Consider the following 128,194-nt stretch of genomic DNA (forward strand, 5'->3'; position numbering starts at 1 on the left):
CGCACCTCCAACCGCGTCCCCGCGTCTCGTGCCCCAGCGCAGCAAACAATTATTCCTCCGCGCAGCTCTGCAAGCAAGCCACCCACACTTTCCGACCCGATGGCAGACAGTCCAGCTTCTCCCTGTAGGAGTTTGGGTCCCGCGCGTCTCCCCTTTGGGTTGAAGAAAGCAACACCCGCCACCAGCCGGGATCCGCCGCCAGCCCGTATCGCATGGGCGCACCCCCCACCTCAGCTTTTCAGCGTTTGTGCACTGAATGCTCTTTTCTCTTTCTGTCTAGTTGTAGAACTTCCACTCAGCCAGCCCTCCCGTGGCTCTGGGTGATAGACGTTTTCTCTTTTAGTTGTAGTTTTGAAATTGTTGTGCACGGCCGCAATTTGGGTGTTTACCTACGTCGCCATCTTGGGTTCTCCTCAGCTTTTTTCTTGTTGTGAGGCGAGGGGTGCCAACTTCTGATCTCCTTACATAGCAGACCAGAAACTGTAAAGCCAGACTTCTTTTTAAAGGACAATAATTATTAATACAGAGGCCAGATGGACGTGGGAAGGGGCTGTCACAGTGAGACCAGGTAGAACGCTTCTGAAATTATCCAGGCAGAGCTGATGGGAGTGGAGATGAAGACTAAAGAGATATTTCCACAGAAGCAATAGCAGGATCTAACAAATAATTAGATATGATAAAAGGTAGTCAAATATGACTTAAGTGTCTACTTTAAGAAACTGGGTAATAGGATTAACATAAGTATACTGGAAAAAATCTATTTAACACTGAGACATACTATGTTTGAGATGCCTGCTTATCTATTCAAATATGCCCAAAGGAAGTTGGGAATAAGAACCTTAGGACATAGAATCAGGAATCTTCCAAACATATAGATGATAACTGAGCCACAGTAATGGCAAGATCATCAATACAGAATATGAAGATAAGAAACAGTATGTAATATACCACCGCATTTATAAACCAGAATATCATTAATACTTTCCTCTAGAACATTCAAAATTTTAAGCAAATTATTTCCTTTGAGACCATCCCACATTCATCAACTAGGAACTGCCTACATGCTACTTCTGCTAATCTTGGGGGGTTTAATGAACCTCTCAATGCAATCATATCAGTTCTCTAAATCTACTGCTGAGAATATTTTCTCTACCTATAGAATATTTAGTAATACATGCCCAAATTCCTATCTATCCCTGTGGTGGGCAGAATAATGCCCTCTCCCCCCAAAAGATGGCCATGTCCTAATCCCTGGAACCTATGAATATATTACATTATGTTATGAATATGTTATGTGTTATGAATGTTATGGCAAAAGAGAATAAAAGTTGCAGGAATTAAGGTTACTTGTCAACTAAAATTGAAATAAAGAGATACCTGGATTATCCAGTGGGCCTAATGCCTTAGGAGTGGAAAAGTGGAAGAGGCAATGTTAGTGACGCAATGTGAGATTCAATCACCTGACGCTGGTATTGATGGAAGGAGGCCAAGGAACATGGGCTGCCTCTAGAAACTAGAAAAGGCAAGGAAATGTCTTCTCCCCAAGAGCATCCAGAAAGGAACAGAGCCCTGACAATACCTTGATTTTAGCCCAGGGAGATTCACGTCAGACTTCTGACCTCCAGGACTGTAAGGTCATCAGTGTCTACAATTTTAAGCCACTACGTTCATAACAATCTGTTATAGCAGCAATATGAAATTAATAGGATACTCTTGTACTAAAACATACATATTAAGAGCATATAATCTTTTCAAACATCACTCTTTCTTCAGTGTGGTTTGCCCATGGTCAGTAATCAAAGGCTCTCTGATTTGATTCTGTTTTCCTATTAAATCGAAGTTAACTTCGCCTTCAGGAGCTTTTTCCAAATTTTATGTAATGGGAAGAGAGAGGAAAGGAGGGTAATATTCTTAAGTATATGAGAAATAATGAATATTTATATTGACTTGAAAATTGGCCTTTCAGAAAGCTGCCACATCTGAGAAAGCAAGGACTTGGTCTAGTATAAAAGCGCACCTAAAGTATGACATTTGATTATAGCGGCGACTTTTAACCTTTTTCATCTCATGGCACAAATTACTAAAATTCTGCTCCACACCAGAAAGTATATTTGTTGCCAATCTGACCAAAAAACTAGGTATAATTTTGACTCATTCACACTGGATGGCTATTGTTGTGCTGGTTGTTGTCATTTTTTTATTTGACAATCTAGGGAAAAGAGGTCAGTGCCCTGACTAGTCAGGAATTGCATACGGCACCGGTTGAAAATCTCTGGATTAGACAGCATTAGTGCACAGGCAGCATGGCCTAACAGTCTCATTGATATTCATCGTCTTAGCCATTGATGGTCTCTGTCCTGTTCTTGTCTTATACTTACAGGTGTATTTTTTTTTGTCCTTACCAATATACTAGTAAAAAAGAGTTTATCAACTAGTTTTGTTATAAATGGAAAAACTAGTATTACAGAATTGTACACCTGAAACCTAGATAAATTTAGGAACCAATGTCACCCCAATAAGTTCAATAAAAAATAAAATAAAGGGAAAAACTATTAGCCGAATGATCATTCTTTAGCAATGAACGTATCTGAGATCATTTCTGGTGTTCTACTTTCACCAATGCACTTATTCTATCTCATAAATGCCTACACTGGTCTGTAATACACCATTTAAAAGTTTTCATTGTCAGTAAATTTAGGAAGTTCCACACTATAAGACTAACAAGCAAGTTATGAATAACTGTCAATGATAAAAAATATATATATAAGTCGAATTTTCTACAATGGCTTTATTTTTAAAACCTATACAGTTTCATTTAATAAAATATTGCCACAAAATATCTAATTATACAGCAACAGAAAAACAAAAATACAGTTAGAGGTTATCCAAAAATAAATTCACAATTTTGAAGTTGAAATACATGTTTTTTCAAATAAACAATTCAAAAAGATTGTTTCAGACAGCTTTCCTCTTAAACGTCTGAGAGACACATGCTCAATCTTTTGAACTCAAACTAGACAACCTCTCAATAACTTCACAAGTGCTTCTATTAACGTTGAGAAATAAAATAATCCTCAAACCACTCAATTACTAATTTAGTCACAAAATTTACTTGGCTACTCTTGAAAATGAAATCTATATCTGAATTGTGAAGAGGAACAAACTTTTTATAGAAAAAGCTGAGTTTTCCTAACTAATTGACTTATTTTCTATTAAATGATCCTATTCAGACTACTTTCACAATATATCTTAATCCTGAAAGAGTTCAAGGTGTTAAAATACGAAAAACTTCTTTGGCCCTTTAGATAGAGGTACCTTATATGTAAACAACTGTAATGAGAGCCTTCTAGATGTGGACACTGTATCTTATTGAGTTGGAGATGTGTGTCCTTGTTTCTGAAAGACATAGAAATTTATTTCCTTATAATAAAAGAGTTGATATATTGAGATTTGTTTTCAAATGCCTTATCAAAATTCATGTGTATGTCTATAAAGAACAGGTTCAAAAGATCAGAGGAAAGCATTCCATAATGATATTACATCATAGGTTTTATTAATGATAAATGTTTGCATTTATTTTTAAAAGCTTAGCTCTTGCTAAACACCTTTTTAAAAAAAAAAAGCTAATAAGCAAGAATCATTTGCCATACAAAAACTATATTCACAAACAAGACTTTAAATTTAATCAAGTGAAAGCTAAAAACCACTGAAAAAAATACAAAGCAAAACTCTACTGAGTCAATTCAATTGCTTTCTATAACTGAATATACAGTATTTAGGATGATACAAGCATACTGAACTTAAAAGTAATTTTGTGGATTCAACCTAAGCAAGACTAGCAGTAAGACTAGCATAATGACAAGCAATTCCTGATTTCCACTCCCACCCCCAAAAATTTCTTTAAACTGAAATCACTTGAACAAAAGGTTTCTTTTTCATTTGAGAGGAAGACCATCTGTGTTTACCAAACAGATCCTCATTTCATATTAAAATGGCAAACTGAGCCCTATCTCCTCTTCCCAGAGGCTAATTATACATGGCTTTGCATAATGACTTAACATAGAATTACCCTTCTGGTAACAGTGTAGTGGCCATAAACAATCAGTTAAAAAAAACACGAAAAACTATCAAGTGCAAATCTAGAAGACTTCCTTTAAAGAATTACCCAAACCTAGCACAATACAGTATCGCTATTACACAAGCTTAAGCAATACAACTTATAAACATGTGTAGGATAATACACGCACACTATGCCTTCTATAGATTTTTAGTAGTGTTGCCAAGTTAATAATTCTTTCAAGGCACTAAAGAATTGTATAGATGAATTTTCCAAAATATAATTACCAATTGCTTCAACTGTTAAAAAGCCCTGAGTCAGAACTTTCAATAGCTTCCTGAAATTACAGATTTCGGCCAAAATGGCACATTATTTACTTTATAGAAAATTACAAGACCAGTTTTGCTTTTTGGAGGAAAGAAGTCATGTTTATGAAACAAAATCAAATAGACTGTAAGGAAAAGTAAGCTATCGGCAATATTGTCTTTCTTACACATTTTATAAGTGTCAATTCAACTTGTTGTTATGGATTTAAGTACCAAATTGACGTAGCAAGTCACCTTTCCTGTACCTGCTCCTTAAATCCTCAACTAAAAATTTCAATTTTAACCTCGGGTTTCCATCTCCTCCTTAGTCACAAATATGAACAAATGCTGGAAAAAATACTCTGACAGAAAAGGAGGTAGAAAATGCTAATGTAGCAACTTAACAATTTTAACTCATCATCTCCACTATCTAGTTCATATTTTAATGCTCATTTCACCCACTGTTAACCATTTATCAGTAAACTGAAGTTCAATCTAAAGGAGTCCCCCTCACTGTAGCAAAGCAATGTACACATGAGACAGCACTGAATAGTTTTTCCTCAAATTTAATGTTTTAAAGAAGTACAACTGTAATTACTAATACTATTATAGTTTTATATAAATGTTAAAGTTCCAAGACTATATATGACTACTAAGTAATATCAGTAAGCATTCCTATCATAATAGTCAAGCAAATAAAATTGCTTTTTGAGAGGAAAAAAATTTGAAACAATTACATGTAGACTTAAAGACAACTTACATTTTTCAACAAGGCACACATAATTGTGAAAATCTTTTACCTTCCCAATTTAGTACAAGTTCAAAGCTTAACTAATTCTAATGTTTAAAATGTGTTTCTTTCCTCTGGTTCAAAATGAATTCACAAACCCTTCCAATTAACAGACTTTTAAAACCTACTCAATTATGACCGATGATAACTGTATGAGTGGGGGAAGAAGTCCTGTCATCCCCCAAATTTTAGACACTTGATGTTTACCAGGACTTTAGATCTTGCAAACACTAACAATTACGATAATTCAGGCATTTCTTTTTATATTTAATCCAAATTCTACTCCAGTTGGGGGAGGAGAAGGAGGAGTTTGTTGTTTAATGGGTAAAGAGTGTCACTTTTTCAAGATGTGATTGTTTCACAATAATCTGAATTTACTTAACACCAGTGAACTGTACACTAGAAAATGGTTAAGATGGTAAATTTCATGTTGTCTTATCATAATAAAGAAATGCAAAAACTTCTATTCCAAAGTTCAATTTTTACACAAATTATTACTATGAAATACTTTAGACATTCCGAGAAGGTCAGTGCTTTTCCTTTTGGATATTTTTTTTAAGCAAGCTGTATCAAAGCCTGAAATTTCCAAAGCAATTGTCAATTAAACTACACTGGAAACTGGTTGAAAGGCCCTTTCTATTATTCAATTAAATGCACTCTCTCCACTTACTGCTTTAATAAAATCTACATGATCCCCTTTTCCCTCTAATTCAAACACTTGACATTTATTTTTTACTTTGGCAAAACCCTAATATTTTCCCCATCCTACCCCATCACTAAGTCTCTTAGTTCATAAATTTAACTAATTCCTAGTCCAAAAGGGTTCAAACTTGATAATAAACAAAAACGGCAATTGGGCAACACAGACTAGAGAGTGTATTTCTATCATGTAAAAATGAAGCAAGCTTTGAAATTTGAATTGGATAAATTTTAACCAACATGCATTTCAATATGCTAGAATAGTCTTACAGGCTAAAGCCATCAAATATATAAATTTAAGAATTATTTTCAACATTATCAATTAATTTTATACCTCAGTAGCTAGCTGGTCAATTTGCAATGTTTAAAATTAATAACCAAGCATAATTTAGCCAGCTAAACTAAACACTTGTCTAATATAATATTCATATACTAACACAAAATGATCTTTTCTTGAAAAACTATCTTGCTCCCAACAAAATTAAGTATGTATATAGTATAGTATAAGCAGTAACAATGTTAAATTATGTGAAGAAAACAATTGGAATAGCACCACCATATGGTAAGTTGTATGTTTTGGGTATCAAAGCTGACAATCTTAGAAGAATAAAAGAGAAAATGTGGTAGCAGTGAGGGGGTAGAGAAAATCCAAATACTACTTGATAACTCTTATAAAACATTAGGAAATGCTATCAATACCTTTGGATCCCTCTTTGTCGATAGATTACTTCAAATATATGACTGCATGATAAATTCTGTATGTGCTAAGGAGCTGACCATTTTTTTCAATGTTCTATATCTAGCCCCTGAAGCCAATATATTTTTTAATGAGTGCATATTAGTTTTGTTTTTTTAAATGATTCCAGGAAAAGTAAAAGCTCTTTGAGGCATAAGATGAAGAGATGATAATGAGAAGGAAACACACCTAACTGGGAAAGTACTGCTAAGCAACATATATAATAAGAGGTAGCAGTTTCACAGTTAGAGGAAAGTCACGTAAGTTCCTATTCTCTCTCACGATCCCCAAATAAATTTAAAATAATTTTTCAGGTGGTTGAAAATGTGAATAGAGAAACATTTTCTATTTGTTAAGTAAATTTCAAAGTGGTACAAATACAGAAAATCACAAGTGCATAGCACTATAATTATAGTGACTCCCTTTTGTAATAGTTTATGTTATTATATTTTTAATATGGTGGGAATAAACAAATCTGGAAGATGAAATTGCCTTTTAGAAATATAAGTTTTAGCACTGCAGCTCAGGAGACAAATAAAAAGGATTTAAGTAGAGCTCTAGATCATAAAATCCTCTGGTTGGCCAAACTATGCATGAGTCAGCCAGGTGTTCCCTCTTACCAGCAGATCTATTAGGAAAGAGATGGGTGGCCCAGGGCATGGAAGAAAAGGAAAATCCTGACTTACACGGTCTTCAAATCCAAAAGAGCATAGTTTGTCTCTTTAGGGGAACATCATCAGTCAGATGTTTTATCATTTTATAACTTCAAAATATGGCTTGAAAATAGCCTCAGTGGCCCTTTATTAGATAACTGAGTAGAGTCAAATAAATTTTCAAATGTAAATTTATAAAAATTTTATTCTGAATGATGTTACTCAGCTAAACACAGATATGGAATTACCAAGACTATAAAATCAGCAAGCAAAGCTCACCAATGTTTTCTCCAGCATTTGCAATGGCAGAAGCCATTAAGTAGTCAGAAACATGATGCTATGAGGGCTAGAGACTTTATACTTTCAAAATTAGTTGTTGTAGCAGAAAAAAAAAATGACTTAAGAATCAGATTCAGAGGGGGAAAACTACCAACAAGATAACTACACTTAGGAGTAAGCTTACACAGAGTATTTAGTAGACACTATTGTAAACAGCTGGTATCTTAATAACCTAGCAGCAATGAACCCCAAAACTCTTATTCATGTGTATACACATCCTAGTAAGATTACTCATTCAAAGGAGAGAAAATGATTAGATGCTCTAAAGTCAAAGTTTAAGTTAAAAAAATTTACGGGTAATCGGACATATTTCTGTAAATGTCCTAGTTACTCTTTGTAAAGTAAGTATTTATTTTTAGGTTATTTACTATGTCTTGGGTATTGTTGGCAGTTTAAATAATTTCCTTGTCTGTAGGTATAAAGAGAGACTATTTTCTTTATAGGAAGCCTCACTATCTGAGAGAGAATGGAAGCCAAGGCCTAGAATCAGTATCACTGTCAGAATTAACAGACACGGAGAAGAAAGGACTGCTGCCTTTGGGCAATGCATTATCCTTCTCAGATCACTAGGGTATTGCTGTTGAGTATATGAGAAAGGCTGAATCGAACCTTCAGAGACCAATCAGGGTATTATTGTTTCACTGGACAGATCAAACCTGGATAAGTAACCACAAGGAAAACTGAGGAATACTTTTCACAGGCATTTTTTTTAAAGGCTGACTGAACAGAACAGTGTATAATTACAAGAAAGGCAATCATTAACAGCAGTTAATAGATACTCTCTGACTGAATAATTTTCCTCCCTTCAGTTCCCCACTATAATTTTTCCTTTTCATGTCTACCTGTCATTTTGACACTGGCAACTGATTCAAGTTTCCTTTTCCCTTTAAATTTAGAAAATAAGCTAAATGCAAAGCCATTATTCTCTCATTCTATGCTTCCATTTACTCTAAGAATTCAGAAACAATCATTTGGATAACTTTATGTTACTTAAAAAGAATTCTCTCTTTAATATTCCCTATATGTGACAGAATAATTTGACTTGCCCCTTTCGTTTGATGCATAACTTTTCTGAGTACCTGTGTCAACTCACTGTATCAAATTATAATAAACTGAAGGATAGCAGGTTATAACAAAATGTATTTTCTGAGGTCTAACAAATTTATAACAGAAGATCTTTAAAGGATTTTTCCTCCTTCATAGATTTTCCCCTCAGCCAATAATAAATTATCTATTAAGTACATGAATTTGATGTTTCAAATTAAATAAAAACATAAAACCAAACAAAAAAACACACATGACTTCAAACACTGTTTTGTAGAGTTATTTTGTTCTAGTACATTTACAGTTTAATTATACTCTAGTAAAGAAACTATAATATTCAAAATTAATTCATTAGAACCTCCAACTAGTTTAAAGGCTTACTAAGATCTCATGACCAAATACCTTAGCTAACAAAACACACTGGGTTTCTTGTTAATACAAAAGAATCCTTCGTTCAATAGCCTTGCGACAGATTGGACATTCACTCATTCGGTCTCCACAGAGTTGGCACGTTCCATGGCCACAGAGGAAAATCATATTCTTTAGACGATCCAAACACACTGGGCACATTGTCTGGATGGGAGATAATAAATAAAATAATGCTCAGACATTTTATATTTTGAAAGTGTAGCACGTGACAACTCTGTAACATCATTTCCTTTTATTGTTTTAGTCAAATAATCTTTCATTGCTTAGAACTTTTTTTAATTTCAATTTTTTTTTTTTTTATTGAATGCCCAGCAGGAGAATTTGTGGCCAGTCAACCTTTTTCTATATGCCCAATCTCCATATGGCTGCTAGTGAAGATTTAAAATAAAAGAGGAGAGAGTAATTCAGATGCTTTCTCTTGGTAACACTGAAGGGGCCCTGAAAAAAAAATCCCATCATTCCTCAGAAAATAAATTGTGTCTTAAGTGTTAAGATACTTTAATGATGAAACATGGTAATGAAGATAATTTAAGGAAGAAGAAACTGCCCTAGCCGGTTTGGCTCAGTGGATAGAGCATCGGCCTGCGGACTGAAGGGTCCCAGGTTCGATTCCAGTCAAGGGCATGTACCTTGGTTGCGAGCACATCCCCAGTAGGGGGTGTGCAGGAAGCAGCTGATGGATGTTTCTCTATCGTCGATGTTCTAACTCTCTCTCCCTCTCCCTTCCTCTCTGTAAAAAATCAATAAAATATATTTAAAAAAAAAAAAAAAAAGGAAGAAGAAACTTCTTTGAATGGTAAACTTTGGATAAAGGTAGAGCTGAGTTATTCTTTTAGGATCCATATAGGGTGTCATTATTTATTATAAAAACAATTTTAATTCACAATTAAGAGATAAAATGCTTTTCCCAGAAGGTGTATTCAAAAATCAGTTTTAAGTGTCTAAGGAAAAAGAACTGAGATTCTAAGGAGCTTCAAAAATTTTAAATCATTTTATTTTATACTAGAATGAGCTAAATATGTTCCGACTTTAATATTCCTACATTCAGAACTTATAAATCTATATTTATCTTTACTTGTTATCATATAACAAGTATTACTAGGTGCTGGATTTCAGAAGAAAAACTGGCCCAATCATAGAGTTTTCATCTTTTCAGATGGGTGTTTTAATTCCTAATAAATATTACAGTTAATTCTAAATTAGTTATAACAAGACAAGGGTCATTAGTTATCCTGGGTTACTATCTATTAACTATGTTATATTCTTACAAATTCAGATAGAAAAGACAAGTGCTAACTCTAACAACTCCATGGCAACACTGATGTAATTGTCTAAAGCAGTGGTCGGCAAACTCATTAGTCAACAGAGCCAAATATCAACAGTACAACGATTGAAATTTATTTTGAGAGCCAAATTTTTTAAACGTAAACTTCTTCTAACGCCACTTCTTCAAAATAGACTCGCCCAGGCCGTGGTATTTTGTGGAAGAGCCACACTCAAGGGGCCAAAGAGCCGCATGTGGCTCGCGAGCCGCAGTTTGCCGACCATGGGTCTAAAGAAATAACAGCTCAATCCTTTGAATTAAATCGGATGTAATTGCTGGGTCAAATAGCAAGGTTGGGGAGGAAAAAAACTTTCTTACCTATGCCTACAAGTTTTAGCTATTCTTTTCTTATTTTATTGTTGCTTTTATTAAATACTGAGTAGATATAACAGCATTTCTGTTTGTATGTATCTATAATAATAAAAGCATAATATGCAAATCGACCCAATGGCTGAACAGCAGAATGACTGTCCTTCCAGACTACCTTCCGGACGAAGCCGGGCTGCAAGGGCAGAGGCAGCCAGGGCTGCGAAGGCCTACTCTTGCATGAGTTTTGTGCATCGGGCCTCTAGTAAAATATAAAGAACAATATGACCACCATGCAGTTTAAAACATGAAACACTACCTTTTATTTTTAAGCCCTTCCACACATCTTCCCCAATCCTTTCCATCTACTCCTCAGATAACTATTCTGAATTTTACCTTTATCTTTCCCTTGCTTCTCATTATGATGGGTGTGTGTGTGTATTTTGGAAGTATACCATCTATACATAAATGTGCACAACTCCTAAGTGTACAGTTTTTTGTTTGTTTTTTAATTATATTTTTATTGATTTCAGAGAGGAAAGGAGAGGGAGAGAAAGATAGAAACATCAATGATGAGAGAGAATCATTGATTGACTGCCTCCTACACACCCCACACCAGGGACCAAACCCACAACCTGGGCATGTGCCATGACCGGGAATCGAACCGTGACTTCCTGGTTCATAGGTCAATGCTCAACCACTGAGACATGCCGGCCGGGCATAAGTGAACAGTTTAATGCAAGTTCACAAACTCATAAAATGAATGTAATTGATAGTTAAATCAAGAAGTGGAGTATCAGTCTTCTAGAAACTTCTTTTATGCCTCCTCTCAGACATCCCAGGCAAGAAAACCACTTCCCGTGATTTTAAACACCATCTGAATGATTATCTTTCCAAGTTTGCATCCCCAAACATGTTTTGTTTAGTTTTATTAGATAAATAACAAATTTCTCCATGTTTTTAATAACTGACATTCCTGCCAGCATTGTGAGTTATGGCTGCTACATATTCTGCCTAAACACACTGACAGTTTTTAACACTTAAGTTTTTCCCACAGTCTGAGAGGTGGCAAAAGGTACCTCATAGTGGTTTTAATTTTCATTTCTTTATTAATAATGTGGTTTAGCATTTTTTCATGTTTATGGTCATTTGTGTGTTTCCTATTTTGGAAATCTTTCAATCAGATTTTACCTGCTGCAAATATTCAAATACTACAAGTGATACATTAATATGAACCATGCCTATTATAGGAAACACTACTAGTTTTATAGAAAAATATGAAATGCCACTCTCAGAATCATTTTTACCATGCAGAAAGCCTTATTACCTGCTCCTTAATGTCCTGCAACTGCTGCTGCAACTTCTGCACATCTGCGTTGACATTCGTATTATCTTTGTCCTTTTGTAACACTGGGATATTTCCACTTGCTATAACAGAGATAAAAAAATCTAATGTTATGACTGTTTTGACACAGTAATGATTTTTCATTTCTAAAATTATTACTGTTTTATTAAAAACACAAGATTATTATTAGAATCCTTTTTACATGTGGACAACAGATACAGTAGTGATATTCATGTTATACTCCCTCACTTATAATCTTCAAAAAGAAATAGGTTTACACATTAATTTCAGATTTTATTTAACACAGCTAACCCAGACTTTCGGGTTTTCCAAGGCTCTACTTGCTTCCTTTGACAAGTTCACAAGTACATTTTATACTTACTTTCCCTGTTCCTGCACTGTATGAACCCAAGAAGACAAAACCCAAGCAGACAAGCAATTATTTTAGACAATTCTGGCAGCAAGCCACCTTTCCTTTATTCCCAACTCTACTTATTGTTAGTGATCTGAAATGAGGAACTCCATGAAAGAAAGGCCATGATCAATGGCCTACTAAAAGGAGGGAAATTTTTATTTCACTTTTCCTGCTCTCTAGATTCTTGGTTTTTTACTCTAGTTAATCTATTCCTGGGATTATATTCTGCTCTACTGGTGATAAAGACAAAAGCCCTCGGCAGAAGTAGTTACACTAATGTTTTCCTCATCTGTACACAGACCAAAGAAATCAAAGATACCATTCAGCTTATAGTAATGCAAAGATGAAAAACATTTTTACATAGCTATACTATTGAAAAGGTTAAAGGTAAATAATTTACTTTTCAATTTTCATCTTTCCACTTGTTCACTAGAATATACTTCAGTTTATCTACAGTTACTCTGTCCAAATTATTATTATTCCATAAAATACTCAAATACTCTAGGTAAACCTGCTAGATATAGAAATGGGGTTAATACTTTAGTAAACTAAAAAAATAATTTGTAATATGATGATCCCCCAAGATATACTAAACTTCATCTTTAAAATAGCAAATTTTCTTTAAGCAAGCATACAATAATAATCTTTATATTACAGATGAAGGTGTCTTAAAAGACGAATGTTTAAAGTTCTATAATCATATCACAAGCTAGAAAATTTTCAGGTTTCTAGTAATGTAACAAGAGCAAAACCCTACCTGTTCCTCTGTAAATTTGAGTCATATACCTTACGTTTTACAAGACCACAGTGTTCTATACATGAGAAGATATGTTTAGGGAAGTCCCAACAAGATAGATAATGCGTAAGAAATCCACTTACAGATATCATCAGTAGCATCTTCTGAACTTTTACCTCCACAACACATAATAAAAGGCACTCTTCGTTCAACCACTGCCCGACACTGCACACACTTTTTCATCAGGTTAGCACAGTCTGGAAAATAACAACAGGACACTTCTTACAAAAAGAGAACATGAATAAGAAGAGGGTTGCCTTTCTCTGCTCATTCTTATAAAACACATCCTGCAGGTCAAACCCAACCAGTAGACTATTTTTGTAAATAAAGGTGTTTTTTAAATATATTTTATTGATTTTTTTTACAGAGAGGAAGGGAGAGGGATAGCGAGTTAGAAACATCAATGAGAGAGAAACATCGATCAGCTGCCTCCTGCACCTCCTGCACACCCCCTACTGGGGATGTGCTGGCAACCAAGGTACATGCCCTTGACCAGAATCAAACCTGGGACCCTTCAGTCCGCAGTCCGCAGGCCGACGCTCTTTCCACTGAGCCAAACCAGTCAGGGCTGTAAATAAAGTTTTAATGGAAAATAGTCCACCCATTCATTAACATAGTCTATGGCTGCTTTGGCAATAAAATGACAGAGTTGGGTAGTTGAAAAGAGAAATTACATAGCCCACAAATCAAAAATATTTATCATTTAACCTTTTGCAGAAAAAAATTTGCTAACTTCTGCCCTATGAAAACTTAAATAGCTTGAGCTCTTGTAAACAGAATTATCTTTCTACATGCACTCTGACCACTGATCATGGGCATTATACCAGTCTTTGGTAAACAGAAACAATTACTTGTAGCAGAATGCTACAGTAGAAAAACGTAATCCTTTCCTTAGTTGATGAACTGCGTATCAGAATGAAAAAGGCTAAAGCAAATCTAGGTTACTGAGATTTATCTACCATGCAATTTGTATATTATGTTAGATATATTAAAAATCAATACCTATTGAGTGAACTATTTTATAATAGGAGTTACCATGCTTTCACCTTGGGCCCATTTAAATAAGGTATAATTTATTAAATGTGTTTAAAATCCTTCATTGACAAATGTAAAAAGCAAAGGGGAGATAATATTAATACTGAAAAAGAGTATGAACTTGAAAAGAACAAAGGGGATATATAAAGGCAAAGTTTAAAACATCTCTTAAACTTTAATATTATCCTCATGAAGAAAAGATTTTTATAAGTTCTCTTGACATAGAGGTTAAATTAAGAATGGCTAAGAAGGCCAGAAATTATAACCCCAAATATTGCTGTGGGTGGTTCAGTATTGGGGAAATTATGCAAGAAAAGCAATATTAAGGTGAAGACAAATGAAGATGTGCTAATTTTATATGTGAGAAAGGGCTAGACAAAATGTTTCAACATTCATTTTTAGAAATAAGTTTCTATTGTGTGTGAGAAGCGATCATTTTGTGCTAAAAAAATAAAATCAAAATTTGACGTAGTGGAACCCACATAGTTAGTCTTCTTTAAGGCTCGGGAGGGAGCAAGGAGGAAAATAGGTGGCATTCTGGTTGAAAGAAAGAAACAGAAGGTACTAGAGGCCCACCAACTTTGTTGTTCATAAGTTATCAAAAAATGTGTTTCATTTTCTATTTTTATAGGCTGAAGAAGTTTTGTATAAGCTACTTACTCTCACAAGCACACATGTGTCCACACGGTTGAAAAAGAACAGCTGCTTTCTTGTCTGAGCATACCACACATTCTTCAATCTACAAAAACGAGGTTACACAGCAGAAGGGTGAGCATCTACAGATAAAACTCTAAGTTTCTTTTGTATACAAATGTATTTCCTCTGTAAGGAAACACTCTGGGCATGAGAAATTTAATACATACTTCTCTGTCCTCTACTCTCTTGGTTACTCATTTTCCCTGCATAACAGGTTCTATCTCCACTTTATTCTTCCTACCTGTCCTAAAGAATGATATAAAAAACTCAATTTCCTCTGAAGTTAGGAAGACCAGACTAGACTTCAATTTTCTTTTTTTCAAAAACTACTTTTGGGAGAAAAATTAAAAGAACAAATGACTAATATTAAAATAGATTTCCAATACTAATAAAAATTTAGCCAGACTGCTAAAACCCAAGGGGATTTTTCTGTTTACCTATATCTGAGAAATGCTACCTAACATACCCAGGACTTGGTCAATTCTCCAACACTGGCTGGAGCCAAAAGTTTTGTGCTATTCTTTCTCTCTGACTTCTAAAGTCTCCCACAATCTATCCATAATGTCTCTCAATTTTACCTCCTCTTCATCAGTTAATCTGAGTTTTGAATGTATAACTATTTCTTAACTTTGGCTCTGGCTTTTTACCCCCACTCACCTTTTCTTCTCCCTTATGACACACATTCAATTTATCCACATCTTTTTCATTTAATATTACAACTCACCTATAACTTCACCTAAACAACCAAACACTGCATGCATGCTCGCTCTCTCTGGACTTTCCAACTTATACCCTGTATGTGCAGAGAACTTATACAGTTGTAGTAACAGGGGAAAGCAGTAAGAAATTGTATTTCTATTCCTGGATTCAAATTCCAGAGCCAGTACTAACAAATTGCTTAACATTGTTGAGCTGCTGCCTTTTAAAAATCTGAATGCTAAAGAACAATCCTTTACAGGGTAGTAAAGAGTAAATTAGAAGATAGGGAGAGGAGTCAGGTGACCCTTATTCAAGTATACCCTGAGACAGTGAGGGCATAACTGAACTATGATATAGCAATAGGGTAGAGTAGAAAGAGTTTTGAGAACATTTAAGAAGACTTGGTAACTAATAAAAAGTGAGGAATGAATGGTGTAAATATCTAGCACATTTGCTAAGTTTCTGACTTGACTACTGATTCCAAACAGTTGAAAGAAGCAAATTTCAGGCTTCTACAGCTCATCGTACTAAGACGAGGGTATTTTTTCCATCTCTAGGATTATATATCCAGGCTTCAGTCCTATTTAAGGTCTGATTACAGTGAAAGGAATGGTTCCCTTCAGTATAGCCATATAGCCCCCAACTGATTAAAAACACTAAGCAGTACACCTCCAATTGTGGGGTAGGGAGCAAAAATAGGAAAACCTGGACATGGGTGGCTAAGGAGCCCATAGCCCAGTGATGGGCAACCTTTTGAGCTTGGTGTGTCAAACTTCGCCAAAAAACTGAGCATAACTTGGGTAGTGTGTCACTTTGAGGAAAAAACATTATATCGCAAATGTTTCATCCTCAGGAGCAGCAAATGTTTCATCCTCGGCATGCGGCCGCCTCAGCGGCCGCATGTCATCAGAAATGGCTACACGTGTCAGTGCTGACACGCGTGTCATAGGTTCACCATCACTGCCATAGCCTGAGGTAAGTATACTAATTTTAATAACTCCAAAAAAAGGTTTTCCTCTCTCATAAAGGAGACTGGCTAGGGCTGGACCTTGGCTAAGTTTCAAAGATGTCAGTCAGCCATCTATTTGGCTGGCTAGTAAACTAAACAGAAAAGCAGGAACAATCTGGGTGAAAGAAGAGATAAAAATCCCAAATGTTAGCAATTGGAGACATAGACAAAAGTGTTAAGAGCAATGATGGCAGGGAGGTGAAACTCTAATTGATCTAACCTTTGTATATAAGGAGCATTTTTTCCTATAATGTTTTAAGAACTACTGTGCTAAGTACTGATGAAAGATTAAAATGTGACAATGTAAAAAAAAAGAGCAAATTAAATGTTATGTGTAACATGTTTAGTTCAATGTCTAATATAGAATCCGGGCCGAATTCATGAGAATTCTCTTCACCTCTCTCTGTATATAATGATGTGCTGGTTTTTTTTAAATGGTTCCTAATGCAACTCTCTAGGTATCTGAATTGTTTATAAAGACTTTAAAATAATCTAGCAAATTTATTTACCTAATCCCCTGTTATTAAAAACAAAACAAAACAAAAAAACACTTTATAACCATAACTTTTTTCCTCTTCTGGAATTTTTCCTCAGGTTATATTCCCAGGAATGGAATTAGTATATTAATATGCTTATTATGAAGATTTGTGTATATATAATGTGAGGATGGTCTCTCAAAAACGTGAAGCATTTATTCAACCTCCAGCAGTTAAGAGAGTAACCAGCCTGGCCAGTGTGGCTCAATAGTTGAGCGCTGACCTATGAAACAGGAGGTCAATTCCCAGTCAGAGCACATGCCCGGGTTACGGGCTCAATCCCCAGTAGGGGGTATGCAAGAGGCAGCTGATTAATGATTCTCTCTCATCATTGATGCTTCTATCTCTCTCCCTCTCCCTTCCTCTCTGAAATAAATAAAATATATTTGAAAAAAAAAGAGAGTGCCCATTTCCCACTTTCCTAGAAAGGAGTTTTTAAAAATTTATTTTCACTAATTTGATAAGAATGGTTAATAAAAATTCATAATTTTTTTTGTTAATCCTCACCCAAGGATTTTTTTCCATTGATTTTTAGAGACAGTGGAAGAGAGGGAAAGACAGAGAGAAATATCAATGTGAGAAAAACACAGCGTTTGGTTGCTTCCTGCACGACCCTGGCCAGGACCCCGGCCAGGGAGGAGCCTGCAACTGAGGTACATGCCCTTGACAGGAATCAAATCTGGGACCCTTTAGTCTGCAGGCTGACACTCTATCCACTGAGCCAAACCAGCTAGGGCAATAATTCATAATTTTAAAATCTGTATTTAATTGCTAAAGAAACTAAGCTTATTTATTCTTCCTTCCTCCAATTACTAGTTTTATAATTTATCTTCATTGAAGATGTCTATATCTTTTAACCACTTGGGGTCACTATTTCTTTATCTTCAAAGGCTCTGCAACCAATCTGGCAAATCTATTTGGTGGGTATGTTAGTATTTGTACTTTTCTACACATTTGAAAATTTCATAGTTTAAAAACAAATTGAAAGATTACTAATTCTTAGAATTCAGAACTAATCTAAAAAAATGACAGCATATTCCTTCCACTCAACCTCCCTGTTCTATCAATCCTCCCTAGTAGATGCTGTTTTTCATTTTGTCTGTGTATCTTAACACAGGGGAAAGAACTTAAGAATCAAGAGAACTGCATTATCATCCCACTGTTTGTGTACTTCCAGGAGCATCAGTTTTTCCAACTATAAATACTACAACTATAAATAAGACAACAGGGCTATTCCATATCCGAGACTCTGCTTTTGACAAGCTGGGGCTCTGAACTCACTATACTAGTCCATGTCTTAAAGCACGTACAACATCCTATATGGCAGAGCAGCTCTTAACCTAAGTCACAGTTTGCCAAGGGATTATAAATTTTTAGCAGGAAATTATCACATACATCTATATCTTGACTACAAAACAAGTCAATAAAGGTTTGTTGGAATAAGGCTTAATATAACATAAAGTCTCAAGCCCAAAAGCAGAATACACAGACAAATCTAAAAACAAGAGAATGGCTTGGGTTTTTATTCTTTCAGATTCTTTCCCAAACTGTTACTTTGTAAGCAGCTAACTAAAGTAAGTTATCAGTGCCAAGTAGAATAATCCATATTTATATGTTAACCAAAGTTGACAGATAATGTGCCAATACATATAAAAGTTGACATATAAAATGCCAATACAGTGCCCAGCATACAATCAGTGCTATTAGTTCATCCTCCTAACCTTTACCAATAGATAAAGCAGCTACACACACACTCCAGTATCTCCTATCCAAAAATAACTTCCTCATAGTTTTTCCTATGCCAAAATTTTACCAAAGATATAGGCATTTGGATCATAACAACAACAACAAAATCCAGTCTTAGAAGGTTCCATATGAAAATGTGAGAAGCACTGGTAAGGTAACATTTTTAAGTTACTGCCTGATAATTCATTAGGAGAATTAGTGCCAGCTCCTTTCTAATTAATTAATAAAGATTAATGAATAGATTAGAAAGCATCAAGAGAAAAATGAAAAGAACAAAAAACCAGAATGGAAAAAAAAGAATATAAACTTCATAAATGAAACCAAAGAAAACCAACATGTTTGGTTTAAGCTCCTTACCTTGAGAGGAATCATTTGTAAGAAACTTAAATCTCACTTTACACACACACACACACACACACACACACACACACACACACACACACACACGGAAAATCTAAAAAAGAAAATCATTTATTTCAGTAAACCAAAATGAGTAAGTCGGCACAGTGATGATAAAGCACCGAGTTTACCTGGGAAAAGAATGAAACCAGTAACCCAGAAAAGAATAATACCTCTCAAAAAGAAAAAGGAGTCTGACAAGATGAAAAGTTCTGAGTGGATACAGAATTTGGCCATCACTAATTACAGGATGATCAAACTTTATTTGCCTCCTTATAGGAAATGATACAAAACGAGCAGCATCATCTGTGACATTTTCTTGCAAAAAATGTTTAAGCAGATCCTAATCAAGCCATTAGACCTACCTTCCAGTTTACAGGAAATACAGAGGCTAGAGAAAAACAAACTAATGCCATGATCAATCAATCAAACAAATCCAGAATATGTGACAGTCTACAAAAAAAAATTTATAGTCTTTACAAAGATAAATACAAAACAGTTAATGTACTCAGAAAGGGAGCAATTTATAAGTAACTACAAAACAAACTGGAATCAAATATATCTTTAGGTTATAAGATGCTCTGAAAGCAAAATAGTAGATTATTTTTAATGACTATAGTTTACATATAAAGAAGGAATCTCGTAAGTGGTCTCAATAAATATATAATTATACATTCCTATATTTAGAACAGAACAAAATTAAACAGACACAAGGCATCTTATAACTTTATTTATCATTAATTGTAGTTTCAAAGATCTTCATAAAATTATAAAATACCATATTAAAAACATATTACCTTTGTCCTAGATTGAACTTGTTCTTTACAGATGAGGCATTTCTTGACTCGTGGAGAACATAAAGAACAGGTAGCAATATGTCCACATGGGCCAAAAAGAGTATCTCTCTTCATATCTGAGCACACCATACACTCCTCTAAGGTTTCAGAATCATTACTAATCATAGAAGGACTTCGAGAACCCACTTGACCACTAATAAAAGAAAATATTTCAAATCAAGTGTATCAGAATATTTATATTACAAATTCAATAGTTAAAATGTTTTTAAAAACATCTAGAGCATCATTAGTATATATAAAAATAGCTCCAGTTGTTAAAAAAAATTAAGCATCTGAATATAAAACACTGTATACTATATATTCCATTTATATACATCTCTGCATCTTCACCTATTTGTACTACCATTTGAAATACAAATTGAACAAGTTCTCACACATTGGAAAGGGGTGGATCCAAATCTTCTAATAAAGAAATAAAAAATACCAGTTAAAAATTTTGCGTAAACACAGAACTTGTTTTGTTTCACTCAGAACTTGTTTTGCTTATGTAGAACCAGCTGAGAAAGGTATAGGAATAAAAAACACATATAACTAGAGTCCATGTTAGTTATCCTAACTATAGACAGGAAGAAGTGAAGCATCTATAAAGTTCACAACTGACAAGGGCACTTGGAAAATATGTCACTGCAGCTGCTGTTCTGACATTTCTTTAATTGTATCCTTAGGGAGCAAAAATTCTATTATTATAGGAAGACAATGCAGCTATACATATAAAGATACAAGACACAGAAATACATATATATGACGAACTACAGTCTTCAGAAACTCATGAAATGCATCTGCACAACAGCGTGCACACACACACAGAAACACACAGACACACATACATATACAAAGCAGTTTCATCTTAGAGCTCAGTCTTAAACATATTACTACAGTAATTATAGTGCCTTGTATCTATATACTAGAGGCCCAGTGCATGAAATTTGTGCACGGGTAGGGTCCCTAGGCCTGGTGGAGATCAGGGCTGGCCAGGGCCTTCCTTCCCCGGCTGCTAGACACAGCCTTCCTTCATTTGACGCCACCCACTGATGGTCAGCACACATCATAGCAAGTAATCGAACTCCCAGTCTCCCGGTCAAACTCCCGAGGGAACAATTTGCATATTAGGCTTTTATATATACCGTACTTTCCGGCGTATAAGACGACTGGGCGTATAAGATTTTCCTGGGTTAAAAAGTCATTTTATACGCTGGAAAATACGGTATATTGGACTATATTGATGGGATTAGATATAATGGATTAGATATATTGGACTACCATATTTTCCGGCATATAAGACGACTTTTTAACCCAGGAAAATCTTATATGCCCAGTCGTCTTATACACCGGAAAATACGGTATATACTAGTGGCCTGGAAATACTTTAATATTTTAATATTGCTATTTGCCCTTTCTCTATAATAGAAGTGTCAGAGATTAAAGAAAATTAGTAAAATGTATGTGAAAATCTCCCTCCTGTCAGAGTCTGGGTCGCGCCAAGAGACCCAGAGTCAAGTCCCCGCCCACCCACACATGCCTTGAAATCACACCAGACCGAGACCTGGCCGGCCCTACCCACATTAGGCAAGACCTAGACCTGGCTGGTCCCACCCCCATCAAGCCCCGCTGGGCAGGGGGCGCGGCCTCAGGTCCCCCATCAAGCCCCGTTGGGTGGGGGGGCAGGGCACGGCCTCAGGTCACCTGGCCTGGCGCCAGGGCAAGGGGCACAGCCTCAAGTTCCCCCGTCAAGCCCTGCTGGGAGGGGGGCACGGCCTCAGGTCCCCCACCCCAGCCCAGCACCACGCAGCCTCAGGTCCCTGCTGATCGGTCATTATGGCGTCACAGTGTGACGACCATTTACATATTAGCCTTTTATTATTAGGATAGATATCTGTCATTATAGGTTAGTTTGTATTTAGAATTTCATATAAGTAAAACCATAAAATAGGTATAGTTTTTTATTTCACTTTTTTACTCAGCATAATTATTCTTTTAATTCATCCATGAAGATATATGCATTAATAGTTTATTCCTTTTTATGGCTGAGTAGTACTCTACTATATGAGCACACCATTAATTATTTGTCCTTTCCACTGCTGATGGATATTTAATTTTTTCCAGTTTTGAGTTATTACAAATATAGCTGTTATGAATATTCACATTCAAGTACCTAAATGTGACCATATACTTTCATTTATCTTGGATGGTCGGTGTAGGATTTGCTATTTAACCCTTTGCACTCGCTTGCTTTTTTCTCGATTCCTTTATTCTAATGCTAACCGTGTCGAGTCACACTCGACATCCGAGTGCAAAAGGTTAAGAGACAATTGAAATATTTTTCAAAATAAATTTGTCATTTTACATACCCACCAGCAGTTCATGAGTTTCAGTTCCCACACAAACACTCCAACATTCACTGTGCTCAGTCTTTTTTACTTTATTCATTAAAAAGGTATTTATTAGTGATTTTAGTTGTAATGTGTTATTTTCTCATGACTTATGAACATCTTTGCATGTACTAATTTGCTATGAGTTTTGTGTGTATGTGAAGTGCTTGATCAAATTTTTGTAGTTTTAGTTTTATTTCTTCTCATATTTGATATTGAGAGTTATTTATTTATATATTATGAATAAAAACTTTGTGTAATAAAGCTTTATATATTATGAATAAAAGTACTTTTTATATTATAAAAAAAAGTCAGGGGGAGAAACCAAGATGGCGGCATAAGGTAAACACCTAACTGTTGCCTACCACAACAATTTTGAAACTACAACTGGAAAACAGAGCGCACACTGTCCAGAACCACCAGAGAGCTGGCAGAGTGGAAATCCTACAACTAGAGAAAAACAGAGAGGGGGACGCTGAGCCTCAGGAGCTGTGGAGGTGCGGAGATCTGTGAGCGCGGAAAGGGCGGGCGGCTGAATACGCGGCAGGCTTGCTCACGGCGCCGGGAGAGGGAGGGCAGCAGACACTGCGTGGCTAGCTTTCGCGTTTGGGAGAAAAGCAGGGCCGCCCGACTGCACTGAGGTCCAGCTGCGGTCGGGGAGAAACTGGGCTGTTTGGCAGCGGACGAGGCTTGAGAGCGGCCTTATCTCAGAGGCGAGCAGCCATTAATTCGGGCATGGAGGAACCGGCCCTCTTAGGGCGGGGCGGACGGAAACCAAGTTTGTCTGCGCCACCCTGAGACTCCGCCCCATCCAAGCTGAGCACAGCCCTCCCAGTGACTGGATTTCTCATTCGGGAGAAAAACAAAACCCCAGCTGGGGAGAAACTGGTCTGTTAGGCAGCGGGAGAGGCTCGAAAGCTGCCTTCTCTCAGAGGCGCGCAGCCATTAATTCGGGCACAGAGAACCCGCCCCTCTTAGGGCGGAGCAGACGGGAAACCAAAGCTTGTCTGCGCCACCCTGAGACTCCGCCCCATCCAAGCTGAGCACAGAAGCTCTCCCAGCGGAGACACTGCTGATCCTCACAGCCAACTGGCTTGGAGATCAACTCCCGCCAGTGATACCAACAATCCCAACCACTCTGAACTCCAGTTTCTGGGGACACGCGGGGGACCCAGACGCCTACGAGAGGGACTCTCGGCCGGTCGGAGAGTGAGAGTGACTTTTCTGTCGGTGTGGACGACACCAGATTTCAACCACACTCATAAGGGACACATTCAAGAGGCAGACTCAGTGAGCACCAAAGCCCTACTGTGTCTCTAGCACAGCAATTCTTCCGTTATATAGACAGCAGGCCCTCACAGCCAATTGGCCTGGAGGTCAATTCCTCCCAGTGTACCAACAGCAATCAGGGCTTTTAACTACACCAAGACTTTCCACTCAGCCCACAAAGGGGAGTACCAAGAGCGACCACCTAGGGTGATTGGGGAAGCTGAGCTACCGGCCCCTATAGGTCACCGACCACACAAAGCCACTCCATCAACACAGGGAGGCAGCCAAAATGTGGAGACATCGGAGTATGTCACAAGTAGGAGAGATAGATGAAAGCAAACTAATGTATGACACAGTGTTCAGAACCATAGTTATAAGGTTACTCAAGAATCTTCTAAAAACCGCTGAGGAACTTGAAGAGACCTTCAAGGACCTAAATGAGAATACTAAAAAAATGGAAAAGGACCAGTCAGAAATTATGCATACACTGTCTGAAATAAAGAATATACAGAGTAGACCACCGCACCCGAAGAGTCAAACCAAAGAGCTGGAATATGAGGAAGAAAAAAACACCCAACCAGAGAGGCGGAAAGAAAGAAGAATCCAAAAGTGTGAGGATAGCATAAGGAGCCTCCAGGATGGCTTTAAGCGTACCAATATCCGAATTTTTGGGGTGCCAGAAGAGAGAGAGCAAGATACTGAAAACCTATTTGAAGAAATAATGACAGAAAACTTCCCCCACCTGGTGAAAGAAATGGACTTACAAGTTCAGGAAGCGCACAGAACCCCAAACAAGAGGAATCCAAAGAGGACCACACCAAGACACATCATAATTAAAATGCCAAGGGCAAAAGACAAAGAGAGAATCTTACAAGCAGCAAGAGAAAAACAGTTAATTACCTACAAGGGAGCACCCATACGACTGTCAGCTGATTTCTCAACAGAAACTATGCAGGCCAGACGGGAATGGCAAGAAATATTCAAAGTGATGAATAGCAAGAACCTACAACCAAGACTACTCTACCCAGCAAAGCTATCATTTAGAATTGAAGGGCAGATAAAGAGCTTCACAGATAAGAAAAAGCTAAAGGAGTTCATCACCACCAAACCAGTATTATATGAAATGCTGAAAGGTATTCTTTAAAAAGAGGAAAAAGAAGAAAAAAGTAAAGATAAAAATTATGAACAACAAACATCTATCAACAAGTGATTCTAAAAATCAAGTGAATTAAAAATCTGATGCATATAAGCCTATCCAACGGTTAAGTTCAACAGGGGATTGGGGCATGCGTGGGGAGAGGGGTGGGATGGGAATGGGGGGATAAGGACAAATATGTGACACCTTAATCAATAAAGAAATTTAAAAAAAAAATAAAATAAAATAAAAAAAAAATAAAAATCTGAGGAATAGAATAAACTGGTGAACATAATAGAATCAGAGGCATAGAATGGGAGTGAATTGATAATTCTCAGGGGGAAAGGGGTGTCTGTGTGGGGGGTTTGGGAAGAGACTGGACAAAAATCATACACCTATGGATAAGGACAACGGGGGGGAGGGAACCGGGTGATGGGGAGATATGGGGGGAAAAAAGGAGAAACAATTGTAATAATCTGAACAATAAAGATTTATTTAAAAAAAAAAAAAAGTCAGGTATTTTCTCCTAATATATAATTATCCCTTCAACCTCCTAAATGTCTTTGGAAAAGGAGACAGGCTTATTTTTGATGAAGTCAAATTTATTATTTTTAATGGATCATGCTTTTGGCCAATAATTTTATAACCCAAGATCACAGAAAAATTCTCTTCTAAGTCCCTCAGCCCAGCCTGCCCCCTCTCACAGTCCGGGAGCCCTCAGGGGATGTCCTATAATTTCAATAAGAAATTTAGTTGTATCATAGATAATTAAAATCACCAACACATTTTACTTTTAGAAAAGAAGGCAAGTGTGAAATTATCATTTTTAGAAAACAACTCCATCAGGAAGTGGTTCTTCATTTGTTTAATTTTTCAATTCTTCAATGATACTTACTGAGTGCCTATCAGGCACTGTGCAGGGTGCTAGATTATTAGAGTTTGTGTGAGATATATTCTGTTAGCAAGTAAACTGCATTTCTTTAGAAGAGTCTATTAAAATTTTAAATACACATAACGTTAATCACAGCAATTTCCCTAGTGAGAACTTCTCTTATAGACAAGTTTCTCGAACATACAGGAGTGCTGGAAGATCAGACTGGCTTAGAAAAGTTTCTTAGAACTTATTATTCATAAAGTATTATATTTAACCCTTTGCACTCGCTTGCTTTTTTCTCAATTCCTTTATTCTACTCGGGATTTAATTTTTTAAATACCCCAGATTTTACAAAGCGCGGCAGTAGAATAAAAAACTGGAGTTTCTTTTCATACAATTATTTATTTGGATTTTTTTATATTTCAAATTATTGATACATTCAAAGAGTATAAAAAGAGCTGCTACCGATGCTAACCGTGTCGAGTCACACTCGACATCCTAGTGAAAAAGGTTAATAATGTAGAGAATACCAGATGAAATAAGAGACATGCTCTCTATAGGAAATTTTTTAAGAAAGGGCCAACACAAAGATAGAGGAATAGCATGATGTATTATAGAATTGTACACCTGAAACCTACATAATTTTCTTAACCAATGTCACCCAATAAATTTAATAAAAAAAATAAAGGAAAAAAGACAGAGGAAGAGCAAAGACAAAGGCATTTTCTTCAAGTAGTCTGTAATGAAACTACATGATACCTTATGTATAAAATATTAAGTTTTATGATAATATATAATACAAACCTGACTTTTTCTTTATGACATTTTGCCAGTGCTTTGCAGAGACTTGGATCAGGACAGAGATCAAGTGGTGATTGACCCTTCTTATTTCGAATGCTAAGGTCAGCACCATTAGCGGCCAAGAAACAGGCAATAGATGCTGCACTCTTCTTCTCTGCCCCCTGGGTACCAAGTCCCATTATTAACTGAAATCAAATGAAAAAAAGAGTCATTATTTTCCCTTTAGGAATCTGTTATCAATTCCTACCACCAAATATAGGGTCGACAAAAGTAGGTTTACAGTTCTGAATATGTGAAACAGCTAATTCTTGCATTATTATTTATTATTACATTATTTACCTTAAAAACTACTGTAAACCTACTTATACATCACATATATAATGTGTATATAGAATATGTACGTGCATACATGTATGAATGTGTGTGTGTTACATATAAAAATGCATGTCTGGTAAGAATTTACAGGCCATATAAATATGGTGGACATTGATAAGCTGCAGCCCTAATATCCATTCCTCCTCCCCCTGTAGCCCCACTTTTCTCAGGCATATAGTTTGAGGATTGGTATACTCTCCACTTTAAAGGTGGACCATGATGGATCAAACCAGCCAGATATCAACCTGTCTGTGTGATTAGTTCAGGGATGACACATAACCCAAGTCAGATCATCTAACTATTGACTCAAACATCTTACCTAAAAACAGTCATAATAATTGTTAACATTTACCAAGTCTACAATGAACCAAGAATTATTTTAAGCACTTTCCATAAATTAACTAATTTAATCTTCATAACCTTATAGAGATAGTTATTCCCTTCCCCTCGTTTTAAAATGAGAAAAATGATGCACACAGCAGTTAGAGCAGCAATTCTTAAACACTTAGGTCACAGAACCCCTTTACATTCTTAAAAATGATTCTCAAATTCATATGGAAAGGTGAAGGACTTAGAATAGTCAAACAACTTTGGAAGAAAAAAGTTAGAGGACTTATACTATCTTATTTCAACATCCTATATAATAAAAGCCTAATATGCTAAGTGTCCGGTCATCCATTCAACCAATCAAAGTGTAATATGCTAATGATATACTAAGGCCACTCAACCGTTCACTATGACCACCAGGGGGCAGACAGTTGACTGGTAGAACAGTCGCTATGACGTGCACTGACCATCAAGGGGCAGATGCTCCGACTGGTAGGTTAGCTTGCTGCTGGGGTCCAGCTGATGGGACTGAGCGAGATGGGCTGGACATGCCCTGGAGCCCTACTGTGGTCCCTCTCCGGCTGGCCAACCTCCCGTGTCCCTCCCTGGCCCCGATCGTGCACCGGTGGGGTCCCTCGGCCTGGCCTGCACCTTCTTGCAATCCAGGACCCTTGGGGGATGTCAGAGAGCCAGTTTCAGTCCAATCCCACAGGCCAGGCCGAGGGACCCCACTGGTGCACGAATTCATGCACCAGGCCTCTAGTTTATTATAAAACTACAATAATCAGCTCGGCTGGCATGGCTCAGTGGTTGAGTATGAACCAGGAGGTCACAGGTTTGATTCCCAGTCTCGGCACATACCCGGGGTTGCGGGCTCAATCCCCAGTAGGGGGCATGTATGAGGCAGCTGATCCATGGTTCTCTCTCATCATGGATGTTTCTATCTCTCTTGCTCTCCCTTCCTCTCTGAAATCAATAAAAATATATTTGAAAAAACAAAAACAACAATTAAGACAGTGGGTTGGCATCACATAGCTAAAGACAATAGTTCTAAACATACTAGAATATCGGTCCAGAAAGACTTCACATACATGGTTAAAATTGATTTTGGATAAAGATACAACAGGTGATTCAGTATAAAAAGACAGTCTTTTCAACAAACAGTGCTGGAATAACTGGATATCCATAAGCCGGGAGAATCCAAAAGCATATCACTTATCTGATTAAAAAAACTTGCATTCAGATTACATAATAACTCTCAAAACTCAATAGTAAGAAAACAGCTCAACAAAATAATGAACAAATGGTATGAACAAACATTCATCAAACAGATGTGGGTGGCAAAAAAGCCAAAGAAAAGATGTTTGATATCAGTAGTCATTAGGGAAATGACTTCCAGTGGTACTGAATTAAAGATTATCTTTACTCACTGTGTTTTTGGATGGCTCCCAGGCAGCATCGACCTTCCCCACATCTTGCATATCCTGGAGCTGACGTAGCTGAGACAAGGTGTGATGCCTCAGAGCTTCATGCAAAGGAGTATCCCCATCCTTATCCTGAATATCTAATTTGGCACCTGCTCGGACCAAAAGCTAAAAGAGAAAGACATCTCATTTTGCTAAAGTATCCCCACCCACAAGAAATTACAATATATCTAAAGTAAGAGTGAGAGAGCCCAACTGGAGGGGCTGCCACTAGTAATTCTTACGTATTTGTTTGCTACTACTCTATAACCCTGCGGCTCCTTACAAATAGTGATAATTATGGGTATTGAATTAAAGAAAACAAAGAAGCTCTATCCACTGAGCCAAACCAGCTAGGGCTTGGCAAATTGTTATTATTTGTTTGTTTTTACTTTGTTTCATAAAGATCACTTACAATTTCATTCCAGAGCAGTGTTTCTCAAATTTGAACGTGTATCAGAATTACCTGGAAGGCTTATTAAATCAGATTGCTGCCAGTTCCCACCCCTGGAAGTTCTGATTTAGTTGGTATGAGGTGGGGCCTAAAAATTTGCTTTTCTACTAAGGTCACAGGTAACAACGCTGATGCTGCTGGTTCAGCCTCCACACTTTAAGAATCACTGCTCTACCAAAAAAATTTTTAAAAGATAATCTTTCAAATATTTTGTCTAGAATCACCAGGTTAATAAAATAAAAACATTTTATTTGGAATCAATGCAGCAAACATCCAGCCAAAGTTTTAAATTATAATTCAGTCTCAATTATATAAATTAAGAGGGGATGTACTTTTTAAAAACTAATTTATATGCTACTTTGAAATTCTTTGATTTAATATTCTTGGAATTCACAAATATGGCAACAAAATTACAAAAACTTTAAATATCAGAGTTTTAAGATATTCCCTACTATAAATTAAACTGATATAAAATAGTCTAAAATCATAATTTTTACATATAACTCTGCCTTCTGAGAAATCTAACAATGCGTTAAATTTCCAAAACATTCCAGAAATCCGTCTGGTTAAACTACAACTGCAAACTAAGATTCATGTTAGTAAACACTTTACCCTAACAATCTGGGTGTGCTGTCGTTCAACAGCAAGATGGAGGGCCGTTTGTTGGTTCACATTCTGGATATCCAGGTTTGCATTACCCTGAAAAACAACCAAGTTTTTATAGTTAAAATTTGACAACACTGGGACTGAAAAACAATGGGAAAATATCTTTGTGTGAGGATTAACAGGAGAAAAAAAAAAGTAACATGCAAAACTGCCTCGCAACAATGTCTGGCATAATAAAAAATAGGAAATTTAAAAAAAGGGCTACAGGTTCAAAAGATTAAACTTTATCATCCTGTTTGTATTAGAACCATTCATGCTACAACTCTGATATCCAACTGTGCCCTTGCTTGAAGCATCAAGTACAGCTGAAACTCCAGTAATGCTATGACATTTTCTGAAAGATGGAATTTCTGGTTTGTTTTTATTATTTACTAGAGGCCCAGTGCACAAATTCAACAACTGGGGCCGATCAGGAGGGCTGGCCTGCTGGGGGGAGGGACTGCAGGAGGTTGGCCTCAGCAGCAAGCTAACCAATGGCCGATTCTGTGAGGAATCGGGCTCCCTCCTCCCTCCTGTCTAGGTCCGGGGTGAGAGTGAAACAGATTTGGGGCTGTCAGAGCCCAGCAGCAAGGTCTGGGTCAGTGCGCGTCGTAGCTACTGGCCAGTCGTCTGGTCGTTCCAGTCGTTCGGTCATAAAGGTCGCTTAGACTTTTATATATAGAGATGTTTTTTGAGTGAAATCCTGAGGTACCTAATCTCAGCAGTTTTCTTATCATGTCTATCCTATCTAATAAAAGAGTGATATGCAAATTGACCATCACTCCAACACACAAGATGGCTGCCCCCATGTGGACACAAGATGGCCACCACAAGATGGCCAGCAGGGAAAGGCAGTTGGGAGGGACCAGGCCTGCAAGGGAGGGCAGTTGGGGGCGATCAAGCCTGCAGGGGAGGGCAGTTAGGGGTGACCAGGCCGGCAGAGGAGGAAAGTTGGGGGTGACCAGGCCTGCAGGGAAGGGCAGTTGGGGGGGACCCAGGCCTGCAGGGAAGAGCAGTTGGGGGGTTCCAGGCCTGCAGGGGAGGGCAGTTAGGGGTGACCAGGCCTACAGGAGAGGGCAGTTAGGGGCAAACAGGCTGGCAGGGGAGCAGTTAGGCATCAATCAGGCTGGCAGGGAAATGGTTAGGGGGTGATCAGGCTGGCAGGCAGAAGCGGTTAGGGGCAATCAGGAAGGCAGGCAGATGAGCAGTTGGGAGCCAGCAGTCCTGGATTGTGAGAGGGATGTCTGACTGCCCGTTTAGGCCTGATCCAGGATTGGGCCTAAACAGGCAGTCGGACATCCCTCGAGGGGTCCCAGATTGGAGAGGGTGCAGGCTGGGCTGAGGGACCGCCCCCCCCCCCCCCCGTGCACGAATTTCGTGCACCGGGCCTCTAGTTCTTATATAATGAAGTGAGGAATTTCCTTTTCAAGTTTCCTGAACTTTTCCATCATTTAGATTTTCCAAAGTAGTAAGTATGCACTGTATGGATGTACCATAATTTGTTTATCTTGGCACCAGCTGATGAACACTTGGCTTGCTTCCACTTTGAAACTATTATAAATAAAGCTGCTACAAATATTTGTGTGGAAATGTGTCCTTAGTTCTCTTGGATACATACCCCGAAGTGAAATTGCTAGTTGTATAGTGAAATATGTTTAACCTTATAAGAAACTGCCAAACTGTTTTTTAAAATGGCAGCTTTGAAAAAACACCAGCAATGTTTGTCTATTCTACTTGTGCCAACTCCTAATCAACACTTGGCTTTTCTGGCCTTTTTAATTTTAGTCATTGTAGTTGATAATTAGTAATATCTCAATGTGATTATAATTTATTTCCCTAATGACCAATGGTAATTTAAGCAATTTCACAGGATATATGATCAATATACAAAAAATAATTATATTTCTATACACTAACAATATACAAAATTGAAGTTTTAAAACAATGTAATTTACGCCCAGCCAGTGTGGCTCAGTGGTTGAACACTGACCCATGAACCAGGAGGTCACAGTTCAATTCCCGGTCAGGGCACATGCCTAGGTTGCGGGCTCAATCCCCAGTTGGGGGTGTATAGGAGGCAGCCGATCAATGATTCTCTCTCATCATTAATGTTTCTATTCCTCTCATTTCCTCTTTCTGAAATCAATAAAAACATATGTATGAGAGCAATCAAACTCCCAGAAAGACTTTTTAAGAGAAACTAATAATCTGATTCTAAAATACATATGGACATTCAAAAGATTCAGAATATTAAAGCAATTCTGAGAAAGAAGAACAAAGTTGGAGGACTTACTCTAACTGATTTTAAGTCTTACTATAAAGCAACAATAACAAAGACAGTGTGTTATTGGCTTATGGTCTGCCATTTGGATTAGGATAAAAAAGAACATATTATAATTAACAATACTTTTAAAAGAATTAATTTTAATAATAAAGGCTTAAAATGGCAGGGGAAAAGTAGTTTAACTTTTGAACTATTTCTTTATCTAAACTTGTATAATTTATCTAAACTTGTGTAGTTTATGGAGGATCTACCTTATAATCTAGGATTTAATTGCACATAATGTACTATCTCCTAAATTTTTCTGCTGTTGCATCTTCTTAACTTGACTCCTTAAAGTCAGGGATCACAGATAATTTTTTAATAACTTCAGTGCTTCTATATGGCATATACTTGATTGAAGCATTTTTAATATTTTGCTGAATATACTAAAACATCATAAACTATAATAAATAGGTCCCAAAAAAATTCAGTCATAAAAAGTTAAGTTGTCTTATTTTGGAAATGAATGAAATGACTAAGGTGAGTGTGTGCTGCTATCCAGCCACACATTCCACAGGTCCAGCAGCAATCATGAATTGAATCCCCAGATCCTGGCTACAGCCTGGTGTCACCTGCTGGCAACTGGCCACATCAGCTTAGATATCAATATGATGGTTCTTGGTCCTGTGGCTAAATGACACTTCCACAACAGTGGCAGTGGTTCTGGAAAATCCCTTGTAGTTTTGCTCATTTCATTGGACCAATCCAGGAAGACTGTGCAGAGGGAACACTGGGGACTGAGGGACACACAAACACACCCTTGCCTCCCTTTAATAATCAGTGTTAGAAGACTAATGTGTACTATTTCTGAATGTGCATCATCATGGGATTTTACTGTAGCATACTAATAGGTAGCTGATGAACTAATAAATAAATGAATGGCAATGGTCTAAAATTGTTAAAAATTATTGAATTGCTTTTCTTACCTGATGTACCAACAATTCAGCCACTTCCACGTGATTATTAAGAGCAGCCAGATGCAAGGCAGTATAACCATCGTCTTTCTTCTCATCCACAATCCATGGTCTTGGTAATTTAGATAGTAAAACACGCATTGCACTGAAAGTCAAAATTATGCTATTTTTATATTTGCTATTTAATATACTAAATAGCAAATTTGATATTTAATTAAATAGTTGTTTTTGAAAAAATATTTTAAAAACCTTTTAAGTCAAATGAAAATATTCCTCTTTAAATATTATGCACAAAGACAAAAAAATTTCAATTTTTCTAAAACTCAAATGTACAGCATTTTAATATTTTAAGAAGTAAACAAACTGTTACTAACTAGAGAACAGAATCAAAATAGAATGGGAGTGCCACAGAGAAGAACCATGAGAGACTAAAAATACCGAAGGGTTAAAAAATATACCCTAATAAGGATAACAATTTTGATTTGTGGAATCTCTTAGGTTCAATTTGAACAGTATATATTAGTGGAAGAGTTAATAAAAAACAACCAAGTAACAAAAGTACCAGTGCAGAAAAAGTAGTAATAATAATTGAAACAAATTTTATGTAGCTTGAAGATTAACATGAACTCTGCAGAGAGAGTTAAAAATCTGTCATTTAGTAATGCTAAAACCAGCTGATGTCAAAACACATAAAATGGGTCCTTATAATCTAATATTTGAAATTTAAGAATCAGAAACAAAGTATTTCCAAAATAAAAAAGGCAGTTATCCTAAAGAGCACCTAAGATCTATATGTATAAAAGGCTAATATGCAGTGTCCCCTCAGAAGTTCCATGGGAAGAGCAGGAGTTCGATCACTCACTATGACATGTGCTGACCACCAGGGGGCGGCACAGAACAAAGGAAGGCCCAGCTGGCAACCAGCAGCTGGGGAAGGAAGGCTCCAGCCAGCAGCCAGAAGGAAGGCCCCAGTCAGCAGCCAAAAAGCCCCGATCAGCCCTGATCACCGGCCAGGCCTAGGGACCCTACCCATGCAAGAAATTCATGCACCGGGTATCTAGTTAAACCATAAAAGAGCCAGAAAGCTAATTATCAAGAAATGATGCTTCTTAGAAAAAAATCAGCTCATCCCCCCCTCCCCCAAAGAAAAGTAAAATTAGAAGCAACTTTTCTTGCCACATACATCAGTAACTTTTCTTAACAGGAATGTTTTATGTGGAAAATTCATAATATAATTTAAGGGGAAATTATACATATTTATAACATATTTATCCAGTAATTGTTCTTAACATATTTATCCAGTAATTGTTCTTTAATCTATATTGCTTTTTTTTTTTTCAATTTTACATTCTATTTTTAATTGAATTTATTAGGGTGACTGGTTCACAACACCATACAGGTTTCAATTTTACAACTAAATAAAACATCATCTGAACACTGCATCGTGCACCAGTAAAGTCTGTTTTTGTCCCCATTTTCCCCTCCTTTGCCCAACTCCACCTAGCCCCGACCCTGTTTTTCCTCTATCACCACATTGTTGTCTGCGTCTATGTGCTATAAATGTATGCTTTTTTTGCTTAATCCCTTCATCTTCTTTCATCAGTCCCCGTCAGTCTGTTCTCTGTATCCATGAGTCTGTCTCCACTTTAGTTGTTAGTTTATTTTGTTCATTAGATTCTACATGTAAGTGATATTTGTCTTTCTCTGATAAGCTTATTTCACTTAACATAATGATCTCCAAGTTCATCCATGCTGTCACAAAAGGTAAGATTTCTAGGTTTGGTGTGATTTTTTTTACGGCCAGTAATATTCCATTGTGTATAAATGTACCACAGCTTTTTTATCCACACATCTACTAATGAGCACTTGGGCTGTTTTCAGATCTTGGCTATTTGGAAAAAAATTTCCCTTAACATATTTATCCACTAATTGTTCTTTTTAAAGACTATAACCTAAGATAACTGCTCCACAGATTAAAAAAGGCAGTAAACACAGGAAATAAAAGCTTTTAAAATTGTTCCAATAGAGTATAAAAGGTAAAGAAGTAATAGTAAGATACATATTACCTAAGATGATATCTTATATAATAAAAGCCTAATATGCTAAGTGTTCGGTCGGCCATTCAACCAATCAAAGCGTAATATGCTAATGATATGTTAAGGCCGCTCAACCACTCACTATGACGTGCACTGACCACCAGGGGGCAGATGCTATGACCGGTAGGTTAGCTTGCTGCTGGGGTCTAGCTGATTGGGACTGAGCGAGATGGGCCGGACACACCCTGGAGCCCTCCCGCGGTCCCTCCCTGGCTGGCCAACCTCCAGCGTCCCTCCCCGGCCAGGATCATGCACCAGTGGGGTCCCTCTGCCTGGCCTGCACCCTCTCACAATCCGGGACCCCTCGGGGGATGTCGGAGAGCCGGTTTCGACCTGATCCCGCAGGCCAGGCAAGGGACCCCACTGGTGCACGAACTCATGCACGAGGCCTCTAGTATGTGAGATAAAAATTTGAAATAGAGTAATGTCAGAAACGTATAGAGAAAGAGTCTGAAGGTGTAGAATATGTGTAAATGAAACTGTAAGTCTCTAAAATAATGAGATTAAGGCCTAATATGAGCCAGAACATATTTCCTTAATGGCAGTGGTTTATGAATCCCACAGAGCAAGTCCAAGAAGTCTGAGAACAGGTTTTGGAGGAACCAAGAACCTCAAAAATTGTACCCCAATTTGAAAATTTATAGCTTTTCTCAGATTTTAAACAGTGATGATCCAAAGTATAATGAGACTCACAGCTTAAAGACACCCTTCAGTAGCTGTGCTGAAGTTAGAATCACTGTTTAGGCGTGACAGACTTCTTTGGAAATCTATGGAAAGCTTTGGACTCTCCTGCTCTGAGAAATTCCCATAAAAATCTTAACCTATAATTTTGAGTCTACAAACCCCTAAATCACATTCATGAACCTCATAAAGGCTAAGGTTTCCTACTTTAGTTTGCTTTCAATAATTAAAAAGATTCTAATCCTCCTCATTCAGTGGATTCAAACAAAATACTAGATATTCTGTAGACTTTGACTCAGATTCTTAATGGGGAAAAATATTAGTATAACATCATACTACTGAATGTTCAGATTTGGATAATCATGATACTAATGCCATACATTGTCTGTTACACTACGCATTTGGCTATGTGAGAAACAGAATTTATAGAAGTTTTATGATTCTTGGACAATTTTAAAGATGCAAGTATTAAATCATGTGAAAAAAAGCTTTATTAAAAATAAAATGTATTAAAAATAATGTAAATACATTTCATTAAAAGAAAACAGTGATATAAATTAATAAATTATAGGATAAGTTACTTGGTGGGGGGAACAAAGAGATGAAGAGAAATAAAAGCAAAAGACAGTTCTTCTTCATTATAAGCTTTGTGGTAGTATTGACTTAAATATGTATGTATATTAGTTTGATGCAAAAATTTTTTAAGTTAAAACACTAAGATAATATTTAGGCTTACTACCTTAAAAATCTTAATTTGCAACTTTACCGTGGTAGGCAAGATATATGAATGTTACAAGTTTTAAATTATAAAGTGTGGTTCATATTAATTCCATCAAGTTTTTATTAAGTCACATTATTAAACATTCTCTATATTCCTGAGAAGTTGGTTCTTATGGAATCATGTTTCCCACCATCTCCCATTCTACTAGTAGTTTCAGAAGTACATTACCATATTACACTGCCAATAGCTCAAAGGAAGAAAAACAAAAAAGGAGTGACTTCTCTTCTGAATATAAGGTGTCTGCTGAGATGGAGCTGAAGATGTTCACTTCAGCTCCTTAGTTATTTAAGAGGAGATTGGTGTTATGCTGCAAGCACTGAGGCCCATAGAGTTGCTGGGATGGGAGTGGTACCGGTTCAATAAATCAATTAATTTTATTAAGCTAATAGACTTGCACTTGCGGGGCATATAGTATATGAAATATTGAAATATTTTCCTTAATGCTCAAGCACTCTTTTGTATTTCTCAATCTGGTTGTTTTCCAAGAAGTTAAGGACAAGGATGGTTTAAAGATAACATCTTACTACCAGTTAAGCAGGCATTTGTGAATACTGCCAAAGAAGCATTAAGTTCCGGAACAACTAATAGTGGAGCCTAGCATAATCCCTGGCACATGGTAATACTCAAACGTCTGCTGAATGATGAACAAATGAGTTCTGAGAAGCAGAGGGGACAAGCAGCTGTCTGCAGTGGTATGTGATAGTCAAATGGCTCTGAGTCATTTTTAGGGCCTGCCATGCTTTGCAATCTATCTTCAGAGATAGGCAACATTTTTCCAAACAAACCATAGTTAAACTGTGAAGGCCTTACATATTAGTATTACTTAATATAAAAAGACTTAGAATAGCACTGTAGCCCATATTAAGTGTTCAATAAATGCTTGCTAAGTTATTATTGCTAATAAATAATCCCTCAAATAATAGTTAAAGCATGTTAGTCCAGAATCCATAAAGGAACTTATTGAGAAAGCTGATCAATACCAAGAAGTTCTTTTGGGCATGCTAAAAGCAGGTTAGTATGTAATAATCTGAACACATTTTTGTCCAATACGTTACCCTTCTCTGAATGGACACAGACAAGTCTAGAAGGGTATATACCAAAATGCTATCCATAGTAATCACTTTAAATAAATATGAATGGTTTTTGTTAGGTTAGACAGGTGAAAGAACTAGAGAATAGTTGTTACTTAAATGTTTTTTAAATTCTGTTTTTGATGTGTTTTTCCTACAACTCTTTTTGACAGATACTATAATTTAAAGGTTCATTATTTTAGCTTAAATTCATTAATTAGGAATTTGGTAGTGTGGAATTTAGTTCAAAATGAGAAAGATATACAATGACAATACAGGCAGCAGAAGAGGTAAGTTCTTGATCATTCTTAAAGACACTAAAATGATCTCTTACATGACTAGTGAGTCCTTATTTCTCCTTCTTTCTTTTTTTTGTTTTGTTTTGTTTGTTAATCCTCACCCGAGGATATTTTTCCATTGATTTTTAGGGAGCGTGGAAGAGAGAGGAAAAGACAGAGAGAATCATCAATGTGAGAGAAACACATTGGTTGCCTCCGGGGGAGGAGCTTGCAACTAAGGTATGTGCCCTTGACCGGAATCAAATCCGGGACCCTTTGGTCCATAGGCTGTCACTCTATCCACTGAACCAAACCAGCTTGGGCTTATTTCTCCTTCCTTGCGATAAGCAAGGAACCCCATTTTACTTATCTTTATATCTCTTTTGAACATGTAGGATAAGGAGCTCACAGTTTTGTTGAATGGAACAAATAGTCAAGTAAACAATCATCTTTCTGAATATACTGAAGGAAGGATATTAGCAACATTATATTTTTGGTGTATGTTCCACTCCCAAAAAGTATAATTCCTAACTGATTTCATTATTACAATATAGAGCAGCAGCAAAGAACAGTGGTTAAGAGCTTTGGGAGTCTGTAGCCAAACTATCTGGGTTCAAATTATAGCTGTAGCAAACTGAACATCTGGTGACTTGAGCAGATTACTTAACCTCTATGCCTCAATTTCCTCATCTATAAAATGTGAGAATCACAAATCCTATCTCATAGGGTTGTTATGGAAATTAAAAAAGGGCTTTGAAAAATTCCTTACACTTAATACATTATATGTGCTTGCTGAAAAAAGGGGGGGAGCGGGACTTTCACTGCTACAAAATGGTTAAAAAATCTAGGATAATGTAGAAACCTGAAAATTAACCCATCTTACACTCTGAGACATGTGTCACCTTCTCACTCACAGTATGTGTAAAATTATTTCAATAACTATGAAAGCTGGCTCTTTAAATTTACCAAATATCTACATAAGCTTGACTGCTATGGTAGTAAATGTTAAAGACAAAAACAGTGTCAAGGACAAACTTCCCTTGTAAGAGAATGAACTTAGAAAACTGATAATGGTTTTTCTTGATTCTAAACTGAATCAATACTTAAAGTAAGAACAAGGCATAGTTGGTTTCTCTTGGACATTTTTAGGTTTATAAGATCTTAAATTTTATCTCCATAGGTCTGTTGGATTTGATGTTCTAATATTTTTTCTCCTTAGTTAAAAAAATAAATTTCGATGTTAAAATTTATTGTGAATAAGCTATTAAAATTTATAGCAAAAGTATTTTTCCTTTGAGACATACGCTATGTGCCAAAGTTATATATAGGTTAATGACTATTTTAGTCTGTAATAAAATGTGAAATGATCATGCCTAATGCTATTGCACAAAATTAAAGAAAAATGGTGATGCATAAGAGAGAAAAACACCACTTCACATTTGAAAATGAAATAGAATTTAATTAATAACAAAATGCATGTTAATAGTTATATATGTATATATGGTTTCAATACAGAAGTACACAATTACTCAAAAGCATCCCTGACCCTGTTTTACACATAAGCACTACAAAAATAAATAAATAAAAATTGACACAGAATTAAAAGTTTTAAGTAGCACTTCCAAAATTTCATTTACACACTACTCCCTTCTTCCTTAATGATCTTTCTCCACCTTCAATATACAGGTTCTACTTACCATTTCTACACATTTTCCATTCAAATATTATTCATTAAATTTAAAGAGCATGTATAGCAAAAACTAGCTCTAAAGATAACACTACGAAATCCCTTCAGGCCTCTAAGTATGCAAAATATCATTATGCATAATATTTTTAACCAACAAAAATTCAGGTTATGAAATATAATTTGAGAGCACAGATATTCTATTTATCCTAAAGACTGTCTTGCTTCTAGCTAGGGTAATATTTTTCCTCTCTCCTATTTTCTCTGCAGTGCTTCTAAGTATAGTGACAGCCGCATCAGGCTTTCCCAGTCTCAGCGCAAGCTCAGTGAAAATCTGGGAAATGTAAGTGGAAACATGAGAGACCGCTTTATTTGGCAGTGCTTAAGAAAAAAAAAAAAGGCAGGACAAATGGCAAAGCAGTGTTTGGACCGCAGGATGAACAATCAATAGGCAGAAAGCAAGATAGAGGCTTCCTCAGCTTTTGGATCGACAATCGACAGCTGGGAGACTATTTTTTGCTATGGTTGACTAAATATGGTCAGGGAAGAGAGAGGCACAAGAGAGCCTGTTTGCCTGGGAGTGCATGTTTCAAATGCTTAGCTGCCTATAAAGCTGTAACAGTTTAGCCTGTAGCCACTGAGGGAAGAATTTAAGTTAACCTCTGTAGTGACCATGTGGAAATCCTGACCTTGCTTGCAGACTTGACCTCTGGATATGACAAGGTAGCTTCAATACAGATTTACCATTTACTCCTGGAAATGAAACACCAAAAAAAAAAAAAAAAAAAAAAATCTCATAGCAAGAAAGATGCAGAATTATTTCCTAAGAAGTCAGAAGAACCCAGTGTATTCTGATGGGCAAAGGAAAATAGTATGGATGTTTATGGTTAGTTGGGAGAGTGAGGTGTGTTTTGTTTTTTTGGCTTTCCGGCTGTTTTAGATTATAAAATTAACTTGCTCTGCAACTTTTCCCCCTCTTCCGAAGCATTTCATCTAAGAAATAAGAGAGGTTCAGTATCTTGGACGTTGTAGCAACCTTCCTTGCTTGCTTAACTTTCTGTACAACAGATACAAGCTACTCATATCTATGCAATACTGGTAATATAACATTCTAAATCAAACAGCCAGTGTTGATTAATTTTTTCTGTGGTTTATTTCTTTTTAAGGGAAAAGGAAGGAAGAGGGGAAAGATGGCTGATTTATTTTTGTTTGTTCAATTGTTTTTCAAATTTATCTTAAAAGGTGAGATTCTGTGTTCACTGATACTTCCCTCTGACTTCACCGACTCATGAAAAGAAGTGCTGAATCAGCGGATAGAGTGAAGGAACAATCAAGATGAGATGGCTGCTGCTGATGTGACTCTCTAGGTCATTATCTTTCTTCCTGCTGCAAATGCTGCATGACACTAAGCTCACAGGTAACAGAGCACCACAAAGCCTGTACTTTTAAGGATGCTTATTTATGACTTTCTGCATGCTTACCTATTACTGACTCAATATATGTTTTTATTGTTAAGTTAAATTCTATCTGGGCAAAGCCTAATTTCACAGTTCAACTAGAGAGCTTATGTAGTGTAAAAAGGAATGCTGTTCATATATCATGGCAGGTAACTCTTTATCTCAAAAATGTACAAATCCATTACTGTCATTTATATTATTAAAGATTTAGTCTTTTATTGTTTCAGATTACATGATTTTTGCATCCCTAGTAAATTACACCCTGCTCCCAAAGTATGCTAAATTTTAAAAACTATTAATTATTTAAAGATTTAGTCAAGAAAGAAACTTGGCAGATTACAGAACACTTTTTAAAATATACTCTAAGTTGGCCACAAAAATAAATCAGAATGTGTATGGTGAAATTCTAATGCTGCAATGCTGAAACTGCTGTAGTACTGCCCTATCTCCTGCTACATTCTAATTTGCTCTCTATGAGCTGCACTAGCTTTTTATCACAGGCTGCAGAAATTCTTTCCCTGCCTTTTTACCCCTCCTTTCCCAAATCTGAAAATTCCTTACAGTCTTCTTTTAAATTAACTGTTTACTACCACAATAATTAAAGGCAACTATTATATCTTTTAATGATGAGTGATCAAGCTAAAACCCAGTGCTAATACCTTTCAGTTCTTTTAAGTAATACTTTGAACAAGGTAACTGTTCTGACAGTTGTCCTTTATATTAAAAAAAAGAAAGAAATGAGGTAAACTCACCAAAATTAAGTATTTATATACTTCTGTTTGAACTGTATTAAACCCAAAATGTAAAATGTAAAATTCAGATTAGTAGCTAATGAAGACAAAGGAACGACAAAGAGGTTTTCAATTGATCATGAGTTCTTATCTGTAACCTTAAAAAAAAAACCTAACAAAAAATTCATCATCTTTAAAAATTCTGTTTAGCCTTGGCCAGTGTGGCTCAATTGGATGGAGCATCATTCCATACACCAAAAGGTGGCAGGTTTGATTCCTGATCATTGCACATATCTAGGTTGCGGGTTCAATCCCTGATCGGGGCACCTATGGTAGGCAACTGATGTTTCTCTCTTTTTCTCTGTCTCTCCCTCTCCCTTCCTCACCCTCTCTAAAAATTCAATTTAAAAATTTTTATAAAATAAATAAAAATAGAAAAATTCAGTTTGCTCTAAAAAAAATCTGGTTTTTCTCATTGTCATTTCAACTTTAGGGTGAATATCAGAAGAAATACTAATTGGTTGATAGGTTAAGTTTTTATTAAGATAACTAGTCTATAAAAAAAGAATCTGTACCAAATTAATTACTATCTACTTGTAGGATCTAGAAGCACACTACAAAATAAGAAGAATTTCACTCTGAAGACTCTGAAGAAATACTAGGCTGATTGTATAAATTTCTGAAACACACTCTGTAAAAACTCCACTGGTTCTATAAAGCTATTGCAAAAAGGACCAAACCAGGATAAAGTACAACAGATAACTGGTCAATGTTTAGAAGTGTATGTCCACCAACAAGGAACCATAAATGGCCTTAATGCAATGCTTCAGGTAAATTTTTTTATGAAGTTTAGTCTTTGATTGTCTCTACAAATGATCTACCATTGTTCTACATCAGTAAGCTGAATGTTTTACTAACAAACGGGAAAATAAAACAATTCATGTTTTTACAGCTAACAACTTCGTAATACCTACTCAGAGTACATACTTCTTTATGTACCCATATGAACATACAATGCTATGGAATGTAAAGAAGTATGTATTTTTGGTAGGCACTAAAACGCCAAGAGGAAAATAAACTGCAGCTAAAAGAAGCCCTTGCTTCTTTCTATGTGAATGACCTTCATATGGTAATATTAACCTAGAATCAAAGAGATGACCTTTGGGAATAATAACATCATGAAATGTACCTACTGCTTATAGATGAAAACTAAATGTCACTAAGATTTATATTTTGTGAAGAAAAAAACTCTACTGAAATAGATTTAAAATTATCATGAAACTCCTTTCAAATCTTTTACATTTAAAACATAATACATTTTTAAATCTAGTACTCACATGATTAATATATTCTTTTACATGAATATTTGAACACCAAAAAAAGTATTACTAGCACAAAAGAATGAGATATACACATGGACTATTTTCTGTTTCCACAATTTGATCTTAATTTAAGTGTATCACATTAATAGGGTTGACTGATTTATTAAGAAAGGATACAACAAAAGATGATTTCATTTACATTTTAACAGCTATTCTTTATAATTTTATAAATTTATAATTTAATAATATTAGAGAATTTTTTGAAGCAAGCTTTTGCTTTAGGTTTTCTTTTTTGAAAACTATAAACATAGTCATAATTTTAAAAGACTATATTTTAAGTAAAATCATACTCTCAAAGGAAAAAAGTTGTCCTTATCTTTCTCAAGTTTATCATGTCTTTATGCTAAGTTAGTACTTAGGATAAATTAAAATATAAGATTTATGCAAGAAAAATGACAAAATTCTGGGTTACAGCTACAAGTCAACAGAGCACATTGGAAACAGACTGCCAAATATTTAAAATAAATTAATTTATTATCTGTATTATCCTTGAATTTATTTTATCCAAAGGAGGCACTCAAAATGAAAACACTATAGTCAAGAACACAATTTATACAAATAGAACCTTCTTTTATTTTTTAAAAATATTTTTTTTGTTGTTGATTTCAGAGAGGAATGGAGAGGGAGAGAGAGCTAGAAGCATCAATGATGAGAGAGAATCATTGATTGGCCGCCTCCTGCACACACCCCACTGGGGATCGAGCTGGCAACCCAGGCATGTGCCCTTGACTGGGATCAAACCTGGGACCCTTTAGTCCATAGGCCAACACTTTATCCACTGAGCCAAATCAGCTAGGGCAGAACAACCTTCTTTTAATGGTACTATGCAATTACAAGTCAATTTTTATAAACATCAAAGATCTACTATATACTGTATGTTAGAGATATCAAAATACTTCCATATTTTATACAAAATATATTTTGTATTATATTTATATGTTAATAAAAATTATAAATAAGCTCTTAATTAATAAGCAGTATCTATTTTAGCTACTATGATAGACTTACATTAAAAATATTAATATTCTAATCATTTATTATTAGAAGTATTATTTCAACTGGCATATTTAGTCATGTACAAAAAGTATAATAATATTTTTAAATTTCTGTCACAAATTACTATAAATAGCTATAAGGTGACTATAATTTTCTCTGTTTAATAAGACAACCAGGTAGTTAATTGTCAAAGTTGATTTTCATTTTATCAGATTAGAAAAAAATGAGAGAATGAATCTATTAGATATATCATATAAGTTATTGCATGTTTATTGAAAATTATAAAAAGCTCATAATTTTAAAATTCTGTATTTCAAAGAAAAAATAACTCAAAGCTTAACACTTAAGCATAAACCTTCTTTCTAATCATCCACAAAAAGATGGCAATGCTTCATATTCCATTTAACTGTGCATGCCCTAAATATCAAAATATCAAAATATACACCTCAAAAGTAGAGGTTCCTCTATAAAACTATTCAAAGGGTATTACTATACCCATGTTTTATAATAAAGAATTATATTCATTATTCTATAGGTATAAAAGCTTTTAATTAATTTAAATCATCCCAGTATCTAATAATCTTATGATTATAGTATTGAGTATAATCCTTAGAAAATAAAATGACAGCATCTGTTATTCATTTTAAAAAGTAAAATTATATACTGATTCTGGTGCTTACAAGTTTAACTTAACATATCTAAGAGTATTTTCAATCACTCTAAAATGTCACATTCATCACTTAGGTCAGCTGTTCATTTTTAACTGAGTACATATTAAACTCTGGGCATCTGCTGACACTGGTGTAACTCAAACATTTCAACTGTCTCTCTGACAGGGATAACAGATGCTGACATTATCAAATGCTGTACTATTTTTTTCCCATGGCCTCTCCTTGCCCCGATATGGCCAGTATATGAAACTGAACTGCCATCCAAAAGCACACTTGAGCAACTGGATCTGCTAAACAGCTCCCATATAACTAGTAAAAATAGAAGCCAGTTTTACTGCTATCTTCAGCACTTAAGTCCAGGCGATTTAGCACCTGTTTCACTTCTATTAGAATAAAATATGGGAAAATTGTAGTTACATTAATTTCAACACGGCATGACACTTACTAACCAACAGATGCAGAATATACTTAATATGACAATTATTTGAATATTGCCTGAATTATTGACCTTCTCCCAGTTTAGTTCAGAATAGTAATTATTTCCTTACTCTTTATATTTCACTTACTTTTTTTACAGGCAAACTATAATTTCTCAAACTTTTATTTTAATCAAGTATGTTTCAGAAGACTTCCCTACCTGATATTGAAATGCAACACTGAAGTTATATTATTAACAAAAATTGCTAGATTGAGTTTTAATGGTAGATTTTAATACTCAAATTTATGGATTGTAGCCACAATTCAATGTATTATTATTAAACTGATAATGAGGAATAACTAGGCAATCTGTACAGAGAATTCTGTCAAAGAAGTAGACTCTTAAAAAGGTTAAATTACTAATCTATGATTTGTAATACTACATAAGTAAAAAACAAAGAAAAATAAGCTGGCATGTATGGTAGTTCCTCTCAATACAAATCCAAGTAATACACTTGAATACACATGCAATCTATTTATAAACCAAAGGGCAGAGGTACTTTCTTAAGGCCACTCATATTCTTCCAACCTTAGTCAGCAACTTGCTATTAGTCCTCCAGTATAATACTAAAAAAAGCAAGGTGCCTTGGCTGGTGTGGCTCAGTTGGTTGGAGCAATGTCCCATATACCGGCAGGTCACAGGTTCGACTCCCAATAAGGGTACATACCTAGGTTTTGGGTTTGATCCCCAGTCGGGGCACTTAACAGGAGGCAACCGATCAATGTTCACTTCCTTCCTTCCTTTCTTCATTGAGAATTAAAAAAAAAAAAAAAAGGCAGGGGCAGCAGAAAGGTGTGATTAACAGTACTCTTTCCAAACCTGTTAGGTTACTTACTTGGTTTACTGCGTAGAGAGAAATATAAAACATTACTCTGAAATGCATCAAGATCTATTTGTTCCTTTAAATGTTGTTGGTTTCGAAACATGTTATTGTCTACATTTAAAAATTAAGTAAGGTGTTAAAAACAAAAATGCACACTGATAATTCCTTAATGCATTAACATGTTGAAGGATAAAGACTTTTCACTTTTAGAGCAGGAAATAGTAGGAAAAGTGCCTTCAAAATAGAAAAATTTACATTCAATGATTAAGAACTGATATGAGAATCTTACTTTTGTAAAAGGTCCATAACCATAATTTTACAAATAAAAAGCATTTTAACTGTTTTATAGCCCTAACTAACAGCATTGCAATGCTTTGCTAGAGCTGGTAAAATGGAACCAAATCGCCTCTTCAATGGATTTGGTCCCCTTCAACCAGCTGTAGCTATGCATTGATTACTACAAGACAGCCAACGTTTTCACTTCTGAGTATCAGACATGTCAACTAATTTCAACTTATTTAAATTATTCAGACTGTGCTTTAAATTAAAAAAAAAATTGTTACTCTCTATTCTTCTTGTAAGAGCCATAGTGTTTATTAAAAGCTTTATGAAAAATGTGTGAGTCATTTAAGAATTACAAATAAAGTAATTTTACTTATTTATGGTCTCTTGGTATTAAATTTCTTACCCTTCGGAAAAGAAATGGTAATGAAATGTAGGCTATGCTGCATAATATAGTTTTAAAAAAGAACTTCCTTCAGAGGAAAAAAGTATCTGGGAAGGTCACCTGAAACCATAATAGGAATGCCACATTGTGATTCACATGGACATATTTTAAATTAAAGAAAAATATAACATTACATAAAATAACACACTAGCAATGTTGGGTAGTATCTTCCATAGAATTAGCATTTAATTTTACTGCTATTTACCTGAATATTGATAGATAAGGTAAAAAAGATGATGATACTGAAGAATATCTTGTGAAGAGACAAATAGTAAGTTATCTCATTTTTCCAACCCTGAATCAAAAGTTCTTAATCCTCAAAAATGAAAGAAAATGCTAAGCATTGCTACCTTTTACTCTATAGATATTTCATCTCTCCAACTTGTTTCCTCAACTGTAAAACTAATAATATTCTATGAAACTCCTCATTCCTTCTGTCTTCTTTGTCCTTCAAATATATATATGTATGTGTATGTGTGTGTGTGTGTGTGTGTGTGTGTATGTGTGTGTGTGTGTATACACACATATATAAATAACAAGCCTCTCTCTCTCAATGGAAAGAAAATGAAGAAAGAGGAAAATGACAAATGATCCAACATCCTCTAATTTTCTTACTGACTGCAATAAAACTATAGCTAACGTAATGTTCTTTAATAAAGACAAGCATTTCATCAATTAATGAAAAGTTACAGAGGGCAAGTAGTAGTTTAAAAACATAAATGTTCACACAATCCTCAACTCCTGACCACTCCTCTATTTCAAAGCAAAGATCATCCCTTAAAAGAATGTGGGCAAAGGAAGGCATATGTAAATGAGTCATCACTTCATTCAAGTTAATAGGCCTTCTTCCTTGAATGAATTACACCTGTCAGTCACATTAAATATATTTATGAATTACAAGGCACGTAGTGTTTGAGAGTAGATGCATGGACACAAGAGAGAAAATGGACATACTATAAGTATAGTAATATACTATTCAATAGTCTCTCAGCTACTTTTTATATATAGCACTCAGCATATTTAGAGTTATAAGAAAACCATTAAACACAAAGATATGGTCCAGATTATCAAATCTTTCTATATTCAACAGTCTCATAATTTAAAAAATTAAATAAAGGTATAATAACATTCTACAGGGAAAATACGAGTTGCTCACATATTCAGTAAGAATTAGTACATGTCTTTGTGGGAATAAATAGATAAGTAAATAAGAAGGGCCTGTGAAGTTACCTTAGTGCTATGCTAAACTGAAAACATATCACATCATATGGCTGACTCATATTTTACTATTACTTTTCATATCCAATTTATATTAGAGAAAAATTTATAAATAACACTACATAAAGTAAGTTTATAATGTTTTTATCAGTGCCTCCAAAATACCTAGCAATTGTTTTTTAACAGCTCTCCAGGGAATGCTGCTAATTTATTTTCATGTCTGTGAGGGAGCTCTAAAAACTTCAAGGTACCTAAAACTGCAACATCCTCACAGAAAATACCTAAGTAATGTGCTGATTAGTGCCACTAATCCAAGGAAATTTAGTTTTCATCTTTAACAACAGAAATGTTTTCTGCTCTTCATTTAAATCTGAAATTTTACCTATATATAAAAAGAAAGGACAATATGGCTAAATTCTAGGGAAAATGCCAAATATCAGAATACATAAACAGCATTGTCCTTAGTAAAGATAGTAGTTTTTTTTATATTAAAATAAAAAAAACTACTATATTAAAACATACTTCAACTATATTCTAAAAAGCTCCAAACTTTACAAAGCATGACCAAAGTACTCAGTGTCTCACAGCAAAAACATATTCTCTTACATAATTCTGAAAGAAAAGCAATGCTTTATAAATCTTTTTCTCTTAATGTCTTTATTTCAGTTACGGTCATATTATGAGTAAACACCAAAGTCAGTTCTGAAATCTGGAATCTCTATTGATCTGCACCTTTGAAATCTAGATTTCAAAAGTACATTCTTCAAAAACATCAGACATTTAGACATATTTTTGATGAGCAGGAAAAGTCATTTTCTTTTAGAAAATCACATCCAATAATTACTAATTCTACTATGTTATTGACTGTTACTGACTTATTGCTAAAAAATTATTATTAAAAGCAAAACTAGGAAATAGAATGCTACTTAAATTCCATGTGTATACATGTACATAAAATTTCGAAAACTTTTCCACATTGCTAACCATAATAAATTGGAAGTATTATAAGAAAATATAATGCTGGTACTAAATTATACTCACAATGATGTAAATAATTTACTGTAGAAATATATATATACATTCTAACAAAAGAAAACAGCTAAGAATTATACTAACGTGCCATCAATTGTATTTCTTTATTTTTATTGATTTTAGAGAGAAAGGAAGAGGGAAAGAGAGATAGAAACATCAATGATGAGAGAATCATTAATTGGTTGCCTCCTGCACGCCCCTACTGGGGATCGAGCCCACAACCCAGGCATGTGCCCTTTACCGGAATCAAACCCAGGACCCTTCAGTTTGCAGGCTGATGCTCTATCCACTGAGCAAAGCCAGCTAGAGCCCATCAATTATATTTAAAATTGACTATACATTAAATCTAACAGGTAAGTCAAGTATACTAAAGAAGTATAACTGCAGTATAAAACAAAAATCACAAATAACAAAATTAAAATGTTACAATTCAAGGTAATACATTCATTATGTTATATAATTTATAAAATACTTACAAGAAAGAGGAAAATATTAGCACATAATACACTCATTATGTTATGAAAATTATAAAATGCTTATAAGAAAGAGTAAAATGTTAGCACATTTGCTAATCTATTTAATATTTTATTCAAAAATGCTAACTCATCAGGTTCTGGAAATAATGTACTATCTGGTTTTCTCAAATAAGTGTTAGGGCCAAAGACTTCTTAAAAAAATTCTGGGTACACCAAAAACAGTTCCTTCTATATTATGACATCAATGGCCAGTATAAGGAAAGAAAAGTGAATTTTAAGAATAAGACATTTGATATGAAGTTACAAATTTGCAATTATAATGATATATAAGTTGTGTCATTTTTCTTACATCTTCCATGGCCAATTAACATTACACTCTTTATCTGGCAATCTACAGTCACACCTACATAAAATGCCTTAATGAAATAGGAATAAAGAAGTCATGTAGTGAGTGCCTGGGCTGGGTAGCTAATCTGGTTAGAGCGTCATCCTGATAAACCAAGGTTGTGGGTTTGATCTCTGCTCAGAGCACATACAAGAAACAACCAATGAATGCATAAATAAGTGGAACAACAAATCAATGTTTCTTTCTCTTTTCCTCTTTCTCTCTACCTCTTTCTCTAAAAATATCAATAAATGAAAATTTTTTTTAAAAAAAAAGAAGTGATGTAACTTCAATTGAAGCACTACTTTATTGTAAACTAAAAGTGTTTTTTCCTTTTTTTAAAATGTCACTTGACACCAATTATCTGATTAGAGGTGTCACTGTTGAAAATGTTTAGGGGAATTCTCAAGAATTGAAGAAACAAAAGTAGTATATTTCCTCCTCCATATATATAGGCTTAGCATTATTAAACATACTATGGCTACTTCTAATAAAGTGAAACAAATCAAAATATTAGAAGTTACTCATTTCCTAAACTCTTCAATTTTCAGTTTACCTTAAATTTTATGATTTAATATTTAACCTAAATTTCCTCAATAAAATCTCTTTTTGCCCATCCTAATCTGTAGTAATCACTCTGTTTAAACTCCTAATAGTTTCTCTACGGAATTTATTTTGTAATTGATCATATATACTCTAGTAATATCTAATACTGTCCTGACTGTCAAATTAAGAGTAACATTTACTGAGTTCCTACTATAGCCAAGGCATTGTGGAGAACATACAAATGAACATGAATGCCCACAATTTAAGTAGAAAGGAACGTAAAAATGCATATACTAAGGGACAGCACAAAGCAGATTTTATAGGTGCAGTAAAATAAGAACACAGAACAAGGAAGTATAGGGCAAACAGAAAATAGTTTCTATGATGAGATCTAAGAGTTCTAGAAGAAAGAGTTAAGATAAAGAAAAAATGCTTAAATGAAAGAAGAAAGCAAACAAACTATCTTAATAAAGGAGAGTAGAATAATGTAGCTGAAGAGCAAGGTAGGCAGATGGCTTTTATTTAGTGAGAGATAAAGTCAGAAAGACTCAGGACATACTGTAAATGGGTTTGAACGCCAAGTCAAGGTGTAAAGATTTTATTCTATGTACAATAGAAAGCAACTAAAGACTTGGAAACAGGAGAGGGGAGCCATTTGGTCTATGTTCTTAGAATGATAATTTGGTAGTTATATGAAAGTTGTCAAATAAAACGAAAGTCAGGGAGAAAAATTAGAAAGATACTGTAATAGTCTAGGTCAGTGATGGGCAACCTTTTGAGCTTGGTGTGTCAAAGTTCGCCAAAAAAACTGAGCATAACTCGGGTAGTGTGTCACTTTCAGGAAAAAACATTATTTCACAAATATTTCATCCTCGGCATGCGGCCGCCTCAGCGGCCGCGTGTCATCAGAAATGGCTACGCGTGTCAGTGCTGACACGCGTGTCATAGGTTCGCCATCACTGGTCTAGGTTAAGGTGGTCAATATTTAATTAGGTCAGCAACAATGGCAATAGAAAGAATGGAATGGAATGGATTGGAAATATGGTACCTGTAGAATAAAAGAAACTTTAAAACTAATTGGAAGTTCAGAATTAGTGACAGGGTAGTCAAAGTTAACCCTAATCAAAAGAGGCAGCAAGGACACTGACATATTAATGCTTTCTTAGTTAAATGATTCACTGTCCATGTATTTCAGTCTTACCTCACATATAGCCCATAATACAGAAAAAGTAGTATCAAGTAGTTAAGAGTTATGAGTCCAAAGTCAGATGGACCTTGCGCAAGTTTCAGCTGCTCCCGTAGTCACTGACTTTGAATAAGCAAATTCATCTTTATAAGACTCATATTTTTCGTCTATAAAATGAGGACATTAAAACCTGCCTCAAAGAATGAAATGAGATAATGAATGTAAATCACTTAGTAAAGGCCTGTGCTCACCCCTCTAGTGGTGATCCTAAAAAAGCTAAAAGAGGGAGGGGTAATGGTAAGATATGTACACATATAATACCTCAATAAAAAAAAAAAGCTAAAAGAATAAAAAACAGCAAAAAATTAAAAGAAAACATAAAATAAAAATGTAGTATTGCACCCTAACCCGTTTGGTGCAGTGGATAGCACATCGGCCTGCGGACTCAAGGGTACCAGGTTCGATTCTGGTCAAGAGCATGTACATTGGTTGCGGGCACATCCCCAGCAAGGGGTGTGCAGGAGGCAGCTGGTTGATGTTTCTCTCTCATCGATGTTTCTAACTCTCTATCCCACTCCCTTTTTCTCTGTAAAAATTCAATAAAATATTTTTTTAAATGTAGTATTGGGTCAGTGGTTGGAGCATCGGCCCACAGATGCAAAGGGTGGTGGGTTTGATCCCTGGACCGGGTCAGGGCGTGTGCAGGAGGCAACTGATCTTACATCCATGTCTCTCTTACATCCATGTTTCTCTTTCTCTCTCTCCCCGCTCCTCCTTCCACTCTGTCTGAAAATCAATGGAAAAAATATTCTCGAGTGAGGATTAAGAAAAAAGCAGTACGGAACTAAATAAGAACGCATTCAGGGGAGAAACCAAGATGGCGGCATAGATAAAAACCTGAACTTGCCGCCTCGCACAACAACTTCAAAACTACAACTAAAAGACAAAACAGACATCATCCAGAACCACAGGAAGATTGGCTGAATGGAAATTCTACAACTAGAAGGAAAGAGAAAAGCACACTGAGACTCAGAGGAGGTGCGGAAGGCAGAGGTACGGAGGCGCACGCGTGGAGAGGGCTGGCAATTGAGTACACAGCTGGCTTTTTCAAGCCGGAGGGAGACACAAGCTCCCAACTGCTCTGAACTCCAGTTCCGGGTGAGACTCTGGGGACCCAGACTCATACAGGGAGAAACTGGACTGTCTGGCAGCGGAAGGAACTCGAGGGCGGCTTTCTCTCAGAGGTGCTTGCAGCGATTACCGAGGGACACTGTGACCCGGGGGCCTCTTAGGGCAGGGCTGACAGGAAGCCATTGCTGTTTGCTCCGCCCTGAGACTCCGCCCCATCCAAGCTGTGTACAGAGGCTTTTGCATATGAATGGCCTGGTCCTTTGAATTCTAAACTTACCTAACAAACTGCAGCTGAGTCAGTGAGACCCAGAACATCCAAAAGAAGGCCCAAGGCCCCACAGCAGCTTGCATTGCTTCACAGCTGGGCCTCATCTGAGCACCTCCAAAACCCAAACAAAGAAGAGGAATCTGCAGATCTCTCTGTAGCTCCTGCTGGGTGGCCTCAGGCAGAGGCTAAAGTAGCACCTCCTTGGAGATCCAAGAGCCAGTGTACCCAGTGGTCAGAGTGGGACCATCCAGATTACAATGTCTCAGATCCATAAGGGACACACTCAGGGGGCAGACTCAGTGAGCACCAAAGCCCCACTGAAGCAAGTCTTGCCTCATAAGGGTGTCTCCAGCACAGAAGTTCTCCCAGCGTAGACACAGCTGATCCTCACAGCCAATTGGCCTGGAGGTCAATTCCTTCCAGTGATACCAACAACAATCAAGGCTTAACTACAACAAGACTGTGCACACAGCCCACAAAGGGGTGCACCAAGAGTGTCCACCTCAGGTAACTGGGGAGGCTGAGCCACTGGGCCCTATAAGACACCTAGCACACAAAGCCACTCTGTCAACTCAGGGAACCAGCCAAAATGCGGAGACAAAGAAACAGGTCACAAATAGAAGAAAGCAAACGACTGGATATAGAGTTCAAAACCACGGTTATAAGGTTTTTCAAGAATTTTCTAGAAAAGGTCAATAAATTTAGCGAGACCCTCGAGGATATGAAAAAGAACCAACTAGAAATTAAGCATACACTGACTGAAATAAAAAATAATATACAGAGATCCAACAGCAGACTAGAGGATCGCAATAATCAAGTCAAAGATTTGAAATACAAAGAAGCAAAAAACACCCAACTGGAAAAGCAAAAAGAAAAAAGAATCCAAAAATATGAAGATAGTGTAAGGAGCCTCTGGGACAACTTCAAGTGTACCAACATCAGAATTATGGGGGTGCCAGAAGAAGAGAGCAAGATATTGAAAACCTATTTGAAGAAATAATGACAGAAAACTTCCCCCACCTGGTGAAAGAAATAGACTTACAAGTCCAGGAAGTGCACAAAACCCCAAACAAAAGGAATCCAAAGAGGACCACACCAAGACACATCATAATTAAAATGCCAAGAGCAAAAGACAAAGAGAGAATATTAAAAGCAGCAAGAGAAAAACAGTTAATTACCTACAAGGGAGCACCCATATGACTGTCAGCTGATTTCTCAACAGAAACTATGCAGGCCAGACAGGAGTGGCAAGGAATATTCAAAGTGATGAATAGCAAGAACCTACAACCAAGATTACTCTACCCAGCAAAGCTATCATTTAGAATTGAAGGGCAGATAAAGAGCTTCACAGATAAGAAAAAGCTAAAGGAGTTCATCACCACCAAACAAGTATTATATGAAATGCTGAAAGGTATTCTCTAAGAAGAGGAAGAAGAAGAAAAGGTAAAGATAAAAATTATGAACAACAAATACATATCTATCAACAAGTGAATCTAAAAATCAAGTGAATAAAAAATCTGATGAACAGAATAATCTGGTGAATATAATAGAATCGGGCATAGAAAGGGAGTGGACTGACAATCCTCAGGGGAAAGGGGTGTTGGGGATGCGGGAAGAGACTGGACAAAAATCATACACCTATGGATGAGGACAGTGGGGGGGCGGGGGGCCTAAGGGCATGGGGTGGTGTGGGGTGGGGTGGGAACCGGGTGCAGGGGAGCTATGGGGGGGAAAAAAGAGGAACAACTGTAATAATCTAAACAATAAAGATTAAAAAAAAAAAAGAATTCATTCATAGTGACTATAGTTATAATACTGCTGTATATAGTAGAGAGTTGCTAAGACCAGAAATCTTAAAAGTTCCCATCACAAGAAAAAAAATTTGTAGCTATGTGTGGCAATAGATGTTAACTAGATTTATAGTGGTGATCATTTCATAATATATACACATTATCTAATCATTATGCTGTACACTTGAAACTAATATAATGTTATATGTCAATTATATCTCAATTTTAAGAAAAGATTTCAAGTTATATTAAATTATTGAAATAAACTTCAAAGTGAACAATGCCCTCAGTCAAGACATATAGGCTTATTTGAGACAGCATGGATGGACCTAGAGGTTATTATGCTAAGTGAAATAAGTCAGTCAGAGAAAGACAAATAGTGTATAATTTCTCTTATATGTGTAATCTAAAGAATACAAACAAACAAACAAAACAGAAACAGACTCATAGATACAGAGAACAAACTGATGTTTATGGGGGGGGGGGGGGACTAGCTGAAAAACGTGAAGGGATTAAAAAGTATAAATTGGTAGTTACAAAACTCTCATGGGAATGTAAAGCACAGCATAGATAATATAATCAATAATATTGTAATTACTAAGTATGGTGCCAGTTGGGTGCTGGAAATATTGAGGGAAACACTTTGTAAAGTATGTAATTGTCTAACCACTATGCTGTACACCTGAAACTAATAAAAAATAATATTGAATGCAATCTCTGATTTAACTTTAATTAAAAAATTAAATTAAAAATAATATGTAGGCTTTATTCAACTATAAAAAGAAGACATCTGATGCAAAATTTTCTAAAATGTTTCTCAGGGTTCTGGTTGGTGTGGCTCAATTAATTGGAACATCATCCCGGCACCAAAAGGTTGCCAGTTTGATTCCCAGTCAGGGCACATACTCAGGTTGCAGGTTTGATCCCTGGTGAGGGTGCATATGGGAAGCAACTGATAGATGTTTCTCTCATATATCAAAGTTTATCTTTCTTTCTCTCTCTCTCTTCCCCTCTCTCTAAAATCAGTAAAACATATCATTAGGTGAGGATTTAATAAGATAAAATAAATAAAACAAATAAAATGATTTTCAGGTAAAGCTGTTGCCAAAAATTCATTCATGAAAATTCTAGGTTACCCTGGCCAGTGTGGTTGAGTTGGTTGAGCTTGGTCCCATGCACCAAAAGGTAACCGGTTTGATTAATTCCCCCGTAGGGGGTGTGCAGGAGGCAGCCGATGAATGTTTCTCTCTCCCTTTTCTTTCCTCTCTCTCTCTGAAAAATATTCTAGGTTAAAGCAAAGTTAAACATTTTGTTTTTCTGTGGGACTTTGTCCACATTTTATGAATTCTGTGACTTTCCAAAAGTCTTTCTCAAACTTTAACCAGCAAACCATTTTTTTTTTTCAGTAGACCACCTATAATTATAACTATGGTTTCAGAACATCTATATTAGAAATTTATATAAAGAATTATATTATTAATAAGCAATTAGGTAAACTTAATAGTTATTTAGCCACAAGTTTAAAAAAATAATTACTATGCAAATGGATTAACATGGGGTTTAGAGGACACCCTAAGAATGGTCTTAAAGAAACATAAATCTCAAAATGCACTGCATCCTAATTAAAACTTTACAATTTAAGTGAGTATTCCTGATCCTCTATACCCATATTGAATATATATTTTGACATTTCATACTTCATTAGTTTAATAACACAAAAAATCATTATAAAATTAATCTAGTGAAGACAATTTCCACAGACCTTAAAATGATTTAAAATACTAAAATAATCAAAAATTATTTTCTTATCAGTATCAGAAAAAGAGAATGAGCAACAGAAAAATATTTTTAAACTGCATATAAAATGGTGAAAGGTAACAGTTTTACCTGGGATTTCCTCTTAGTGCAGCATGATGTAGGGCATTAAATCCATTATTGTTTGTAATGGTAACATCTGCTCCAGCTTCCAGAAGGACTGCCAGGATATCATCACGTTTCTTACTTATTGCATCGTGAAGAGGAGTATCACCTTCAGAATCCTTTTTTTAAAATTTAAAAAGATTTTCAATAGTTCTTTTTCAATCATTCTCACATGTAATTATTAATACTTATAATGAACTACTAAACAAAGAAACAAAAACAGAACCCATATCCAACAACCATCAATAAAGCATACTATGTGTTAAATTTAATAAATGTAGGCAAGAAATAGCATTATAGTGAATAAACTTATACTCAATCTAAATGGCAAACACAATAAACATGCTGTAGCTTTAAAAAAAAATCAAAGAAATTAAATACCCTCAAAATAATTAAGTAAATAACAAAAATAAATGAGATGGAAAAGTGGCCAAAAAATTCATTCGTTTAAAATGGCTTGCTATACCAGTTTCCTACCATTAACTGCTGTACCCTGAAACTCCATACCAAACCTACACCAATCTCAGGGCCCATAGCAATTAATTAAAAGTCAGTGGTTCTCAACCCTGGCTGTACTTTAGAATCTGTTGGGAAGCTCTTAAAATCCTGTAATAAAGTAAATAAATAAATAAATCCTGTAATCCAGGCTGTTCTTCAGATCAACTAACCTAGAATCTCGGGTTGGGACTCAGGCATTAATAGTTTTTCCGAGTTCCCCAGGTGAATATATTGTAATATATTGTGTAGTCACTGTTGAGAATCATTACTCTAAACATTTTCAAAGGGCAGGAAAGAGAGTAGTTAACTCAAAGTGAAAACAAATGTAAAAGAAAATTTGGCAGTCTCAGTCTATGTTGTTTTTTTCAAGTTGATTACTTCCTTCATTAATCAACCAATGTAGCAATAAATTTTTATTCATTATCAGTCATCTGTGTAAACGGGTAATTTAGCCTTCATTCATTTCATAGTTTCATAAATACTATTTTCAGTAAAGCCATATATAGTTACCACAGTTGCCAAATCTAGGCTGCCCCTATTTTTATAATTTTATTTACATAGCCACACACACGCATTTATGTATTATCTACTAGAGGCCCGGTGCATGAAATTCATGAAGGGGGGGGGGATTAGGGGGGTAGTGTCCCTCAGCCCAGCCTGCACCCTCTCCAATCTGGGACTCCTTGGGGGATATCCAACTGCCAGTTTAGGCCCAATCCCACAGGCAGTCAGACATCCCTCTCACAATCCGGGACTGCTGGTTCCTAACCGCTCGCCTGCCTGCCTGATTGCCCCTAACCACTTCTGCCTGCCAGCCTGATCGCCCCCTAACTGCTCCCCTGCCAGCCTGATTGACGACTAACTGCTCCCCTGCAAGCCTGGTCACCCCCAACTGCCCTCCCCTGCTGGGTTCATCTCGCTCCCAACTGCCCTCCCCTGCAGGCCTGATCTCGCCCCCAACTGCCCTCCCCTGCCGGCCAATCTCGCCCCCAACTGCCCTCCCCTGCAGGCCTGATCTCGCCCCCAACTGCCCTCCCCTGCCAGCCTGGTCACCCTAACTGCCCTCCCCTGCCAGCCTGGTTACACCCAACTGCCCTCCCCTGCAGGCCTGGTCCCCCCCAACTGCTCTCCCTGCAGGCCTGGTTGCCCCAACTGCCCTCCCCTGCTGGCCTGATCACCCACAACTGCCCTCCCCTGCCATTCATCTTGTGGCAACCATCTTGTGGCAGCCATCTTGTGATGTCGCGCGATGCCACCTAGGCTTTTATTTTTTTATTTTTTTAAAAATATATTTTATTGATTTTTTACAGAGAGGAAGGGAGAGGGATAGAGAGCTAGAAACATCAATGAGAGAGAAACACCAACCAGCTGCCTCCTGCACACCCCCCACCGGGGACATGCCCTCAACCAATGTACATGCCCTTGACTGGAATCAAACCTGGGACCCTTCAGTCCGCAGACCGACGCTCTATCCACTGAACCAAACCAGTTTCGGCCACCTAGGCTTTTATTATATAGGACTAGGCTTTTATTATATAGGATGGCTACTTTTGTGCTACAATGACAGCACTGGATAATTATAATAGAAATCATATGAAAGCCAAAAGTATTACCTGGCCTTTTTTAAAATATATTTTTTTATTGATTTTTAGAGAGAGAGGAAGGGAGAGGGAGCGAGAGAAACATCAATATGAGAGAGTAACATTGATCAGCTGCTTCCTGCAAGCCTACCTACTGGGGATCAAGCCCACAACTGGGGCATGTGCCCTGACTACGAATCAAATAGCAACCTCTTGGTGCATGGGACAACGCCTAAGCAACTGAGCTGAGCCACAATAGCCAGGGCTTACCTGGCCTTTCACGGAAAAAGTGTGCCAATCCTAGGCATATATTCATCCACCCACATAAGAAATTCCCAACACAAATTCAGTCCAACAATCCACCTTTCATCCTCCTATGGCACTAAAAATTCATGGTCTCCAACTTGAGATGGGCTCTTACCCTGACAGGAATACGCTTCTACAGGCTCTGATCTGTCCTGTCTCTTGCTCCCCACAGTAGCTATTTCAATTACCCTTTCTATACTGACCACTCCCCACTCACTCTCACCTAATAACTTTGCCTCCCATATCAGACACACACAAAAAGTCAGCAGGTATAAATTACACACTCCTTCAACAGATTAATACCATACCTCACAACGCCTCCCCCATCTTCTAATCCTGCCACCCTGTATCTCAGAAAAACTAGTCTGTAATAATCGTCTAGCTGAACAGAATCTCTGATACTTTCGATTCTCGTCAAACCCTCAGTCCCGTTACTCCTGTTCTACATTGCTTTTCTAAGACCAATCCAAATTAATTCATCTGGTTGCTGAAATTTTGAAAGGGAATAATCATTTCGTAGGTGACCCTTGCTTAAAAAAAGTAGGTCCTACTATAATAAATAAACTTTAAAAACCTATGTATTTCCCAAAACAAAAAATCTTCTAAGACTGGACTAATGACTACACCAAGACTCTTAAATTACATAAGGCTAGAACTAAAATAATTTAGATAGCTATGAAGTAACTATTAGGAAATGCAACCTATTACACTTCTTTAAGTTGCTGAAGCCCAACGTCATGATCAATAAAATTAAGTCAATTCAAGTCAAAAGGGAATACTTTTGCATGAAATCCCTATCCCCACCCCTCAATGTAAGACAGATCTACTCGACACTTCCTGAAAAAGGCTTTTCTAAGAAGTAAGAGCTGCCAATTTTATTACATTCTATACCTTTGGTATCACTTACTATAACTAATCATATAAAAAAGAATTGTAACATAGAAATGCTGACCATTGAAGCTAGTACTTCCCTTTAATAGGATCCTAGCACTATCTACAGAATATATTTTGTTAAAGGTTTTACCTGAAGACTGGGATGACAACCAAAGTCCAATAAAGTCTTTACAACTTGAAGATGACCTTTATTGACAGCAATATGAAGTGGTGTCTGTCGGCGTTTGTTGCGAGCATTCAAGTCAGCACTGCCTCGATGTAATACTTCTATAACAGCACCTTCATCTCCAAAAGCTGCATGGTGAACGGCTCTATCTCCATCTTTGTCCTAAACAGCAGCATTAAAATCTGAATTAATGAATATTTTAGAAAAATAAAACTTGAAACTATAATTCATTAAGAACCAAATTGATGTGAGAGAGAAAAAAACATTAAATGGAGCCAACAAAAGAAGCAGAAATTCACTTGACTAGTGACTAACTTCAAAAATAAATGATGAATTCTGGATCCATACAGGGGTGGGCAAAAGTAGGTTTACAGTTGTGAGTACGCAATACACAAAGGATATTCTTGTACCATTATTTAATACTGTATTACTTGTATTACAACTGTAAACCTACTTTTGCTTATCCATGTATATTATATCAGACATATAATGGACCAATAGTTATATCAGAAGTAGTTCAATTCTTCATTACCCTAATTTATCAGTCATGATGATAAGCCAATATTAGGAAAATACTGATACATAACATAATACATAAACTTTTTTCCATTTAAAAATTTTACAAAGACTTTTAAAGGACATAAAAATTACACTAACTTCAGTTGAGTGATTTTAAAAAGAAGAAAGGATGCTAAACAGTGTGATTTCAATTAGTTTTAAGGGGAGAAATATATCAACATATTAACATTGGTTATCTTTAGCTGGTGAGCATACACTTTTCTGTGTATTTAAGAAGAGGAAAAAATTATTAAATACCACTTCAAAAGACAAAAATGAAACACAAACCAGCATAATTTCATACATCCAAAATTCTAAAACTATTTCAGAGGAATCCAGTAGGTATACCTCACCTTTTATAATTGGAGGAGATGAGAGTCGGAGAATTGTTTACATTTTTTTCAAATATAAGAACAACTTTTTAAAGGGGAAAAAATGCCTGTCATGCATTATAAATATTACAGTTACACACACACACACACACACCAAAAAACAAGTCTCATTACACTGATAGATGCAGATGGAAAAGGATATTATAAGGGTTCTATCTTTAGTCCATATTCCAGCTCAAATTTTAACACCCAGAAGTAAGTAAGCTTTAAGACTTTCTCCAGGAATTCCCAGCTGATGGTCCTAGAACCCTGGTGGTCTATAATTTTTGCAAGTGGTTTGAAAATACATTACTTGGGATTCGTTTAACTACTTTCCAAAGTTAACACAGAAGAGTCCTATTGCGATTAAATACATTTAAAACAAATGAACAGTTCATTCAACACAGTTGAATTTGAAATAGTTTTTGGTTTTTGCAATTTTTCTCAAGCAGATATCAAAAGTAAAACTGCTGATATAGAAGTTCACAAAGATTTAACAACCATTCTCGAAAAGGTAGCAAACCGTAACTCAGGAGTATTTCTACCTTACTAATATTCCAGCTAAACCAGGTTAGGAGTTTTTGTTATCTACTTTGAGCATAAAAGAACTGGCAAGCACCACACGAAAGATTTAACACTTGAGCCTCTGAGCAGCATTATATTTAAACATCCCAGAAAAAAAGAAAAATGATTTTACAAAAAAATTGTTTTTATTTATGTGTATCACTAACTTTTCTAGTAACATATTTCAATATTTTAGAATCTTAGATTTAAGATCTTACTAACCTCCAATCTGGATTTCTTTTCTGTTACATTTTTAAAGTCTACCTGGTGGTACTCCTTCCATTAAAAAGGAGAAAATCAATCCACTAACACTCACTGACTAAAAAACAGGAACTATTTATGAAGTGTAACATGTATTTATGGTTATTAGAAAACTGCTATTGCAACACTTTTATGCAGGTCCCGTCAATTTATGTAAAAAAAACAAACAAAAAAAACCCTAAAAACCCTAATATATATATACTAGAGGCCCAGTGCATGATTTAATCATGCACGTGTAGGCTGTCTGTCTGCTGGTCGGGACCCGGTATGGCCGGCAGCTCCGAAGTCCCTGGGCCCCTAGGGCGAGGTGGGGCGGGGGCGTGGTCCTCCAGCAGCCAAAGTCCAGGCCAGGGTCTTGCCTTCGCCTCCCGCCCAGGAAGGCTGGGGCCGCCACCGCCTCCTCTGCCTTCCGGCTCCCTCATGAGCCCTCCCTCGGCCGGCCGGGCTGCATGGAAACCCGTGTCCTCTGCGGACACCACTGCGCGCTCCTGTGGCCCAACTGCTGCCAGACTCCTCCCCCGGGAGCCGCGCCGCCCGCCCGCCCGCACCGCCTCATCAGCCGGGGCCTCCTCCCACCCGCCTGCCCGCACTGCCTCATCAGCCCAGAGGCCCCTTCTGTGCCGCAGCACAGCCATGGCACAGATGCTGAGCTCGTGCCGCCGCTGGCGACGCGAGCTCAGCGTCCTGCTGGCCCAATCACCACCCCAGCCACCCCAAGTCCCACCCCCTGTGCCTCCTGCTGGCCTAATCGTGGGCGTGGCGGAGTGATGGTAATTTACATATTACCTTTTTATTATGTAGGATACTAGAGGCCCAGTGCACGAATTCGTGCATGGATGGGGTTCCTTGGCCTGGCCGGGAATCAGGGCCCATTGCGGGGAGGGACTGTGGGAGGGTGGCCAGCCAGCCCTGATAAGGGCTGATGGAGGGTGGCTGGCCAGCCCTGATAAGGGCTGATGGGGGCTGGCCGGCCGGGGGAGGGATCATGAAGGTTAGCTAGCCATGGGAGGTTAGCTGTGGGAGCACACTGACCACCAGGGGCAGCTCCTGCATTGAGCATCTGCCCCCTGGTGGTCAGTGCGCATCATAGCGACTGGTCGACCGGTCATAACGGTCGCTTAGGCTTCCTATATAATAAAAGGCTAATATGCAAATCGACTAAATGACCAGTCGCTATGATGCACACTGACCACCAGGGGGCTGACGCTCAATGCAGGAGCGTCAGTGCGCTCTCACAGGGGGAGTGCCGCTCAGCCAGAAGCTGGGCTCATGGCTGGCGAGCACAGCGGTGGTGGCAGGAGCCTCTCCCACTTGCAGGGCAGCGCTAAGGATGTCTGACTGCCAACTTCAGACATCCCCTGAGGGCTCCCGGACTGAGAGAGGGTGCAGGCCGAGCTAAACAAGACTAAACAAATTCTAATATACTGGTTCCCTTACGAGGAAATAAAAAACATAACAGAGGCCTCTAAGTGTCACAAATCAGAAAAAATCTTGACCCACATGATTTATATTCCCCTTCCCTCAACTTCCCCAGTATAATTCTTGGGTGAACCCAACTGGGCTTCCAACAGCAGTTGGGGCTATTGCCAAGAACTGAGGGATCACAGAAAACCAAGAAATGCTTCAAGTTGTCTTTTGTCAAATTTTTCTCTTCAATCAGAAAAGTCTTAGGTAAATATTAAATTTCAAGAATGAAAATAATTCATCTAATAATACAAAAGTAAGTACCATTTCTAGGAGATTTTTACTGAAAATATTGTTCAAGCTTAGTTTAATTACCTCTGCTTCTACATCCACATTTTGTTTCAAAAGTAACTTCAAAATATCAACATGTCCATTCTGACTAGCAGCTTGCATAGCAGTGTGGCCAGCACATTGTCCATTTACCTAAATAAATAAAAAAGGATAGAATGTTACAAATCAGAAAGAGCCAATATATATATACATATAGTATAGGTTCAAATTTGGTACATTGTATGATTCTATGAAAATAATTTACACTACCCCAAACTTATTATTTAGAATCAAAGGACACATAAAGATCTTCCCAGATAAGAAAAAGCTAAAGGAGTGAATTACCACCAGACCAGTACAAGAAATGTTAAAGGGTCTTCTTTAAGAAGAAGAAGAAAAAAGATTAAAAATATGAATACAATAGTAACAAATACATATTTATCAATAACTACTTTAAATGCAAATGGATTAAATGCTCCAATCAAAAGACATATCGTGGCTTAATGGATAACAAAACAAGACCCATACATATGCTATCTAGAAGAGACTCACTTCAGATTGAAAGACCCACACAGACTAAAACAAAGGAATAGAAAAAGATATTTCATGAAAATGGAAACAAAACAACAACAAAAAGCTGTAGTAGCAATACTTAAACCAGACAAAATAGACTCTAAAACAAAGACTACAACAAGAGACAACAAAGGACTCAGCAATTCCACTTCCTGGTATTCATCTGTAGAAACTCAAAATACTAAATCAAAAAAACATATGCTACTTTATGTTCACTGCAGCATTATTTACAATAGACAAGATATGGAGTGTCTATCAACAGATGAATGGATAATGAAATGGCACACATCCTATATAATAAAAGTGTAGAATGCAAATTGTCCCCTCGACCGGGAATTGTCCGGGAGTTCAACCAGGGGGCAGGGCCGGCTGGGGGAAGGGAGGGAGGCCCTGGCCGGTGGTGGCAGGCGACCGGGAGAAGGGAGGGAGACCCTGGTGACAGCAGGCAGCTGGGGGAAGGGAGAGAGTACCCGGCCGCAGCCGGCGGCCACTAGGGACCCTACCAGTGCACAAGTTTCATGCACTGGGCCTCTAGTATTCAATAAAATTGTGACTCAACCATAAAAAAACGGAATGAGATATTACCATCTGCAACAACATAGATGGCAACCCCAGCATGTGCCCTGACCGGAAATCGAACCATGACTTCCTGGTTCATAGGTCAACACTCAATCACTGAGCCACACCAGCCGCGCAAAACATTTTTTTTTTTAATCACTATGTTGTAAAAAAAAAAAAAATCACTATGTTGTACACCTGAAACTAATATAATATTGTATGTCAACTATAATTTTTAAAAACTTTACATTCCAGAATGGAAAGAAAACTTTGGGGAGGGAAACTTCAATTATAGATGTTCCTCTAAATCAAGAGGAAGGTGCTATAAAAAAAAAAAACAAACAGAAAAGCTAAAGAGAAAAAAAGTCCCATTAGTAAGAGCTGGAAAATTTTTTCAGTATTTAAGATTTTAAAAGTATATTTTGCTCTGGCCAGTGTGGCTCAGTAGGTTGGGCACTGTCTCATGGTTGCTGGTTCCTTTCCAGGTCAGGGAATATGCCTGGGTTTCAGGCTTAATCCCTGGTAGAGGGTGTGCAGGAGACAGCTGATCCATGTTTCTCTCTCTCCCTTCCCGCTCCTCTCTCTCTAAAAACCAATTTTTTTAAAAAGTATATCCTTATACTTTTATTCATGGTACAAAACAACTGTACCTCAATAAACCTTTTAATAAAGTATATCCTTGTTTTTTTATCTTTATTGTTGAAAGTATCACAAATGTCCCCTATTTTTCCCCCATTATCCCCTTCTACCCAGTTCCCACCCTACCCCAGGCCTTCACCACTCGATCGTCTGTGTCCATGAGTTATGCACATATGTATGTAAGTTCTTTGGTTTATCTCTTCTCACCCCACCTCTCCTCCTTCTGAGATTCATCAGTCTGTTCCATGCTTCAATGTGTCTGGCCCCATTTTTTTGTTTGTCAATATATTTTGTTCATTAGATTCCACCGATAAGTGAGATCACGTGATATTTGTCTTTCTCTGACTGGCTTATTTCACTTAGCACAGTGGTCAGCAAACTCATTAGTCAACAGAGCCAAATATCAACAGTACAACGATTGAAATTTCTTTTGAGAGCCAAATTTTTTAAACTTAAACTTCTTCTAACGCCACTTCTTCAAAATAGACTTGCCCAGGCCGTGGTATTTTGTGGAAGAGCCACACTCAAGGGGCCAAAGAGCCACATGTGGCTCGCGAGCCGCAGTTTGCCGAACATGGACTTAACATAACATTCTCCAGGTCCCTCCATACTGTCTCCAAGGGTAAGCATTCCTTTTTCACAGCTGTATAGTATTCCACTGTGTAAATGTACCACAGCTTTTTTATCCACTCATCTACTGTTGGGCATTTGGGCTGTTTCCAGATCTTAGCTATTGTAAATTGTGCAGCTATGAATATATGAGGTGAATATATTCTTTCTGAATGGTGTTTCGAGATTCTTAAGATAGATTCCTGGAAGTGGGATCGCTGGGTCAAACAGCAGTTCCATTTTTAATTTTTTGTTTTCAGTATGGCTATACCAGTCTGCATTACCACCAACAGTATACTAGAACATGTTTTTTCATTAAATGATGGGTTGTATTTCAGTATTTATGGCATCATACGAAAACAAGAGTAAAGTTTTATTTTCTTTTAAGCTTCAATCTACAAAGATAATTAGAACTAGCAAAACAGAAACCACACACACTCACACATATACAGGGAGCTGAAAAGCAGACCTAAACCTGCTATGAAAAATAGCTATGAAAAAATATGAAAAAGGTAGCAACCCTTGTAGCAACCCTTTTTCCAAGGAAGCCCAAAAGGCTCAAAGTTGATGACCTCTGAATATGGGGATAATACGGTAGTAGATGTTAAACACAAAAGCATCAGTTGACAGTCTTTTTAAAAATCATTTAGATCCCTGGATTCCCCACCTCTGCACAGCTGCTCCACCCTCACACTAACAGAGACCTGAAAGTTTATTCTCCAGAAAGGGTAAAGTGTCCCCGGCCACTGTTAAGGATGGGGCAAAACACTAAAAACAGAAATTTTATGTAAATATTTACAGGCCAAATCCTAAGAACCCAGGCCCTCTTCCCTTAATCAATATTCATAAGGTTGGTATCCAGGTTTATAACCAGCAGAACTGGAGATCTTTCTGGGGAGTCAGACCAGCCCAAGAGAAAAGACCTAAAGACCAATACCCAAGAATAATCCAAGGAAATGTCCAGATCACTCGATAGTGAAAACCAGAGTCAACAAACACACATACATACACACACACACACACACACACACACACACAGGCCTTTTACTGATCACTCTTATAGATAAACTAGAGGCCCAGTGCATGATTGAATCATGCACGTGTGGGGTCCCCTACACGCTTTCGCTTTTCGCGGTGGAGATGGGTGCCTGTCCGCTGGTGCACCAGGCCTTTCAGAAGCCTCCCCCTGCGCCTCTCAACAGCCAGATCCACGGCCGCTGAGGGGGGCTGCCGCGGACACCTGGCTCCCCTGCCATTGAGAGGCGCAGCTGGGTGTCCGCGGCAGGCCCCCTCAGTGGCTGCGGATCTGGCCGTTGAGAGGCACAGGGGGTGGGAGTCCCGCCCCCTGCGCCTCTCAACAGCAGGGTAGCCCCCCTCAGTGGCAGCGGATCCGTGCCTCTCAATGGCCAGATAGGCCACCCCGAGTCCCGCCCCCCAGCCTCCCACTGCCCAATCGTGGGCGTAGCGGAGTGATGGTAATTTACATGTTACTCTATTATTAGATAGGATGGACAACCAAGGAACACCAGACATCTGAGGAATGGCCTCTGACATGAAAAGATTGTTTGGAAGAAGTTAAAGAGGTAAAAATAGATAGTTGACTCTGGAAGAATGAGAAAATAAGGTTGAGAAGGAGATGCCATTTTTCATAACAAATCTTGAACTATTTTTCCCTTAAATTTTTAGAATGTATGACACCGTTAAAAAATACCTAAGATATCAATCAGTAAATTTTAAAAATTGAATATAAAATGTAAATCTGCTTGATTGAATATGAAAGAAGTCTGAATCTATATTTCAAACACAAAAACATTGGTACTTTCCAATCAGTAACAAATTATTTGATATATCTCACAACCAATCAAAAAACCACTTTGTTGTGCTATTGCAATTGCTCTCTCAAATAAGCCTAACATGCTATGTGAGTTCATAGGAATAAGATATTTATACCTTACAATTATGGATCTGATCTTCTTCAAATTGTCTAGCATATTTACATACAAAGATGTGGCAACAAAAGACGTCATAAACACAGCGACTGCCACTCCACTTACAACCTTGGTCGGCACTAAGTATCATATTGGTGCCAGCATGGCAGCAATGGCAAAGCCAAAGGATGACTAAGTAAGAACCAAAATAACCCATTTAAAATACGGCTTATATGAACAGTAAGATTACAACATAAACTATTAAGATTTACAAAGTGCATGACCTCTAAGTCATCTGCCTTACAAACTATGAAATAGTCAAGATTCACAGGAAAGAAAGGGTAAAAAGTTTAAATATTTTAAAAAGGATAGAAAATTGCTTATAATATTTACTAAAATATATTTAAAACACATGATGATATTTACATGAGAAAAATTTACTCAATTTCCCAAAAGGACACTAATCATTTAAAAACCTAAATATAAATTTTGTCCATCATAAAATAAAGGCCACAGTGTTAAAATAAGAAAATTCCAATAACTTTTAGAAATGCACACTGAAAAATGATGGCTGGTGTCTTCTTTAAAATATCTCAGAAAAACAAGGACTAAAGCGCATGTGGCAAAGTCTTAATAAATATTGAAGTAATGTGGCAAAATCTAAATAACTGTTGAAGTATAAGGTTCATTATACTATTCTATTTTAGTGTATCCTTCAAAATAATTTTTTAAATGCTCACATCCACATCTGGTCTTTTTAGCAAATCTTCCACTTTAGCAACATCTCCATTGGCAGCAGCCTTAACTAATTCTTCATTGAGGTCACCAGATTCTTGGGTTTCAAATAATTTCTTCAAGAGTTGGGAGAGTCTTTCTGTAAAGCATCAAATAAAGCTGCTAATACAGGAGAATCTCAAATTTTAACTACTAACAAACAAGCATTAACCATATGCCTATAATATATACTTTTTCTTTTTTATTATTTCTATAATGTTATTTTTCTATTATGCTACAGATATTACCCATGCAAGTTACAATTACTAATATATATATATAATTACTAATATATATATATATATATATATGCATTAAATTTGAGCCCATTAAGTATTCCAAGTGTTTTCCAATTCCAATGTCTTTCAAGTTACAATTTCAGAAAAAGCAGTGTTATAATAATAATTCAAGATGTGGAAGTCATACCAAAGATATTAGACATGAACACATCACAATAGGACTACCATAATGACACAAATTTCCTTTGAGGTCTTAAGCATACCAGCACAGTGAGTCTCTGAGTCCAATGCTACAGATCTTAGAATAAATCAACAGATCAATGATTATGACTCAAAAGAAATGTAATCTCTATAACATCAGGGGAAATATTTTAGAGATAAACCAATTTTCAATTGAAAATGGACATCTAAGTGTTAACAACATATTTCAAAGGTGCCCATTGATTAGTTTAGACTAAAATGAGAAAGAACTAGGGATTTACAGACCCTTTCCTAACGTATTTTTTCTAAACAGCATTAATCAGTACAAAACCTACTCAGTTCTACTCCTTAATTCTTTGATCTTCTTATTGGAAAGCAACAAAATCACACAATGGGGCAGAGGACCACCAAGTTCAAATTGCTTGAGAGAAGGATATTAACCATGCTTCACTCTTTTAATTTGTATGTAGTCAGCCTGTTGTGATACCATCTAACCTCAAGGTAAAAATAAACACCACCTGATTTAAACTGTAAGCACACTAGCAAATTACAGCAGGAAATAAGAGACAAGCAGAGGAAGTAGAAAGCAGTACAAAATAAAATTGGAAGTCACTCTATGTTTTCCTTTACTTTCTTAATATTTATTTTACTGTTATGTTTCTACCTTCTTTTCTGGATGACAACAATATATCTCAGTAACTTATAATTTGTTGTAGAATGAACTGAGTTTGTGTACATAAGGCTGGAGCATAGAAATGAAAGGCTAAGCTTGAGTCTACCCAAGCATCCAGCATATTCACATCTCAACATGGTTTTCTACTCATTGTAGAATGTATAGTAACTCTTATTGAATACTAAGAGAAAAAATATGGCTGAGATGTAAAAATATCCAGAAAGAAAGCCATCTGCTAGCAATCATGTTGACAACGAAAGGAAAATAAAACAGTCTAAGAAAGTGATGGTTCTTTGGCAGAAAACAAAAGTTCTGACTAAAGAGAAGAATGTTGAATTTTAGATATCTTAGATTTGATGTGGAGAAGCACTCAATATATCTAAGATAGAACACATATTTATGGAACTTTTCCAGTGCATACCTCAGCCAGAACATAGGTTGTTCATTGTAGGGGGGGGGGGGGGGATTATAAAAAGTTTAAAAGGCAGTTAACAATCAAGCAAAGTTATGTGATCTGAGAGAAAACCAAGAACACAACATTAGTGGTATATGAGAACTATGAAATTAGCAAAGGTTCTAATGTAAATCATATTACTTTTAAAGAAACATACCACCAGATGCATTGCTAATGGCTGATCCTGCAGATGCCACCTTGGAAACTGCTGCTGGATTATATGTCCAGGATGTGCCACAAACTTCCACCTTTAAATCGCTGTCTGAATAAATCTGTTGTACTCGGCCAACTTTACCTAAAGTCTTTTAAAAAAATTAGTTTCATGTTTCCAAGTCCACAGTATATACCATAAAAATCAAACACCAGGTTTTACATGTTTAAATAATTTATTTTATTTTGTTCCTAAAGGAAAACTTTTAAAGAATAACCATACTCAAATGGGTTATTCATTAATTACAAACTTTAAAGATTAACTTTTAAAAATATTTTAATAAAATAAAACTACTATACTTCCACAAAAATATAAAAAAAATAAATCATGAATCTATCTTATTTATAAAAGTCCACAAAATTTTGCTTTTTATTTAACCCTTCTTTTTTAACCCATAAGATAAATCTTGAGAACTTAGAACTCAAGTAGTACACAATCCATCATCAATCTAAGACTAAAAATATAAAGTCTGATTTCTAAAAATATATATTTAAATTTAAATGGGCTCAAAGTTTACATCTATGTTTAAATCCTTTTTTGAATCATTCCTGATTCAAAAACTTAAGTGTGTAGAAATAACATGCCTATTAAATATGGGGGGGAAAGGGCAATTAGGTGTAGAACACAATCAGCAACAGCAGTTACCATGTGGCAAATGCTGTTCTAATGCGCTAAGATAGCAATTTTCAACCTTTTTCATGTCATGGCACACATAAACTAATTACTAAAATTCTGTGGCACACCCAAAACAGTATTTTATTTATTTGTTTGGTTGGTTGGTTAATCCTCATCTGAGGATATTTTTCCCATTGATTTTTAGAGAGTGGAAGGGAAGAGAGAGAAACATTAATGTGAGAGAGACACATCTATTAGTTGTCTCCCAAACGTGCCCCAACCAGGGCAGGGATTGAACCTGCAACCCTTTGGTCTGCAGGCCCACACTCCAACCACTGAGTCAAACGAGCCAGAGCCAAAACTGTATATTTTTTGTTGATCTGCCAAAAACAAAGGTATAATTTTGATTGATTTACAAATATAATAGTAATTACTTATCTTTTTGCTCCAAAGTGACGTTTTTAAGAATCAGGTGTCTATACTTGTATATAACGATTTCTGTTACCAAGCATTAACCAATCAGACACAACTTTATGTGCCATGACCAATAAAAAGCAACTCTGTTATAGACCTATATGTATGACCCTGAAAGTTAAGTGCTAGCATTAGCCCCATTTCAAACTTAGTTCTAAAATTCATTCTCTTAAACATAATAGAATCCTATATAATAAAAGGCTAATATGCAAATCGACCGAACGGCAGAACGACCGGTTGCTATGACACATACTGACCACTAGGGGGAAGACGCTCAACACAGGAGCCGCCCCCTGGTGGTCAGTGTGCTCCCACAGGGGGAGCACCGCTCAGCCAGAAGCCGGGCTCACAGCTGGCTTCTAAGGATGTCCATCAGTCGGACAACCCCCGAGGGCTCCAGGACTGCGATAGGGCACAGACCAGGCTGAGGGACCACCCAAGTGCACAAATTTCGTGCATCGGGCCTCTAGTAGCAAATAACAATACTAGAAAATTGGTGAAGTATAGTAATGATATCTGATTACTTTCTAACACAGAGAAGAAATTGCCCTTGACTTGTTTTCTCTTTTGACTTCTCTGCAGCATCTGACACCAATTTTGAGAAACAATTCCCTTGATTTCTAGATGACAGTCTAATCTTTGTTTCTCCCCTTCTTCCACTCACTGGTTCCTTTCCTTCTTCAGATCCCCAAATATGTACATTCTCCAAAAACTTATTCATTCATGTTTTACTCTTCTTCCTTGAAAACTTAATCCAACTGACAATTATCATCTTATTTGAAAATATACTTCTCTAGCCCTGTTTAATTCTCTCCTTGCCCCACAACACATACCAATTTTAACTTTTTGTAAGACATTTTCACTTGGAATTTTCCACCTGATCTCAAACTCTGAGAGTAGCTGCATTCTTTGTTTTTTCCTCCTTAACTGTTCATTATGGAAAATCTCAAACACAAAAGAAGACAACAATAAAATATTTATTTTTCCTTATAATCCTGTAGGGTATATTCCTTCTATAAGGATATAAAGACAAACTACTGTTTTTGAAAATCATTTGGAATTTCCTTTTTATATGGTTATGCCAACAGAAAATACATTTAGGTTTGTTCCATTTTATTTTCCACTTCTAGGAGTTTCATTTTTGAATTTGTTTTATAATTATATAAAATATGTAGTTTCAAGTCAAATCTATAAAACAAGACGTATTCAAAGATGTCTCTCTTCTACCTCTGTCCCGTGTCATATTCCTTTTTTATATACAAACACTTTTTTTAAACTTTATGGTTAATCCTCCCATTGTTTTTCTTTAAATATAAAGTTTATATTAAAACTTTATATTAAGCTATATTGTCCTAATGGTTACATTTACAATAATACCCTTCCATATATATCCATATTCCCTCACTTAAAATATATATATTGTTTATTGGAGCACTAGTATATACAATATTGAAATTTGTCTTTCAGGTGTTCTTCCCTGTACCCTCTTTCTTCACTAATATTTTTATTTTAAATAATAGTATTTAGTCCCAATTAGTACCTTATCCCTACATTACATTCTCCACTAATGACTATCAAAAAATATTAACTGTAGCCTTTTTTGGACCTTCCCTGGCTAATTTAACTGGAATAACTTAGAAAATAAAAGGCATAATTATGCCTAGCTGCCAATGAAGAACACAATTCTCAAAGGATTATGCTAATTTAGTTTATAAAATTGAAGTACTTTTAAAAATTACATAAGCATGATATAATTCCTAGTCCAAAACTATTTTATATATACTTACTGGGAGCATAGCTTCAGCCCATTCTCCATGTCCTCTTTGCAGAAGCTTAATTCTTTCCAGATCATAACAAACTTGTACAAGATCACCCACTTGAAACTGTGAGGTGCCTCCTTCTGCACCTTGAGCAGCATCCCCACTTCGGACAATGTTTGCTTTAGTGAGAACAGCAGGATTGAAGGTCCACCTAAGGATCAAAGCCAAAACTCAAAATGAGTTAAGTTTAATTTTAACATAACATTTTTTATTAAGTATTGCCGGGAGAAAAGCCTTATAACACATCAAAAAATAAAGTCATCCTTTATAATTACATCCTGAATTATCTGTATTTCATTTTATAATTTTAAAATACAAATTTAGGAAAAGAATCATCATAATCTCACCACCCAAATATGATATGCTTCTGTGTAGATTACCCTTTGCATATTAAAAATTGTTAAAAAAATAATACACACTCATTTTTAAAAATTAAAACTTTTCAGAAACATGTGAAGTACGTGAACCTTGAGAAGGAGCATATCTGCCAAGAAGGACTGACTCCTTGGGGTTAACTGGGCCCAAGTCTAGCAGCCATGTGGACAGAGGCCTCTCACATATTCTGCATTTGAGGGAAAAGCTACAGAGTGAACTGCCAGCCTCCTGTTCCGTTTCTGAATTCTGAGTCAATCCTTACAAGGGAGTTCCTAGTATCATCTTTTGACCAATGGACTGAGACCTGCCACATTCAATCAGAACTGTGCAGCTGTATCATTTGCTCTATCTGCCCAATCAGAACTGCCCCATAATGACCAAATCAGAATAAACAATTTTGACCAATGAGGACCATGCCATTTGGATTAATCAGAACTCTGCAATTTCAAGTCCTCATTTGTATAAAAATTCACAGAAACCAGGGAGGAACCTTCTCTATGAAAGATAGTACTTTCAGTTTTCACCAGAGGTTGCATTTCCTAGGTTTGTAAACCTGAATAAAGTTTCTTCTCTTTCCACAACTGAGACTGGTAATTTTTGTTGACAAATGACAGTTCCATTTCACACACACTTGGATCACCATTCCCCACTCCACTAGAAGCCACTGTTAATACTACATTGTGTATCCGTGCAGATCTATCAATATGCTGAGTAACAGTTATAATGTAGGAAGAGAATTGTTTTCTTTAAATGGAATTATTATATAATTCTGTGGCTTCTTTTTTCTCAGAGAATGTATCTGGGAAGATTTATAGACATGGAACTACTTATTTCAGTTTAATGGCTACAGAATGTTCTATAACATGGATAAACGGTAATTACTTAATCATTCTACTGATTATCATTTAAAGTATTTCCACCCAGCCGGCGTGGCTCAGTGGTTGAGCGTCAACCTAAATTCCCGGTCAGGGCATGTCCCTGGGCTGGGGGCTCAATCCCCAGTTTTGGGTGTGCAGGAAGCAGCTAATCAATGACTCTCATCACTGATTTTTCTATCTCTCTCTCCCTCTCTGAAATCAATAAAAAAAAATTTTTTTTAAATAAAGTATTTCCAAATTTTCACTACAGTATTACAAACAAAACTATAAAGAACATCCCTTTAGGAACATCCTTGTGCACATGGGGTCAGTATTTCATTAGAAATTCTTGGAAGAATTGTAACAATTTGTTTACAAGTCTAATAAATAGAGCCAAACTGCTCTACAGAGTCCACCATTTCTCCATATCATTGCCAATCTCATGGCTAAAAATAGTATTTAGTTTTAATTTGTCATGCATGGGTATTGTACATGATTGTAATCACTTTAGCAAAACAAATGTGGGTTCTGATTTCTTCTTTTCTATACATAAGCATTTTTCTATGCTGCTACCATTTTCATAACCACCATTTATTGACTACTTAACATTCTACCAAATAATTGTACCATAATATATATATTTCTCCTAGTCCAACTCCAAAGATAAAAGTTTCCCTAGTCACTCTAGCCGGTTTGGCTCAGTGGATAGAGCATCAGCCTGGGGACTGAAGGGTCCCTAGTTCAATTCTGGTCAAGGGCACATGCCAGGGTTGCGAGCTCCATCCCCAGTAGGGGCATTCAGGAGGCAGCCGATCAGTGATTCTCTCTCATCATTGATGTTTCTATCTCTCTCTCCCTCTCCATTCCTCGCTAAAATCAATAAAAATATTTTTTAAAATAAATAAAAGTTTCCCTAGTCAAATAAGCTTTTATAATATGGTCATCCTATATAATAAAGAGCTAATATGCTAATTAGACCAAACAGCCGAACGACCTTCTGGACGTCCTTCCGGATGACATTCCGGACAAAGCCGGGACTACTAGGGCCGGCCGAGGCAGCCAGGGCTGTGAGGGCTGAGCCTCTTACACAAATTTCGTGCATTGGGCCTCTAGTTATTATATAAAAGATGCTGAGTGGTCACAACATACAAAAACCTATTTACTAAAGTTCTGTAACCATGTACACTTTGCTTTATAAAACAACCATAAAGAGAAAGAAGTGCCTCTGATCAGTTAAGAATAAAAATCAGATACACAAAGCTTTCTTTGTGGCTTTATCAATCACAGTCCCCTTTCTCACACAATATTCCAAAATTTACTAGATCTATTATAGTGCCTGAACACAGCAGTATTTATTTAAATTGTTCCCTCTGCCTACAGTGCTCCCCCGCCTTGGTGAAAACCGAGTTGATCTTTCAAACTTATGCACAATGTAATTTTCTCTCTGAAGTTTTTCTATGATTTGCCCAACTGAAATGATCACTCTTCTTCTGTACCTTCAGAATACCCTGAATCCTCACTCTCATAATTACTTACAACACATTAATGCTTATTTTTGGTTTTGTCTATCCAAACTAAAAGTAAAACCCATTCAAAGCAGAGGACCATGTCTTAAATGTGTTTGTAATCCTACCACTAATCACAGGGCCTAACACAGTATTTAATAAATTAGTATTTAATAAACTTTTGTTGAATAAAGAATAAAAATTTATTTTCTAAAACTCAAATGTCATTATTACTGTTAACACCATTGCCCAAGAAAGAATTCTTCAAGTAATCATCCTAATTTGTGTTAACCTAATATTTCTAAACAGTGTGTGTGTGTGTGTGTGTGTGTGTGTGTGTGTATAACCCAAGGATATTTTTCCATTGATGTTGAGAGAGAACAAGGGAGGGAGGAGGGGAAGAAAGACACACACACATCAATTAGTTGCCTCCCTCGCACCCGGACCAGGGCCAGGGATTGAGGTACATGCCCTTGACCAGGAATCGAACCCATCTGGTTGACTCAGCACTGTTTACTCTTTTTTTTTTTTTTTTTTTGGAGCTTTACTTTTTAAAAATTAAAGTGTAATGCACATTAAACACTTTGTTTCAGGCATACAACATAATGACTTGATATTAGTATATATTGTCAGTACCATTTGTTGAATAGACTATTCTTTCCCCTTTGGACTGTGTTGGATCCTTGTCAAAAATCAACTTGTCAAAAATAACCTTAAATATAAGGGCTTATTTCTGGACTATCAATTCCATTCCATCAATCTACATGTCTATTCTTATGTCAGTAATACACTGATTACTGTAGCTTTGTGGTGAATTTTGAAATCAGAAAGTGTGAGTAGAAGATGTCCTTCTCTTTCAAATTGTTTTGGCTATTCTGGAACCCTTGAATTTCCATATGAATTTTAGGATCAGTCTGCCAATTTCTTTAAAAAGGGCAGTAGGATTTTGACAGGGATTGCACTGAATCTGTTGATTAGTTTAGGGAATACTGCCTCCCTATTACATGTTGAATTATATCCCTACAAAAGATATGTTGACATCCTAATCCCTGACACTTCCTGAATGTGAACATATTTAGAAATAGGATTTTACAGATGTAATCAAGTTAAAATGAGGTCATACTAAATTAGGGCAATTCCTAAATCCATCGACTGATGGCCTTATAAGAAGGTCATGTGAAAACAGCTTTTGATTATTTTCTATGTAAACGATTTTAGAATTTCCATTAGTTCAATTAATTTCCTTCTATGTCTCCTCAGGGTTCCTTCCTCATGGATGGTTAAGCTACATATGGTGGCCTGACAAAAATAAAAGAGTGGACTGAAGGATTATTTATGTGGCTCTCAGACTCAAATGATCTCCCTACGACTGTCTGAGCTTGACTAGAGATTGATTTCAATGCATATGAAAATAAAATTTGTACCCAGGAAAAAAAGGTCATGTGAAAACACAGTGACACATTGACTCACAGGGGAGAAGGCCAGTGAAGACAGAGGCAGAGAAATGAGTGCTGCATCTACAAAAGCCAAAGAATACCAAGGACTGCTAGTAACCACTAGAAGACAGAAGAAAAGCAAAGGACAGATTCTCCTAGAGCCCCCAAAAAACCCTAATCTTGCCAACATCTTGATTTTGGACTTCTTATCTCCAGAATTATGAAAGAATAAATTTTGGTTGTTTTAAGACATCCAGTTTGTGGAAATTTGTTATGGCAACCCTAGGAAACTAATATACCATCTAAACCAGGCGTCCTCAAACTATGGCCCGCGGGCCACATGCGGGTGTTTTTGCCGTTTTGTTTTTTTACTTCAAAATAAGATATGTGCAGTGTGCATAGGAATTTGTTCATAGTTTTTTTTAAACTAAAGTCCGGCCCTCCAACGGTCTGAGGGACAGTGAACTGGTGCCCTGTTTAAAAAGTTTGAGGACCCCTGATCTAAACAATATTAAATCTTCCAATCTATAAACAGGAGAGGTCTTTCCATTTATTTACATCTTCTTTGATTTCCTTCAACAATGTTTTAGAGTTTTTAGTGTACAAGTCTTGTACTTTTAAGGCTAAATTTATTCTTAAGTATGTTATTTTTTGTGATGCTATTATAAATGGAATTGTTTTCTTAATTTCATTTTCAGACTCTTCATTGCTAGTGTACAGAGATACAAATTATTTTTCTCTATTAATCTTGATTCCTACAACTTTGCTGAACTCATTTATTAGTTCTAATAGTTTGTAGGTTCCTTGGATTTTTCTATACACAAGATCATGTCACCTGTAAACAGAGATGATTTAACTTCTTCCTTTCTTACTTCTTCCTTTTCTTTTTCTTGCCTAACTGTCCCAGCTAGACTCTCTAGGACAATACTGAATAGAAGTGGGGAAAGCAGATAAGCTTGTTTTGTTCCTGATCTTAAGGGAAAAGCATTTAGTCTTTCACCATTGAGTATGATATTACCTGTGGGTTTTAGAAATTCTCTTCTGTTCCTACTTTATTTAGAATTTTTATCATAAAAGGGTGTTAGATTTTGTCATATGCTTTTTCTACATCTCTTGATAACATCCTATATAATAAAAGCCTAATATACAAATTGTCCCCTCAACGGGGAGTTTGACCAGGAGTTCGACCACTCGCTATGATGTGCGCTGACCACCAGGGTGCAGCACAGAACATGGAAGGTGTCGGCGACACGGTGCTGGCAGCAGGCAGCAGTGGAGGCGCTGCCGGCCCAGTTGGGCCCCGACAAGAGTGGGACCACAGCAGGATGGTGGAGCAGGTGAGCGGGCAGCACCAGGCCAAGGCGGATGCAAGCTGGGCCCAATCGCCCCGCCGATCGCCCCACAAATGGCAACCAGCAGCAGCGGTGGGGGGGAGGGGGGACACCGGCTGGCTCCCAGGCACTGAGGGAGCCGGGAGGGGGCCCAATGACTCAGGCAGAAGCGGGCATGTGGAGTACCTGCCCTTCCACACCAGACACTAGCACTTTGATGGCCAGCCAGGCCTAGGGACCGCACCAGTGCACAAATTTCATGCACCGGGCCTCTAGTCATGTATCAAATCTGAATACAATTAGAACTAATTCTATACTTTGATAAGCAACTTAATGTTAATTTTTTTAATTCCCTAAAGAACCTCAGGAGGAACTGGGTGAAAAAGATAAAGGGATTAGAAGTACAAATAGGTAATTACAAAATAGTCACAGGGATGTATAATATAGCATAGGAAATATAGTCAATAATATTGTAATAACTATGTATGGTTCCAGGTGAGTACTGGAAGTATTGGGGGAACACTTTGTAAAGTATATGATTGTCTAACCACTATGCTGTATACCTGAAACTAATACAAAAGATATTGAATGTAAACTGTAATTGAAAAACAAAAAAATTTAAAAAGCAGAAAAAAATTACCTGTTTCTTTATGTACATGTCAGCAATAAAGTTGGACAATTATTCAATTTACTGCTTTTTCTTTAAAATGCCATAAACATAAAGTAAATTAGGCATATTTTGACCCTTAAAGAGCAAATACATAAAAGGTACAGGCCCCATCTCGAAGAAACTCATAACCTAGAGGTCAAATAAATAATCATTTTAATAGATAACAGGAGACTTAAACAGATGAATAATGTATGCGTACACCAAGGAGAGCGGAAGGAGAGAGGAGATTCCCAAGTATATAAGCTCAATGTTTATAGGATGCAAACCAGTTAATCCAGAGAAAGAGGAGATAAAGGAGGGAAGGTTATTCTGCATGAAGGGAATAGTATGTGCAAAGGAACAGAAATGAGAAAATGCATGTAACTCTATGTTGCTGATAAGGATTAGTATGTGTGTATGTATCTGTGGCAGAGAAAGCTGTGTTACCAAGATATAACTCTGGAGATATGGGCCAGAGGAGTATTAATTTTATCCTTCTCATTCAGGATAGATGGACTCATTGTGAACACAAAACTTTTTGCTATACTTGGACCTAATGATGACACAATAGACTGTATATTCTGCTCCCTGAAGGAGACACACAAACACTTCTTGACATTTATTCCCTTCCACCTTACCATCATATTCTGGATTTTTACCTACTGAGAACTACCTTTAAAGACTACTTGGTTATATCACATTATTTGCTTTCTTTAAGGCTCTTTTCTCTAGCTTTATTTGCCATTACTGAAAATTAAGAAATAGCACCAACCTATTGCCACTTGGATACTGTACTACAATGTCATGATCTTCATCAATGCCACAAACAGTTCCAGTTGTAGTTAAAGTCTCAAACATGCCATCAGTCCATCCTCCATGACCATGCTGCAAAGACTGTACAATTTCTAGGTCAAGATCTATATTTACCAGGTCACCAATCTGCAACCCACCAGGATTCCTGTTGCCATTCTGCTCACCTGTAATTGCAGATGGGGTTGACGAAGGAAAAAGAAAGTTATAGCAACAACATGCAACTGCATTATTTTTAAACAAAAACAAGCTCTAAGATTTCAAGGATTCATAATCATGAAACACTACAATGAGGGATCCAAAATGTTTATGTTGATTCTATCCTTTTCTTGTGAAGGCAAGACACAAGAGTTTCTTTTTTTTTTTTGGTGCCAAAACCTGGGATCGCAAGAAAGTTTCTGGTAGCAAGAGAAATGGATGCTCTCAGCAAAAACATATGTATTTCTTTTATATTCTTCTTTAGAAATAATAAGGTGTCATGCAAGAAAAGAACACTTTTTATCAAAAAGGCAAATCCAATCATTTGGAAAGAGGAACACAGAGTCTACATGAGAAAGAAAAGCATTCCGAGACTAAAGGCTTATTAATCAGATGAATGTGGTAAATGTTCATCATGACAACAATAAAGAATCTATAAAATTAAGGTAGTTTTGGTTTTCTTTATTCTTTTTTATTTTAATGATATGTGAAATTATATTTATTATGTTACCTTAATCTTGGGAGTTGTTCTTGTATTAGAAAGGAAATTCTAAGGATTCCATAAGTTTTAAATTGTCAGATTCTATTCTTAATAGTGAAGAGATGTAAGATCTAATACAAAATTTTTCAATAATAAGTTTACAGTTAAAAGAAAAAGTTTCAAATATATTATGACATAAATGGCATGTCAAGTCTCAAGATATGACAACTCAGTGTCTACATAAATCATTTAAAAAGAACAAATTATTGCCCTGGCTGGATTGGCTCAGTGGATGGAGCATCAGCCTGCAGAATGAAGGGTCCCGGGTTCGATTCCCAAGGGCACATGCCCAGGTTGTGAGCTCAATCCCCAGTATGGGGTGTGCAGGAGGCAGCCAATCAATGATTCTCTCTCATCATTGATGTTTCTATCTCTCTCTCCCTCTCCCTTCCTCTCTGAAATAAATAAAAATATACAGTATTTTTAAAAAGGACAAATTCTTTAAAACCAAAATAAGACCAAAAAAAAAAAAATCTCTTCAAATAGCTTTAATGGTAACTAATTTGTTAAAAGTCCACTTAAATATTTTTCCAATTCCATGAACTCTGACCCATTATTTAGTTATTTCCTCCAGTATGCTAACTCACCTAGCACAGGGCAGTGATCTCTATAGAAAGAACCTCCTTTGGCATCCTGGACACACTTCAGATCAGACTAAGAAGGGAAAAAAAAAATCACTCTTGAAAACGTCAAGTATAGCTCAATACCTAAAGTAGACAAAATGTTCATTAAAAACATACTCTCAGCAGAAAAAGGTGACGGGATTAAGAAGTACAGATTGGCAGTTACAAAACAGCCATGGGGATTGCGAAGAACAGCATCAGAAATATGGTCAATAATCCTATATAATAAAGAGGTAATATGCAAATTAATCCTCATGCCCTCACAAGATGGCTGCCTACGACCAGGCTGGCAGGGGGGTTAGTGAGGGACAACCAAACAACTGAACAAGCAGGCTGCATGGGGCAACCAGGCCAGCAGGAGGGTTAGTGAGTGACGACCAAACGACTGAACAAGCAGGTTGCGTGGGGCAACCAGGCCGGCAGGGGGTTAGTGAGAGATGACCAAACAACTGAACAGCAGGCTGCATGGAGCTACCAGGCCGGCAGGGGGGCCGTGAGGGGCAACCTGGCTGGCAGGGGGCAGGGGAGGCAGTTGGGGACGACCAGGCCAGCAGGGGGGACAGTTGGGGGCAACCAGGCCGGCAGGGGTGGGGGGGGCAGTTAGGGTGTGACCAGGCCAGAGGAGGGAGTGCAGTTGGGGGCGACCTGGCCAGCAGGAGGGGCAATTGGGGGCAATTAGGCTGGTGAGGGGAGCAGTTAGGGGAGACCAGGCCAGCAGAGGGAGCAGTTGGGGGCGACCAGGCCAGCAGGGGGGGCAGTAAGGGGTGAGCAGGCTGGCGAGGGTAGCAGTTAGGAGCAACCAGGCTGGTGGGGGGGGGGGGGCAGTTAGGAGCGATCAGGCTGGCATGCAGAGGCAGTGAGGGGCGATGAGGCTGGCGGCGGGGGAGGAGCAGGGGCAGTTAGGAACAACCAGGGAGACAGGCAGGTAAGCGATTAGGAGCCAGTGGTCCAGGATTGTGAGAGGATGTCCAACAGCGATTAGGAGCCAGCGGTCCAGGATTGTGAGAGGATGTCCAACTGCCAGTTTATCCGGCAGTCGGACATCCCCCAAGGGGTCCCAGATTGGAGAGGGTGCAGGCTGGGCTAAGGGGACCCCCTCCGTGCACAAATTTCATGCACCGGGCCTCTAGTCTATACTAATAAAAGGGTAATATGCTAATTAGACCAGGAGACCTTCTAGGAAACCTTCCAGATGTCCTTCTGGACAAAGCCAAGGTGGCAGGGCCAAGGCACAAGCAGTTAGGGGTGATCAGGCCAGCAGAGGAGGGCAGTTCAGGGCGAGCAGGCCAGCAGGGGGGCACAGTTGGGAGTGAGCAGGCCGGTGGGGGGACAGTTGGGGGCAATCAGGCTGATGGGAGGGGGCAGGTGGGGGCCATCAGGCCGGCAGGGGGGAAATTGGGGGCAAGCAGGCCAGCAGGGGGGACAGTTGGGGGCAAGATAAGGCCGGCAGGGAGGGCAGTTGGGGGTGAGCAGGCCGGCAGGGGGAGTGGGGTGTGAGTTGGGGGGGAGCAGTCTGGCGGGGGGGGTTGTATTTGGGGGTGATCAGGCTGGCATGCAGAGTGGTTAGGGGCAATCAGGCAGGCAGGCAGGTGAGCGGTTAGGAGCCAGCGGTCCCAGATTACGAGGGATCAGGCCTAAACCAGCAGTCGGACATCCCCTGAGGGGTCCCAGATTGGAGAAGTTGCAGGCTGGGCTGAGGAACAACCGCCCCCCGCCCCCCACCGTGCACAAATTTCATGCACTGGGCCACTAGTATGTAATAAAAAAAGAAAGCAGAGGGGCAGCTGTTTTATATTTTAGAAACATGAAATAGGGGGCTTGAATATATGCATTGATTACACAACTATTACATTACTATTACACTTTATTATTAATATAAACCTTAGGGCCCTGACCAGTTTGGCTCAGTGGATAGAGTGTCGGCCTGTGGACTGAAGGGTCCCAGGTTCGATTCCGGTCAAGGGCATGTACCTTGGTTGCGGGCACATACCCAGTGGGGAGTGTGCAGGAGGCAGCTGATTGATATTTCTCTCTCATCGATGTTTCTAACTCTCTCTCCCTCTCCCTTCCTCTCTGTAAAAAATCAATAAAATATATTGATAAAATCAATAAAATATATATATATATATATATATATATATATATATATATATATATATGTAAACCTTAGGGTAAACTTCAAAAACAAAAAAAAAATAATTTTAACATCTATTGTAATCTGTATTTTTACTAGAGGCCCAGTGCACGAATTCATGCACCAGTGGGATCCCTCGGCCTGGCTTGCGGGATCAGGTCGAAACCCGCTCTCCAACATCCCCCGAGGGGTCCCGGATTGCAAGAGGGTGCAGGCCAGGCCGATGGACCCCACCAGTGCATGATCGGGGCCAGGCAGGGACATGGAAGGTTGGTCAGCAGGGGAGGGACCGTGGGAGGGCTCCAGGGCGTGTCCAGCCCATCTCGCTCAGTCCCGATCGTCCAGACCCCAGCTGCAAGCTAACCTACCGGTTGGAGCGTCTGCCCCCTGGTGGTCAGTGCACATCATAGTGAGCGGTTGAGCGGCCTTAGCATATCATTAGCATATTACACTTTGATTGGTTTAATGAATGACCGGATGACCAGACAATTAGCATATTAGCCTTTATTATATAGGATCAGCCACCAAAGCCTAGAATGCAAATATACCATAAAAATCTTATTATAATACTATTTTCCATGCCCCTGCCAAGGAGCAGCCTTACAGATGATTTTAAGTCTTAGATTCTTACACTATTAAATAGTTCAAACAAATATAGTAAAAATGTAAAGTTTATTAAATTTTCACTTTATAGATTTCCCCTCCTATTGCATATTCATGATGATTCAGATGGCTGTATTCTGACAAAAAGAGATGACAAAAGAAAAAATTCAAAAATACAATTATTTCCCTTCTTTCATCCATCCAATATTTTCTTTTGTGGTTCTTACTACTTACCATGCCCTCAAAGCCAACTCTGTAAAGGTTCTTAGCACCATTATCCCAGAGAACATATGCTGCGCTATGTGGGCTTGATGCACTCCAGTCTTGGATTTCTGTTACCTATAAGAGAATTTTTTGAGAAAATTATTTTTTAAAGGGAGATAGAAGAGGTTGTTTCTTTTAATTATATTTAAATCTTGAAAATTATTTGTTATTATTCTGTATAACAAGATATGAATAATACTTATTTGCCAAATATATGTCACTTCTAATATATAATTGAATTATAGTGAGGTATTTTTTCAGAATTATAAGGTAATTTCTAAAACAATTATAAAAATTTAAAATTGAAAGGCTTAGTGATTATAATAATAGATTTTCAGAAAATACAAAAATCAATACAAAATTTTAAATCTTTACTCTTAAAGGTTCATTTTAAGAAGAGTGTTTTCTTTTAAACCCACTATGTAATACAAAATTCAAAATCTTCTGAATGATTCAAGATTAACCTGCTCTCTGGTCAGCTAAAATATGATAAGCATGAGGCTCGATGGCAATGTTCAAGGAGACTTGAGTGACTTTGTTTCCCAGAAGTTCCTTCAGTTGCCTCAAAAAGCAGGCAATCTTAGCTAAAACACCATGTCTGTCTACCATGGAAATCCAGACACAATCTCAAGGCCCCACACAGCACCAGATACTAATTCATAAACTTACTTATTATTTTAAAAATTTACTGGGTTACTACTGCTTAAAGGCCAAGAATCAACTACACAAAAATGATACACAGTGAGCACTAAATGTGGGTATTCTCAAGTAAACCAGTCTACAGCTAAGAATGGGAAATGGTACATGTTCACTTATTACTTTTCTCCATGTTGACGCTTACAATCAGCCATCCTTCATAGTTAATTAGAATGCTAGGATGTTTAAGGAATGACCTGAAAAACAGGCTATTATTTCAAATATGACATATAATGACCCTTTCATTTTTACACTGTACTAAAGAAATCATTTTGTAAGCTATGTATTTTATGGTGCTGTTGTAGAGGAAAAAATTTTAAAGTCTGTGTCAGCTGAAGAAATCACAGGAACTGAAAAGCCTCTTTTGTATACATTGGTGCCAAATGAATTTTTTCAAGTTAAATTCTGTCACTATGGTGTGAGAGAGAAACATTGATGGGTTGCCTCTCGCATGCGCCCTGACTGGGGATCAAACCCAAAACCTAGGTATGTGCCCTGATCAGGAATCGAACCCACAAACACGTTGGTGTACAGAATGATGCTCCAACCAACTGAGCCATCCGGTCAGGGGAAGTGTACTTTTTTATTGTCTGACTTTTTTTTACTTGATTCCTTCCACATCCACACAGAGACTGGTAGAAGGGGGAAAAAGACGGTTAGAAGGGGTGGAGATGCGGAAGGGGGTGGTCCCACACCCACGTGTGGCAGATAAAAATCAGAAGGAATATCTGGGCTGTAGAGGCTCCCTGCAGAGGAGCGAAGGGGTCCCAGCCCCACACCAGGCCACACAGCCCAGGGTTCCAAGCCAAGAAGAGAAGTCTTCATAATCTCTGGCTGTAAAATCCAACAGGGATGTGGCTGAGTGAGACAGACAGCAGCTTAAGTCCCAAGCGTTCCTCTTGAAGGGCTCCCACAGGAGAACAGACTTACTTGCTCTGAGCTACAGTATTGGGACAGCAGCTCAAATGGTGCAGGAACATATGAGGAGGAACTAATTGCCTGTCATTAGGACAAGAACTGAAGGAACAACTTTTTTCCAGACAGAAGTGCTGGCAGAGGTCATTGTTCCTTTTCTGAGCCCTCCTCCCAAAGAGCTTGCAGACAATGCCATATCTGAGTCTTCATAACATGGCTAACACTGTTCACTCCACCCTGGTGATTCCCTGAGACCTTGCCCCACCCAACTGCAGCCCATCAACACATATCCAGTGGCTTTTCCATACAAATGGCCTCTCTTGGCTCATGCTTCAGACTTTTCTAAAATCTCTCAAACAAGAAAATTAACTGCAGCTCCAGTCAGACTACTCCAAAACCGCCCAAGCAAAGGAGGAGAAAACTAGCCCTTGCTGTAGCTCCTGCTGGGGGACACACAGTACACAAGGGTACACCAAGAGTGTCCACCTCAAGTAACTGGGAGGCTGACCCGTTGAACCAATAGGACACCTAGTACACAAAACTACCCTACCAACTTAGGGAAGCAGAGAATATGAGAAGGCAAGGAAACAGATCACAAACCAAAGAAATGGAGGAGAACAAGTGACTGGACATAGAGTTCAAAACCACGGTTATAAGGTTTTTCAAGAATTTCATGGAAAAGGCCGATAAATTCAATGAGACCCTTGAGGATATGAAAAAGGACCAACTAGAAATTAAACATACACTGACTGAGATAAAAAATATTATACAGAGACCCAAAAGCAGACTAGAGGATTGCAAGAATCAACTCAAAGATTTGGAATACAAAGAGGCCAAAGACACTCCTCCAGAGAAGCATGAAGAGAAGAGAATTCAGAAAGTTGAAGATAGTGTAAGAAGCCTCTGGGACAACTTCAAGCGAACCAACATCAGAATTATGGGGGTACCAGAAGAAGAGAGAGAGCAAGATGCTGAAAACCTATTTGAAGAAATAATGAACGAAAACTTCCCCCACCTGATGAAAGAAATAGACTTACAAGTCCAGGAAGCGCACAGAACCCCAAACAAAAGGAATCCAAAGAGGACCACACCAAGACACATCATAATTAAAATGCCAAGAGCAAAAGACAAAGAGAGAATCTTACAAGCAGCAAGAGAAAAACAGTTAGTTACCTACAAGGGAGCTCCCATACCGATTATCAGCTAATTTCTCAACAGAAACCATGCAGGCCAGACGGGAGTGGCAAGAAATATTCAAAGTGATGAATAGCAGGAACCTACAACCAAGACTACTCTACCCAGCAAAGTTATCATTCAGAATTGAAGGGCAGATAAAGAGCTTCACAGATAAGAAAAAGCTAAAGGAGTTCATCACCACCAAACCAGCATTATATGAAATGCTGAAAGGTATTCTTTAAAAAGAGGAAAAAGAAGAAGAAAGATAAAAATTATGAACAACAAATACATATCTATCAACAAGTGAATCTAAAAGTCAAGTGAATTAAAAATCTGAAGAACAGAATAAACTGGTGAAATTAATAGAATCAGAGGCATAGAATGGGAGTGGACTGATAATTCTCAGGGGGAAAGGGGTGTCTGTGTGGGGAGTATGGGAAGAGACTGGACAAAAATCATACATCTATGGATAAGGACAGCGGGGGGGGGGAGGTAAGGGCAGAAGGGGTGTGGGAACTGGGTGGTAGGGAGATATGTGGGGAAAAAGGAGAAACAATTGTAATCTGAACAATAAAGATTCATTAAAAAAAAATTTTAAAAAATAAAATAAAATAAAAATAATAATAAAAATAAATAAATAAATAAATAAAATAAAATCTCTCAAACAAGCGCATCTGGCCTTGAGATGTGTCATACCTCTCACTAAGTGCCTCACTGACAACAGTGGCAGCTGGCCTTGGTTCAGGGGCTGACCTCTCCTAGGCACCTCCAAGCCCAGCACAAGTAATAGTCATCTTCAGATTGCTTTGTAGCTCATGCCAGGTGGCCCCAAATTTGGCCTGTTCCTCCCTGGAGGCCCCAGAGTCAGCACACCTGGTAGACAGCTTCGGAACACACCAAAGCACCACCCAACTGCCTTCATGAGAAACACACTCAAGGAGCAGACTCAGAAGGCATCAGAGCCCTGCTGAAGTAAGTCAGTCCTGTTCCATGGTGTCAATGCCTGCACAGCTGATCCGCCATGGTGGTTGTAGCCAGTCCTCGCAGCTGACTGATCTGGAGGTAAATTCCTTCCACTGAGGTGCCAACAGCAATCATGCTCAACGACAACAAGAAGATGTACACTGCCCACTCTGGGGAGTGACCGGCTCAGGTGATCGGGGAAGCTGTGCCACTGGACCCTGTAGGACACTACTAATTAATGCACCATACAAAGTCCAGGAGATGCAGCAGCTCTACCTAATATATAGAAACAAATACAGAAAGGCTGCCAAAATGAGAGAACAACAACAACAAAAAAACATATCCAAATGAAAGAACAGAAAAGAATTCCAGAAAAAGAACTAAATAAAATGAAAACAAGCAATCTACCAGATGCAAAGTTCAAAACACTGGTTATAAAAATGTTCAATAAACTTAGGGAAAGAGAAGATGAACTTAGTGAGAACTTCAACAAAGATAAGAAACATAAAAACGGAACTAAAAAACATAAAAAAGAACCAGTAAGAAATGAAGACCTAAGTGAAATGAAGAATACATTACAGGGAATCAACAGTGGAGTACATGAAGCAGATGATCAAATCAAAGATTTGGAAAATAAAAAAAGCAGAAAATACCCAGTGGAAACAGCAAAATGAAAAAAGAATCCAAAAACTGAGTGTAGTGTAAGGAGCCTTTGGGACAACTTCAATCATACCAATATTCATATCATGGGGGTACCAGAAGGAGAAGAGAGAAAGCAAGAAACTGAAAACCTTTTTGAAAAAATAATGACAGAAAACTTCCCTAATCTGGTGAAGGAAATGGACATACAAGTCCAAGAAGCACAGTGTTCCAAACAAGATGAACCCAAAGAGGGCCACACCAAGACACATCATAATTAAAATGACAAAAATCAAAGAAAAAGAGAGAATCTCAAAAACTGCAAGAGAAAAGCAGTTAGTTACCTACAAGGGAGCTCCCATAAGACTGTCAACAGAAACTTTGCAGGCCAGAAGACAGTGGCAAGAAATATTCAAAGTGATGAAAAGTAAGGACCTATAACCAAGATTACTCTACCCAGAAAAGCTATCATTTAGAATTAAAGGACATATAAAGAGCTTCCCAAACAAAAAAAAGCTGAAGGAGTGATGACACCACCACACCAGTAATACAATAAATGTTAAAGGATCTTTAAGAAGAAAAAGAAAGGTCTAAAACATGGATAATAAAATGACAATAAATACATATCTATCACCAATTATTTTAAATGCAAATGTATTAAATGCTCCAATCAAAAGACATATAATGACTGAATGGATAACAAAATAAGACTCTTACATATATTGTCTACATGAGATTCCCTTCAGATTGAAAGACACACACAGACTGAAAATAAAAGTATAGAAAAAGACATTTTATGAAAATGAAAACAAAACAAAAAAAAGGCTAAAATAGCAATACTTATACCAACAAAAGAGACTTTAAAACAAAGGCTATATAACACAAGACAAAGAAGGAACCAGCAATTCCATTTCTGGGAATTTATTTTAAAAAAATAAATTAATTAAAAAGACATATGCACCTATATCATTGCAGCATTATTTACAATAGCCAAGATATGGAAGCAGCCTAAGATGAATGGATAAAGTGGAAGTATTGCATATATACAATGGAATATTACTCAGCCATAAAAAAGAATGAAATCTAGCCATCTGCAACAATATGGATGTGTCTATAGGATGTTGTGCTAAGTGAAGTAAGTCAGACAGAGGAAGACAAATGCCATATGATTTCACTTAGACTTGGAATCTAAAGAGAAAAATAAATGAACAAGCAGAACAGAAACAGACTCATAGATAGAACATTTTGATGGTTGTCTGATGGGAGGGGGCTGGGGAAATGAGTGGAAAAGGTGAAGGGATTAAAAAGTACAAATTGGCAGTTACAAAACAGTCATGGGGATGTAAAGTACAATATAGGGAATACAATCAATAATATTGTAATATGAGGCCATGTGCCCCTGGATCGGGGTAAGGCTCGGTCCCGGGTCCGGGTGAGGCCTCGCACACCTAGGTCCGGGTGAGGCCATGCGCCCCTGAGTATGGGAGAGGCCACGCGTCCCTGGGTCCGGGGGAGGCCACGTGCCCCTGGGTCCGGGTGAAGCTGGATCCCGGGTCCGGGTGAGGCCGTGTGCCCCTGGATCCGGGTGAGGCCGGGTCCCGGGCCCGGGTGAGACCACACGCCCCTGGGTCCGGGTGAGGCCACGTGCCTCTGGGTCCGGGTGAAGCCGGATCCCGGGTCCGGGTGAGGCCATGTGCCCCTGGATCCGGGTGAGGCCACACGCCCCTGGGTCCGGGTGAGGCCACGTGCCCCTGAGTCCGGGTGAAGCCATGCCCCTGGGTCCGGCCGAGACCAAACCAGATGGAGTCGGACCTCCGTTACCACCATTTGTCCACCATCCAGAGCTGAGGGGTCAGTGCCGACATGTACACATAAGGAACTAGTGGACATTGAAATTGGGTCTCTAAAGAACTGTTGGTCCAGAAAGAAACTCACTACAGACTGATTCATTTGCTTGTCAGCATAACTATTATTGCTCGTCTCACATTCAGTTCTTATAAGTATATCTCTAGTGACACATGATCTCGCTCATCTAGGGGAAATGATGAACAACATAGACTGATGAACAAGAACAGAACCAGAAACAAGGAGGCATTGATCGGACTATCGATGGGGGGTGGGGGGAGGGGGGAGAGATCAATCAAAGGACTTGTGTGCATGCATATGAGCCTAACCAATGGTTAAGTTCAACAGGGGGTTGGGGCATCCGTGGGGAGGGGTGTGGAATGGGAATGGGGGGATGAGGACAAATATGTGACACCTTAATCAATAAAGAAATTTTAAAAATAAATAAATAAAAATAAATAAATAATAATATTGTAATAACTATGTATGGTGTTAGACGGGGTACTAGATTAATTGTGGCAATCACTTAGTACGTTATATAATGTCAAATCACTGGGGTATACACTTGAAACTATTATAATGTATGTCAACTGTAACTGAAAAATAAAAACATTATTTAAAGTAAAAAAAATAATCATTCCTCAACGATAAAAAGTCTCAAATGTGAAATGTTATTTATTTCAGTGCATCTAGCATTTAGGATAACACAGAGTATACATAATTCAACACACATTTTTTTACTGAATCAATGAATGATCAGCAAAAGCAACATAAAATCCAAAATAAATAAATCCAACAACCCATTTAGCCTAATATCTCTGGCTATCCCACCCCAGTGAAACAGGCTCGACACAATTCCCTTCAGAATAATTGCTAAAATTGACCCTAAACAGCTCTACACGCTACCTGAGAATCGTAACAAGAGTTAAGTGGACTAGGTAATAAAGTAGCTGCTTATTACCCCCTAAGACTCAGGTCTTTGAAAGAATGGAATATAAAACAAGTGAAATTGTAGCCCTAACCAGTTTGGCTCAGTGGATAGAGTGTCGGCCTGTGGACTGAAGGGTCCCAGGTTCGATTCCTGGTCAAGGGCATGTACCTTGGTTGCGGGCACATTCCCAGTAGGGAGTGTGCAGGAGGCAGCTGAATTGATGTTTCTCGCTCACAGATGTTTCTCTCTATCCCTCTCCCTCTGCCTTCCTCTCTGTGTAAAAAGTCAATAAAATATATTTATAAATAAATAAATAAAATAAAACAAGTGAAATTGTAATAGCAAGAAAGTTAAGAGTATTAGGTAAAGCTCAGGGAAGGCTGACCAAACAGATTGTTTAGAATGGCATTCTGGGCAACAAAGTGGCAATATTGAAGCCTAAAGGTAGGAAGGTAAAATCTACCCAACAACTTTCTCAAGAAATACCAATATTTACAATGGAGCAGGAACAACCTCTTTTCTTTCAAGAAAAAAGGGAAATTAAGATTTAAAAAATTGCTCCTAGCATAGAAAAAAATGTGCCACAAAATTCAATTACAGTAATAAATAAAAATCTCCTGACATACTATATTCTAGAATAACATGATGAATTAAGAAAAAAGTTTTACCTTCCCCCTACGTCCATTTCCTCCATCCTGATCTTCCCATTGCCAGTCTACTCCTCGTACCACTCTGGCACCTGCAAAGATCCCTCTGGCTGTAATCTTCTTAGATTTTCTACGAGATTCTAATAGAACCCTAAAAATAAAATTATTTCAAACTTGTTCAAAAATAGGTAACATTATTTTTTAACAACAGTATATAAAAGGTTATTTCGAAAATATAAAAGATTTTTTTAAATAGTAATGAAATCCACATATGGACCCAATCTAACTACTTCAAATTATCACTATACTCTTCACTGCTTTAAGAGATAGCAAACTCAAATCAAGTACAACTGTTAGGCAAATAATATAAATGAGTTCCTAAGAAAAACAGCGCCACAGAAATGAAAAACGGCAAGTGGCACTTGACCTCAGGCTTATTTAGGAAGACAACAGGGAGTGGTAGGGACTTTGGTGAACTCAAGCATGGATTTGTCTACAGGGTACAGGTGCTCCTGCGCTTCAGCAAACTCTTGCCATGAACAAATGTAGGCCCAGTGCTAAGTTTTCTGGGGGTGTGCGCACATAAGTGTGAAAGTGTATGTGAATGTGTGCATGTTTTAAGAATTGATAAACTTAGATTTTTGTGTGAAATCACCCAATTTCAAAAGGTTAACAATTGTTCAAAATTTTGGAACATGGTATATGTCAAGTAAAAATACATCTGTGGCCTAGACTTGACCTGCATTAAACTGCCTCCAAAGTTCTGCATACCTACAGAAGACTGTGGACCTTGAAAAAGATTCTAAACTCAATTATATGGACCAGCTGGGTTTTCCAAGCATCTACCCCCGTATTCTGCATCCTTCTCATTCATAAAACCAAAAGGATTTAGGATATTTTTCGTTTTGCTTTTCTGCTTTCATCTCATTATTCTATTCATTTTTAGAATATCTTTATTTTTTTATTTGTTTAGAGAGCAGAATACCTTTATTATACTCTAATTTTTAAAATTGTAAACAAAAGACAAAAATAAATAACTTGTTGCAATTACTTAGTTAATAAATGGCAGGACCATGATTTGAACTGGGAAACCAGGTCACCCAAATCCATTTTTCTATTACTCCTGCTGCTTCCCTATGACTGGCTAGATTCGTGTTCCTATGCATTATCCATCCTATCTAATAAAAGAGTAATATGCAAATTGACCATCACTCCACACAAGATGGCTGCCCCATGTGGACACAAGATGGCCACCACAAGATGGCCAGCAGGGGAGGGCAGTTGTGGGCAATCAAGGCCAGCAGGGGAGGATAGTTATGGATGACCAGGCCAGCAGAGGAGGGCAGTTAGGAGGGACCAGGCCTGCAGGGGAGGGCAGCTGGGGGCGACCAGGCCAGCAGGGGAGGGGCAACCAGGCTGGCAAGGGAGGGCAGTTAGGGGCAATTGGGCCGGCAGCGGAGCAGTTAGGCGTCGATCAGGCTAGCAGGGGAGTGGTTAGGGGGTGATCAGGCTGGCAGACAGAAGCAGTTAGGGGCAAACAGGCAGGCAGGCAAGCAAGCAGTTGGGAGCCAGCAGTCCTGGATTATGAGAGGGATGTCTGACTGCCCGTTTAGGCCTGATCCCCTCAGGCCTAAACGGGCAGTCAGACATCCCTCAAGGGGTCTCAGATTGGAGAGGGTGCAGGCTGGGCTGAGGGACACACCGTCCCTCCCCCCGTGCACAAATTTCGTGCACCGGGCCTCTAGTATCTACATAAGAAGACTAAATTACCTGAAACTCTATGCCCATTCACAATTAACACTCCTCTCTCTTACTGCTACGACACTCGGTACATATCCCTACATAGAGTATAAAACATCACATGATAATCACTGTTGATCAAATAATCCCTTAACTTGAAAACTCTTTAAGTACTTTACCTTCAAATTTACACAAGCATAGTAGCTGCCTCAAAGTCTTAATAAATGCCTCTTGACTGAATCAATGGACCCTAGTGGTAGCAATTAACAGAATAGAAGGTATAGCAAGAAAATAATCAGCCCTGATGGTAGCTCAGTTGGTTAGCGCAGCGTCCAATACACCAAGGTTGGGGGTTCAATCCCCTGTCAGGGCACATATAAGAATCAACCAATGAATGCATAAATAATAGAAACAACAAATCAATGTTTTCTAAAAATCAATCAACAAAATAATAAAAACACTTCAGCTTGTTAATAAAAAAATAAAGAAGAAAATAATCAGTCTCTCTTGAGCTACCCTTGCATTTCCAAATACTGAGTAGTATCAGGTCTCTAATTGAGAGGAAGAATTGCCTAGATTATCTTGGAAAAATACTTAGAGCTTCGTCTTCACAGGGGCAAGCCTGGTCCACTTCTAGCCTGCTATCTGCTACCTCCTGACTAAACTAGCTCTTAGAAGCTTTCCTAATCCTATTTTTAAGGCTGAATAGTATAAAATTTTAATACAAACAAGAAATTGCGACTGAAGAAAAACTATTTCCCATACCGCTCACTTCCAGGTGTAGTAATTCTATAGAAGCGATGCCTTAAGTGATGCTTATCTCCATGATAACACACTGTGCACAAATCATAATTTGTACACTCTGCACACTTCCATCGAATGCCAATGATTGGTTGCTGGCGGCAGGTATCACACATGGTTCCATCATGCTTAATGCCTATTAAAACAAGGATACATCCTTACATTAATTACAGGTATTATTTACTTGAATATTACTTCTTAAGAGGAAAAATAAGAACACATCATTTTACCAAGTATTTCAATAAAGTAGGAAGTAATATTTCAAATACACCATATATAGTTTCAAGATAACATATTACAAATATTTTAATCAGCACAAATTATAGGCTAAATAGCTTCTATCCCTTCTTTTTCCCATTAATAAAAACATTTCCCAGTAGCACTTCCCTTTATCTCATCCACAAACTGAAACTGAGATTCAGTCCAGAGAAAGAAAGGAGAATCTTTTATCCCCAAGGAGATGTTTCAGACTTCAACACTCAGAAATCTTTTGAGGAATTTAAACTTATCCTCTAAGTAATTACTCCAAAAGAAAATACAATAAAAAAAAAAAAGAAAATACAATTTTATCCTCAAGATATCATAGAAACAAACTATCAATTTACTTAAGAATTTTTATCTAGGTATTGACTATTTTCCCACAAACAATAAACTTCAGAAAATGATTAGCAAGCAAGTTTCCCAGTTTAAAGGATAACAATATACTCTAGTTGAGTTTGTTGTGTTTTTTTTCCTTAAGTAATAAGGAGTAATACACTCTAGAAAATGTTCACTAAAAATGTTCACATGCATGGATGAGATAGACAATAGAATGATAAAAGGTACCACTAAAAAGTAATGAAAATAACTGACATTTCAGAGTAATAGAATTGGGGTAATATTCTATTATTCTGTTACCAGAGGTCCGGTGCAGATTCGTGCACTGGTGGGGTCCCTTGGCCTGGTTTGCACCCTCTCACAACCCGGGACCCCCCGGGGGATGTCGGACTGCTAGTTTCGGCCCGATCCCCACAGGCCAGGCCGAGGAATCCAACAGGTGCACGAATCCATGCACCAGGCCTCTACTATGCATACCAGATCTTTGGTTAATCTCTTCCCACCCTTCCCCTTCCCTCTGAGATTCATCAGTCTGTTCCATGTTTCCATGCCTGTGTATTGAGCATCTGCCCCCTGGTGGTCAGTGCATGCCATAGCTACCGGCTGAACAGTCGAACGGTCGCATAGGCTATTATATCTATAATAATAAAAGCGTAATATGCTGATTAGACAAAACATCCTTCTGGATGACCTTCCGGATGAAGCTGCAACAGCAGGAGCCAAGGCAGAGGCAGCCGCCGCCGCAGCGGGGCTGAGCCCCTTGCACAAATTTTGTGGATCAGGCCTCTAGTCCTAATATATAAAAACCCAGGGTCATAACATCCAAAACAACCGAAGGCTCGACCGACCGGAAGTCAGTGCTGGACTGCCGCTGCTTCGGGCGCCCCAACCCAGCACTGACTGCTGAGGGGGCTGCGGATCAAGCATGAAGAGAGGCCTGGACAGAGAAGCAGGGTCTGATCAGTAGCCTCCGTGGCAGCTGTTGATCAACACTTGCCTCTCTCTTTCGCTCCGGACCTGGCCAGCAGCCACGCCTCTCTCTCTCTCAGGCCTCAGCTGGGGCTGCTGATCAGTCCTGCCTCTCTGATCAGGCCCAGAGATAAACCTGGAAATGCTGACTGGCATAGAAACCGACCAATCAGAACCTAATCTGGGTGGACTGTGAAGACAGAACCTAAGGTGGGGGCTGAGGAGGGGTTTTGAGGGCAACAGCTATTTGGTGTAAGGTGTAAGAAAGCAGTTCAATTGTTTAATGACCAGTTTGGCAGTATAGTGCATATGGCTGGCTATCAGTCCAGATATAGGGATTATGTATTTTTGTCTGCCAACAGCATCTCCTCCTGATGAAAAAGGCTTCCCCCACCCATTTAAGCAATCCTGTCCTATATAATCTATCTAGACTACTAAAAGGGTAATATGCTAATTAGACCGGGTCAACAAGCCATCTTCCGGATGTCCAACTTCCTTCGGGACAAAGCCATGGTGGTGGGGGCCAAGGCAGAGGCCATTAGGGGCAATCAGGCCAGCAGAGGAGGGCAGATGGGGACAACCAGGCTGGCAGGGGAGGGCAGTTGGTGGTGAGATCAGGCCGGCAGGGGAGGGCCATTGGGGGCAAGATCAGGCCGGCAGGGGAGGGCCATTGGGGGCAAGATCAGCCCGGCAGGAGAGGGCAGTTAGGGGTGATCAGGCAGGCAGAGGCAGTTAGGGGCGATCAGGCCAGCAGGGGAGAGCAGTTAGGGGCGAGATCAGGCCGACAGGGGAGGGCCATTGGGGGTGAGATCAGGCCAGCAGGGGAGGGCAGTTGGGGGCAACCAGGCTGGCAGGGGAGGGCAGTTGGGGGCAAGATCGGGTTGGCAGGGGAGGGCAGTTGGGGCGAGATCAGGCCAGCAGGGAGGGCAGTTGAGGGCAACCAGGCCGGTAAGGAAGGGCAGTTGGAGGCAAGATCAGGCCGGCAGGGGAGGGCAGTTAGGGGCGATCAGGCAGGCAGAGGCATTTGGGGGCGAGATCAGGTCAGCAGGCAGATAGGTTAAGGGACGATCAGGCAGAGGGGTTAGGGGCAATCAGGCAGGCAGGCAGAGGCAGTTAGGGGTGATCAGGCAGGAAGGCAGGCAGGTGAGTGGTTAGGAGCCAGCGGTACCAGATTGTGAGAGGGATTTCCGATTGGAGAGGGTGCAGGCTGGGCTGAGGACACACACACACACACCCCGTGCATGAATTTCATGTACCGGGCCACTAGTACATAGATAAGCAAGAACTGTGCTGTCTGTACAACAGTGACACACTCCTGGATTCCAATTCTGGTTTCCTATCAGCTATTTTGGGCCCCTGAAAAAGTTATTTCAACTGAAGTATTTATATATTAAAAAAATTATTTATTTCAAAATAATTGGGAGGGGGCAGAGGGGATTGCTCAAGTTAAAGTTGGGCAACAGGTAACAGGGAGGTTCGTTATATTTTTATATTTTTGTAAGTTTAGAAATTTTCCATAATTAAATAAAAGAAAGAAGTTATTTTAGTTTCCTTTGGAGGAAGCAATATGTTCTTTAAAGGTAAAAGATATTCTAGGAATCTAAGAAGAATGTGCTATATACGCAAGAACTAGAGTATAAAAGTACTAAACTCTACAAAAACTATTATACTACTACATAAGGATAAATCTGTGTCTGAGTGGAGGTGGTTAAGAATAAAATGAGGGTCAGGGAGGAATGAACACTAGAGGAAATTGGGATACCTAGTGAACTTCAAAAAGTATGACATAAACCAAATGTTTAGTGTGCAATCTTTCTGCAGTCCCTCTCTATACAAATACTTGATTGTAGGAACAGAGAAGATGGAGGACATCAGTACCTACTGATTTACTCAGTAATTATTTCCTTACTGCCACTGTAGCCAAGCCCTCTATTGCTTTCAAATATCACTCTTGCTGTAGTATGAAGAACAGAAAGGAAGAAACTAAAACTGGCTAGAGAAAGGCAGTCAAGTCATAAGAAGTTTATACAGTAGTTTAGGCGAGATAATGATAGTTTAAGTCAGGGTGATAATACAGCAAGTGGAAAAAAATAGTCAAGACAGATTTAGGACTTGGTGTTATGAGTTACAAAACAAGAGATTTAGGACTTGGTGTTATGGGTTACAAAAAAAGGTAACAAAGGTTTGTTAACTTTTGTTAGAAGGTAACAAACAAAAAAGTACAAATGAAATCATTCAAGAAAAAACAAATAGAAATGTCAGATATTTCAAAACAGTTCCCTTTAAAACAGAAAGGGGAAAAATAAAATAAGCACATGCTAATTTTTAAAAATGCAAGCTCAAGCCTCCACTGAGAGAAATGCATCTAAAAAATTAAATAAAAAAATAATCAGAAAAGTTTCATAGAAATGGTGGATGAGTAGACTTTTCAAAGGGAAAAAGAAGAAATCTCAGAAAAACACAGAATATGTTCAATGAACCAGGAGAAGCTTTATTTGCTTGACAGGAATATGAAATATAGTCAGAGACTTAAAGATAAATTTTAGTCATGCTGGGAAATCTATATATATAAAAGCCTAAGTGACCATTAGGACCAGACAACCAGTCAGTACCTATGATGCACACTGACCACCGGGGGCAGACGCTCAACACAGGAGCTGCCCCCTGGTGGTCAGTGCGCTCCCACAACTAACCTCCCGCGGCAGGCCAACCTCCCACAATCCCTCCCCGCAGCCTGCTGGCCCCAATCGGCTGCGATGGGGGGTGGCCAGGCCAAGAGACCCCACCCGTGCACGAATTCGTGCAACGGGCCTCTAGTCCTATATAATAAAAGCCTAATATGCAAATGGACCGAATGGCAAAATGACCTGTTGCTGTGACATGCACTGACCACCAGGGGCAGATGCTCAATGCAGAATCTGCCCCCAGCCTGCAGGCCCCAGGCAAGCCAAGGCAGGTGCCTGCAGGAGCCCCCTGATTGCCCCACCAGTTGCCCCACAGAGGGAGGTGATCGGTGGCAGTGGTGGGAGGTGGGGCCAGTGAGCAGGTGGCACCAGGCTGGCCAACGTGGGTGCCAGCGGGGGCCCACCGATTGCCCCGCCAGTCGCCCCACAGAGGAAGGCAACAGGCAGTAGTGGTGGGGGGCAGGTCCGGCAAGCAGATGGCACCAGGCCGGCAAGTTGGGTGCCAGGAGGGCCCCCTGATCACCCTGCCGGTCACCCGGCCGATGGGCCCTGATTGCCAACCAAGCCTAGGGACTCTATCCATGCATGAATTTTGTGCACAGGGCCTCTAGTAACAACATAAAATTATTTCTAACCTGTATATTTAAATTGTTGCATTAAATGGTAAAACAAAGGTATGTGACTTAAGACTAGTTCTATAATGTACTAGGCTAGGTCAGTGGTCGGCAAACTCATTAGTCAACAGAGCCAAATATCAACAGTACAACGACTGAAATTTCTTTTGAGAGCCAAATTTTTTAAACTTAAACTTCTTCTAATGCCACATCTTCAAAATAGACTCCCCCAGGCCGTGGTATTTTGTGGAAGAGCCACACTCAAGGAGCCAAAGAGCCGTATGTGGCTCACGAGCTGCAGTTTGCCGACCACGGAGCTAGGTAATGTTCAGTATCAGTTTAAACTACTCTGGGATCAATATTCTCATCTATAAATTGAGAAAATACTTCCTTTCATATGCAATGGACTGAATGTGTTCCCAAAAAAATTCATATGTTGAAGCCCTACCCCCCAATGTGATGTTTGGAGGTGAGGCCTTTCGGAGGTAAATGAGGTAATGAGGGTAAGCCCCTGTGATGGGATTAGTGCCCTCATAAGAAGAGAAAGAGAGAACAGGTCTCTCTCTCTATCTGCCACATGAGGACACACTAAGAAGGCAGCTATCTGCAAGCGAGGAAGAGAGTTGTCACCAGGGAACCAACACCTTGATCTTGCCAACACCTTGATCTTGAACTTCCAACTATGAAAAATAAATTCCTGTTGTTAAAACCACCCAGTCAATGATAGTTTGTTATGGCAGCTCAAGCAGACTATGACAACACAGAAAGGGACACTGTGAAGCTAAAGTGTTATAATTCAGGTAAATACATTTTGAAAGGCTTTAAAGCAAAATATAAAGAACTTAACTTATAAAGAATTATACTGTACTTAGTTTCATCTTAATATAGATTTATTAAATGTACTATCATCCATTTAAATAATTTAGTGATCAAAATCATCATATATCCTAGGAAAATTTAACAATACTTACACAGAAATCAAAGAACTCAATTTCCCAGAGACTGCACATAGAGAATATTCAATTATTCATGTGTGGATTATCCTCATTTTAGCAAATTAGCTACCTTCTCCATAGCCATTCTCTTACTATATCATCCTCTCAGGTTTTTCCCTAAGGCTTATGGCTTCCCTGGGGCTATACCTGTCTTCTCCGTTCCTTTCACTGTTTTCACTCCAGAATAGCAACAGTGGACATAACTGCTACGCAAGATAGTCCTACATACCAGCAGATCAACCACCACTTCTCATCAGTGATAATGATGGATTCTATCCTATGGCTAGAATGAAAATTCTGTCATGAAAATCATCAGCAATAGGCACAAAGGAAATTATACTCTAGTCTAAACAGAATGCACATTAAAATTAAAAATCCAAGATTTATAGCTATACAACTCAAAGCTACCGGCATTCACTAGTATTACCTGCTTCAGTCTTTTAGAATATAAATCAAAAGGCTGAATGCAACTTTCATCTATTCTTCCTTATTGGGTATATAAATTGAATACAATGAAAATTATTTGTTTTTGGGTTTTTTTAATCACATAAAGATTTTAAAAAGTACCAAACAATCCATAACATGCCTAATCATCCCTGGGTTACTAAGAATTTGCTATATTTTGTATTAAATCAATATGTAATCAATTCCTTATATTAATTTTGAAAAAAATCCGTAATTACTCCTGTAATTATCTCCCAACACAAATAGCAAAAGTTTATAAAGTTAAAAAATTATTCTAGCTCACACAAAGATATTTTTAAATTAAATTCTAAAATCCAAAGAGGGCCACACCAATCTACATCCATTCCAAGTTCTCTTCTGACAACATGACAACAATAACACATGACCATCAAGAAGCAGGTCTATTTCCCCCGACACACACTGGACCTGGGTAGACATTTGCAACTGCCTTAGTCAATAAAAGGTGGAAGGCAACAGGCAGTAGTGGTGGGGGGCAAGTCCGGCAAGCAGATGGCACCAGGCCGGCAAGGTGGTGGATGTGACATTATATGACTTCAGAGGCTAGGTCATAAAAGACAACGCAAGTGCTATTTGTCTGTCCAGTCTGTCTTTCTCCTTACCTCAGGATTCATACCCTACATACCTTGGGAACTCTGTCATACTAAGTCTGGCTATTATGAAGCTGCCATAGAGGAGAGCCCACAGGGAGTGGCCACAAAGAGGTATAGGGATGCCCTATACCTAAGAAGCCTGATTCTGCCAGCCCCTCCAATAACACTTTCAGCTGAGGTCCTAGACATTGTGGAGCAGAAACAAGCCATTCCCCTTGAAGCCACATCCAAATCCCTGGCCCATGGAAGCCATGAGCATATAAACTGTTTCACACAACTAAGTTTTGAAGTAATTCGCTATATAACCATCATAACTGAAACAAAGCAAGTTAAAAATAAGTTACAATCTTTGTTTAATTATAGTTCCTTCAGCACAACATACCAAAAATAAAGATAAATTAAAGAATTAAATATGAGCTCTGGCCGGTGTGTATCAGTTGGTTGAACATCCATCGTCCTGTGCACTGAAAGGTCACGGGTTCAATTCCCAACCAGGGCTCATACCGGGTTGCGGGTTCAATCCCTGGTGGGAGGCAACTAATCAATGTTTCTCTTTCACATTGATGTTTCTTTCTCTCTCTCTACCTCTCCCTTCCTCTCTCTCTAAAATCAATAAAAACATTTTTAAAAGTATTAAATATGAAAAAAGAAAATCATAAAAGTACTAGAAAAAAGTTGAACAGCATACTTTACAATTTTGAGTAAAGTTTTTCAAAGCATGGCACAAAACCTAGAAGTCATGCATGCCCATGTGAGCACACATATACGTAAGTGTATAAATAGAGAAAAATCTGTAAGCCCACTACAAAATTGCTGACAATGATTGAGGGTGCACAGATGGGGAAGGAGAAGGAACTTTCCTCTTTAGTTCGATATACTTTTGAATTGTTTAGTTTTATTATAAGCATACTAGAGGCCTGGTGCATGAAATTCATGCATGGGCAGAGTCCCTAGGCCTGGCCGGCGATCAGGACCGATCTGTGGGGTGACCAACAGGGCGAACGGGGGGCCCCTGCTGGCACCCACCTTGGAGGTAACCAGCGGGGCGATTGGGGAACAGTGCCAGCCACGCCCCCCGCCGCCGCTGGTCGCCTCCCTCTGTGGGCGACCAGCGGGGCGATTGGGGCGCTCCCGCTGGCACTCGCCTTGGCTGGCCTGGGGCCTGGGGCCTGCGGGCAGTTCCTGCACTGAGCATCTGCCCCCTGGTGGTCAGGGCACATCATAGCGACCAGTCATTCCACCAGTTGTTCTGCCGTTCGCTCGATTTGCATATTAGGCTTTTATTATATAGGATTACTAATTTTATAATTTTAAAAAGAAAACACAGCCCTGGCCAGTGTGGCACAGTGGGCTGGGTGTCACCCAGTGCACCAAAAGATAGTATCCAAAGATAGTAAATTGTTTGTAGTAGATAGAAACAAAAATTTAACATAACTGATGTAAAAAATATGGAGTTATTGCCTGACTGGAATGGTTCAGTGGCTGAGCATCGACCTATGAACCAGGAGGTCACGGTTAGATTCCCAGCCAGGGCACATGCCTGGGTTGCGTGCTCAATCCCCTGTGTGGGGCATGCCGGAAGCAGTCGGTCAATGGTTCTCTCTCATCATTGATGTTTCTGTGTCTCTCTCCCTCTCCCTTCCTCTCTGAAATCAATAAAATATATTTTTAAATGGGGTTACTTACATGTAAACTATAGTTATTCATAAAGGAAATTCAGTTATTAAACCATGTTGTAGAAGAAATGTTACTGACATCATAAACTGTATTATTATTTTATAAAGCAGTTTGCAAACAAATACAGAATACCATTTTGTTAAATAAATTACATAATACATATAATTCATGTGCACATAAAAACTAGAAAGATAATCCCCAAAATGTACTAATGGGATTACTCTTTGTAGTTTTCCAAGTTTTCTACACTGTGTATTAATTCTAGGAAGCAGCTGGGTGAGTAGGGGTATTTAATATGTAGTATAAGCATATAATTAAAATAAAAGCTAAAACAAACAAAAACATGAGGGACTCTAAACAGATATTTATAGAAACCAACTTTTAAATAGTTACTTTACTAATAGGGTATTAACTGTTACTTAGAAATTTTTATTTCTTTTAAGCCTTACACAAATTGAGCAATTCCATGTGTATGAAAAGAAAATATATACCTTATTTAGATACACTTCTCATTGCCACATATCTGAAGTTAGAGTCTAATCTGTCTTACTACAGGAAAACACTATGACCAAAAACATAATATCAAATAGCATAATAGTAAATATCTCCACAATGGTTAAGTTTCTGAACAAGATGTAAAATAGGTCTTCTATGTCATTACAAAAAGTAAAATGCACTAAACAATCAGTATCCCTAAGCATTTAGAGGGGTTTTTTTTCTAAACTATCTGTGCAGCACTTCAAATGAGAGTTAGTTGATAAAAAGCATAGGGAAAATGTATCCCAACCTCTCACTGACCAAAAAGAGAAAAAGTCCAGTTTCTAGCTATTTATATATTTCATCTCTACCTTAATTTTCCACAAAGCACAATGATAACATTCATGAGCTCATAATCTTAAGCAGGCTTTCTTTAAAAGAAACCATTTAAATACACAATAATAGCTGGTTTTAAAAAAAAAAAAAAAAAGGCCCATCTACAATTCATGGTTTTAAAGAATACTCCAGGAAAACCATTAATGCACACAAAAGCACATCCAAATCCTGGTTCCCACAGTTCAAACACCAACAAAGCTACTGAACAGCTATGAAAGAGACTAGTGCTGAGAATTGGAAAAAGCAACACCTTCCATTACCAACATGAGCACTAAAAACTTTTTTAAGAATGCAACTAACTGAATTTTTTTTAAGTTGATATTTAAAGAAAACATAAAACAGGAGAAGGGGCATTACATAAACAAGGCCCAAATCTGACTGATATCTCACATGGGTGGCGTTTTGTTTTCGGTTACTACATTTATCCAATTTATTCTCATCTAAAACTATTTCCTCCCAGTCTAAACCTCCTTCACCCTGGCAAGAATTATTTCTTAAAAATTTCATTTCATAAAACTTAATTCCCTAACTAAACCTATTATGCTTTTTTCTCCTTCCTATATAATACCATGTTACCATCAAGAGTTAATGCTCTCTCCCTTTGCCAAGCTTTATGAAGACATCTGCCACCATTAAATGAACCACCTGATGATAGCTTTTGACTCATTCTACTAGTACTCAAATGACCATCTGCTCTGTTTTAATGGCATCTGGCCTAAATGCAATAACTTAGAGAATTTACATAGCTTAAGTCTCTTTGTTGGAAAATTTTATGAGAACAGTAAAACGTGCTAGTCAAGATCAATAACCACAAGTTAAAAGAGCCAATGAAAACAGCTCAAATTCACAAAGCACTGATCTATGCAAGTAAAATGTTTAATTTCTAGCCAGAAAAGATGATTGAAAGAGGGTACTGAAGTTCTCATTATAAGCAGTTCACTATATGAATCACTTCGACATGGAACAAGAACATCTAAATTATCACTTTGCATTATAGCAAAAGTAAGCAATATAATTGTCCATTCACAAAGAGAGTGGAAACCTGTATTAGGTATACAATGGCATACCTAAAATGAATGTTCAACATGGATGAATCCTTCAACTGCAATGCTGAATTTTTTAAGTATACAATACAAAATGTTGCAAATAAAGCAGTACATACTGTTTACAGATATATAAAAACACTAGAGGCCCAACGCACGAAATTCATGCAATAGTAGGCCTTCCTTCCCCCGGCTGCCGGCACCGGCTTCCCTCTGGCACCCAGGACCCGGGCTTCCCTCGCAGCCCCAGCTTCATCTGGAAGGTCGTCCAGAAGGACATCTGGAAGGACATCTGGTCTAATTAGCATATTATGCTTTTATTATTATAGAAGATAGCATAGCCCTAGTCTGTTTGGCTCAGTGGATAGAGTGTCGACCCTCGGAATGAAGGGTCCCGGGATTGATTCCAGTCAAGGGCACAGACCTCGGTTGCAGGCTCATTCCCTGGCCCTGGTCAGTGCGCATGCAGGAGGCAACCAATTGATGTGTCTCTCTCACATCAATGTTTCTCTCTCTGTGTCTCTCGCCCTTCCTTCCACTCTCTCTAAAAACAATCAATGGAAAAATATACTCAGGTGAGGATTAACAAAAAATTAATCAATTAATTTCATTTAAACAGCATAAATGTAAACCCAATGGAATAAGTTATTTCTAGAGAGTGGTTACCCTAGCCTAGGAGAAGGAAGAGAATGTAATTGGGAAGAAGAACAGTGTTTCAAATGTATTAGTAATGCTTTGCTTCTAGATGGATTCACAGGTATTTATTAATTATTTATCTACTTGGATATTTAAATATTATGTAATAAATTTTATAAATTTTTAAAATAAAAAACATCCCTAGATTAGTATAGTGCCTAGTTAATCCTCTAAATTTTTGCCCTAATTAAAAGATTTCACCTAAGATTAAAAAATAATTTATGTTATTAACCAGTTCTTAGGTGTAATTATTTATTGTGGCATATTGTTATTCAACCAACAAAGAAACCCTATTTCTGATTTGTGGATTTATTCAATTTGAACCCCAAATTAATGTCATTCAATTTGAACCCCAAATTAATGTGACAAAATGTTTACAGAGATTTAAAAGAGGGTTAACCAACTAGAGTATGCATCTTATTTTCCCTTAAATTCCTAATAAGGATGAGGCCTTGGTAACCTACCAGTTGCTATATTCCACATTCCTTACTCATGAGAAATACTAAATTAATGAAAACAGAATTGTTATTATTAATAACACTAGCCACTAATTATTAGTACCAAGCTTGGTGCTTCACATATTTTATTTAACCTTCCCAACAATACTAAATGGTAGGCATTATTATCCCCAATTATAGAGGAAGAAATTGAGGCTCAGAAAAGTAACCTGCCTGAAGCACACATTAGTAAGTGGCATGCTCAAATTCAAACCCAGGTGGGTCTGATTACAAAGCTTGGCCTCTTATGCTGTTCACTCTGCCAGGGATTTTTTTCTACCTAGCTCTTATCTTATCTGAAAAAGAATTACATATCTAGGGGTCACGTTCCCCATTCAACATACTGGATTCAAAATATATGCTATTAAATCATATTCTAATGTTCAAGTAAATCTTGAAGAGATACATTTTAAACATTGAAAAGATTATCTATTTTTTTGGTTAATTTCAATAGTGTAGTAGAATAAAACACCATCTACTTCCAACCAACTTTTTTTTTTCCCAACCAACTCTTATTATGAGTATTTTTAAAAATGACTTTGAAGTTGTCTCACCCAAAATCTACAACTCTTTCATACTTTTTCTATTGGACAAAAATTATTCTCTCATCTAATATCTGATTTTGTAGCTCTTACTACTCTATTAGAAGCTTGCATAACAGAATTACAAGCATGCCCTCACGCAGTCCAAACAAAAGAAGTTGTCAAATTAGGTATACAATTGACAATTTTATTAATATATTTGTTATTTTTTTTAGCACTTGTTACACAGGGGTAGGAAATGAGGTCAAACAAAATTAGAATTATATCTGAATTTTTTTCCTGCTAATTGGTAAAAACTCATTATTCCATTTCAGAAGCAAAACACCTGTGTTCATACCTTGACCTATTCCAACTTTATTTTATAGGTGAAGAATTAAGGCTCAAAGAGACTACCGTATTTTCCGGCGTATAAGACGACTTTTTAACCCAGGAAAATCTTCTATACGCCGTCGTCTTATACGCTGGAAAATACGGTAATGTTATAAACTGGGCAAGAAGAAAAAAAGACTGACAAATCTGGATTTGCATCTCCACAATCAACTTATTACCTGTAAAATCTTGAACAAATTAGTTCATTTCTCATAGCCTGTTTTCTCATCAGTAAAATGAAAGCCATCAAATAACATTTTTGGGAGGATTAAATGAGATTATGTATGTGAAACAATTAGCATGGCACCTGACACATGACTGGAACTCAGTAAATGTTAGTCCATGTCTCTAGTTAATAGACCCATCTGATAAAATCTAGAATGAACAAATGCCTTGTTTTCCCTGCTAAGTGACTGCATTATCCACTATTCCATGAAAAGAGACTATGGGAAAGGGGAGAGCAAGACACCATAATGTAAAATATTACCACCCCAAGCTTTTATGATTTATTATCACTAGCTTTGCAAAACTCCTGAAATTCAAATAATTATGTTTTTAATATTAAAAAGTTCCCACCCCTTTCTTGCTTTTTTAGAAACAAAATTATCACCAAGAGGATAACCCACCCCTGGAGAAAACCAAATACTCACGAGTGTACTTAGAAAATATAAACTAATTCTAACTAAAGTAAATGTGCTTTAAAAAGTATTCCAAAGCCAAAAATGAATGTCTATCTGCTGTGTTTCATTATCTCCTCCACTAATTTAAACTCCACCTTATCTTGGTCAGTTGTTTGGAACTCAGAACCCATTTTTTCTAACAGAAACAACATTTTAAAGATACTTAGGTCTCAGACTATTTTACAAAAACTGATTTACTCTACATAGAAATAATCTAGGGGCAAACAAAGATAAAAATTATTGTTGTGTTCCTAGTTCCACCTGAGAGATGGTTCAATCGCTGTAATCCAGACATAATGGTAAAAGAGGCAAGCTAAATGGTGTGGGGACATATGAAAGTATGCGAGTAAAGAAATGGCTTTAAGAGAATGAGAAGGAATGTTCTGAAAAAGCCATTTTTCTACTGGTACTTAAAATGCATAAGCTCCTGCTTGGGGACTTAGATCAGCACTTTTCAACTGGTGTGCCACAAGAATTTTTAAAACATTACAATATCTGACTATTTAGTCAGGGCACTGACCTCTCTTCCCTTAGAATGTCAAATTAAAAAATGAAAACATCCAACACAAAAATAGCCATCTGGTGTAAATGAACCAAAATTATACTTATTTGTCAGATCCGCAAAAAAAATTTTTTTGGGGGGTGTGCCACAGAACTTTAGTAATTAGTTTGTGTGTGCCATGAGATTAAAAAGGTTGAAAATCGCTGACTTAAAGCACTGGTTTCCAGGAGACGCAGAAGATGGTCCTCTGAAAGCAAGATAAAATATAAATCCACAATCTTGACCTGACCGGTTTGGCTCAGTGGACAGAGCGTCAGACTGCGGACTCAAGAGTCCCGGGTTCGATTCCGGTCAAGGGCATGTACCTTGGTTGCGGGCACATCCCCAGTAGGGGGTGTTCAGGAGGCAGCTTATTGATGTTTTTCTCTCATCAATGTTTCTAACTCTCTCACCCTCTTCCTTCCTCTCTGTAAAAAATCTATAAAAAAATAAATTTTAAAAACTCTTAAGTTTCTTTGTATGTTAGCAGCAAACTTACTTACGGTTTACCACTAACAAACAAGATGCTATGCATAGTATGTAGTCTTCATCACCTTAGTATAATTATTCATATGTTTCACTGTAGCAATATTAATGTATATGCTAGCAAGGTGCTGCTGTGGACCTCAAAGTTGTGTTAAATAATATAAGGCAAACATACCATACTATGGTTCTAAAATCCAAAAGTTTATAAACTCAATCCCAAGCATTCTGAATAAAGAGTTGTGAACTTCCATTAAAACTTTTATTTTTATAGTTATTTTTTTCTAAAAAATATCTAACAATGAAATTAGGTTTTACTAACTGTAAATTAGTCAGCTGACTAATTAGTCAGTGAGTCCCCACACACACAAAAAAATTACATGTCACACATGGAACACAAAGTGTACTCCAGGTGAGTGGGAGTTTGAGAGCATGAAGACCTAACACTGATGCTCACCTCTGGCACATTAAGACCTGCTGCAGCTTTCTGGGGCCTAGTTAAGCAGATTTGTATAGTGTATCTTAATGATACAAAACAACAGGTTGTTGACTATCTTGAGACACATACCTAAGAGTCAAAATTAAGAGTAAGTTCCAGCCCAGCTGGTGTGGCTCAGTGGCTGAGTGTCAACCTATGAACCAGGAGGTCACGGTTCGATTCCCAGTCAGGGCACATGCTGGGGTTGCAGCTCAATTCCCAATGTGGGGCATGAAGGAGGCAGCCGATCAATGATTCTCTCTCATCATTGATGTTTCTATCGCTCCCTCTCTAAAATCAATAAAAACATATTTTTAAAAAAACATAAGGGGCTTAAAGGAGGGGTTCCATGGGGCGATATCCAGAGCTTTAAAGAGGAGTTGGCTGGTGCTGGGGTCACTGAGGAGTGGACACATCAAGGCTATTTCTGAAAATAAGCAAACTGGAATCAAATACTGATACTGAAAAGCTGCTGGATGAGATGACACCAACAGGAGGAGCAAGGAAAACAAGAAAAGAGCAAATCCCTTCTTCCCCTGAGGCCTTCCAGTCTCCTCTAAAGTCCCCTAAGGTTGGCAAAGCCAACAGGGATTCAGTTGTTCAACAGAAATATTGTGTGCCAAAGTCCCAGACCAACCTCACAATGCAGAGCTAGAGAAAAATTTATATTTAAATTGATCTAATCCATTTATTGCATAAAGGAAAAAGCCACATAAAGGAAATTTCCTGCCACACCAGATAATATAATTATCTATGTTGCCCTTCATCACACATACAAACATAAGTATGAATAGGCTGATTTTTCTCATAAAACAAAAAGAAGCTTAACAAAAAAAGGTTAGATTTCAGTAATTTGAATATTGGATAGGATGTGATAATTTAGTAGATATAACAATGTCATAGCTTCTGCCAAGAGCACAGCTTGGCTTCAAAAGTGTAGGATGCCCTAGCTGGTTTGGCTCAGTGGACAGAAGGGTCCCAGGTTCAATTCCGGTCAAGAGCATATGCCTGGGTTGTGGACTTGATCCTCATAGGGGGCGTGCAAGAGGCAGCCAATCAATGATTCTCTCTCATTGTTGATGTTTCTATCTCTCTCTCCCTCTCCCTTCCTCTCTGAAATCAATAAAAAAAAAATTTTTTTTAAAGTGTAGGGTGATTGGGACTTTGAGCTGCTATTTGGAACAATAAAAATTTAAAATATTTAGAGCCCCAGTAAAGTAAAAATACAATACCATAATAGTAAAGACTGACCAACTAGACAATCTGACAGCTTTGTATGCAGCTCAATTACTTGCTTTGATAGCAAAACCTCTCTCTCACGGTAATAATGTTGTTGTTTTTAACAGGAGGCTAGTGTAATTATGTATAATAAACTACCTGTTACATATTGTATACACACACACAGAAAAACTACTGATGTCCAACAACAGTGTTACATTAATCAACTAACCATACTAGATTAGCATAAATTATTTAAAGTTCCTAATCAATTTTTCCTCAAATAAAGTAGTACAAATGGTGATCATTTCTGAACTACTATACTATAAATGGAAGAGAGAATGACAGAGAGGGAAAAGCAATGAACTAACTGACTATTCATCCTAACATTTACAGTTTACCAGCTTTGTGACTAGACAAGTTTTTTCATTTCTTTTTGTATCTGTTTCAAGATAATATCAATCTAACCTCAGATCAAATGAGTGAAAAATTCTTTGAAAAAATTCTCAGAAAATTCATTCAGAGCCATGGCTTTGCTACAAAATGGAGATACAAGGAACACACAAACACACTTTCCTTCCCCTCAAACTAATAATCTAGTGCAAAATTACAACAAAGCATACCTGTGGCAATAGATAGAAGCACAGAGTGCATTGGAATCACGCTGCCTAACAATTAAAGAAGGTGGAGGAGAGACCCAAGTAGGTGGCTACCTGGAAACACATCCAAAAATAAACATCTAATCCAACCAGAGGGATAAGGCAGTAAAGTACGGAACCAGAAATACATATTGAGGTAGTATTACATTTATGATCTGGCTGAGTGGCTTAGTTGGTTGAAGCTATTGTCCCATACACCAAAAGGTGTTATTCAAAGTGTATCCATGTGCTAGCAACATCTGTATATCACCTGTGAGCTTGTTAGAACTACTTGGCTGAATCCCATTCATACAGAATCAGAATCTGCATTTTTAACGGTCCCCAAGCAATCTGTGGGCTTACTAAAGTTGGAGAAGAGTTGCTAGTTGATTTCTTGAGGTCCTCAGGTTCAACCAAGCTGCAATCTACAGGAGTATTAAAACTATGTGGATTTTCATCCTTGAAAACATTGTTTTATTAGACGGAGATAAATAAGGAAAGATATTTTACGTAAGTCTTTAAAATAAGACAGAATCTATAGGAAAATCAAGTTTTCTTTACAGATGCCATTAGTAAGAAACATCTCACAATATTTCATCCTTAACAGGTGTGGCATCCTCTTCCCCTGTGTTTTCTGAAGGCTCTGTTACCTACTAATACTCCCTTCTCCTTCTGTAGTTCTGGAAACATCAGAAATAGGGGGCCTGGGCCCGGCTGGTGTGGCTCAGTGGTTGAGCATCGACCTATGAACCTGGAGGTCACAACTGATTCCTGGTCAGGGCATATGCCCGGATTGCAGGCTCAATACCCAGTGTGGGGTATGCAGGAGGCAGCCAATCAATGATTCTCTCTCATCAATGATGTTTCTATCTCTCTCTCCCTCTCCCTTCCTCTCTGAAATCAATAAAAGTATATTAAAAAAAAAAATAGGGGGTCTCCAAAAGGAAAAGCTGGAGATATTAACTCATTTCATTTATTATCCAGGGTGAGCACTTTTATTTTTTTTTTATTTTTTTTTAAATATATTTTATTGATTTTTTACAGAGAGGAAGAGAGAGGGATAGAGAGTTAGAAACATCGATGAGAGAGAAACATCGATCAGCTGCCTCTTGCACACCACCTACTGGGGATGTGCCTGCAGCCAAGGTACATGCCCTTGACCGGAATCGAACCTGGGACCCTTGAGTCCGCAGGCCGACGCTCTATCCACTGAGCCAAACCGGTTTCGGCCAGGGTGAGCACTTTTAGATCTTCAGTTGAGTACTAACATCTGAGGAGTTTGTTAGAAGCACTCTTTGCTGGGAATGGAAGAAAAGTACAAAGAATTGCTCCCAAAACAGCCTGGACCAACAATACCAGAAGCTTTTTTTGAGTAAACCTAATCATCTATACCCCTAACTTTTTGTTATCCATACCCAAGAGGGTAGAGAGAACCTTAATAGGAAACCCAAATTCATTTTCTCTACTCTTTCTCTGGAAATGATACTGTAGTCAAGTGACCACAAAACAAGTATTAAGTAAAAACACATTTTCTTCCTAAACCCTATAAAATCAGTACCTAAATGATAAAGTATCAACTGTGCATCAATTTCCCACAATTAACTCTAAACTAATTCAACAATAATATATACATATATTTGTGCTATCTTCTTGCTCACTACAAATTAGCCAAACATATCTGGACATAAGATAGAAGTTATATCATTCAAATATATACTAAATTCCTCTTCTCATGGTTTGACTCTCCTAGATCATAAATTCAAACATATCATGTGTCACCTAAGAAAAAAAAAACTTATATGCCAAAATATTACAGACCCAATATACAACCCAGACACAAAATATCCAATATGTAATAAGGGAATACAAGAAAGATTCACAATGACCCAACCACTCCAGAATCCTTAACTCTCAGAAAAGTTTTACAGAATTTTATTTTAAAGGTTACCAATTTCTAAATTCCCAAATATACTGTAATAAGTTTTTTGTTCATATAGTGTGGGTATAAATAAGGAACAAAGAATGAACATCAAAGATAATCTCAATTATCCTTAGGGTAAATATCGTAGGACTTTTTAAAATTAACTATAAAACATGTCGAGCACACAAAAAAGGCATAAAAATTTAACAAACACCTATGCGCCCACCACCTAGTTTAAGACATAAAACATTACCAAAATAGTTATAGCCCCTGGGGTACTACCGTGAACTGCACTCCACTTCCTCCAACATAAAGATATCCACTCCCTGGAATTCAGTACATTACTTTTCTTGTAGACTTTTACCACACACATACATATTCCTAACCAATGAGGATCAGGGGCAATTTTGCTCCCTATGGGGTATTTGGTAATATCTGGAAATATCTGGGGTTATCATGACTGTATCTATGGGTAGAGGCCAGAGAAGCTGGTCTACAATGCACAGAACAGCCCCCTACAACAAAGAATTATCTAACTAGTCCAAAACAGCAATAGTGCCAAGCTAAGCAACCCTGCTCCAAACAATAAATAGTACTGTTTTACACTTTAACACATCATAGGTTTTCTTTTCCAAAAAACTTTACTTTCTTGCTTTACTTGCTTAATACTAATTTTCTCTTCTATACAGAACTTCACTGTATAAATTCAGTTTGTTTATCCATTCTTCTGTTGATATACCTTTAAGTTTTTTCCCATTTTTGGCTTTTTAAATCTATTTTTTTTTTTATTTATTTTCAGAGAGGAAAGGAGGGAGAGAGAGATATAGAAACATCAATGATGAGAATCACTGATCGGCTGCCTCCTGCACACCCCCTCCTGGGAATCAAGCCCACAACCCAGGCCAGGTGCCCTTGACCGGAATCAAACCCGGGACCCTTCAGTCCACAGGCCTTATCCACTGAGCCAAACCAGGTTCTAATTTTTTGCTTCTACATGCAATATTGCTGTGAACATTCTTATACAAGCCTCTTGATTCTCAATGTCTAGGGCAGTAATTTTCAAAATGTTGATTCTTGAACCCCTAAGGTAGTCCCCAGGACCCTTTCAGGGGCTTCATGAGGTCAAAGTATTTTCATAACAATACCAAGGTTATATTTGTCTTTTTCATGTTGGCATTGCAATGGTAGGTAAAAATGCTGGTGAGTTAGCCAAGTTAACACACTCATTAATGAGACATATGGGTAGCCTGTACCTCCTGAAATAATGCAATTCTTAGGGCAAAATATCACATCTACGGTACTTATACCTAAAACACATATCTGAATTGAATCATGAGAAAACATTAGACAAACCCAACGTAAAGGATATTCTATGAAATTATTAGTGAGTGTCAAAGTCATGAAAGACAAAGAAAGACTAACTGGACCAGATTGGAAGAGACTGAATGACAACTAAATGCAATGTGTGATCCTGGATTGGATCCTGGAGCAGAAAAAGAACATTAGTGGGACAATTGGCAAAATCTCAATAAGGTCTGTAGATTAGTTAGTAGTGTTGTAGCAATATTATTTTTCTGGTTTCAATAACTATACTTTATAAGACATTAATATTTTAGGACTATGGCTGAAAAGCCAAAAGGAACTCTTTTTACTAGTTTTGTAATTTTTTGTAAGGCTGAAATTATTTCAGAATGAAAATCTTAATCCTTTAACTATTATGTAAATAAATATCAAGTATGGTATATAATAAATACGTATTAAATCTTCAAAATGTAATATAATGCTAATAAACATCTATTTTTATTTATTTTTTTAAATATATTTTATTGATTTTTTACAGAGAGGAAGAGGGAGGGAAAGAGAGTTAGAAACATCGATGAGAGAGAAACATCGATGAGAGAGAATCATCGATCAGCTGCCTCCTGCACAACCCCCACCAGGGATGTGCCCGCAACCAAGGTACATGCCCTTGACCGGAATCGAACCTGGGACCTTTCAGTCCGCAGGCCGACGCTCTATCCACTGAGCCAAACCGGTTTCGGCGTAATAAACATCTATTTTTAAATATTTTGAAGAAAAAAAGGAAAACTTGGATAGTGGTGTTATATTCCTGGGGCAAAACCAGAGCCAAGAGTTTGTGATTTGTTCCAGCATTTCATAAGAAGACTAGCTGCCCTTCTAGGAGTGCTTTTAAAATGTTCGCTGAAGAGCCTGGCCTGCCCTAGCCAGTTTGTCTCTTTGGATAGAGCATCCGCCTGAGGACTGCAGGGTCCCAGGTTCTATTCTGATACCTCAGTTGCAGGCTGGATCCCTGGCCCTGGTCAGGCCGCATGTGGGAGGCAACCAATCGATGGTGTCTGTCTCACATAGATATTTGTCTCTCTGTCTCTCCCCCTCCCTTCCATTCTCTCTAAAATTCAGTGGGAAAACATCCTCCGGTGAGGATTTAAAAAAAAAAAAAAAGCGAGCCTGGACTGTGTTGCTCAGTGGTTTAGCATTGACGCATGAACCAAGAGGTCCCCAGTTCCATTCCCAGTGAGGGCACATGCCGGGGTTTTGGGCTTGATCCCCAGTAGGGGGCGTGCAGGAAGCAGCCAGTCCATGTTTCTCTCATTGAACTTTCCATCTCTCCACCCCTCTCCCTTCCTCTCTCTAAAAAATAAAAATAAAACCTGAATAAAATTTTTTTAATTGTTTGCTAAAGAATCAGTTGAACAAGACGAATTGCTACACACAGCAAATTAAGTAATGCATGGAATAATCTTGTAAATTAAACTAAGATTTTATAACAGTTAACCTCTGAAAAGTACCTGCTTTATTTAAGATAATGAAACTGTTTATAGGACAGATATACTCCATACTACACATTAATATCCATTTAACAAATCGCTGTAGTACAAGATTTGTTACACTTTACCTTTACCCTGGAAAGACATTTAAATTTCCCTACAAACCTACAATAACTTATCCCATGATGCCTCCAAATTATTGAGTTATGGTCAAACTTTAGTTTGAGGTAGCATGAAAACATTTTAAGAATGTACAAAAATAGGTATAGGCCTCATACAGTGTTGCTAGGAGTTTAAATTGGTAAATGTCTTCAGAGGGTAGTTAGTCGCTATCTATCAAAATGTTAAATATGTGTATCCTTGATGCAATTCCACTTCAGATATACTCAGCACAAATGCACAAGGATACACGTACAAGGATTTATTCATTCCATCTCTGGAAATAAGAAGACATGAAACAATATCAATGCCCATCAAAAAAGCACTGGTTAAATAAAATATTGCATCCAGTCACTGGAATACTATGCAGCTATGAAAGAATAAGGTGCCAACATGGCATAATCGCCAATCCATATTATTAAGAAACAAAAGTGCAGAAGAGAATAAAGTTTATTACTATTTTTGCTTAAAGGGTAATAGATTTATAGTATATTAGTATATACGCTTGCAATGAACAGGGTATTGTGTAAGAATACACAAGAAACTGAAAACAATGGCTGCCCCTTTTTGTACTGTTGAAACTTTCCTTTTGGTACTGCACGTACATCTTTTTCAATGTTTAAAAAGCCAAGTAGGAAACACAATTTTATGAATAATCTCAAAAACTGAGCTGGCTTGTAGTCATATCCCTTTTTATTGCTGCTAACAATAACTAGGTACCCACTTAAGGATGTTAGGCTTTGTCAGAAGTAGCTTATTTATGCATTCTAAAAAGTATCAAATTTTAAATGTGAACTATTTTTCTACTGAATACTATTAAGGATAAATGTATATGAAAAATGAATTTGATTAAAATAAATTAGACCTTTAACTTATATTATATAAAAATTCTAGAGTCAGTAACAAACAGATCCCTGAAATTTTGTGAATCAAGAAGGACACTGACTCATTGCTGTGTTATTGGATAAGTCTTTGACAGAACCTTACATACAAAATGAGATGTTAACAAAAACATATATCGGTGTTTTCTATGCTTATTTTCCACTTGGAAAAAAAGTATTTAACCAAAAGAAATGCTTAGAGTATCTTCCCTGTATTGGTATAACGATATAAAATGAAACAATTTAGATGAAAAATCATTCCACGGGGTCCCAAGCAGCATTCGGCTACCGAACTCCAAGGGGGGAGGGGAGAGGGGGGGAGAGGAGGGGAGGGGGATCCCAAGGGCCCCTCGGCAATTGTAACCGGTGAACCAAGCACCATATGGCAAGGCAAGCCTCCCTCCTGACAGTTATCACTTGGTGTCTGATTGATTTCAGAGCTTGTTAGACAAGCCTCTCCAGACCCCTACCCTGCAGAAGGGGGAGGAGGGGAACTGTCTGTTGTCTTCCCCGGGCTTTGTGTCTTCCAGGCTGGAAAGCATCCTGGTGATGGTGTTGCTCACCTTTTCCCTTAGTGATGGGGGGGGTGGAGGGCGCAGGGGAGCGGGAGTCTTTTCTGCAAGTTTTTGTTGATTAGATACTGAACCTAAAATCCCCTTTGCCTCGCCCCTTTCCGCTCCCTCCAGCCGGGCGCTGCGGGAGAGGCGTTCCACCCAGGCCTTCCCCGAGGCGGCCGCCCGACGCCCCCCCCCCCCCCCCCGCCTCGCCCCTTCCCCGCGCGCGGCCCGGCGCCGGGCGGAGGCTCACCCGTGGGCGCGCTGTCCAGGATGCGCAGGTCGTAGGCCCCCGAGCAGCGGTAGTTGGCGGCGGTGCCGTTGTCCCACACCACCACCACCTCCTCGGGGCTCTCGAAGCTCCGGACCGTGCCCACATGGCCCTCGCCGCCGTCCTGCTTCCCCCACTTCCAGTCCGGGCCGCGGACTACCCGCGCCCCGACCCCTTCCACCATCACCCGGTTATTCCGGGAGTTACTCATCGGGGCCCCAGCGGTGGGCTCCGCTGCAGCCGCCGCCGCTGCCGCCGCCGGGGGCCCCGGGAGCGAGTCGGGCCCGGGCCGGCCTCTCGGCGCCGGCGGGGGCGGCAGCGAGCCGCGGGGAACGTGGGGGTGACTCTCGGGGGCGGCGGCGCGATCCCCGCCGAGCCCACCGCCACTCCCCAGCCGTCGCCGTCGCCGCCGCCGCCGCCGCCGCCGCGCCCCCGCTCAGACTGGACGCCGGACCGCAGCGACTCGGAGGCGGCGGCGGGCGGAGGGGAGGGCGCCGTGGGCGGGGACTCCTCCGCTTCCTCCCGGCTCCCGACCGGGCTACAGCGACGGCCGCCAGGAAACCGCGCTCTCCCCCGGCCGGGAGCGCGGGGAGCCGAGCGAAGCTAGCCCGAGGGGGGGTCGTCGAGGGCGGCGGGGGGCAAGCTTAACTGCCGGCCTTTTGGCTCCCCCGGCCCCTCGCTTCGGGTGGGCGCCCGAGGACCGGGCCGCCTCCTCCCCGCGGGCAGCCGCGGTACCACCCGGCGGCCGGCGAGCGCCCCAGCCCAGGGGCCGCGGCTCTCAGCCCCACGCACGCCGCCGCGCTCCGCCCAGCCACGGAGTCCCCTCCGGGCGTCGGCGACTCCACATCCGGGTACTGGCGCGCCCAAGGCCGGAGCGGCACCTCCTCTGAGCGACTAGGAGAGGGATCCTCACAAACAGCAGGGTGGGGAAGGCTCTGGAGGGTCGCGCGACCCGGGAAAGAAAGGAGAGGGAAATGGACCCCTAAGCGTCAGGCCCGGGCCCAGGGAGAGTGCGCATGCGCGCGCCACGAAGGAGGGGGGGCGGGGGGAGGAAGGAAAGCAAAAAAGGCGGAGCGGTGGGTGGACGCCCGGCTTCAGCCTCGGGTGATGGAGAGGCGGCTCCTAGCAGTTTCCTACCGGCGGCGCGGCGCACCCCATTAGCTGTGAGGAACGGGGCGGGGCGAGGAACTCGGGCCGGCGGGCCTGGCGGTGGGGCGGGAGGCAGTGCGGGTGGGGGGACGCGACCCGGGGTAACTGGGGAGCTGTGATGAGGTCCGTCCTTAGGGTCCAGCGTACGAAGTGTGAATTTGGGATTCCGTGTGGTTTTAGTCTCTTTTGTTTTTTTTAACGGGGCGGGGAATGGTACAGATTATGGCATAGATTCAGGGCAACCCGCATTTGTTGCATGTGTAAGTGGAAAACATTTCAAACTAGAAAGGATGGTTTTAGCGGAGCGGTGCTGAGTGATGGGTGTCTTGCCTTCCTGCGGAGCCCGAGCGGTCAGTAGACTCCAAACGGCAAGCTTCCAGGAAGGTTGACCAGCACCTTACCCGCGGATAACCCACACACCCACCCGCCACATAATGTAGTCCCCATCGCAGAATACAACTTTGAAACGAAAATAAGAGGACTGTAACCGTGGTTTCTGGTTGCTGTTATTTAAATGACATTATGATGCCCTCGTAGCCAGTTTGGCTCAGTGGACAGAACGCCCGCCTGCGCACTGAAGGGTCCCGGGTTCGACCGGTCAAGGGCACATGCTGGGGTTGCAAGCTCGATCCCCAGTAGCGGGTGTGCAGGAGGCAGCTGATTGGTGATTCTCTCTCACCATTGATGTTTCTATCTCTCTCCCTCTCCCTTCCTCCCTGAAGTCAATGAAAATATTTAAATAAATAAATAATAAAATAAATGGCATTATGATGTGTAGGATTTAAAATCATGTTTCACAGCCCAGCACGGATGCATTGTAAGCATACTGTTGCTTTTCCTGGAAGTCAAGGGAGCAGGGAATATTCCAGCAGAATTGAATAATCAAGTGAAAAGAAAGGAGACATAAAATGTAACCAATGAATTATGTAGTGAAATAAATCAATGTTCTCAATTTTTTCTTGTAAATAAAATAGGAAAATACCAATATGGAGTCCCAAAGGCCAAGTAGAACTAATTTTAGAAACTAAACAAATAAAATATTTGCTCAAAAATAGGCCAGTCAAATTACTAGCAATGTCAAACATTTTCATTCTGGAATTTTTTTTTTCTTTATACGTTCTTTCTTTTTTTGTTACTGTTACTTTTTAAATTTATCTTTATTGTTGAAAGTATTACAGAAACTTTCCCCCATTGCCTCCCTCCAGCTCCTACCCCCTTCCCAGGCCTTCATCGCACTATTGTCTATGTCCATGGGTTATACATATTTGCATGTAAGTTCTTTGGTTAATCTCTTTCTGCAACCCTCCTCCCCTTTCATCCTGGAATTTTTAATGTGCTCATGCTATGTTGCTCAACTACAACTAATCAATTAAAGACATTTCAGAATTCCTGCTCTACCAACTCTTTCTTCTTTTTCTGGGATCTTTTCTGATTTCCTTCTTTCCTTGTTAACCAGTTAAATTGAACACATGAATTAATAAGTTGATGAAAAGATTTTAGAAAATTTATAGCCACTGCACAAGTTATACTAGTCATTAACTTTGTAACTTAAAGTAAGTTGACTCAAGTAAAGGCCAATCAAAATGTTAGATTCTTAATAGTGCAACCTTGCATTTTATATCAAACACAGTATATTAATAATTGCTTTCACATGTTTATGTTTTATCTCACCCAAGAATTTTATACTTACTAAGATATAGTCTAATATTTAGGTAGGCATTTATTCTTTTTGTTAACCTTTACTTATTTATTATTTACTTATTTTTAACATTTTATCATTTTTTACTTTCAATTACAGTTGAAATACATTATTTATTACATTAGTTTCAGGTGTACACACCAGATTAGACATTACATAACTTAATAAGTGGTCATCCCAGTAAATCTGGCACCCATCTGACACCATACATTGTTATTAGAATACTAGAGGCCTGGTGCACGAAATTCATGTCCGGGGGGGGGGGGTCCCCTCAGCCCGACCTGCACCCTCTCCAATCTGGGAGCCCTCGGGGGATGTCCAGGACCTCTGGCTCCTAACCGCTCACCTGCCTGCCTGCCCTAACCACTCTGCCTGCCTGCCTGATCCCCCTAACTGTCCTCCCCTGCCGGCCTGATTCCCCCTAACTGCCCTGCCCTGCTGGCCTGATCCCCCTAACTCCCCTCCCCTGCCGGCCTGGTCACCCCTAACTGCCCTCCCCTGCCGGCCTGGTTGCCCCTATTAATTTTTTCTTTTAATCTTATCCCCTTCACGCACAATTGTATTTTACTTCCTTATTGGCTTCTCTCTCTCTCACAATTTTTCGCCTTTATGTAACACTTTTTCCTACTGACTCATCATTTATAAACTTTTCTTTCCTCCTTATTTCCTACTTCTGTTCCATCATCCTTCTTCCCATCTTTCTCCTACCCTCCCTCCATCCCCACATTCCTTCTTTTCTTTATTTTTACCCTTGCCCTCCCTCCCCTTTTCCTTCCTTCCCACCTTAATTTTTTTCTTCACTTCCTCCCTTGGACCTGCTTTGTTCCCTCCCCCATTTCTTCCTTTTTTCCATTTTTCTTTTAAGCTCTACCAGCTCCCCTTTAAAACTTTTCTTCCCTCCCTCTTTCTCTCTCATCCTACCTTTCCCATACATTCTTCTCTACTTACTTCCACTGTTTTAATATCTATTAACCTGCCTAATTTTTCACTATCATTTATCTTTTTTCTTTGCTGACTCCTACTTTTAAAATCTGTCCCCAGTACACAACTATACTTGATTTTCATTATAGCTCTTATAGTTCACTCATACATCCTCTTTCCTTCTTTAACTCTGCTCTCTACTGACTCATTTATAAAGTTCTTCCCTCCCTCCCTCCTTTCTTAAAGCTTCCATTAGGGGAGAGGGGCGTTAACCCCCAGCCCAGGGCTCAGCCCTGGCCGGGTGTTCTCCAGCCTCCCTTCCCCAGCCTCCCCACCACTGTCCTGCTCCCATTTCCTACCTGGTATGCCCGGCCCAGCAAGGGTGGCTGAGGCCTGCATGGCCCAGGCACTGCTGCCACGAAGCAGGAGCGCCTCCACCCAGAAGGCCTCGGGCCGTCTTCCACTCTGTCCTGGACCCATGGGTGCCTCCCCGCCAATGGCCAACACTGCCCTCCTCCCGCGTCTGGGTGGGGCTCCCCGCTCCATTCCGCCTGCGCCGCCCCCCTCACCAGGCGCACCTGCTCTGCCCTCCCCCACACAGTCGCCACCCCCTCCCGCATGCAGCCCCATTTTTCCTTCCCTTTTCCATTCCTGCATCTTTTTCTTGTTCTCTTTCTGTATTTCTGTTTCTCCTCTCAGCCTGTCTGCATGCAGGCCTGCCTTCCTCTCCCTCTCCTTTCTTATCCCCTCCTATCGTATCCTATCCTACCCTGGGCCTTGCAGCTGCCTGAGCAGAGGGTGGGGACACAGGCTGCTGATCCGGTCGTGACGTGGCGCTGTAACGGACAATTTGCATATTCCTCTATTACATATAAAGATTATTGACTAAATTTCCTATGCTGTACTTTACATCCTGGTGACTATTCTGTAACTACCAATTTGTACTTCTTAATCTCTTCTCCTTTGTCGACCATCCTCCCAACCCCTGTCTCATCTGGCACTGTCAAAATGTTTTCTGTATCTATAAGTCTGTTTCTGTTCTCATTTATTTTATGGTGGTTTTTTTTTTTTTTAGAGTCAATTGCTAATAGATGAATTATTGTCATTTTATTGTTCATAATTCTTATTTTTCCCCCTTCTTCTTACAGAAGACCCTTTAACATTTCATGTTATACTGGTTTGGTGATGATGAACTCCTTTAGCTTTTGCTTGTCAGAGAAGCTCTTTATCTGTCCTTCAATTCTAAATGATAGCTTTGCTGGGTAGTAATCTTGGTTGTAAGTCCTTGCTTTTCATCACTTCGAATATTTCTTGCCACTACTTTCTGGCCTACAAAGTTTCTATAGAGAAATCAGCTGACAGTTTTATGGGAGCTCCCTTGTCTAACTGCTTTTCTCTTGCTGCTTTTAAGATTCTCTCTTAAAATTTTAATTAGGATGTGTCTTGGGTGAGCCTCTTTGGGTTCTTTTTGTTTGGGACTCTGTGTGCTTCCTGAACTTGTATGTCTATTTCCTTCATCAAGTTAGGGAAGTTTTCTGTCATTTTTTTTTCTTTCTTTTTTTAAAAATATATTTTTATTGATTTTAGAGAGGAAGGGATATAGAGAGAGATAGAAACAGCAATGATGAGAATCATTGACCAGCTGCCTCCTGCATGTCCCCTAATGGGGATCAAGCTGCAACCCAGGCATGTGCCCCCACTGGGAATTGAACCATGACTTCCAGGTTCATAGGTCAATGCTCAACCACTGAGCCACACCAGTGGGGCTCTGTCATTATTTTTTCAAATAGGTTTTCAATTTTTTGCTCTCTCTCCTCTCCTTCTGACACTTCCATGCTGAGAATGTTGGTACACTTGAAGTTGTCCCAGAGGCTTCTTCACTATCCTCATATTTTGAATTTTTTTTTTTATTTTGCTATGCTGATTGGGTGTTTCTCCCTTCCTTATATTCCAAATCATTGATTTGATTCTCAGCTTCATCTATGCTACTGTTGATTCCCTGTAAATTATTCTTTATTTCAGTTAGTATAGCCTTCACTTCTGACTGGTTCTTTTTTATGCTGTTGAGGTTCTCACTAAGTTCATTGAGCATCCTTATACCCAGTGTTTTAAACTCTGAATCTAGTATATTGCTTGTCTCCATTTTGTTTAGTTCTTTTTGCTGGAATTTTGTTCTGTTCCTTCATTTAGGCCATGTTTTTTGTCTCCTCATTTTGGCAACCTCCTTGTGTTTGTTTCTATATATTAGGTAGAAGTGCTAAATCTACCAGACTTGGTAGCATGACCTAATGTGGTAGCTGTCCTGTAGAGGTGCCCGCCCCCTTACCCCGTGCAAGGGGCTGTACACTCTCCTGTTGTAGTTGAGCCTTGATTGCTGTTCATACATCAATGGGAGGGATTTACCAGGCCAATAAGCTACAGGAACTGGCTGTGACCACTGACTAGCAACCTCCAACCACTGCAGAGGATCAGCTGTGCAGGAGCCCACAGGGCTCTGGTGCCCACTGAGTCTACCCCTCAAGTGTGTTGTTTTTGGAGGTAGTTGGGTGATGCTTCAATATGGTCTGAAGCTGTCCACTGGGTACACTGGCTCTGGGGTCTCCTGAGAGGTGCAGGCCAAGGTCAGCCACTGCCTGTGTTCTGCCCAGGGCCACCTGGCATGAGCTACAAAGTGATCTGCAGATGGTTGCTACTTGTGCTGGGCTTGGAGGTGCCCAGGAAAGGCCAAGCTGTGAACCAAGACTGGCTGCTGCTATTGCAGAGCCTGGGACCATTTAGGAAGAGGTATGGGGCTCAATGAGGCAGATGCCTCTTGTTTGAGAGATTTTTAGGAAAATCTAAAGCATGAGCCAAGACAGGCCATTTGTATGGAAAAGCCACTGGAAACACCTTTCGTGGGCCCAAGAGTTGGATGCAGCGGGGCCTCAGGGAATCATCAGGGTGGGGCAAACATTGTGAGCCAGGTTGATAGGAACTGCTGGTTCTGTGGGGGGAAAGGCTCATCAAAGGAACAACAGCTTCTGCTAACACTTCTGTCAGAGAGAAAGCTGCCCCTCCAGTTTTCATCCTGATTCCAAACAATTCACTTCCTCTCATTATGTCTCTGGTGCCTTTTAAGCTGCTGTCTCTGCCCTTCCACCTAGCACTGTAGCTCAAGAGTGTGTGATCCAAGTAAGTCCCTGTACAGGCACTTTAAGAGGAACTGCCTGGGACTACCGCAACCTCAGTCTCCCTGTGCCTCAATCCCCACTGGTTCCTGGTCAGGAACACAGGCCAGAGTTGCAGGCTCAATCCCCAGTAGGGGGCATGCAGGAGGCAGCAGATCAATGATTCTCTCTCATCATTGATGTTTCTATCTCTCCTCTCTCCCTTTCTCTCTGAAATCAATCAAATAAATAAATAAATAAATAAATAAATAAATAAATAAAATATATAGAAAAGTTTTCATACTTTCTTCCCTCACTCTTCCGCATTTCTAGATGTTTAAATTGGTATTCTCCAAAGTAGACACACACCAATTTGACTACTGTGTCATACATGTGTCTGTCATGTTTAAAACCCATTCATTTGGCACATATGTTTGCTTATCTGCCTATCTGTTCCAAAATATGTAGGGTCATTCAAAACTAGTAAGATTTTTATTCCAACCATAAGTAAGATGAAATCAATAAATCTTTGCCCCAGGAATGAAGTAGTTTTACTATTCACCTACTATTCTACTACTGTGAATGAATTTGTGACTGCTTTACAGTCTACAGAAATGTATAATATTTGGAGAGCAACTTTATAAGTTAGAGTTACATCTAGCACATATCACTCAGTAACATTATGTAGTCTAGAATTCAGCCACATCTAACTAAAATGGAAGAAAAATGCAGCTTAGCTGAGTGCTCAAGAAGAAAAGTATATCATCTAGTGTCCACTTAGAAAAACATAGACCACTGTAAATATTCAAACAGATGGAATTTAATCCAACAAATTGTCTGCTAAAGTGTTGTAAGGACTGCAGACGCCAAAAGAGATTAATAACTGGAAAACACCATCCCCCAGGACTAGAGGAAGAAAAGAGAAAACGATGTTATCTAGGACCCATGACCACTGTGCCACTGAGGCTGCTGATACTGGAACCACTGCTGTTTTGTAGTAAGCTGGGAGCCCAGGCTCACACTGAAGCTGCAGAGAACCGGGAGCCCAAAGTCCCCACCGTTGTCACTACCACTGCCAAAGTCAGAGCTCCATGAGTGCAGGGCACACACACTCTGCTGCTGCAACCCTGTAACTGCCCTGCCCGAGTAGGAACCCAGAAGCTGCCAGAAATTCCATCAGAAACAAGAAACAATAAATGGCTTCTCCTCTTTTCAGTTGGTCTCCCATTAGTCTGCCGCAAATAACAGGAATAGTGTACCCTGTTGGGTACTCAGCACCATTCTCACCCTTCGACCATACTGAAACTTCCGCATAACAAAGAAATAACATCATGCATCTGCCTGATGCAACTATCCCACTTAAAATGGAGATACCTTCACCCTGTCTCCCCAACGAGTTTTCCTGATTGTATAGATTTTTTTTTTAAATGACTGAAGGTGCCCATCTCTTTAATTCACTGTGATTAATAGCCACCAAAGATCTATAGGAGCTAAAACATTCTGACTGACGTTCTGGCCCTCGCACTCATTTTAGTAACTGCATTCACTGAGTCTTTGGTGAGTAAGCACTGATACCTGCCCTATGTTCCTCTGGCTTGAAATCAAAGAACCTATTTCAATGGAGAAATCTCCCACCATCATCCCTGACCTGCAGATGGCAGCCTCAATGAGCTTCTTAAAGATTCTGGTGATCCCCTCATCAACGCATTTCTCAATGTCTTAGTGAACACGGTATTCTCGGGAGCAACTTTTCCAGCTCCCAAAGTTTTTGGTTTCTTTCCTTGAAATTATACCAGGGAAGTTTTGCTGTCTTAACCTACTGAAAGTACTAGTAAGCCACCATTAACTCCTGTTTTCAGTCAATCAACCTGCTACATGAGCTACACATTATATCTGAAAATGGTTAAGTGCTCCCATATTGATAAATTCAGTCCAATCCAATGCTAAGTTCTGTTCTCTGTGTTCTTTTACTGGCACTTGTAGAATCCATAGAATTCTACACATATTCTAAGGTCTCTGACAATATAAATTTGCAAAATGTTGCAATTGCTTGGCAGGGAGGGGTGGAGATATAATCTAGCTTCTCCCAGGTCAGACAAGGAACTACATCAGATGAATTTGCTACAGAGTCTTCAATCAAGGGAAGTCTAGTCACCTCCAACATGGGGGAAAGGAATGTTTTGGTTGGCCGAGAAAGATTAGAGGAATGAAATATGACAATTAAAAAAAAAAAGAACACATTTAATGCACATAACAACTAGGTAGATCTCAAGGGCATTATCTCAAAGGATTACATACTATATAATTCTATGTATATAGCATTTTGAAGTGACAAAATTATAGTGATAGAGGACAGATCAGTGGTTGCCAGGGGTTAGAGTTGGGGGAAGAGTGTAACTATTAAGGGGTCATGCAAGAGTTTCTTTGTGGTAAAGGAACAAGTCTGAATTCTGATTGTGGTGTATTTATTTATAGAATCCACACATATGGTAAATTTTCATAAAACTGTGCATGCCCAAAAAAGGAATGCATGTAAAAACTGGCAAAATCTGAATACAGTCTGTACCTGAGTTGATAACATTGTACCAATGTTAGTTTCCTAGTTTTTATAAGGTACTATGGTTATGTAAGATCTTATCATTGGAGGAAACTGAGCAAAGGGTACATGGGAACTCTGTATTTTT

General features: G+C 38.5%; 1 protein-coding gene, 1 long non-coding RNA gene and 2 other non-coding genes across 6 annotated transcripts; 3 read left to right on the top strand and 1 right to left on the bottom strand.

Annotated features, from left to right (window-relative positions):
* Positions 1-2,771: 2,771 nt before the first annotated feature.
* Positions 2,772-119,588, bottom strand: MIB1 (MIB E3 ubiquitin protein ligase 1). 2 transcript variants are annotated; one of them, XM_054724200.1, is made up of 22 exons: positions 118,578-119,588; positions 95,315-95,486; positions 92,831-92,960; positions 84,968-85,072; positions 81,961-82,027; positions 80,597-80,801; positions 73,639-73,822; positions 70,709-70,853; positions 68,951-69,084; positions 63,949-64,056; positions 60,380-60,577; positions 56,939-57,090; positions 33,177-33,309; positions 29,895-29,981; positions 28,796-28,957; positions 26,667-26,848; positions 20,156-20,348; positions 14,934-15,012; positions 13,322-13,435; positions 12,010-12,110; positions 9,026-9,196; positions 2,772-3,396 (listed from the first exon to the last, which is right to left on the bottom strand). In XM_054724200.1, the coding sequence occupies exons 1-21, from the start codon at positions 118,804-118,806 to the stop codon at positions 9,056-9,058; spliced, it is 3,021 nt and encodes a 1,006-aa protein (XP_054580175.1). In that variant the 5' UTR covers positions 118,807-119,588; the 3' UTR covers positions 2,772-3,396; positions 9,026-9,055. The 2 variants fall into 2 exon arrangements, with proteins under 2 accessions (XP_054580175.1, XP_008158469.1); XM_008160247.3 differs by having other exon boundaries at positions 2,772-9,196.
* On the top strand, positions 40,355-42,762 carry LOC129150927 (uncharacterized). Of its 2 annotated transcripts, none has more exons than XR_008557738.1 (3): positions 40,355-40,640; positions 40,997-41,171; positions 42,543-42,762. It is a non-coding gene; the product is annotated as an uncharacterized LOC129150927 (long non-coding RNA). The 2 variants fall into 2 exon arrangements; XR_008557739.1 differs by having other exon boundaries at positions 40,355-40,477.
* MIR1-1 (microRNA mir-1-1) lies at positions 42,914-42,994 on the top strand. Its single transcript, NR_129207.2, has one exon. It is a non-coding gene; the product is annotated as a microRNA mir-1-1 (primary transcript).
* Positions 46,664-46,744, top strand: MIR133-2 (microRNA mir-133-2). The gene has a single exon (NR_129206.2). It is a non-coding gene; the product is annotated as a microRNA mir-133-2 (primary transcript).
* Positions 119,589-128,194: the final 8,606 nt, after the last annotated feature.

This window comes from Eptesicus fuscus, chromosome 12 (genome assembly GCF_027574615.1).
Source record: "Eptesicus fuscus isolate TK198812 chromosome 12, DD_ASM_mEF_20220401, whole genome shotgun sequence".
NCBI classification, from domain to species: Eukaryota; Metazoa; Chordata; class Mammalia; order Chiroptera; family Vespertilionidae; genus Eptesicus; species Eptesicus fuscus.

What these genes read in the sequence shown, in the direction of transcription:
- MIB1 (XM_054724200.1), bottom strand. Translation starts at nt 118,806, where the DNA reads ATGAGTAACTCCCGGAATAACCGGGTGATGGTGGAAGGGGTCGGGGCG. An exon ending in ACTACACCTGGAAGTGAGCG is followed by an intron (nt 92,961 to 95,314) that starts GTATGGGAAATA and finishes TTTTATTTTTAG; the next exon opens with GGTTCTATTAGAATCTCGTA. An exon ending in CAGTATCCAAGTGGCAATAG is followed by an intron (nt 73,823 to 80,596) that starts GTTGGTGCTATT and finishes TTTGATCCTTAG; the next exon opens with GTGGACCTTCAATCCTGCTG.